The 139,675-nt window shown below is 50.5% G+C and overlaps 6 protein-coding genes across 15 annotated transcripts; 3 read left to right on the top strand and 3 right to left on the bottom strand.

Moving 5' to 3' along the window:
- The first annotated feature begins 8,278 nt into the window (after positions 1 to 8,278).
- On the top strand, positions 8,279 to 10,504 carry CCL17 (C-C motif chemokine ligand 17). The gene is made up of 3 exons (XM_003943517.2): positions 8,279 to 8,462; positions 9,537 to 9,654; positions 10,232 to 10,504. The coding sequence occupies exons 1-3, from the start codon at positions 8,393 to 8,395 to the stop codon at positions 10,350 to 10,352; spliced, it is 309 nt and encodes a 102-aa protein (XP_003943566.2). The 5' UTR covers positions 8,279 to 8,392; the 3' UTR covers positions 10,353 to 10,504.
- Positions 10,505 to 24,530: 14,026 nt separating this feature from the next.
- On the bottom strand, positions 24,531 to 43,351 carry CIAPIN1 (cytokine induced apoptosis inhibitor 1). Of its 2 annotated transcripts, none has more exons than XM_010331339.3 (9): positions 43,248 to 43,351; positions 36,488 to 36,675; positions 35,965 to 36,117; positions 33,138 to 33,214; positions 30,852 to 31,020; positions 29,040 to 29,113; positions 27,705 to 27,820; positions 26,509 to 26,590; positions 24,531 to 25,625 (listed from the first exon to the last, which is right to left on the bottom strand). In XM_010331339.3, exons 2-9 carry the CDS (start codon positions 36,642 to 36,644, stop codon positions 25,515 to 25,517), a joined length of 939 nt encoding a protein of 312 aa, XP_010329641.1. In that variant the 5' UTR covers positions 36,645 to 36,675; positions 43,248 to 43,351; the 3' UTR covers positions 24,531 to 25,514. The 2 variants fall into 2 exon arrangements, with proteins under 2 accessions (XP_010329641.1, XP_039316812.1); XM_039460878.2 differs by having other exon boundaries at positions 36,488 to 36,678; positions 43,248 to 43,342.
- Positions 43,352 to 43,365: 14 nt separating this feature from the next.
- COQ9 (coenzyme Q9) lies at positions 43,366 to 60,477 on the top strand. Its single transcript, XM_010331338.3, has 9 exons — positions 43,366 to 43,483; positions 47,177 to 47,345; positions 48,919 to 49,054; positions 55,781 to 55,923; positions 56,201 to 56,285; positions 57,501 to 57,605; positions 58,837 to 58,992; positions 59,319 to 59,372; positions 59,833 to 60,477. The coding sequence occupies exons 1-9, from the start codon at positions 43,411 to 43,413 to the stop codon at positions 59,866 to 59,868; spliced, it is 957 nt and encodes a 318-aa protein (XP_010329640.2). The 5' UTR covers positions 43,366 to 43,410; the 3' UTR covers positions 59,869 to 60,477.
- Positions 60,478 to 61,886: 1,409 nt separating this feature from the next.
- POLR2C (RNA polymerase II subunit C) lies at positions 61,887 to 71,049 on the top strand. Its single transcript, XM_003943486.4, has 9 exons — positions 61,887 to 62,030; positions 62,244 to 62,293; positions 63,426 to 63,494; positions 63,648 to 63,700; positions 67,855 to 67,983; positions 68,736 to 68,787; positions 69,010 to 69,178; positions 69,329 to 69,403; positions 70,027 to 71,049. The coding sequence occupies exons 1-9, from the start codon at positions 61,945 to 61,947 to the stop codon at positions 70,169 to 70,171; spliced, it is 828 nt and encodes a 275-aa protein (XP_003943535.1). The 5' UTR covers positions 61,887 to 61,944; the 3' UTR covers positions 70,172 to 71,049.
- On the bottom strand, positions 70,998 to 84,517 carry DOK4 (docking protein 4). 9 transcript variants are annotated; one of them, XM_039460913.2, is made up of 9 exons: positions 84,326 to 84,517; positions 78,155 to 78,402; positions 74,748 to 74,855; positions 74,477 to 74,591; positions 74,088 to 74,207; positions 73,782 to 73,971; positions 72,903 to 73,041; positions 72,627 to 72,750; positions 70,998 to 72,509 (listed from the first exon to the last, which is right to left on the bottom strand). In XM_039460913.2, the coding sequence occupies exons 2-9, from the start codon at positions 78,218 to 78,220 to the stop codon at positions 72,391 to 72,393; spliced, it is 981 nt and encodes a 326-aa protein (XP_039316847.1). In that variant the 5' UTR covers positions 78,221 to 78,402; positions 84,326 to 84,517; the 3' UTR covers positions 70,998 to 72,390. The 9 variants fall into 9 exon arrangements, with proteins under 9 accessions (XP_039316847.1, XP_074258551.1, XP_074258547.1 ...); XM_074402450.1 differs by having other exon boundaries at positions 78,155 to 78,399; XM_074402446.1 differs by lacking the exon at positions 84,326 to 84,517 and adding an exon at positions 79,037 to 79,120.
- A 30,092-nt stretch (positions 84,518 to 114,609) lies between these two features.
- Positions 114,610 to 138,657, bottom strand: CCDC102A (coiled-coil domain containing 102A). The gene is made up of 9 exons (XM_039478834.2): positions 138,037 to 138,657; positions 130,097 to 130,828; positions 127,427 to 127,653; positions 123,428 to 123,536; positions 121,079 to 121,195; positions 120,520 to 120,729; positions 118,740 to 118,910; positions 117,764 to 117,867; positions 114,610 to 115,283 (listed from the first exon to the last, which is right to left on the bottom strand). The coding sequence occupies exons 2-9, from the start codon at positions 130,679 to 130,681 to the stop codon at positions 115,154 to 115,156; spliced, it is 1,653 nt and encodes a 550-aa protein (XP_039334768.1). The 5' UTR covers positions 130,682 to 130,828; positions 138,037 to 138,657; the 3' UTR covers positions 114,610 to 115,153.
- Between the last annotated feature and the right edge of the window lie 1,018 nt (positions 138,658 to 139,675).

The raw sequence follows: 139,675 nt of genomic DNA, 5'->3' as shown, positions 1-139,675 counted from the left end.
GAGACTAAAGAAGTGTTTATCCAGAGGTGAAAGATCTGGGGTAGACGATGCCAGGGAGGAAGAGAAGGTTGCTTGACGGAAAAAAATCAATGTCTAGGACAGGCGCAGGCTTGCTCCTGCCACCAGCTAGCTCTGTGCCCATGAAGTAGATTTTTTTTTAGGTTTTTTTTTTTTTTTAATGGAGTCTTGCTCTTTTGCCCGGGCTGGAGTGTAGTGGCACAGTCATGGCTCAGGCATGCACCACCATGATGGGCTAATTTTCATTTCATTTATTTTTGTAAAGACAGAGTCTCACTATGTTGCCCAGGCTGGTCTCAAACTCCTGGGCTCAAGCGGTCCTCCCGTCTCAGCCTCCGAAGTGCTGGGAGTACAGTGAACCCGTTGTTTCAACTACTCTGGTTAGTTCCCAATTTTCTCATCTGTAGAAAATAATAGTTCTTACCCCCTGAAGCTGCTGTGAAGACAAAGTAAACTAATAGACTTAACTGCTGAGACCCCCGACCCCCACCCCAGCCTATAGTGATGGCTCAGGGACATTTCTGAGAAGAGGAGCTCACAGAGAGCCCAGGGAGGAACCATGTCCCAGATCCCAGTGAGAGGAGCATCAAGAAGGGAGGTAGGTTCCCAGGGATGATAAGGAGATTCCCTGAGCCAGCTGGAGACCAGGAACTTTACAGACTTTATCTCAGTCAGTTCTCCAGGTCATACCATGAGGGAGGGTTTATCATCACACCCGTTTCACAGATGGGAAAAATGAGGTTCATGAAATTGCTCTTGGTCACACGACCAGGAACAAGTAGAAGAGGGACTGGGACCCAGGGCTATAAGTAATGATTCCAGAACCTCTGTTGGTAACCACTGCCTCACACTGCCCAATGTAAGGCAATGGGAAGTTCAGGGAGTGGTTGGAGGGGATTGAGAGGCTCAGAGAGAGGACCTTTCCTAGAGCGTCAGAGCTAGAAGCCACATTGCTGAGGATTAATTGAATCACAAGAGGGCAGAGAGGAAATGGTAGAGGGAAGTACAGACCACACATCGGAGCAGTTTGGTCATGAATGAAAGGAGAAATAGGAGGGCAGCATTTGGGGGTGTTGAGGTCAAGGAGAGGTCTTTACGGAAGTGGAGAAACAGCATCATGTTGTCACCAGAAGGAAAGGGGTCACGGGATGGAAGACAGTGAAGAGCTGGAAGATGGGGGTGCAACTGAGTGAAGGAGGCCCCTCTGGGCTGAATAAAGGTTGATATCCAAGCCACAGTTGAAGCAATTTAGGTTTGGCAGAAAATGGCGATAACCACAAGGAAGTTGTAAGCTGGATAGAGGAGGAGTCAGGGTGCCCTTGGATAGGTTCCTCTGCTTCATCCATGGCAGAAGGATTCGGTGTGTCTCATAAACTGATGGGACACACTGGTTTAAAAACAATTTGCTCTGGGGTGAAGGAGACCCTGAGACAGAATGTCAGCTGGACCCATGTTGTAGTTCAGAAATCTGTAAGTGACCATCCATCTATCCATGCATCCATCATCTATCAAGCCATGCGCCCATCCTTCTATTCATCCATCCCACCACACATCCATCTATCTATCCATACATCTACAACATACACCCACCCATCCATCAGTCCATCCATTCCCCCATCCAGTTTCATCCATCCATCATCCATTAACCCATTTATCCATCCTTCCATCTGTCCATCCATCCATCCATCCATCCATCTAACCATCCAACCACCCATTCATTCATCCACCCATCTATCCATCCATTTATCTATCCATCCATCCATCTATCCATCCATCCATCTATCCATCCATCCATCCACACATCCATCTACCATCCATCCACCATCCATCCATCTATTCTTTTACAATTCATCCACACATCCATCTACCATCCGTCTACCATCCATCCATCTACCCATCCATCCATATACCCATCCATTCATCTACCCATCCATCTATTTATTCTTTTTTTTTTTTTTTTTTTTTTGAGACGGAGTTTCGCTCTTGTTACCCAGGCTGGAGTGCAATGGCGCGATCTCGGCTCACCGCAACCTCCGCCTCCTGGGTTCAGGCAATTCTCCTGCCTCAGCCTCCTGAGCAGCTGGAATTACAGGCACGCACCACCATGCCCAGCTAATTTTTTGTGGTTTTAGCAGAGACGGGGTTTCACCATGTTGACCAGGATGGTCTCGATCTCTTGACCTCGTGATCCACCCGCCTCGGCCTCCCAAAGTGCTGGGATTACAGACTTGAGCCACCGCGCCCGGCCTCTATTTATTCTTTTACCATTCATCCACACATCCATCTACCATCCACCCATCTACCCATCCAGTTATCCATTCATCTAACCATCTATTTATCTTTCAGCATCCATCCACACATCCATCTACCATCCATCCACCCATCCACCATCTACCCACCCATCCATCTATCCATCATCCATCCACACATCCACCCATCCATTTTTCTACCATCCATCCATTCTTTCATCCACCTTCCAGCCACTCATCCATCCATCACCCATCCACCATTTATCCATTCATTCATTTACTCATCACATCCATTCACCCATTCATTCATTCACCTATCCATACAACCACTCACCTACTTATACATTCAGTAAACACACACACACACACACACACACACACATATATATATATATATATATATATATATATATATATATATATAGAGAGAGAGAGAGAGAGAGAGAGAGAGATGGGGTTTCATTCTGTTGTCCAAGCTGGAGTGCAGTGGTGCAATCATGGCTTACTGCAGCCTCAACCTTCCTGGTGTAGGTGATCCTTCCCACTCAGCCTTCAGAGCAGCTGGGACTACAGATGCACTCTGTAACACCTGGCTTTTTTTTTTTTTTTTTTTTTTTTTGCAATTTTTGTAGAGACAGGGTTTCACCATGTTGCCCAGACTTATTTTGAACTCCTGGGCTCAAGTGATCCATCTGCCTCTGCCTCTGCCTCCCAAAGTGTTGAGATTACAGGTATGAGCCACCACACTGGCCCAATAAACATATTTTATTGAGCACCCACTAAGGTGCTAAGCCTGGAGGGATAAGTTGCAATACAAAAGAGATCCTTCAAGGATTGTACAGTCTTGTGTGTGAGTCCCAACAAATAAACTAGCAATCACAACACTGTATGAAGACAGCCATGAAGAGGGAAGTCAATGAACTCTGGAGACATAGAGGAAGGTAGGAGTTGAAGGAAGGAAGTGAGGGCTCAAGCTGTGCTCTGAAATGAGGGTAGGAGAGAAAGGAAGTGAGACAGGGGAGCAGGAGAGAGTGTTCCAGACAGGAGGAACAGGCTGTACAAAGGCTTGGGAGTCAGTCAGAGCCCAGCATTTTCAAGGAACTGAAAGAAGGTCCATGTGGCTGGGACAAAGTGATGTGGTGGGTGGTGAAGCTGGAGGAAAAAGTTGAAGCTGGAGAAGTAGGCAGAAATTTGGGCTTCATCCTGAAAGGGTAATGGGGAGGCATTGAAGGATTTCGAGATTACAGGTGTGAGCCATCCATCCATCATCCATCCATCCACTCATCCATCCATCCATCCATCCATCATCCATCTATCCATCCATCCATCATCCATCCATCCATCCATCCACCTATCCACCCATTCATCCATCCACCTATCCACCCATTCATCCATCTATGAATGGGTGCACTCCAGCCTGGGTGACAGAGTAAGACCCTGTCTCAAAAATAAAATCGAGAGGGGAGAATCTTGCTCAGCCTTGTGTTTTGGAGATCACTGGCATTCTGAGAGGAAGATGGACTGGACCAGGAAGGCCAGGAGGCTGGGGCATGAGTTCAGGGCTGTGGTCCAGCAGAGAGATGGAGGAGGAGAAGGAGATGGATTCAGGACACATCCAGCTAGCCACTTTGCTGATGGACTGGATGTGGGCAGTGAGGGAGAGCCCAGGGACAGAGATGACCCTTGGGTTTCTGACCTGAGGAACCAAGAGGACACCCTGTCAGGAACGACAGACACATCAATGGTCATGTTGACTCTTTGTAACAGGGGAGTGGGGCCTATTTTGGGGTTTGGGGTGGAAATACTATTTGGGGCCCTCACATCTCAGCTGGGCTGGCCCTGATCCCAGATTCCTGGCCCCCTGGGCAGGGCAAGACAAATCCGGCTTCAGCTGTCGGCGACGGAGGTGAGTGAACAAATGAACCTCAGGTGACACTGGTATGACCGGGATGACCCTTCTGCCTAGCTGCTCCCTCTCAGTCATCCACAGCTGTCAAATGCAATTGAAGATGATGAAGAGCTGCCCCCCTGCCGCCTGGCCCCTGCTCTGTGACTGAGAGCATCCTGGTTCCGCCCATGTCCTGTTCCGACCTCCTTCCTGTCTTTCAGGGAGAAGGACCCTGAGTCAGCCTGGCCCGGTGCCCTCTGGCCAAAGTGGAGCGGGAGTGTTGCAGCAAGTGCTGGGGCAAGGGCGGCAGGTGCCTGGGTGGTGTGCCTGGCCCGCTTTAGTCAGCAGCGTTGAGACAGGGAGTTACCTCGGCTGCTCCTCCCACTCAGATCCAGTCCCTCTTTCACACTCTCCTAACAGGCCTAATGGTGTCTGGCCGGCTTCCCTGCTGTGGCCCTTTCCCTTCCTCTGGCCACAGCACCCTCTCCCTTGCTGCCCCTCCACAAAGCTCTGCCTCACTGCCACCTCCTCCAGGGAGCATTCCTGATTGCCCTGACAGACCTCCAGGTCTTAGAGTCCTCACAGCATCCTAAAGATCTCTCAATACTTCTCGCAGGCCCGGACTTCAGCACATTGTGTCTGGAAGGTCCCTTGGTATCCATCTCACTGCCTGGGAGAACTGACGAGGAATAAGCCCAGTTAATCCCTGGTGAGAAAACCACCCCAAAAATGTCCCTGTTCCCCACTGCCACCTCCCAAAGAAGGCTGATGCACACTGGGCCCTTCGCGCCTGTCTCGCCTGCCCTTCCAGTCCTGTGTGGACTCAGTCGGGGGACACTGAAGGTCCAGTGCATGCCAGACACAGTGCTTGGCACTGGGGATGCCCACGGCATGGGGCAAGGCAGACACAGCCTGTCCTCATGTGACTGGTTCTCAGCCTGGCATTAAGGCTGTGCCCCATGCTGGGGTTCATGCTACTGTCCTAATTTACCTCTGCACATTCCCCTCTCTGCACCTTTGCCTAAACAGTGCCCCCTGTGACATGTCCTTTCTTCCAATCTCAGTATGAATCTTATTTACAAGCCCCACAGCCACCTCCTCCAGGCAGCCTTCCATGAATTCTGGCCAGAAGCAACCTCTCCCCACGCTGTGCCCCAAGGCCCTTTAATCTCACCTCCATGTCACTATGAGAAGTCAGGCCCCGTTCCCCCACCCTTACCCACTGTGAACTCCTGAAACAGCAGGCTCTGGCCTCTGCCCACCCTGCAGCGCCAGGTATAGTCCCTAGAGCAGGCGTCCCCAGACTTTTTACACAGGGGGCCAGTTCGCTGTCCCTCAGACCGTTGGAGGGCCGCCACATACTGTGCTCCTCTCACTGACCACCAATGGAAGAGGTGCCCCTTCCTGAAGTGCGGCAGGGGGGCCGGATAAATGGCCTCAGGGGCCCGCATGTGGCCCGCGGGCCGTAGTTTGGGGATGCCTGGCCTAGAGGCTCAGCTGCCCTTGCCAGCCAGGCAGCCTGCACCAGCCTTGAGCTGAACCAGAACCTTCCTAGTCCAGAACGTTCTGCTGCTGCTTTCATGATCTGTTCCCCAGAACAAACAGGGGAATTTGGGTCCTTCTGGAGAAAGCTCTGACTCTGTGAGAAAGCAGGGAGGACTCAGAACTCACCCGGGGAGTTTCCCAGCGCAGACTGCAGCCACTTCATCATTATCAGGCTGCCTGCTGAAACACAGCTGTCCTTTGCAGGCAAGTGGAGCCCCCACAAGAGGGTGGGCAGTGGCTGAGTGCGTGAGGGCAGGGCAGGCGGGAGGGGTGGTCGCCTCCTCCCGAGCCCCAGGCCTGGCCCTGCACCTCTGGGCCCAGGCTTTGTCTCCAAGTCCGGGCTGCCGGTGCCTGCACCCTTCCCTGCCCAGCCGGCCTCCTTTGCAGGGGACTCTGCAGGGAGCCACTCTGAGGCTGCCCCTCCCTTTTTCTGGGATGTTGGCACCCAGGAGGGGCCCAGGCAGGAAGAGCAGACTCCCCTCTCCTTCCTCTGCACCTGCAGATGGAAGCCAGCCCTGGGCATGGGACGGGTGGCTGAGGGCAAAGAACCCATCTGGGCTGTGGCTTGAGGAGGGGGCAGGGGCAGGGTCTCTGGCAGCTGATATGCCCCCCAGAGAAGCAGAGAAATGCTGGTGCGAGGCCCACCAAGGCGGACCCCATTTTCCCGAGATCAACCATCCTGGCAGGGCTCTGTGGGACAGACCAAACTTCCCTCTACAGGTGATGAGATTGAGGTCCAGAGAGGGTCTGTGAGCTGCCTGAGATCACACAGAGGATCCTGCCCACAGAAGGATTCCAGACATGGAAGCAGCCCCAGCCTCCCAGGCTGCCCTTGTGAGGGGTGGGGAGAGGAGCGCCTGGGGCTCCTCCTGAGGTCGAGGGTCCTTGTCTGGTTTCCTTTCATTGGAATCCCCCCGCCCCACCTGAAGACTGATGAGGTTAGCTCTGAGCGATGCTCTGGGAGAGTGGGGTTTCCACAGGTATCCCCAGAATGTAAAAACAAGAAACAAAAATCTCACGACACAGAGCGGCTGTTGCTGTTATCAGGACTGGTAATGAAAACGTAGTAATGATTCAGCGATCAACACAGGGCGGACCGTGAGAGGGCAGAAGGCACCTGCACCGTGTTGCCGAGGGGGCACTGCTGTCATTTTGGGCTGGCCCTGGTCATGCAGGGACAGGGCAAAGCCAGGCCTAGTTCCCCCATGTCACAATCAGAGTCCAGGTGCTGCCCTGCCTGGAGCCGCCCTGCTCTGGCGCTGCCCACCTGGAGGGCATGGGACCCTCATTCTACTGAAGGGAAGCCCATGCTCTGGCTCCCGGGAGACCTGACAGGGTGACTGGCAATTTCCTCAGGCGGCCAGGGGCCTGACCCGCATGCAGTGATGCTGTGGCCTGGGGCTAAGACCCTAGAGTCACAGAGAAGCCAGTTCACCAACTTCATCCACCGCCTTATGCTTGTAGTTCTTTCAGTCCTGCCCCTACTGGAAAGCGGACTTGCGTTCTGTCATCTGCCCTGCACTGAGCTGGAGTGCCGGGAAAGTCAGCTCAGGGCCTCGCTCTGGCTGGATCCTGACCAGGCGTCCAGTACAGACTCCCGGACACAGCGCTGCTAGAAGCGAGAAGCGGCATCTCCCACTGACCCCTTTGTTCTGTTCTGCATTTTTTTTTTTTTAAGACTCAGTCTCACTCTTGTCCACCAGACTGGAGTGCAATGGTGAGATCTCAGCTCACTGCAACCTCTGCCTCCCGGGTTCAAGCAATCCTCCTGCCTCAGCCTTCCAAGTAGCTGGGACTACAGGTGCCCACCACCACTCCCTGCTATTTTTTGTATTTTTAGTGGAGACGGGGTTTCACCATGTTGGCCAGGCTGGTCTCGAACTCCTGACTTCAGGTGACCCACCTGCCTAGGCCTCCCAAAGTGCTGGGATTATAGGCGTGAGCCACCGCACCCGGCCCTGTTCCGCATCTTAATGTAAGGCAACCCATTTAGGGGAACGTGGTTTCCCAAGCTTTTTGGATTGAATGGTGATCGAAGCACCACTGGGCTCTGGCCTCCTGTGGTCAGGGCCTAGCCTGGGATGGGACAGGCAACTGAAGCTGCTCTGTGCCCTGGGTGGGCCTCAGCCTCTCTCAGAGGCAGATAAAGCATGGACCTCCCTGCAGAGCAATGCCCCTGTGCCCGTGGCCCGCAGCCAGAGTGGCCCCCCAGCGCCCTGAAGCTTGCCCATGGTCCAGGAGAAGAGCCCTGCTCGGTTTCTGCTGGTTGACTCCCAAAACCCCCGTCTGCCCCCACTCAGGCCGCCATGCATGAAGGACACTCTCTAGCCACAGAGAGATGAACTCAGTTGCAGATGGAGGCTTTTCAATTCTAATAGAGGAACCAAGAAATGTCCCCTTTGAAAGGAGAAGTGTGTCACTGAATGGGCTCCAGACACATATACCCCACCTCTGTCTCCAGTTGAGTGCCCATTCTCTGGAAATCCACAAACATTCCAAGAGCTGGACTTCTCCTGAATCATCTCAAATTCTTCAAACTTCACTGGTCTAGCAAAGGATGTGGGGAGGTGACAGAAGGCGGGGCAAGACCCCCAAGGTCTTAAATAGGTCACTGCCACCCTCGACTCCAGCAGGGTATCTCCCTGAGCAGAGGGTCCTGCACGCATAAACTCCCTCCTGGACTTCTGACACCATGGCCCCACTGAAGATGCTGGCCATGGTCACCCTCCTTCTGGGGGCTTCTCTGCAGCACATCCATGCAGGTGAGAGCAGGGAAAGGTGGCCAGGGGCAGGCACCGGGAGGACAGGAGTTGGGGGCATGAAAACCACCGAAGCAACACACATACACATTTGTGTGTTATCGACACCCCACCTACTCCCATCCCACAAAAGACATGCGAAGCCCACAGCACTAGGATTTTGAGGGAAACGAGCAGAGAAAAATGTCGATGATGATGATGTCGCAGCTCTCACAGGTGGACTTGGTAAGGACCAACATGAGCACATCTCGAGCTGCAATGGCTGTGAGGTTGGGATTCACAGCTGTAGTTGTGCAATAGAAAATGAATGATTCTTAAAATTGTTTATTAGCATTTATTTTATTAATAAGTTTTATGCACAATGAGAGAATCAGCATAAAGATTTCAAGAGCATGCAAAAAAGAGTTTCTTTTCTTTTTGAGATGGAGTCTCACTCTGTCACCCGGGCTAGAGTGCAATGATGGGATCTTGGTTCACTGCAACCTCTGCCTCCCAGGTACAAGCGATTCTCCTACCTTGGCCTCCCGTGTAGCTGGGATTGCAGGCACCTGCCACCATACTGGGCTAACTTTTGTATTTTTTGTAGAGATGGGGTTTCAACATGTTGGTGAGGCTGGTCTCAAACTCCTGACTGCAAGCAACCCACCCGTCTGGGCCTCCCAAAGTGCTGGGATTACAGGCATGAGCCACTGCACCTGGCCTAAAAAACAGATTCTTATATTAGGTTAGGAAAGGAAAGATGAAATAAGGTTGCCAGGCATAGACACACAGGACTGCACACAGACACACACACACGTGGGCACTCACAGGACACACAGGATATCCCACAGACACATGCAGACATGCATAGCCACAATACACAGGACCCTCACAACATACACAAAGGTCTCACACACATACCTGTGCACATTCACACACACACACACACACACACACACGCAGTGACACATGCAGTCACCACACACAGATGCACACATGTGAACACGCACATGCCGACCTTCCACAGACACCCCCAGGGCTCCCGCAACACACACGCAGACACTCAAAGACACCCCAACCCGCTTCCTCTCCCTGCAGCTCGAGGGACCAATGTTGGCCGGGAGTGTTGCCTGGAGTACTTCAAGGGAGCCATTCCCCTTAGAAAGCTGTCTGCTTGGCACAGGACCTCCCAGGACTGTAACCGGAAAGCCATCGTGTAAGTGCCCCTGGCCCCACCCCTGCTTCTCTGGGCCAAGCATGGGGACAAGTGGACCCTGGAGCTCCCAGAACAGCCACGGGGAAACAGGGATGAGACAGTGGGGACCTTCCTCCCCGACCCCTCCAGGCTCCTTGGGGCAGTTCGTGTACCCATGCTGTGGGACCCAAAAGGGCTGCAGGGCATCAAGTCCAACCTGTTCCTTGATTGTGGTGAAATCGAGGCCCTGGGAGGGATGAACATTCAAGGTCACACAGCTGGTCAGGGGCAATGCGGTCACCTCCCCTGGCCTGGGCCTGAGCCCTCCCCACAGTCTCCACATCGCAGGCTCTAGGCCATCTTCGGGCAGTGTGAGGGGTGGGCACAAGGTCCTGCAGCCCTGGCTCCCTGTGAGGGTCCAGATCACTCAGGACAGAGCCTGATGTCCCAGACCCGCCACCAACGCCCTGGGTGACTACAGCAACTTCCTGCCCCTCTTGGAGTCTTGGAATCCTGTTCAGCACAGGGCAAGGCCATCCTGGGGACTCTGGGGCCCTTCCTGCTCTAACATCCCTGGGAACGTCCTCCCTCTGTGTAGGCTTGTGACCGTCCAGGGCAGGGCCATCTGTTCAGACCCTGAGGACCAGCATGTGAAGAAGGCGCTTAAATACCTGAAAAACCTGCAGAGGTCTCGCAGCCTCCTCACCCGGGACTCCTGACTGTCTGCCAGGACCACCCGGTACCTCCAGCATCTGTGTTCACCACCCCAACCCCCGAGCGCTTGGGTCCAAGGGAGCCCTTCCAAGGACAAAGAAGAGCCACAGGGAGGAAGATCCCAACTCCTTGTCTGAACTGGAGCCTTGGGCACAGAAGGGCCCAGATTAAAGTCTTTCTGCTCAGTCTGTGTCAGTGTGTCTGTCCCCACAGAGCAAGACGCGGTTCCACTCCCGCCTGTCACACTGGGAGGGTCCTCAGAGAACATCTGGTCCTGCGCTGTGCAGGTCGGAAAGGGAAACTGAGGCTGAGAGGGGCACGTGGCTTCCGCAGACCACGCACCAGTGAGGGGAGGCCCTGGTGAGAGGCCCGGGCAGGGGCGGGGCTGGCAGGGTCCTGGGAGGCGGCAGCTGGATTCTCGCCGCCTGAGGTCTCCCGGTTTCTCCCCAGCCCAGTCCCTGCTCTTGCCCCACGTGGAGCTGGGGACAAGCTTCCTTGAGGTGCTGGAATCAATTCCACAGACTGGCCAGGACCCTCCCGCAGGCCGCAGCTCCGCCCAGTGCTGGGGAGCCCGCTGGTGGAGGGTGGGGGATCCTGCAGCCCTGTCCCCGCCTCCCCTGCACACCCTGCAGGCCCGCTAGCCCGGCTCCTCCTGGCCCTGGCTCCCTCTCCCCGCTCAAACTGCAGACCAGCTCCAGGGCGAGCCGGCTCTGTGGGTCCTGGGTCCTTACGCGGGCCGTGGATCCTCTGCCTGCAGTTACCTTCCCAGGCCCCTCCAACCGCAGGTAGGAGGGTGCCACGCCGCCACCGTTCCTCCTGACTGAAGTCTGATCCCCGCCTCCCGGGCTGACCCCCCCACCCAGTTCAGCCGCACGCAGCCTGCAGGAAGCCGGCCCAGCACAGCCGCCCACCGACTCGCTCCCCTAGCTCGTGGGGACTGCGCTGCAGCCAACCCCTGCTCCGCCTGGTTCTCCCATTGGTTCGTGTGTGTGTGTGTGTGTGTGTGTGTGTGTGTGTGTGTGTGTGTGTGTCAGTCCCAGCTCCTCCATTAGGTTGAGCGCTCCGTGAGCCACTCCGGGCACCTTGCACCCCTGTGCTCAAAAATATGAGGATTGTAGGCTCAGGACACCCCACCCCCAGGCCCCTTTGCCCAGGCCCAGCTGAGGGCTGAACACAGCGTGCAGCGGGGGAGGAATCGCGCCTTCGTGTCCTAGTTCTCTCTCACTCTCCCAGCTAGCGATGCGGCCGTGGCTGGTCTCTCTGAACACAGTTTGGCGGCAGGGATGGGTCCTTCTCTTCCGAGGACCCTGTGGCCGGCGTTGCTTAGCCGGGCTGCGGTTAGAAGGGCAATTTCCAGGCCTGGCTGTTGCCTCCTTCTGCCCCCTCGTGGCCAGTCAGCTCATTGCAGAGAAGATGACAACGCAAGTTCACTTTCCAACACGGGCAGGAATAAAACAAGAACAGCAAAATGAGCTTGATAAAGCCAGTGAACTGGCGTCTCTGTGACTCTAGGGTCTCTTCGGCTGCAAGTGGGCTCTTCTCCTGTCGTAATGCCGAGGAATATCCCTTGAACACCTGCCTCAGACCCAGAGCCCTAGGAGTGGCCCAGTCTGAGTTCTTCATGGAAAATCGTTCTCTGAATCCCCCGGCTGGAGGAAGGATGATCTAAAAAGGGAGGGAAGCAAGGAGAAGGCTTTAAGACGGCAAAGGCCAGCGATGGCCGGGGCCTGGACCCCTGCACCGTGCAGGCCGGAGCTGGAAGGATGCTCAGAGTGCAATGGCGCAATCTCTGCTCCCTGCAACCTCCCCCTCCCAGGTTCAAGCAATTCTCCTGCCTCGCCCTCCCAAGTAGCTGGGATTACAGGCGCCTGCCACCACACATGCCTTTTTTTTTTTTTTTTTTTTTTTTTTTTTTTTTTTTTTTGTATTTTTAGTAGAGACAGGGTTTGACCATGTTGGTCAGGCTGGTCTTGAACCCTGACCTCATGTGATCCACCTGCCTCAGCCTCCCAAAGTTCTGGGATTACAGGCATGAGCCACCGTGCCTGGCCTCCAGCAAACTTTATTTAAAAAAGCAAGACCCTTGTTTTCCCCTGCTGAAATCCTACTCAGAAGCCCATATTGTAAGCTTAGATAAATAGAGGGGCTGTGGAGGCCTGTGAGGAGGTGGGGAGTTGCCAGAGGGTCCCTAAGGTGCTAGGTGGGGGCATGGCATAAAGGCAGGAAGAGGTGGATCCAGGACTGGCAACAAAATGCAGAATTCGGAATCCAAGTATTCACGAGCAGTGTCCGCGGTGCAAGGTGAGAGATGGTGAGATGCAAGAGGCAGGACAGCTGCCATGTTCCCCCGGGGTATTTTAAGGAAGTGTGACTTAGAGACTATGGTGATTGGAGGGCAGGGAGGGAGGGAAAAAGAGTAATGGGCAGGTTGGGTGAAAAGTCAGGAGGGGCGCCCGTCTTACCTTGCTTCTTCTTCCCCTCTTCCCTCACCTCCCCTACCCCAGCTTTTTTTTTTTTTTTTTTTTTTTTTTTTTTCAGATGGAGTCTGGCTCTGTTGCCCAGGCTGGAATGCAGTGGTGCAATCTTGGTTCACTACAACCTCTGTCTCCTGGGTTCAAGCGATTCTCATGCTTCAGCCTCCTGAGTAGCTGGGATTATAGGTGCATGCCACCACACCTGGCTACTTTTTGTATTTTTAGAAGAGACGGGGTTTTACCATGTTGGCCAGGCTGGTCTCGAACTCCTGAGCTCAAGTGATCCTCCCGCCTTGGTCTCCCAAAGTGTTGGGATTACAGGCCTGAGCCGCCATTCTGAAATCCAGTTTGTCTTCAACACTCAAGTCAGTGCTGCCTCCGCCGCAGCCAGCAGACCGGCCCTGGTCTCTCTGGTTGCATCTGATCCTCGGCTGTGTGTCCTCCACCTGCTCCCAGCGCTCACCTCCATCTAATCCTGACGACACGCTGCCCCTTGTAATTGGAGCTGCTTGCATGATTTCCCCAATAAACTCATGGGGCAGGTATTTGGGTCAGGACAGTACCAGACTCATTTATGAGGAGGGGAAAAAAGCTTTATGCATAGTGTGTATTTGATTTATACATTTTCATCAATGCTGCTTGGGTGAATTCCACAAGGGGCACTTGCGGGGAGAGAGAAATTTCGTGGGGAACCTGGGCTTGAAACATCACATCTCGGAGCGTGGAAATTAGAATTGGATTTTTCTCCAAGGGCCCACTAGAGGGCACTCTGCTCTTAGGAGGAAGTTCCAAGACTGATGGGCCAGAGGCCCTGACCCCACTAGCAGGACTCTGGCCCCATCGCTGTACCCAGGGGCTGGGATCAGCCACATCGGCTGTAGCTGCACTAAGCCTTGGGGCAGAGGTGTCTGTAGCTGGCCAGCCCTCCTTTTGGGGGCACAGAGGCAAAGAAACCACACATTACACTGCCTGGGGTTTGCTGGATGAAGCGGAAGAAGGAAGAAATGCTGTGGGAACTAGCAGGGCCACTAACTCCAGACGCAACCTGGGCAGTGTCAAGAGCCCTGGGCCGGCGTGTTTAACTGTGTTTTCTTAGAGACTGTATTTGGGATCCATTTATCACAGGACCAAATCACAGAGCCAAAGGCATTTATACCTCTCCTGCAAGCCAGTTTTTGCAACTGTTTGTAAGTAATGACAGTTACAAACCCTCCAACCAATCCCGCTCACAGTTCCAACAACCATCTCTATGTAACTCACACCAAGTCAGTATTTCCCCTGCCCTAAATCACCCAGATCCGGGTAGGGACAGCCAGGGACAGCCCCTATGCCCAAGGCCCTCTGGAATTATTTCAACTAGCCAGACCTGGGCTGCTTCTCTGCCCTGCCTTGCCCTTCAGGTGGAAACCCCGCGAAAGGCTGTGGTCTGTGCTGTTCTGATCCTTCCTTTCAGCCTCCTGACCAAACTTGGTACTTCCTCTGTGGTCCCATGTGTGTGGTCCTGTATGTGTGGCTCTGTATGTGTGGTCCTGTGTGTGTGGTCCTGTGCGTGTGGCCCATGTGTGTGGTCCCGTGTGTGTGGTCCTGTGTGTGTGGCCCTGTGTGTGTGGCCCTGCATGTGTGGTCCTGTGTGTGTGGCATGCCCTGTTCTCTTGGGAGATGCAAGTAATAAAATCTTCTTTCAGTGACCTCAGTTGCTCTGTGTTGTCACTCAGTCACCTCCATCAATTCAAATCTTGTAGGTACGTTTAAATTTTTTTAAACTGCTACATAATAATTATACATGTTTATGGGGCAAATGTGACACTTGACAGAGGCATACAATGTGTACTGATCAGATCAAGGTAATCAGGATATCCATCACCTCGAACATTTACCATTTCACTATGTTGGGAACATGTTGAATCATCTCTTCTAGTTATTTTGAAATATACAATAGGCCAGGCATAGTGGCTCGCACCTGTAGTCCCAGCACTCTGGGAGGCTGAGGTGGGAGGTCCCTTGAGCCCAGGAGTTTGAGACCAGCCTGGGCAACATAGTGAGACTCAGTCTTCACAAAATACAAAAACCTGCCAGGTGTGGTAATGTCTGCCTGTGCTCCCAGCTACCCAGGAGGCTGAGGTGGGAGGATCACTTGAGCACAGCAGGTCACGGCTGCAGTGAGCCATGATGGTGCCACTGCACTCCAGCCAGGGTGACAGAGGGAGACCCTGTCTCAAAAAGAAGAAAAAAAGGCTGGGTGCGGTGGCTCACACCTGTCATCCCAGCACTTTGGGAGACCAAGGCGAGTGGATCAACTGAGGTCAGGAGTTGGAGACCAGCCTGGCCATCATGATGAAACCCCATCTCTACTAAAAATACAAAAAAATTAGCCAGGCGTGGTGGTGGGCACCTGTAATCCCAGCTACTCAGGAGGCTGAGGCAGGAGAGTCACTTGAATGTGGGAGAGGTTACAGTGAACCGAGATCATGCCATTGCACTCCAGTCTGGGCAACAAGCGTGAAACTCTGTCTCAAAAAAAGAAAGAAAAGAAAAATACAATTAACTGTTTACTACAGTCACCCTACTGTGCAATCGAACACTGGGAATTATTCCTTCTATCCAACTGCTTGCATCCATCAACCAATCACTCTCCATTACCCCCCTTCCCAGAATAGAACTACCAAATAATCCAGCAATCCTACCACTAGGCATTTATCCAAAGGAAAAGAAATCAATATATCAGAGGGACACCTGCACCCCCATGTTTATTGCAGCACTCTTCACAATAGCCAAGATATGGAATCAACCTGTGTCCATCAATGAAGGAATGAATAAAGAAATGTGGTATGTGTACACAACGGAGTACTATTCAGCCATGAAAAAGAAGGCAATCCTGTCATTTGCAGCAAAACGGATGGATAGTCATTATGTTAAGTGAAATAAGCCAGGCCCAGAAAGACAAATGTCTCATATTCTCACTCATATATGGAGCTAAAAAAGTTGATCTTTGACATTTTAACACAAAGGGTCAGGGACCTGTTTCGAGTCTCCGTTTTGCCACTGACTGGCCGTTGGACCTGGACATATGCGCCTCACCTTCCTGAGCCTACTTCTCTATGAAGCATTGGAACTGGACCTTCTCTGACCTATTTGGGGATGAGCCAATATGGCTGCTTCTCCTCTCACATTGCCCTTAGAGGACCACAGTCTTAGAAAACCTGCTGTTGCCTCATAATTGAACTGCTGTCACCTTGATATTCCCTGCGCCTTTCTCCAAAGCCAGCATGGCAACCACAGAGGTCAAATAGACAAGTAAAGGGACCAGGGCTTTGTTAAGAAGTCAGCCTTTCTACAGTAATGAAAACAGCATGGTACTGGTACCAAAACAGAGATATCGACCAACGGAACAGAACAGAGGCCTCGGAGGCAACACAACACATCTACAACCATCCGATCTTTGACAAACCTGACAAAAACAAGCAATGGGGAAAGGATTCCCTGTTTAATAAATGGTGTTGGGAAAACTGGCTAGCCATGTACAGAAAGCAGAAACTGGACCCCTTCCTGACACCTTACACTAAAATTAACTCCAGATGGATTAAAGACTTAAACATAAGACCTAACACCATAAAAACCCTAGAAGAAAATCTAGGCAAAACCATTCAGGCAAGGACCTCCTGACCAAAACACCTAAAGCATTGTCAACAAAAGTCAAAATAGACAAATGGGACCTAATCAAACTCCACAGTTTCTGCACAGCAAAAGAAACAGTCATTAGAGTGAATTGGCAACCAATAGAATGGGAAAAAATATTTGCAGTCTACCCATCCGACAAAGGGCTGATATCCAGAATTTACAAAGAACTAAAACAGATTTACAAGAAAAAAACAACCCCATTCAAAAGTGCACGAAGGATATGAACAGACACTTTACAAAAGAAGACATACATGAAGCCAACAAACATATGAAAAAATGCTCATCATCACTGGTCATTAGAGAAATGTAAATCAAAACCACATTGAGATACCATCTCACGCTGGTTCGAATGACGATCATTAAAATATCTGCAGACAACAGATGCTGGAGAGGACGTGGAGAAATAGGAACACTTTCACACTGTTAGTGGGAGTGTAAATTAGTTCAACCATTGTGGAAGACAGTGTGGTGATTCCTCAAGGACCTAGAAATAGAAATTCCATTTGACCCAGCAATCTGATTACTGGGTATATATCCAAAGGATAATAAATTGTTCTATTATTAGGACACACACACACAAACGTTCATTGCAGCACTGTTTACAATAGCAAAGACCTGGAACCAACCCAAATGCCCATCGATGATAGACTGGATAGGGAAAATGTGGTACATATACACCATGGAATATTACGCAGCCATCAAAAACGATGAGTTCACGTCCTTTGTAGGGACATGGATGAACCTGGAAACCATCATTCTCAGCAAACTGACACAAGAGCAGAAAATCAAACACCGCATGTTCTCACTCATAGGTGGGTGTTGAACAATAAGAACACATGGACACAGGGAGGGGAGCATCACACACTGGGGTCTGTAGGGGGGAAATAGTGGGGGGTGGGGAGTTGGGGAGAGATAGCATGGGGAGAAATGCCAGATATAGGTGAAGGGGAGGAAGGCAGCAAATCACACTGCCATGTGTGTACCTATGCAACTATCTTGCATGTTCTTCAAATGTATCCCAAAACCTAAAATGCAATTAAAAAAAAAAAAAGAAAGAAAGAAATCAGCTTTTGTCTAAGCATGGTGACTCACACTGTAATCTCAGCACTTTGGGAGGCCAAGGTGGGCGGATCACTTGAGGTCAGGAGGTTTGAGACCAGCCTGGCCAACATGGTGAAACTCTGAGAGTAGTAAAAATACAAAAATTAGCTGGGCATGATGGCACACACCTATAATCCCAGCCACCTGGGAGACCAAGGCAGGAGGATTGCTTGAACCTGGGAGGCAGAGGTTTCGGTGAGCCGAGATCAGTCCACTGCACTCCAGGCTGGGCAACAGAGTGAGACTCTGTCTCAAAAACAAACAAACAAACAAATCCTGACCAGTACTCCTCTAAATGATCAAGCTCATCCAAAACAAGGAAAGTCTGAGAAGCTGTCAGAGCCAAGAAGTCAGCCTTCAAAGGACTTGTTCAGCGTTTGCTCATATATGTTCACAGTGGAGTATTTACTATGGCACAAAGCTGGAAACAGCCCAGCTGTTCCTCAGCAGAGGAACGGATAAACCAAAGTGGTCTAACCATACAAGGAATATTATTCTGCCATAAACAGGAGGGAGCACGGATACACCCTATAAGATGGGTGAACCTCGGAAACACTGTGTTAACCTAAAGAATCCCCGCAGAAGGTCACACGGTGTCTAATTTCATTCATATGAAATGTCAGAAGTTAACTCTACGGAGTCAGAACGCCCACTGGTGGTTCCCGGAGATGGTGGGAGAGGAAGCCGGGGACCGGCTGCTTTCTGGGGATGGGGTTTCCTTTTAGGGTAATGAAAACGTTTTGGAACCAGCTAGAGACAGTGGTTGCACCACACTGTGAATGTGCCAAATGCTGCTGATCTGTTTATTGTAAATGGTTAGTTTTATGTTCCATGAATTTCATTTAAAAAGACATGTTCAATATGCACTTTTCTGTAGAGTAGCAGGCTTGGATGGGACATATCCCAGCTCAGGACAAAGGAGTCCTCTGGGAGGGCAGCGAAGTGCTGGAACACCTGGGTGTGTAAAAGGGAGTGACAGGGATAAACACAGCAAAGCGAACTGTCCACTGGCAATTCTCTGTATTTGAAATGTTGCATGATTTAAGAGGAAAAAAAATGTTTAAGTAATTATAGAAAATTTAAGAGGAAGGAAGGGAGGAAGGGAGGAAAGAAAGGAGGGAGGAAATCCAGAGAATTGTCTACCGGCAATTCTTTGTATTTGAAATCTTTCATGATTTAAGAGAAAAAATGTTTAATTATAGAAAATCAAAAAGGAAAGAAGGAAGGAGGGAAGGGAGGGAGGGAAGAAAAAGAGAGGAGAAGAAAGCAAAGGAGGAAGGAAGGGAGGGAGGGAGGGAGGGAGGGAGCATTTTAACCCAGCTGAGTCTAAATGCAGTTTCCAGATCATCATAGAGCTTTGCAGAGGTGAAAGTCTCATGCTGGAGGGTGGGCCATGGGTAATCAATGACCAGACTACCAGCTTGACCACCAGCAGTGACCACTGAAGTCAAGACCTGAAGTCACTAAGGGCTGAGTGGGGGCTTCCGTCCCCACTTTCCCTGAGAGGGGTGAAGTAAGAACCACCCGAAAGCTGCCCTGTCCTCACCTCCACTCAGCCCCCAACCAGGTCCCACCTGTTGCTGTGACCAGACAGCAATGAATGCAGAGAAAGACCGAGGGGTCAGAGAGGAGAATACAAACAGGCAGAAGCCAGACTTTTCTAGACTCACACAACTTTTGTTTCACTCACTTTTTCTTTCTTTTTCTTTTTTTTAGACTGAGTCTCGCTCTGTCACCCAGGCTGGAGTGCAATGGTGCAATCTTGGCTCGCTGTAACCTCTGCCTCCCAGGTTCAAGCAATTCTCCTGCCTCGGCCTCCCAAGTAGCTGGGATTACAGGCACCCACCACTGCACCAGGCTAATTTTTGTATTTTTAGTAGAGACGGGGTTTCACCATGTTGGTCAGGCTGGTTTCGAACTCCTGATCTTAGGTGATCCGCCTGCCTCGGCCTCCCAAAGTGCTGGGATTACAGGCATGAGCCACCACACCTGGCCTCATTTCACTCATTTATGGTTGGTATCATATTGTTTTAGGGTAAAGGAACTTTAGGATTAGCAATGCCTCCTTGATAATGCACAGCCTTCTGCAGTTGTAGGGTTCTCAGTAGCTAGAAATGATACAGAAGAAAATCTTTACTTATGAGATAGAAGCTCATTCTGTTGCCCAGGCTGGAGTGTAGTGGTGTGATCTTGGCTCATTGCAACCTTCGCCTCCCTGGTTCAAGCAATTCTCCTGCCTCAGCCTCTGGAGTAGCTGGGACTACAGTGGCACACAACCACACCTGGCTACTTTTTGTATTTTAAGTAGAGATGAGGTTTCGCCATGTTGGCCAGGTTGGTCTTGAATTCCTGAGCTCAAGTGATCCACCCGCCTCAGCCTCCCGTAGTGCTGGGATTACAGGCGTTGAGTCACTGTGCCTGGCCTCACTTTTCACTTCTTGACTCAGCTCGGCCATTTCATGTATTCATCACAGATCTCTCTCCCTCAACTCTTAATCATTTCTTGAACTTGGCTGGGTGCAGTGGCTCGCGCTTGTAATCCCAGCACTTTGGGAGGCTAGGGTGGGTGGATCATGAGGTCAGAAGATCAAAACCATCCTGGTCAACATGGTGAAATCCTGTCTCTAATAAATAAACAAATAAAATAAAAAATTAGCCAGGCACGGTTGTGGGCACCTGTAGTTCCAGCTATTTAGGAGGCTGAAGCAGAAGAATTACTTGAACCCAGGAGGCAGAGGTTGCAGTGAGCCGAGACTGTGCCATTGCACTCCAGCCTGGGCGACAGAGTGAGACTCCGTCTCAAATAATAATTGATTGAGCTCGTTCTGCCTCTTCATTATATTTTATACATTTGTGTAATTTGTAGCAAAAATTTTGGTCATAGACAGTATTCCTCTGCTCTGTAGCAACCTTCTTCGTCTGTTATTATTATTCTGAGGCAGCTTTATATAGATGCAGTACTACTATGACTCAGGGAGGTCCACGTTGTGGAGATGCAGAATTTTGTCTTGGGTTAGCAGTATTTTCCTTAAGACCCAGGTTTTTATGTGAGGAGTTTTTAGATGTTTTCAATGAAATTTCTTAGAAATACAAATCCATCGGCCAGGTGCAGTGTCTCATGCCTGTTAATCCCAGCACTTTGGGAGGCCAAGGTGGGCGGATGAATTGAGTCCAGGAGTTTGAGACCAGTCTGGACAACATGGTGAAACCCTGTCGCTGTAAAAAATACAAAAATTAGCTGGGCGTGGTGGCGCATGCCTGTAATCCCAGCTACTTGGGAGGTTAAGGCAGGAAAATCACTTGAACCTGGGAGGCAGAGGTTGCAGTGAGCTGAGATCACACCACTGCACTCCATCCTGGGTGACAGAGCAAAACTCCATCTCAACAAAAAAGAAAAAAGAAATACAAATCCATCATGTATATGGCAGGTGTACAAACCAATAACAAAATAAATACTTGTATACCCACCTTCCAGCCTAAGAAATAGAACTTTCCTGCTACTATGAAGTCCTGCCTCTTCCTCCCATCTCCCTTTGGGGCCAACTGTGGTCCTGAATTTTATCATTTCCCTTGGGCTTTTTAGTTCTGTCACACATACACGTGTGTATACATCATATATATGCACATATGTGTATATCCTTAATGACAGGCTGATGCATCTTGCATGTTTTTGAACTTTATGTAAATGAAATCGTATTTCACACACGCACTTCCGTGACTTGCTTTTGCTGCTTCACGATTCTTCCAGGTTGGTGTGGACAGCTATAGCTCATCCCTGCTGTGCAGTGTTCCCTGCTTGGACACACACTCGTTCATTCACACTCTTGTCAATGGCCACTTGGATTCTCTTAGAAGTATTGCTGCTCTGAATACTTTTTTAAATTGCCTTCTGGTGGGTGGGCCAAAGAATTTCTCCAGGGCAGTGGTTCTCAATCCTGGCTGCGCTCTACAGTGACCTGGAGAGATTTGCAAAAATGCTGACGCCCTGGGCCCTACTCCAAGAGATTCTGACTGAATTGGGTTTTGGAAAGAAAACTCAGGCATAGTTTTATTTTTTTATTTTATTTTTTTGGTTTATTTTTGGAAGCTATCCAGGTGATTCTAATACGCAGCCAGTTTTCAAAGTGACATGAAGGTGACATTGCTGAAAGTATCCCCACCAAAAGTGAGTTCCCACCTGGCCACATTTTCACCAATATTTGGTAAGGTTTCTGTTTAGCCTTCTCCCTGCCATGAGGACAGGCCACTGGGCTATTCACAGTCTCTCTTCTCCAGTGCAGAGACCAGGGTGCTTCCTGCATGCCAGGCTCCGCTGTGGGGTTCTCCCTTCGGCCCCACTGCCTGCCCTGCACTCGGAACCCACTGTTACAAATGCACCCATTCTGCAGCTCAGGGGTATCTTCACCTGGAGCAGGTTTGCAGCCTCACCTGCTCTCCCTTCTCTCCTGTCCACACTCTGGCTCCAAAGCCTCTGCTCTCACCCCCTTCCAGGTATTTTGTGGTTCTGTTTTGGCTGCCTCATAACCCCAAGGAAGGTGTGGTTTGTCTCTGCTGTCCCCTTCACTTTCTGCTTTTGAATGATTTCAGAAGGGGGAAGTCCCAAGTGTGCACTGCCAAGTTCTGAGCTAAAGACCTTAGAAAACTAAAAGAGAAGAAAGATGATGCCCCAAGTCCCAGCTTGGTCCACCTTGGGCTGACTCAGAATGTCCAAGGACATCAGGCCTGAGTACTTGTTTTTTCTTTTCTTTTTTTTTTTTTTTTTGAGACAGAGTTTCGCTCTTGTTACCCAAGCTGGAGTGCAATGGCGCGATCTCGGCTCACCGCAACCTCCGCCTCCTGGGTTCAAGCAATTCTCCTGCCTCAGCCTCCTGAGTAGCTGGGATTACAGGCACGCGCCACCATGCCCAGCTAATTTTTTTTTTTTTTTTTGTATTTCTAGTAGAGACGGGGTTTCACCATGTTGACCAGGGTGGTCTCGATCTCTTGACCTCGTGATCCACCTGCCTCGGCCTCCCAAAGTGCTGGGATTACAGGCGTGAGCCACCGCGCCCGGCGTTTTTTCTGTTTTTTTTTTTTTTTGAGACAGAGTTTCACTCTTGTCAACCAGGCTGGAGTACAATGGCGTGATCTCAGGTCACTGCAACCTCTGCCTCCTGGGTTCAAGCAATTCTCCTGCCTCAGCCTCCCGAGTAGCTGGGATTACAGGCGCATGCCACCATGCCTGGCTAATTTTTGTAGAGACAGGGTTTCACCATGTTGGCCAGGCTGGTCTCAAACTCCTGACCTCAGGTGATCCATTCGCCTCGCCCTTTCAAAGTGCTGGGATTACAGGCGTGAGCCACCATGCCCAGCCAGGCCTCAATACTTTTAAGAGGTGCTCAGGTAAATGATGGCAGCAGGTCACCCTCCTGGTCTCTTTCCTCAGATGTAAGATGAGGTTGCATTCAGTGATTATCAGAGCCCGTGTTGGCTCCAACACTGAGCTTGCTGAAGGCTAAAACCTCTAGCCTGTCTGGCTGTTGCCTCACTGGGTGCAGGTGCAAGCGCAGCTGAGTCCCCGGTCCAGGTGTGCACTGCTGATTGGCAAGGACTCTTCCCTCACTCTGGGCCCCAGACTCTGAGCTGGCTGGCTTGCTTCGGACCCTGTGGAATGCCAGCATAAAATCAACTATGCCAACTGCAGCTGACAAGAGGTGAGAGCGTCCATTTCGCCAGCAGCAGCTGGGACTCAGAACAAGAATCGGCAAGGGCTTGAGGCATTTGCTAGACCAGTGCAGGAAGTTCTGGCTCAGGATCTCTTGCCCTCAACTCGGAAGTTGAGATTTTTGTCCTTCATCTGGGCAAGTGCAGCGGAAGCAACTAACAGTGGCCCTGCAGCTTAATAATAATGTTACTGTCAAACCATTCTGGGGCTGAATTAGTTTCCTATTGCTGTGTAACCAATGACCTCACATTTAGCTGCTTAAAACACCCATTTCTTACCACAGGTTCTCTGGGCCAGGAGTCCTGGCACAGCAGACTGGAGCCTGGATCTTACAAGATGCTGGCTAGGCTGCATTCTCATCTGGAACTTAGCGTTCTCTTCCAAGCTAACCTGGTTGCTGGCAGAATGCGGCTCCTCTCACAGCTTGGCAACTGATACAGTTAGGCTTTGTGTCCACACCCAAACCTCATCTTCAATTGTAATCCCCGTAATCCCCATAATCCCCGTAATCCCCATAATCCCCATGTGTCAAAGGAAAGAGCAGGTGGAGGTAACTGAATCATGGGGGCAGTTTCCCCATGCTGGTCTCGTGATGGTGAGTGAGTTCTCAGATCTGATGGTTTTATAAGGGGCTCTTCCCCCTTTGCTTGGCATGTCTCCCTCCTGCTGCCTTGTGAAGAAGGTGTCTAGCTTCCCCTTCACATTCGACCATGATTTTAAGTTTCGTGAGGCCTCTTCAGCCTTGCTGAACTGTGAGTCAATTAAACCTCTTTCCTTTATAAATTACCCAGCCTCAGGCAGTTCTTTATAGCAGTATGAAAACAGACTAATACAGCAACTTACTTCTTGAAGGCCAGCAAGAGACTCTTCTCTAGTTCTTTTAAAGTATCAACTGATTGGCTCAGGCCCACTCAGGATAATCTCCCTTTTAATTAACTTAAAGTCCGTTAAGGATTTTAATTACATCTGCAAAATCCCTTCACTTTTACCACAGAATGTAACCTAATCACAGTAGGGATGATCCCATCACATTGACAGGTCCTGCTTAAACTCCAGGGGAGGTTATCATACAAGGCCATGAGTCAGTAGGGGTCATCTTACACCTGCGTATAAAAGGGGCTTTGGAGCCAAACTTCAATTAGCCACAGCAATGACTAAAATCCACCAGCAGGGACTAGGATAAGCAAAAGCAAACTTGGAGAATCAAATCAAGTTTCAAGGACAGATACCAATTGAACACTTTTATTTACTAGTAAAATATAAAAATCCAGGTCTCTTAAATCCACATAATTTCTCCAAATATTTGACAAGATTGATCCCAAGTCCATACGGGTGGGTAACAAGAACAAAGGGGTCTCTGCTCAGAGAGACTTACTGTTGGTTCAGAGTTCTGCCCTGCTTCTCTCTAAATGCTCACCAACCTGGGCTCTTCTAAAGTGAGCAGACAGGCCCTATTCTAAGCACAGGACTAGCTCCATTTCTGTGTGACACTAAGTTCTTCCAATGGTCCAAACTGAGTGTGGATGACTATCCAACATCACACACAAATGCACATCCCCTCTCTTTATAAGACATGCAGAATCTCAAGATATCTCAAGATATGCAGCAAGTTTAATACCTGAAGGTTAACAGAAATGACAATAAAACACAATGCAACGCTATAGTAAAATGGGTTTGGGGGTGGAAGGGGGCAGAGGGACACTGAATATCATCACAGCAACCAGTGAGTGACTCCTCTGGTGCCCTGAGGAGGTTGTGAGACACTTGACTTGTGTCACAAAGAATGGAATAAACTAACAACTCTGAAAGACAAGCAGGTGGCGGCATTGCTGAGATGACACTCCGGGCAGGGGCCTGGAGCTCTGTCACAGAGTGTTAATGCTCAAGGATATCTGGGCTCAAGAATGTTCTGGTCAGCATTTTAACAGAAGGACTTCTTCAGGACACACTCCCTTCTCTTAACATGAGGTGAAGAAACCCATCCCATTCTGGGTAACCAGGCCCCATAATACCTTGGTGTTTTGATACACAGCAGCACTACACACCACTGTGCCCACAAGCCAGCTTCACTCTGTATGCTAAGCACCCACTCTGCAAATGGATCTCAAACAGAGTGAACAAATCCAGAGGAGGCGGGAGGAGCCACAGTGGTGGGATGTGAGAGACAGGAGTCGGCTGGAGGAGGAGATGTGTCCCACGTTGGGTCCCTCCTAGGCATCATGAAGACTGCTGTCACTCAGAAGCACCTTTTCCCCAGGTTTGAAGGCTGGCATCCCAAGGTAGGGGCAGCTGGCACAGCGGAAGGCATCACCCAGGTAGCACTGGAAAGAATGGGGAAGCCAAGGGTCAGCCTGGTATCCCAGGCATACCAGCCAGAAGAAAGAAATTCCTAATTCATAATGAAGCCACAGTGGCCTGAAGGAAATAACTGAGTATGTTTGCAGGTCCAACTGAGACTCAAATACTAAGAGTTTTCAAGATTTCTGGTTTTGTGAAAAACTATAGTCAAGAGTAAGTTCCTTAGGAGGCCATACTTCTATATATACATACATACATATACACACACACACACACACACACACAAACATATATATACATATATATATATATGTATATATATATTTTGAGACAGAATCTCCCTTTGTCGCCCAGGCTGGAGTGCAGTGGTGCAATCTCAGCTCACGAGACCGCTGCCTTCCAGGTTCAAGTGATTCTCCTGCCTCAGCCTCCCAAGTAGCTGGGATTACAGGCATGCGCCACCATGCCCAGCTAATAATTTTGTATTTTCACTAGAGATGGGGTTTCACCATGTTGGCCAGGCTGGTGTGGAACTCCTGACCTCAAGTGATTTGCCCACCTTGGCCTCCCAAAGTGCTGGAATTACAGCATGTGTCACTGTGCCCAGCCATAGTTCTATATTTTATGCAGTTCCAAACACAACGAACCTCAGTTAAATGTCTAACTCTGAAGTAGAAAGAAATGGGCCACAAATAAAAAACAAGACCCTCCCCAATGGGCACATGCACGCTAACCCACTCTCACCGTCAGGAGACAGCCTTTCTTCCCATTACTACCTATGTTCATGTGCTCATGCATTTGTCTGTTCCTAAAATATCTGAGGTGGGGCTTGTCTGTGTTTAGTGTAGAAGGATGCCTAATCCCCTGGGGGTTTTGTGAATGCTGAGGAATGATCCTGTTATTTACGTTTCCACAAGCCGACTTGGGTTGGGAGCTCATCTGTTCCCTTGACTTCTCTCTTTCCAGTTCTTCAGCAAGGCCACAGGTGCTGCGGAAAAATCAGTAACCAATGAATGAGAATTACCACCACGCGGAAATCCCAAATCCTAACAGTGCCAAAATGTGCTGTAAGCCTTTTCTCTTCACACCGGGTATCATAACTCAGAAGCCTATGGGACAGCTAGAGGCTGCTGAGGGAGACAGGAGGGAGAGGAAGATCGGGGGGAAGTAGAGGGTGTATGCTCTGTCTACAGAGGGTGGCCACTACTCAGCTTCACCTGGTTATCATGTTGGGTAAAGTGGACCCAGTTTGCCATATTTTCCAAATTCAAGAACAGAAGGGAAAAAAAAATCTGTGTTTTCACTTAAAATCTCCTGATTTGTAAATGCTGGCAGCTTTTACATTTTAAAAACACTGATGATTAAACAAGCCTGAACACCACTGATTAACTTTCTACCATCCTTCCCAACCATTTATAAAAACAAATGTGGAAACACCAAGGTCTCGCTCTGATGCCCAGGCTGGACCAGGGCAGTGGCACAATCATGGCTCATTTGTAGGCTTTTGAGGGAGAATGAGATTAGGCACAATATGGCTCACTGTAGCCTCGACCTCCTGGGCTCGTGATCCTCCTGCCTTTGCCTCCCAAGTAGCTGGGACCACAGGCAAATACCACCATGCCTGGCTAATTTTTAAAGAAATTATTTGTAAGGCCGGGCACGGTGGCTCAAGCCTGTAATCCCAGCACTTTGGGAGGCCGAGGCGGGTGGATCACAAGGTCGAGAGATCGAGACCATCCTGGTCAACATGGTGAAACCCCATCTCTACTAAAAAATACAAAAATTAGCTGGGCATGGTGGCACGTGCCTGTAATCCCAGCTACTCAGGAGGCTGAGGCAGGAGAATTGCCTGAGCCCAGGAGGCGGAGGTTGCGGTGAGCCGAGATCGTGCCATTGCACTCCAGCCTGGGTAACAAGAACGAAACTCCGTCTCAAAGAAAAAAAAAAAAAAAAAAAAAAAAAAAAGAAATTATTTGTAGAGATGGCCCCCCTATGTTGCCCAGACTGGAAAATGTATGTTTCAGAAATAGTAAAGCATTGCGATTACTTGAGCATGAGGCCACTGGAGGCAGCATCACAGGCTCCAGTCGCCCGGCACTTACCAGTTCTTGCAGGCCTTCCTCTTTTTGCCTTCCCCACAAGCAGTAGCCCGCAGGGAAGCTGGATCTGGTTTCTTCAAATCTTCTGGATCCAGCAGCTCATCTGAGTCAATGAGATCCTGGAGAGTGTTAAAGCAATGAGTGACACAGTTGTGGTTTCTGCTAATGAAAAGCTAAAGTGACCACAGGCTTCGAGAGGAAACCTGGAGTCCAGGGTTCAGAAGGTGTCCACCCTGTCCTTCTTTTGGTTGATCATCACGTTCAACCTGACCACATGCTCAAGAGGCCAACAGTGAGTTAAACTACATCCACAGACTGTGCACTAGGATGTGAAGGAATTAGGAACCAATTTACACGAGAAAAGTCTGTAAGACTGTCCAGCAAATTGTAGAGAATGTTGGGGGTAGGGGGCAGGAGTGGGGAGAAGGGAGAGAGCAGGCAGAACAAAGAGAAGTGTCTATGAAGAGTCATGTGAAAAACGGAATATCTTTCATAGAATCTCAGAGAAAAATCAAATAATTATATATACTTTTATGTAATTCTTTGTAAATGTGTAGACACTTAGTCTGTAAACTCTATGAGAGCATGAATCTGACTTATTTTGCTCACTACTCTAACTTCAATAGCAGAGGTGTAGAAATGAAGAACTTTATTATAGACATGGCCAAAGATGGAAAATAGTGCTTTTTAAAGCATGCAACATTCAGTAACCTGCCCAAACCAAGAGGCCAATAAAACTATTTAAGCTGACAAAATCTTTTCAGGTTTACACATGCCCACGAGAGTTTTTAACATACCACATGAAGTGAGAACAAGAAATTATACGGGGAAAAAGAGATGCTAAAAAATTTAAAATGCCACCAACATGGCCTGGCACAGTGGCTCACACCTGTAATCCCAGTACTTTGGGAGGCTGAGGCGGGCAGATCACTTGAGGTCAGGAGTTCGAGGCCAGCCTGGCCAACATGGCGAAACACTGTCTCTACTAAAAATACAACAGTTAGCTAGGTGTGGTGGCACGTGCCTGTAATCACAGCTACTTGAGAGGCTGAAGCAAAAGAATCACTTAAACTCGGGAGGCAGAGATTGCAGTGAGCCAAGATCACGCAACTGCACTCCAGCCAGGGTGGCAGAGCAAGACTCCATCCCCCCCCCCCCAAAAAAAAAAGCCACCAACATGGAGTTTCCTTCTAAACCAAAGATGTAAGTGACAAGCATAGTCACAAATCTGGGCTTTAAATATGTTCGCACCTACAAGTCCAGAAAGGTCACTATAGCTATTCACACCCAAACTGAGGCTTGAAAGAAAGCAATCAAGTGATCATGGTGCCAGCTCACCATGCTGTCGTCCTCCATATCATTGGCTGAGAGCGTCCACAGCTTGGCAGCAGCAGGGTCCACGGCAGGCTTCACTGAGTCCAAGCAATAAAAGAAAAACAGCTCCATAAAAACAGAAACGATTAACTACAACATACCTAAGTGCTTTCTATTGTGTAGAAGAGAACACACCAGACTGGGAGGCAGAAGGGATGGGTTCAAATTCCAGCTCTACCCCTCAGAGATGTCTGACCTTGGGCTAACCACTTTCTGATAGTTATAGAAGTCACCATTTGCTAAACACTTGCTTTGTACCAGACGCCATATTAAGCACTTTATATACATTATCTAACTTAATTCTGCTGACAACCTTATGAGGTAAGTGTTTGTCATCCTAGTTTTGCCGCTGAGGAAACAGGTTTAGACACAGGCTGGTTCTACAGGCTGCAAAGTCTGTCTGATGCTTTTTCTTTTTCTTTTTTTTGAGACGGAGTCTTGTTCTGCTGCCCAGGCTGGGGTGCAATGGCGCGATCTCAGCTCACCGCAACCTCTGCCTCCCAGGTTCAAGCAATTCTCCTGCCTCAGCTTCCCAAGCAGCTGGGATTACAGGCACCTGCTACCATGCCCAGCTAATTTTTGTATTTTTAGTAGAGATGGAGTTTCACTATGCTGGCCAGGCTGGTCTTAAATTCCTGACCTTAGCAATCTGCCCACCTCAGCCTCCCAAAGTGCTGGGATTACAGCTGTGAGCCACCACGCCTGGCCTTGTCTGATGCTTTTAACTTCCATTCCATATTGCTTCCTCCTCAATACCTTAGTTTCCATCCTATAACATAAAGCTAAATTGTACTCCCTATGTGACTGCAGGTGTTTTGAGGATTAAATGAGAAATGTGTCAAAAACTTCAAAAATAGCAAAGCTTTAGCCTCATGTAAACCTGCTACATACAAGAAAATAGGCTCTAGAGCTGCTGGTGGGAAGGTAACACCATCAGTGGCAGACAAACCTCACACTTCCTGGTTCTCTGTCTAGTCAGAAGAATGCAAGGAAGAGCCAGAGAGCTGAGACTTGGATGCAGTGTGGGCAAATCCTCACGGGCCCCTGGGGTAAGAGTACCCTCTAGTGATCATTGTCACTGTTCTTCTAAGCTGTCCCTACCCATTCTGGAACCATGAATTGAAAGGTTAGATGCCAAAGGATTTCTTGAAGATTTAGGTTAGACAGTCAAAACCGTACAGGTGGGGATGTACCAGTAAATACCTGTAAATGTGTGCATACCTCACAGCTGGAACAATTCAGGAATTAAAAAACAGTGACAGAAAGGATGAGAGTGGGGCAGTGTGTGTGCGTGCATGCATGCACGTGTCTGTATGCAATTGTCTAGGCAGAAGCAATACAGTTTAAGTGTCTTAGGATCCTCAAAGTAAGATCAGCTGATTTTCCTGGCACAGGGGGAAAAAGGACATGAGAACAGAACAGGGCACTCTCATCTACCATTACCAGTATACTGTAGAGTCTTCGGAGGATGAATGTTAATTCTGGGACCTGGAAGAACTTCATTAATTAAACCGTGTGACTCAGTCCTGTAGAATTAGGAGGCCTCAGTATTTTCTGGTGCAGAAGGAAGAGCCGAACTAGATAATACCTATGTATTATTTCAGTTTTGGATCCTAATACACCCATGATAATAGTAAATTAAGTATTCTATGTGGAAATGGCAGAAATCAAAGGATTAATCCCCTAAAAATATCACCATCTCATTTATTGCTGGCTCAGTTCCTAATTATGTCCCTCTAAGCCCATGCAAATGGAATGTCCCTATGCCAGCTTTACCTGAAGGAGATGACTTCTTGGCGATGGAAAGCTTAAGCTGACTAGAAGAACCCACTTCAAAGTTTGGTTTTTTGCCTGTGATCTGAACAAACAGTAGGCTGTCACTTTCATGACCCAGGTGTTCTCGAACAGATTGTACTTCCTCGGGGCTTAAGGGCTCCTGCTGCAGCTAGAATTCAAGACATCAAAAGGATTAGTCCACCCTCCTCTATAAAATGGTTTACTATGTCCACCTGCACAAGAGTTAAAGACTCATTTGTGTGCATTAAGTATATAACAGTGGATGGTAACAGATATCACTTTATGCCTCACATTCAGTTTCTCACTGATCAGAGCACTAAACTTTCGTCTGCATGTCTACTTGGAGCCTACCCCTTGGAAAATTTAAGAGTACTTATGAATTATTTGGGATGAGGTATATGCTAGTTATTGTAGGGGCTATAATTATGGAAATAAACCAGATGTGGTCCTATCGGGTAACAGGAAAGAATGCCCACAATGAAGACAGCAGAAATTTATATCCCAAAAGAGAAAGGAGGAGGAAAATCCATCCTACGTTCCTGGGGATAAAGTAGCAGAGTGAAGGTAGAAAAAAAAGATCAGAAAAAAAGAACACCTCTATGTCCAATAATTATAGAATGGTTACCTAAATCATAGTCCATCTATTGCGTGGAATACTGTTACATCATTAATATGAATGAAGGGAAACACACTGAAGTGGGTAAGTGTCGATGATATCTAAGGGTGGGAAAAAAGCTGATGATTGAACAATGTATACATATTATCTTATTTACATTAAAAAAGAAGTATATGCATGCAGATGCTTGTAAATACATGGGAAAAGGTCTGAATGGACATACAAAAATATATTGTTGGCTTCCTCTGGGGAGGGAAGTGTGAGCAAGAAGTGGGACATCACTTTATATTCTGTATGCTTCAGTAAGTATGAAGTGAATTTTTATGAGGAGTCTGATAAAGTTTGGATATGTGTCCCCTCTAAAGCTCATGTGGAATTGTAATCCTCAATGTTGGAGGTAGAGCCTGGTGGGAGGTGACTGGATCATGGGGGCAGATTTCTCATGAATGGTTTAGCACCACCCGAATTCTCATGAGATGTGGTTGTTGTAATGTGTGGCACCTTCCCTACTCCTGACTCTTCCTCTTTCTTGATCCTGCCTTTGCCATGTGATATGCTGCTCTTGCTTCACCTTCTGCCATGAGTAAAAGTTCCTTGAGGCCTCCCCAGAAGCCAAGCAGATGCAGGCCCATGCTTCCCGTACAGTCTGCAGAACTGTGAGCCAGTTAAACCCCATGTCTTCACAAATTATTCAGTCTTAGGTATTTCTTCATAGGAACACAAGAATGGCCTAATACACATGCCTTATTCTAGAATCAAGCACAGAAAACCTTAAGCTAAAAGGAAAAATAAGAAATGGTTGGCATAAAGAATCTAAGGCCTGGCATGGTGCAGTGGCTCACACCTGTAATCCCAGCACTTTGAAAGGCTGAGGCAGATGGATGACCCGAGGTCAGGAATTTGAGACCAGCCTGGCCAACATAGTGAAACCCCATCTCTACTAAAAATCCAAAAAATTAGCTGGGTGTGGTGGTACATGCCTATAATCCCAGCTACTCAGGAAGCTAAGGCAGGAGAATTGCTTGAACTCAGGAGGAAGATGTTGCAGTGAGCTGAGATCATGCCAGTGCACTCCAGCCTGGGCAACAGAGTGAGACTCTGTCTCCAAAAAGAATTTAAAAAATAAAAATAATTAAAAAATAAAGAATCTAAGGCCCTACATCATGTAACAAATAAAAGGCACAACAGCTATCACGCTGTAACATCTACCTCTCCCACATCCAAGAAAATTTTAACATCAAATAATGTAGAAATAAAAACACTTCTGTTTAAATATCTCCACTGAATTGTCGGAAAAGGAACTTTCCCCTAACCTATTCCAGCCTCCCACCAAAAATGTGAGGCTGAACTAGGTGACAGTGTTCACCCAGGCCTAGGATTCAGGTCTACTGAGAGGTAGGTGTTGGAAGCAGCATAGCTGCTGCTCATGCCCCTCAGCTGTCACCACCACTAAACTAGTATCAAGGAGACCAGAACAAGCCCCAGCCCACATGGGTCAAGCTGAGTCTCTTCAAAGTTGGTTATTCTCACAAGGTTTGTCCTTTGAAGCATCATGTATCTTACATGCATAGCACGTCTTGTTTCCTAGTTCTAAGTAATACTGATTACCTTACCTGCAGGGCAGCAAAAAAAGTTGTCTACAAACATACCTCTTTGACTTCCACAAGACCAGAAAGAGTCAGGGCTGAACACAGCTTAGATGCTGTCTTCACTTTGCTATTGTTATCTGCCAAAAGGAAAATCCCAATTAATAGCATTATAGGTCAAAGTAGAAAAAATAATAAAGGCTCAATCGTATGTGGGTTAACAGGTATTCAAACAATAATAACCAGGCGGGCATGGTGGCTCACGCCTGTAATTCCAGCACTTTGGGAGGCTGAGGTGGGCAGATCACTTGAGGCCTGGAGTTCAAGACCAATCTGGCCAACATAGCAAAATCCCATCTCTACTAAAAATGCACACAAAAAAACAGCCAGGTATGGTGGTACATGCCTGTAATCCCACCTACTCGGGAAGCTGAGGCATGAGAATCAGTTGAACCTGGGAGGCAGAGGTTGCAGTGAGCCGAGATTCCACCACTGCACTCCGGCCTGCATGACAGAGTGAGACTCAATCTCAAACAAAAAACAAAACAAAACAAAAATAATAACCTATTCTGCTTAATGTACAGATGGTCCCTGACTTAATGATGGTTCTACTTAAAATTTTTCAACTTTATAAAGATGTAAAAATGATACCCATTCAGTAGAAACTGTATACTTCAGTTCAGTATTCAGTAAATTACATGAGATACTCAGCCCTTTATTATAAATAGGCTTTGTGGGGGCAGGGCGCAGTGGCTAACGCCTGTAATCCCAGCACTTTGGGAGGCCGAGGCGGGTGGATCGCGAGGTCAAGAGATCGAGACCACCCTGGTCAACATGGTGAAACCCCGTCTCTACTAAAAATACAAAAAATTAGCTGGGCATGGTGGCGGGTGCCTGTAATCTCAGCTACTCAGGAGGCTGAGGCAGGAGAATTGCCTGAACCCAGGAGGTGGAGGTTGCAGTGAGCCGAGATTGCGCCATTGCACTCCAGCCTGGGTAACAAGGGCGAAACTCCGTCTCAAAAAATAAATAAATAAATAAATAAATAGGCTTTGTGTTAGATTATTTTGCCCAACTGTAGGCTAAAGTAAGTGTCCTAAGCATGTTTAAGGTAGGCTAGGCTAAGCAATGATGTTTAGTAGGTTTGGTGTATTACATGCATTTTCATCTTATAGTATTTATCAGGACATAACTCCATTGTAAGATGAAGACAACTGTATATTTTAGTGATACTATTTTATTATTATTATTATTTTTTTTTTGAAACAGGGTCTCACTATGTCATACAGGTTAAAGTGCAGTGGTATGATCTCAACTCACTGCAGCCTTAACCTCCCAGGTTCAAGCAATCATCCTGCCTCAGCCTCCACCAAGTAGGTGGGACTGGTGTGCACCACCATGCCCAGCTAATTTTTGTATTTTTTGTAAAGATGGGGTTTCACCATGTTGCCCAGGCTGGTCTTGAACTCATGGACTCAAGCAACACGCCTGCCCCAGCCTTTCAAAGTGCTGGGATTACAGGTGTAAGCCACTGTGCCTGATTTTAGTGATACTGTTTTAATTTGAAAAATCCTTTTGGTTGTTCAAAGTGTTCTTATCTAAACTCTTAAATGTTATAATTCCATTATTATTGTTTCTTATCACTCTCTGCTTCTTGAAACCCATTCTAGAGGTTGTGAGATAATGACTGTGTAAAGATGCTTATGAACTGCAAAGCGTACAGAAATACAAGTATTCTTTCTGTGTAGTTCTTTTCTCTTTTTTTTCTCTCTGTATAGTCCTGACAGAGACACTGCATTTAGTCATGTAAAGTTTAAATTCCCAGCAAAGAATGCTGATGTACACTACACATAACATAAAGCTATATTTCCACATAAACAATGAACACCTTTATATATTTCAAAACACTTTGATTTATTCTATTTGATGAAATTGTTACGTTCTGAAAGTCTAGTGAAAAATATTAAAAATCCAGAATTGAGTCACTATGAAAGCTGTACCACTGATCAAAAAAGTTTTTATTTCATGAGCACTGCCATTAGTTTCACATGAATCAATAATTACCACATCACTCCCAGAGTTTCAGCCATTATTTTTAAACTTTTTATTCTGAAATAACTATAGAGTCACAGGAAGTTGGAAAAAAACAAAAAAGTTCTATATATTAAGGAGGTCTTCACCTCATCTCTCCCACAGTAATATCTTACCCAAATATAGCATGGTATAAAGATCAGGAAATTGATACTGATGGCACACATAGCTTTTTCACGTTTTAATAGTTTTATATGAACTCATTTGACAGAGGAGAACTGTATAGTTCTATGTGATTTTATTACACGTGTAGATTTGTGTAACCACCATCACATTCAGATCACAGAATTGTTCCATCACCACAGGGAATTCTCATACTACCCCTTTATAGCTCCACACACCCCTTTCCTCCCACTTCCAACCTCTGGCAAACTCTAATCTGATCTCCATCCCTATAATTTTGTTATTTCAAGAATATGAATAGAATTGTAGAGCACAGAACCTTGACTCAGCTACTTCCCTTGATATCCACCCAAGCGGATGCACATATACCTGGCTTGTTCCTTTTTACGGCCGCATCACCTTCCATATTATGAACATATCAAACTTTAACCATTCACCTGCAAAAGGACCCATTTTTAGATGGCAGTTTCCTTCTGTTTATTACATAATGAGTCAGCCAAAGATCACAATTTCTCTTCACGTTGCTTCGGATTTTAACAATAATTTATCCCCAAGGAGAAGGTTTTGCTACAGTAATACTGATCTCCAAATGATAGCTCCTGCTCAGGGAGATGTAGCACACATACTCAAAGACTCAACCCTGTTAAATTGGTTTTTCAAGTGAAGATTTCCTTACCTACAGCTGTCTCTACTGGCTCTTTCAGAAAAAGACATCCACCAGGCCGAAGGATCCGGGCAATTTCAGCCAAAATCTCAGCACTGTGCAGAGTGGTGCTTCCCGGGACTAAACCCGACAAAATAATGTCAAAGCTGGATTCCTTGTGGGCAGCTGAAAAGGAGGAGGACTCTAATTAGCAATCACCTGAGCCCAGAACAATTCCCTGGTCCCTTCTAACCCCCCACAAAGGCTGCAGATCTCACTCTGAGAGAATGTACACCACTCGGTATCCATCCAAGAAGCTGGATGAATAGTGTTTTAAAAAACATGGAATAGCTATTAAGAAAGAAGAACATACTTATAGAAAACATCAACTATACTCCTAAGCTCACTGTATCTCAACTGGAAAACAACAGGGTGACCAGCCACTACTATCACATGCCACCCTAAACGAAAATTCAGATATCAAGGAACCACAGAAATGCAACACTCCCATGGAAACCCCTCCAGCCTCATGAAGACAACATGGGTGGGTACTTACACTGTAATAGCTGGTTGATGTTTTCCACAGACACGCGGCCTTCATTGCCAGTTAACACTTGAAGCTTATCCACCAGATCTTTCAGAGCTTCTACTGGGGATGACTTATCCCAGATCACTGCCACAAACTGGCCAGCAGAAATCCCAAAATCTGCCATTCCGGCAGTGCAGTACTGATGGACCTAAAAACTGCTGGCCAAAAGAGAATCACAACTGAGCAGAGACAAAGTGAAGTTTAATCCATGAAGTATCATAAAATATTATTAGAATCCCAATCTACTATCTAACCACCCACTAGGAAATGCTGACAATATTAGAAACGCTACTGTATATGCTAGAGTCTGAATAAATGAACCCCATTATCTCATCTTCATAATCCCAACATTCCAAAAGAAGGTAGATAGTTTCCTTGGTGAGAATCCTGACTTGGCAGAGTCAAGAAAGGGGATTAGAGGCAAGTAAGGAGGTTGGAGGCAGAAGATGATTTCCTCTTTGACCTAAGATAATTCAGCCTGAACAAAACGCAAAACACACAGGACATCAAGTAGGCAGCATGTGACTCAGCAAGGAAGGCAAATAAACCGACAAACATAACCCAACCACAGGTTCAATGTTTTTAAAAAGAAATAACACATTTAAAATTTGCAAACTGAATACTGATATTTCCCTTTCATCAAAATATGAAAATTCCATCAAATCTGCAGTGATCAAGAATACTTACTATGTCTTTAACATTTAATATTAGCCAGACTGTTCAAAGTATCTTCTAAGCATTATCTCAAATGAACCTCAGAACAGCCTTAAACTAGATATTATTCCCATTTTACAGTCTGGAAACTCAGGTAATTTACTTTGCCCAAGTCATATAACTAATGAATGTTACATGGGTAAATTAAGATCTGGGATTTGAATCCAAATTCATCTGACTGTAAAGCCCATGCTTTTAATCCATGGAAATTTCCCTCCATGGGTCAACTTTCTCCTCCACTTGATACTCAGCTGAGTATATAACATGCTAACAAAGAAATTAGGTCAAGAGATAGTACTCTACTCAGTTCCTTCTTTCTTAAACATTAATGACACCAGTTTCCAACAATAACTCAAATAAATTAAACAAACAATTTGTGGTAGAGGGGTCAAGTATGAATTCGTTTTATGTTGAACAGACTTCTGCAGAGGTGGCCAACTCAGTGGCAATCATGTCACTACAGATACAGACTGAATTTAAGCCAAGTCACTACACTCTTGTTTCTTTTGAAACGTTGACTTCAGCTGGGTGCAGTGGCTCACACCTGTAATTTCAGCACTTTGTAAAGCTGAGCCAGGCAAACTGCTTGAGCCCAGGAGTTTGAGACCAGCCTGGGCAACACAGCAAAACTCCATTTCTATTAAAAACAAAACAAAACAAAAATTAGCTGGGCAAGGTGGTTGCACACCTGCAGTCCCAGCTACATGGGAGACTGAGGTGGGAGGATCACTGAGCCCAGGAGGTGGAGGCTGCGGTGAGCTGAGATTGATCCACTGCATTCCAGCCTGGGAGACAGAGCGAGACTGTCTCAAAAAATAAAAAATTATAGCTGGGTGTGATGGCTCATGCCTATTATCTCAGCACTTTGGGAAGCTGAGGCAGGTGGATCCCTTGAGTCCAAGAGTTAAAGACCAGCCTGGGTGACATGGTAAAACCCCGTCTCTACTAAAAATATAAAAGTTAGCTGAGTGTGGTAGTCTTATGTGGTAATTTTATGTAGTCCCAGCTACTAGGGTGGAGAGAAAGGCCTGAGGTGAGAGGACTCCATGAGCCCAGGAGGTTGAGACTGCAGTGAGTCAAGATTGTGCTACTACACTCCAGCCTGGGTAACAGAGCAAGAGCCTGTCTCAAAAACAACAACAACAACAACAACAAAATCAAAGTAACTCTCCTCTTTGCCTATAAAACATACCCAGGACATTAACTTGATACATAAGCATTAAATACTATAGCACTTTGATTTGTCACTCTTTTCACTAAAGGTTTTATTTGCTAGAGTGAAGTCAATTAGCCTTCTGGATCCATGGCCTCCATAATCTGGCTCCACCTGCATCTCCCACCACTCCAAAGTGATCCCTCCTTATTCTATGAAAACCCTTTGCATTTTCCCTTCATCATGCCTTTTATCTAGCTCTTTCCATATGACCCAACTGAAAGTGCCACTAAAAGAGTGCTAAGTGTTATCGAACAAGTAGGATTCTTCAGTCATTTAACTCTGTTTTTTTTTTTAATGACAGAGGGCAAGTAAAAATGGGGGGGAAAAAATAACAAAAAAGAGACTAATTCAATTTTTTTTTTTTTTTTTTTTTTTTTTTTTTGAGACAGAGTTTTGCTCTTGTTGCCCAGGCTGGAGTGCAATGGTGCAATCTCGGCTCACTGCACCCTCTGCCTCCCAGGTTCAAGCGATTCTCCTGCCTCTGCCTCCCAAGTAGCTGGGATTACAGGCATGCACCACCATGCCCAGCTAATTTTGTATTTTTTTTAATAGAGATGGGGTTTCTCCAGTTGGTCAGGCTGGTCTCTAACTCTCAACCTCAGGTGATCCTCCCGCCTCAGCCTCCCAAAGTGCTAGGATTATAGGCATGAGCCACTGCAACTGGCTAATTCTGTTTGTTTTGAGACAGAGTCTCACTCTATCACCCAGGCTGGAATGCAGTGGCATAATTTCAGGTCACTGCAACCTCTGCCTCCAGAGTTCAAGCAATTCTCATACTTCAGCCTCCAAAGTAGCTGGAATTACAGGTGCATGCCACCACACCTGGCTAATTTTTGTATTTTTAGTAGCAACAGTGTTTCACCATGTTGGCCAGGCTGGTCTTGAACTCCTGACCTCAAGTGATCTGCCTGCCTCGGTCTCCCAAAGTACTGCGATTACAGGTGTTAGCCACTGTGCCTGGCCAATTCTGGTTTTTAAATCCCTAAAAAGCACACAATTAAACTTTTAACTGGCACATGATGCTGAGGAAGAACCCTTGCAAACTTTAAGGTGTGCAATGTGGAATCAATCTCACATTTAAGAACCAGCCAGGCAAGATGGGAGTGTGGATTGCTGGGCATTAAGTGACCTATTTGTAGAATGATGTTGGGATAGGTTCTCCCTTGGGACAATAGAAAGGGATGATAAAGACCCTACCTACCAGACTACCACAACTTTGCACTGTACTTACAGAAAAACCCATGAAGGAAACAAGGGGCAAAAGGTTACTCATTAGCTAGAGAAAAACAAAAAGCCAAATGTCTAGACCTTTTCAGCAACATTTATGGAGGCAGTTTTATAGGGTAAAGGTTTTGAGTGCAGATGACCTACGGTTCTATCTACCACTGGATCTAATGGGCACATGACCATGGGTAAGCCATTAAGACTCTTTGAATCCATTTTCTGATAGGTAAAGTAGGGATAATAAACTCATATTTTGGGAGGCTGCATTATGAAGCAAATGAGAAGATAAAAATATGTAAGGCACTTGGCAGGCTCTGGCACACAGAGCTCCAGAAAGTAATGTTCTAGGAGATCTCTGGGCCTCCACTTCTCTGTTGCTAGTTTACCTGCCTTTGCTTCAAACAGTTCTATGAAAACCTGTTTCTGCGTAGCCATGCCTTCTAGAAGGACACCCAAGGGAGTGATGGGAAGCTGCTTTTTCATTGTTAGAATTACAGTGTAAGAGCTGCACTTAATGATCTTTGGACAGAACTCCAGTGGGACTGTGCCAATAAATTAGAAGAATGTAGAATGCTTTGCGTTCCGTAACTCCCAAAACTAATCTTACGGCAAGAGGAGCTTATGAACTACATTTATTAAACATCAACCCTCAAAATAGGCATAGCCACTACTTTCAGTCAGCAGTTTTCAAATAAGATAATATTCTTTTAAATATCTAAAGCCAAAATGTGATACTTTCCATCATCAGAGTTTTATATTGCTGTTGTGAACTTGTCTTTTAAAACAAAAAAATCTCATAAGGACAAAGTGTCCAGCATCTAAGATAAAATGGTTAGAAGCTGTGACTCAGGGCCTAGTTTCATAATAAGAGGTGGCATCACTGTTACGCCACTGAGCTTGTTAGGTACCTCTCCAACTCTGACTGAGGCAGACACATATCCATGGCCCTTCTAAAATGTTATTGACCGGCAGTAAAAGTAGATGTCTGAGAATAACAGCTGTTTTTAAGGTGCCCAGTAAGCATCAGATGTTGTTGCACTTGGTCTCTCTTCTGGTGAAAGGGGACAAAAGAAAAAAATAAGACTGAAGTTTAGGCTTCAGTTCAAAAAATCCTTTAATTCAGATGCATAGAAGAATTCTAAGAATACTGACAGTTATCAAAAAGAAAATCCTAATTAAAATTAATTAACTGGGCTGGGTGAGTCACGCCTGTAATCCCAGCACTTTGGGAGGCCAAGGCAGGTGGATCGCCTGAGGTCAGGAGTTCAAGACCAGCCTGGCCAACATGGAAAAACGCTGTCTCTACTAAAAATACAAAGATTAGCCGGGCATGGTGGCGTGCACCTGTAATCCCAGCTACTTGGGAGGCTGAGATAGGGAGAATTGCTTGAACCCAGGAGGTGAAAGCTGCAGCAGGCCGAGATCTCACCACTGCACTCCAGCCTAGGTGACAGAGCGAGACTCCATCTCAAAAAAAATAAATAAAATTTTAAAATAAAATTAACTGAAGCTGTTGTACACATGCATGTCACTGCCTGTCTTCTGGGTGACCAGCACCAAGTGGGCCTAACTGGCCTACTGTGCAATCCAAGCCAGCGATTGCCCCTCTCTGGGCCTCAGTTTCCCTGTCAGCTTTAGCAGAATGGTAGGAAGGCACAATTACAATCTGCAAATGAGACCTAAGGAACCTACTATGTGTCTTTCCCTACAAGGGAGACAGACAAGGTGGCACTTGTTCACAGCCGTCTTGACACTTAGACTAAGACCTTAGAGATTTTTTTTTTTTTTTCGAGACAGAGTCTCGAAAGACAGTTGCCCAGGCTGGAGTGCAGTGGCACAATCTTGGCTCACTGCAACCTCCACCTCCTGGGTTCAAGCAATTCTCTGCCTCAGCCTCCTGAGGAGCTGGGATTACAGGTGCCTGCCACCACGCCCGGCTGATTTTTGTATTTTTAGCAGACATGAGGTTTAACCATTTTGGCCAGGCTGGTCTTGAACGCCTGACCTTGTGATCCACCCACTTAAGCCTCTCAAAGTGCTGGGATTATAGCCATAAGCCTGGCCCAAATTTTTTTTAAAAAATGAGAATCAGCCGGGCGCGGTGGCTCAAGCCTGTAATCCCAGCACTTTGGGAGGCCGAGGCGGGTGGATCACAAGGTCAAGAGATCGAGACCATCTTGGTCAACATGGTGAAACCCCGTCTCTACTAAAAATACAAAAAAAATAGCTGGGCATGGTGGTGCGTGCCTGTAATCCCAGCTACTCAGGAGGCTGAGGCAGGAGAATTGCCTGAACCCAGGAGGCGGAGGTTGCGGTGAGCCGAGATCGCGCCATTGCACTCCAGCCTGGGTAACAAGAGCAAAACTCCGTCTCAAAAAAAAAAAAAAAAAAAAAAAAAAAAAATGAGAATCAACAATGCAACAGAAATGTCTCCAGGCGTTTGGTGTGTGTTAGGAATCAGGGTTTCAGAAAGGATACCCAAATGTTAGTTTCCACAGAAAAGGCTCATTCAAAGATGGGTGGACAGAACTCAGAAACAAATCCTCACGGAGAGGAGTGTTTTCTCTAAAACCAGAAATACGAATCTAAAATGTTAACCTTTGGGGTAAGTTTTGGCTTAGGAGGTCTTCCCCACACTCGTGCAGTGGGGAGGAGGATATTCTGAAAAGACTAGAGTTGACAAGGTGTGTACAAAACACAACTTTAACAAAGATGGGATCTGACTGCAAACACAAAATCGACAGAATCACATGCTCTTGTCGTCAATTACTCTTAGTCCAAAACCCATTGACTTCTTCCTATTAAGCCTTCCCTGAGGACACCCCAGTGAGGTGCTCTGTTAGCGGCTAAACCGTGACCTCCTTGAGCCATCCAGAGCTTAGTACTCAGTAATGTGAGAATGAAGGGCACCAGCCTTTCCCGAACGTGCAGATCCCACAGGTCACCCAAAGGTAGTGGTTAAAATGAGATTCCTGGACCACACGCAGACCCACTCAATCAATCCATCCTCCAGGACAAAGGCCTGGCTGTCCTAGTAACAAGCATTCTTCCGATCTGGACACTTAATTATACCAACTCAACACGCTGGGGGTTCCGACAAGTCGCAGGCTCGAAATTTCAGTCACCAGCTCAGGTACCCCCAGGCTTTTGGGCTTTGCTGCCAGGAACCCCCAGGAACCGATCTTCACGGGGACTGAGGCCCAAGGTCATAACGATTGTCGACTGACTGGTGGGACCGGGTCTCAGAACCAGTTCTCCCAGACCCCAGAGCTCGGGGCCCCTTCTCCTCAGCGTGCTGGCCCCGGGGCCTCAGAGTCAGGCGGGCAGGGACGAGGCAGCCCGGAAACGGCGTGAATTCTCGGTCAGGAGCCTGGGGTGGGCAGGGCCGGCCCTGGCCCCTCACACCGACTTCTCAGGAATAAGCCCGTCGGGGCTCTCAGCCGGGCGGCAGTGGCTGCGTTCCCATTGAGGGACAGGGGTAGGAAGATGAAATGAGGGGATGTGGGGACGAGGGTGGGCCGGAGGGGGCAGTTAACGGAACTCTGGCTTTCAGCCGGCCCCCACCACTCTCACCTGCCGCCTCGGCTCGCTCCTGGTTTCTCCTCCGCAGTCGACCCCACGCCTCGTGCTTCTCGCGAGAGGAGGAGGCTCCGCGGCGCCGCTACTTCCGCCCTTCAAGCGCCGTGGTCCCGACGCTGCCTGTCGCGTCGCCGTGGGCTACGTGCCCGCCTTCAAGATGGCGGTGGCGGCGGTCTCTGGTGCGCTTGGCCGGGCGGGCTGGAGGTTCCTGCAGCTGCGATGCCTGCCCGGTGAGGGGGCGGCCAAGCCGGCGAGAGGCGGGGAGCGCGGAGGGGGCGCAAGGCCGGCTTGAGCTGGGTGCGGCGGTGGGGGGAAGAGGCCGTTAGGGCGGCCCGCTAGCAAGGTGAGGTGAAGGGCATCGGCGCGGGCCGCCTGGCCAGCTTCGGCGCTGCCCCGCTGTGAGGGGCAGGTGCAGCGGTCCAGGGCCTGTCACCCCCATTTCTGGACTTAGCGGAGCCTCAGAGAGGTCTGGGGGCACCAAGGTCACGCAGCCTGTTGGTTACAGAACTGGCAGTCCCAGACCCATTCCCAACTCCATTGCCAAGTCCACTGGAAGGACAAGTGGACACGGCCTAGTCCATTGCTTCCCGAAAGCCAGTCGTTTCCCCACCACTTCACGAATTCTGTGATACTCTCTTACCAGCTTTTCCACTATGTACTCAGTATTTTTATTTTTACGTAGGAGTTCCTTTTAAAGAGGAAACTGTAAGGCTGGGCGCGGTGGCTCATGACTGTAATCCCAACACTTTGGGAGGCCGACGCGGGCGGATCATTAGCTCAGGAGTTCAAGACCAGCCTGGCAAACATGGTGAAACCCCGTCTCTAATAAAAATAGAAAAATTAGCCGGGTGTGGGGGCGCGCGTCTGTAATCCCAGCTACTGGGGAAGCTGAGGCAGAAGAATCGCTTAAACCCAGGAGGCGGAGGTTGCAGTGAGCCGAGATCGCGCCACTGCACTGCAGCTTGAGCACAGAAAAACCGTCTCAAAAAAAAAAAAAAAGAAAACTTTATATTACTGCCGTAAATGGAAAACGAATATCGCTTTCCTTAAATAGAATGTATGCGTAAGCACTTTAGCATACATACATAACTGATGAAATGTTCACCTGTATTTCACCTAAAATCTTCTCTTGAACCTCGGTGGTACTACAGTCATACTCTGCATCCGCTTCTTCCTTTTCGAAGTTTTATGGATATGTGTGCCATATCATTCCATACATATATTAAAATATTTATATTTTTACGAATACTGTTTTTTTTTTTTTCTTTTTCTTTTTTTCCCTGAGATAAAGCCTAGCTCCTCAGTCTCCCAAGGAGCTGGGACTACCGGTGCATGCTACCCTACTTGACTGATTTTGTTGTTGTTGTTGAGACAGAGTCTCACTTTGTAGCCCAGGCTGGAGTGCAGTGGCACAGTCTCGGCTTGCTGCAACCTCTGCTTCCTGGATTCAAGCGATTCTCCTGCTTCACCCTCCCGAGCAGCTGGGATTACAGGCTTGTGCCACCATGCCCAGCTAGTTTTTTATTTTTAGTAGATGGGGTTTCACAGTGTTGGCCAGGCTCATTTCAAACTCCTCAAGTAATCCGCTTGCCTCAGCCTCCCAAAGTGTTGGGATTACAGGGGTGAGCCACCATCACCCAGCACCCTTTTGTTGTATTTATACAAAATTCCAAACTAAAGATGTGTAGTGAAAGTAATGCCTATGACCCCGCAAATCCAGAAATGAAGGTATGTGTCTACAAAAAAGTTTGTACAAGTATATTCATAGTAGCCAAACACAGAAACAGCACAGTTGTCTATCAACAGAATAGTCTTTTATGGAATACTACTCTGCAGTAAAAACTAAAAATCAAACAAAGCTGGACACTAAAGTGGTAAGAACTGTTTTTAATCGGTAATAACTATTGCAATAGTGAAAAGAGTCTAGCATGAACTGAACCCGACCTTGAATTTGGTGCAGGCAGAAGTAACTAAGTGTTTTAAAGAAAAAATGAGGGAAGAGGGAGGAAGGCAGGTGGGGACTCAGCAGAGTCAGGAAAGTGAAAAATTACACAGGGTTAGTATAAATGAGATTGTAGCTGGCAGTCAACAAACTTAGGATTCTGTTTTCCCACAGGGAGACAAAAGCCTTATCCTTAAGTTTTGACAGAATAAACAGTAAATATTTTTTGGCAGCCTTGAGTTTTCTCAGGCAGGCACTTTAATGGGGGCTGGGGTCATCTTAAGGGATGGGGCCCTAAGTGAAGCTTATGTTAGTGTGTGTCCAAGTCTTTATAGGCCAAGGTTGAAACCTAGATAAGAAGAGGGCTTGGAGCCTGGTTAGAGTCTGGTCAAGGACAGAATCTTTGCCAGATCTACTGGTTTGTATAAAAATACAGATCAGTCTCAAAAATATACTAAGTGGGCCAGGCATGGTGGCTCATTGCCTGTAATCCCAGCACTTTGGGAGGCCGAGGTGGAAGGGTTGCTTGAGCTGAGGAGTTTTTTGGGCAACATAGCGAGACTCTGTGTTTAAACTTAAATACACACACACACATTTATATAATCCTAAGTGAAAGAGGCTTTACTGAAACACATACATGTAGCTGAAATCCTAGGAGAGGCAAAACTAAAACAAGCCAAAACTAACCTAGAGTGAAAAATTTAGAACAGTATGAACGGAGAATGACTGAAAAGGCATAAGGGAACTTTCTGGGGTGGCAGTAATGTTCTCTGTTTAGATTGGGTTCAGGTTGTGCAAGTGTATACATTTGTCAAAACTCATAGAATGGTACACTTAAGATTTATGCATTTCATTGTGTGTAAATGGCATCTTAATAAAAAAAAAGTGAACATAGAACTCTTCCATGATAAAATGTTTAGAGATGAATAATACTGATATCTGTAACAAATGCACAGAAAGTCAAGATAGATGAATGAAGAGCATGACAGATGTGTAGAACCTAGCGGTGGATATACAGGTGTTCATTCCATAATTCTTTCAATTTGCATGTTTGAAAATTTTTATAATAGGCCAGGTGCGGTGGCTTATGCCTGTAATCCTAGCACTTTGGGAGGCCAAGACAGGCAATTACTTGAGGTCAGGAGTTTGAGACCAGCCTAGCCAACATGGCAAAACCCCATCTCTACTAAAAATACAAAAATGAGCCAGGAGTGGTGGTGGGTGCTTATAATCCCAGCTACTTGGGAGGCTAAGGCACAAGAACTGCTTGAGCCTGAGAGGTAGAGGTTGCGGTGAGCTAAGATAGTGCCACTATACTCCAGTCTGGGTGACAGAGTGAGACTCTGACTCAAAAAAAAAAAAGATAGAAAATTTTTAGAATAAAAATGTTGGGAAACTAAAAAGTAGTGTGAGTTTATGCTTAGGAGACATACTTCTCATCTTTCTTAAAGTAAATGAGGATGTTGCAGATATTGCAGATGAGAAAGTAAATAGAGATTAGTGACTTGTCCAGAGATAGCATATAGACACTGGGGGAGTCAGGACTGACACATTCAAATTACTATTCCAGAGCTCTTGCCATAATATATATAAATATGTAACATTTGCAAGCCACTTTTACTTTTTGTTTGGGCCGCACAGTGCTCTCATCTAGCAAGTAGAGACTGCTCTAAATATGCAGATTTTAAAATCTGCATGTTGGGGTGAAATTGTTTGCCAGTTACCACACAGGTAACTAGTGGAAGAAACAGGTCGAGTCACTAGGTAGATCTTGTTTCCTGGCTTTCCACTTTTGCTACCACTTCATGTCCCAAGGTGCCCAGTTTACTTAATATTTTTATGTGGGACCCAACACTTGGATAAGTGCTTGTGGAGGAGTTTATAGCCTGCTTTTCCTCCTCCTTGTCTGTATTACCACTCTGGGTCTGAAGAGTCTTCTCTGTTGAATGTCCCTGACTGACCAGCCCAGTTTCTGTTTCAGTGGCCCGTTGCCGACCAGCCGTGGTGCCATGTGCCTTTCATGCTTCAGCTGTGGAGCTAAGGTCTTCAGATGAGCAGAAGCAGCAACCTCCCCTATCATTTTCTCAGCAGCATTCTGAGACACAGGGGGCAGAAAAACCTGATCCAGAGGCTTCTCATTCACCTCCCAGGTAGGCATCAATCCACCTATTTCTGGCCACTTTGCATGCTTCAATATGTTCCTCCTTCACTTCCTCTCTCCTCTCCATCCCCTTTTGTACCTTCCTTCATTTCCAAGGCTATCTTTGTTTTTTAGAATTTTTTATTTTTAGTAGTGATGGTTTCTTGCTATGTTGCCCAGACTGGACATAAACTCCTAGGTTTCACGCTGTCCTCTCCCTAAACCTCCCAAAGTGTTGGGATTACAGGTGTGAGCCACGGCACCTGGCCTCAAGGCTGTCTTTGAAAAGAACCTATTGTTTTTATAAAATTGGTGCCTGTTTGTTCTAAAACATCTAAACAGTATAGAGAAGTTCACAAAAATAAATCAGTTTTACCCAAAATTATAGAGATAATCCTGCTAACATTTTGGTGAATATCCGTTTAGATGTTTCTCTAAGCTTATTTCATATAAATTTTTATATAGAATTGATATGTGTATAAACTCTACATGCTGTTCTAGAACCTGTTTTTTCACTCAACAGTACATTTTTAATGAATTTTCATAGTGTAATGGTTGTATAACATTCCAGCAAATAGCTGTACTGAAATGTGTTTAACCTTTTATTGATGGATATTTAGATTTCCTTCACTAGTATAAGAAATATGTAATAAAGTGTTTGAATCTCTCATTAGAAGTGGGAGCACTGAGTCAAGGGATATATACGTTTAAAGACTCATTACATATGTGGGGCCAGTTGCCCTCCAGAAAGGTAATACTGATTAATATTTCCATTAGAGTTTTTTTTTTCCTAGTCCTGCCACTGAAAAGTTTCTCTAGATCTGAAATTAGAGTGTTGCTTTTCATTTTTCTGGTTTCCTAACTAAAGTACTTTTCATTTCAATTTGAGAAATATTTTTTGAGGCCTGACTGTCATGCCAGGCCCTGTGAGTAACGTAGCATTCCCCCTGCCCTCATGGAGGTACAGTCTGGTGTGAGTTAGATAAAGAAACCCTCTGAGCACAGTGTGCTAAGGGCTGAAGACGGGGAACTCCAGGGTGCAGCAGGAGCATTGCCTTCATACCACATGACCTCATTTGCTGGATTCCCCTCGGGAGCTATGGGGAGGTGAGAGATGATCTAGTTTTTACTCTGCTGGTATTAAAACATTGATACTGGTCAGGCGCGGTGGCTCACGCCTGTAAACCCAGCACTTCGGAAGGCTGAGACAGGAAGATCACTTGAGGTCAGGAGTTCAAGACCAGCCTAGGCAACATGGTAAAACCCTGTCTCTACTAAAAATACAAAAATTTGCTGGATGTGGTGGTACACACCTATAGTCCCAGCTACTCAGGAGGTTGAAACAGGAGAATCACTTGAACCCAGGAGGTGGAGATTGTAGTGAACCAAGATTGTACCACTGCACTCCAGCCTTGGCAACAGAGGGAGACACTCGCAAAAAAAAAAAAAAAAAAAGATACTGATGCAAGAATAAATGTCTTACCAGCATGTGCTTAGAGGAGATCCAGAGCCTCTGGTTTCTGGTCAGGCCTGTGGTGCAGGCCAGGAGATGAAGTATGCTGGGCTGTGTCCTTTTGTCTCAGGTATACAGACCAGGGCGGTGAGGAGGAGGAGGACTATGAGAGTGAGGAGCAGCTGCAGCACCGCATCCTGACGGCAGCCCTAGAGTTTGTGCCCACCCACGGGTGGACAGCAGAGGCGATTGCAGAAGGAGCCCAGGTGTGTATAGGTGAGGCGGGCCGCCTGACCAAGATGAGCCAGGAGGGAGTTACACCAGGCAGAGCGGAGGGCCTCATGCCTTTTTCCAGCCCAGCTCAGAGCCCCTCACAGCTGAAAGATTTACTGGCTTTTTTCTAATAGGGTGGAAATGGCTTTATTTTGTAGTTACAAAGAACGTACCACGGAGTTTTTTTTGTTTTTTTTTGTTTTGTAGTTATAAAGAACGTACCATGGTTTTCTTGGGAGTTGTATTCTCTAAAGGCAACCTATTAGGTAAGAATTGTCTGTGATCAAAACCACCATGTTTCATTGACTCTAAGATGCCATTGGTTGTAGGAAGCACCATTTTTAAATGCATTAATAAGAAAACATGTTGCCTATTGAACTATGACAGAGCACTTCTATAGTTCACACTAATTTTTTAAACTGAAAAATATATCTGCATCTTAGAATTAATGACATACGGTGTTTGGAATCCCCCAAGAAGGTACCACTTTGGAGACGAATACATCTTATTTTCTCAGTAAATCTAAGGCATTTCCTGTATTAGTATAGACTGCTGCTTTAGATCAGGCATAGGCTTGTGTTCAGGCCATGTTGTAGAGAGTCTTCCAGCATAGCAAGACACCATCCTCTAGGAGCCTGAGGGGATGGCAGAGTCGCAGCTCCCATCCCAGGCTTGCTGCAGAGCATCTCCCCATGGACCATGGGGCAAGGTTGCTGCTTTACTGAAGTGTACCTGTTATTTCCTTGTCTTCTCTCATTCCCAAGTGCGCATTTGGTAACAGAAGTCTCATGAGTGAAATATGAATGCTCTCACTCTGCTGTAGGCTTATTGTGAAAACTTTGAATAATACAAAAAATATAAAAAGAATTTAAAGAACACTTACGATCACACTAAAGATCCTACTATCAACATTTATGGCTAGTTCTTTCAAATAAAAAAAAAACCTTTATATCACTCATTCTGTAAATTTTTTTTTTTTTTGAGATGGAGTTTTGCTCTTGTTGCCCAGGCTGAAGTGCAGTGGTGCGATCTCAGCTCACTGCAATCTCTGCCTCCCGGGTTCAAGGAATTCTCCTGCCTTAGCCTCCTGAGTAGCTGAGATTACAGGCATGTGCCACTAAGCCCAGCTAATTTTGTATTTTTAGTAGAGACGGGTTTCTCCATGTTGGCCAGGCTGGTCTCGAACCTCCGACCTCAGGTGATCTGCCTGCCTCAGCCTCCCAAAGTGCTGGGATTACAGGCGTGAGCCACCGCGCCTGGCCTCTTTAAATGTTTATTGAGCAAATAATGTGCCCTCAACACTGTGCTAGTCTGAGGGACGTGACAGGTCAAGGTGGTCAAGATGGACCTGCTTCCTGCCCTTGTCGACCTTCCAGTCTAGCAACATAAATAAAATATAAACAAATATTAACTTAGAAGATGTGGTAAGTGCTATCAAGGAAAGGTGCTGTTGGGGCTGTATAATTAAGGGATCTGATTATTAGATCAGGTCACAGCTGCAAGATTGACTGTTTTTTTTTCCCCCTCAATGGGGTGGAAATGGCTTTATTTTGTGGAGTTGGTTCTTGGGAGTTGTGTTCTAAAGGCAACCTATTAGGCCAGAATTGTCTGCAATCAAAACTACCATATTTCATTGACTTTAAGATGCCATTGGTTGTAAGAAGCACCATTTTTAAGTGCATCAGTAAAAAAGAAAACATGTTGCCTATTAAACTATGACAAATAGTTTAATTTGTCCTATTAAAGGGGTGGAGGGCTGGGCACAGTGGCTCACCCCTATAATCCCAGCACTTTGGGAGGCCAAGGCATAAGGATTGCTTGAGCCCAGGAGTTTGGGACCAGCCTGGGCAACCTAGGGAGAGATCCCATCTCTACAAAAAATATAAAAATTAGCCAGGCATGGTGGTGCTTGCCTGTGATCCTTGCTACTTGGGAGTATGAGGTAGGAGGATCTCTTGAGCCTGGCAGGTTGAAACTGCAGTGAACCGTAATGACGCCACTGCACTCCAGCCTGGGCAACAGAGTGAGACCTTGTCTCAAAAAGAAAACCATATATGGGGTGGGTGACAGGGTGGTCAGGAAAGGCTTTTGAGCTGAGAATTGAGGAATGAATAGGCTTTACTTGACTTTGTGGGCGGAGGATGGAAAAGTCCAAATAGAGAAACTGCACCAGCAAGGTAGAAAGAAAAAGGAGAATGCTCCGTTAGAAGCACCACAGAGACCCACCATGCAGAGAGTCAAGGAAGAGAGACTTGAGGCGAGTACGACTAGGAAAGGTCAGTTGAGGTCAAATCAGGCAAGGCCCTGAAGGTCATTGATAAGGAGTCAGGCTTTTTTCCTAAGAACAGTTGAAGATATCGGATTAAATTTGGCATTTCAAAATGCTCATTTTGGCTGCTGAATGAAAAGTGGATTAGATGCCCAGAGAGACTCACTGGGGGCTGCTGCCAGACATCCAGGGGAGATGAGGTGGTCTGGCCTAGAGCAATGGCAGTGGGTAGGTTTGGGGATAGCTTGGACATGGGAGGGAGTGACAAGATGGCCTCAAAGTTGGCAGTTTGCATATGTGGGTACACGTTGGTGGTGTTTTCTGAGATTAGGGCCATTGGGAGGACCAGCTTTGGGGAAGGGTACAGTCTTGATCTTTGTTGAGTATGAGGAGTTTTTGAGTCAACCAGTGGAGGCATCAAGCATACAGATCAGGAACTGGAGGAGACAGCTGGACTACAGATACGCATTTGGGCATCATCAGCCTGCATATATGTATACTATATATATGTAGTAATTATGGAAGTCAGTGAGATTTTCCAGGGCAATAATATAATGCCATACGAGAGGAGAGTCCATACTCTCAGGGAACTTGGACATTTAAGGGGAGAGTAGAATAGGATGAGCCATCAAAGTCTGAGTCAGAGCATCCTGATGTTGGAGGCAAAGCAAAAGAGTGTGGATTAAGCAGCTGGACATTGGTTACTGGAGCAACAACTGTTTGGGTGGAGACTGGGTCAGAAATCAACTGGAGTAGATGGAGGTGTGCAGAGAAAGTGAGGAAGTGGAGAGGCATTTGGCTGCAAAGGGTAGAAGAGAGCTAGGGTGTACCAAGCAGCGGAAATGGATGGAAGTTTGCACATGATTTAACAAATGGGAAGAGTACAGAAACCAAAGTGGACCAGGCTCACATGTATAATCCCAGCACTTGGGGAGGCTAAGGCAGGAAGATTGCTTGACACTAGGAATTTGAGGCCAACCTGGGCAATATGGTGAGACCCCATTCTCTACAAAAAAATTAAAAAATTAGCCAGATGTGGTGGTGCATGCCTGTGGTCCCAGGCTGAGGTGGGACAATTGCTTGAGTCCAAGAAATCAAGGCTGCAGTTTTATCACTGCACTTCAGCCTGAGTGACAGAGCGAGACACTGTCTCAAAAAAAAAAAAGAAAGAAAAGGAAAAGGAAAGAAACAAGAATGAGGGTGAATTTACAAGAGAAAATAGGCAAAATCAAGAGGATGCGGTTCTTTGAAGTCAAGAATTGTGGGATCTGGACAACAGATGGAAGGACTGGCCTTAGATGTGTTAGGTGCAAAGTTTGAGAAAGCAGCTGCAGGCCTAGTTTGTAGAGGACTATTAAGGGAGTTCCTGGGGATGGCTTTGTTTTCCCTATGAAGTAGGTGTGGTTTGGTGAACCTGAGGTTAAAAAAGGGTAGAAAGAAACGAAGGTTTGAGGGAAGTGGAGGATGGTGGAAAGAATCATTATAGAAAGTGGTAGAATAAATAGAGGACAGGATTGTTTGGAAAAATCAGAAGACACACAAAGTGAAAAAGTTAACTATAGAATATAAAGTGTAATCTGATTTTTCCAAATAATCTAACAGGATTATACTTTATATTCTATAGTTAACTGACTTTTTCATTTTGTATATCTTCATTCATAATGGCTATATAATTCCTGTTGTATTTAACTACAGTTGATAAACATTTGGGTTGTTCCCAGTTTTTTAGTATCATAAACCTATTTTGTTTTTGTTTGTGTGTGTGTGTGTGTGTGTGTGTGTGTGTGTGAGAGAGAGAGAGAGACAGGGTCTCACGCTTTTGCCCACGCTGGAGTACAGTGGTGTAGTCATGGCACACTGCAGCCTCAACTTCCTGGGCGCAAGCAATCCTCCTACCCCAGCCTCCGAAGTAGCTGGGACTATGCTGGCTAATTTTTTTTCTATTTTTTGTAGAGATGGGGTCTCACTATGTTGTTTAGGCTGGTCTCAAACTTCTGGGCTCAAGTGCCCTGCCTGGCCTCCCACGATGTTGGGATTAGAGGCACTAGCCACCACACCTGGCTGTGTAAACTTACGTGTACAACATATTTGAGTACATTTCTGATTAATTTCTTTATGACAAATTTCAAGAAGTGGAGTTGCTCTTTCAAGGGTGTATTGGTGAGGATTCAGTCTGGATAGAAACCGTACCAGGTATTTGAATAGAGAGAATTTAATACAAAAGATTGTTAACTAGGTGTAAAGATAAAAAGAACACTCTGAGGTATTACAGAGGTAGCAGCTGAAGGAAGTACCTCCACCCCAGGACTACGCAAACAAAGGGAAGAGTTAAAATATTAAAAGCGGAAGCTTGAGCCGGGCACAGTGGCTCATGCCTGTGATCCCAGCACTTTGGGAGGCTGAGGTGGGTGGATCACTTGAGATCAGTTCAAGACCAGCCTGGCCAACATGGGGAAACCCTGTCTCTATTAAAAATATAAAAATTAGCTGGGCATGGTGGCATAGTGGCCTGTGATTTCAGCTACTCAGAAGCTGAGGTAGGAGAATCACTTGAACCTGGGAGGCAGAGGTTGCAGTTAGCTGAAATCTTGCCACTGGACTCCAGCCCGGGTAACACAGTGAGAATGTCTCAAAAAAAAAAAAACAAAAACAAACAAACAAAAAAAAACTAGAAGCTTGAAGGAGAGTCCCTATGGAAGGGAAACTCAAACCTCTGAGGACGAGGTACTACTTGGCTGGTGCTGGTGTCTAGAGAGAGGGTCAGTTGGGGCTGGCACCCAACCTGGGGCTGTGGTAGGGGGTTGGGAAGGTGTAGAGGATGTGGTGGGAGGTTGGGGATTTGTGGCTCTGGAAAACTGTAAACTGGGTTCAGCTGCTGCTTTGGGCAGGAACTACAACTGCCAGGATGGAGGAGCACAGCTGGGATGATGCTCGCATCAGACAGCCAGGAAGTAAACACATCACAAGCAGACAGGAAGTAAAGAGGAAGGAGCAAGTCCCTTCTTCCTCCTCCAGCTTTGCAGACCCCCTCTAGTAACCCTATTGGCAGAGCCTAGCAGGGAGTAGAAATGCGGTTTGCAGAGTCTCAGTCCTTTCATCACAAACTGAGTATAGAAGAGCAGGATGGCAGCCAAGAGACCGTAACTTAATAACTGGCTCAGTGAGTGTGTATATTTTTGAGGTTCTTGTTACATACATATGGAGACAGTATGGCCTTGTGGTTAAGAGTGTTAAGTCTCAGTTTCCTCATTTGTAAAACATAGATGGTAATACCTCCCACCTAACAGAAGTGTTGTGAAGATGCAATGAGATGGTGTATGCAGTGTGCTTAGCAAGCTGCCTTGCACTTGGGAAAGCATGCGGTCACCGTTAGTATGACGCTGTTGCAACTCTGCTGTGTCAGATTGTCCTCTGGAAAGGCTATGAACTTCCACCCAAAGAGAGGCAGTTTCCCCACTCCCAAAAGTAGGAATTTATATTGAATTTCTGTGTGTGTGTGTGTGTGTGTGTACTTCTTTCTTGCCCTTAAGTCCCTACTGCTGTGAGGGCTCTGCCTTCAGTAGATGCTTAAGGACTGCTGTATATCAGGAATAGCAAAGGGTTTTCATGGCTTTGTTAACTCCTTGGCAACTCATTAAGAAAGTTATGTTGCTGTTTTAAACAACTGAGAGACCCAGTTTCTAAGAGATTTAGATTATATGAATTTGTCAGGAAGGGAGTTATGTGTGCTCTTCCCAAGCCCCTTTCTATATTAGTTAGGACTCCAGGTGAGAAGTGCCAAAGCTTATCTCTAACTGGCTAAAGCTAGAAGATCTAGAAGTAGCTCTGGCACAGTGTTCTTCAGCTGTGCTGCCAGAAGCTCTCTCCATCCTCTCAGCTTTGCTTTCCTCCTATGAGCTGCCTTCTCAGCAGGGTCTTTCCATGCAGGATTGAAAATGGCTCAGCAGTCCCAGTGGAGAGCACCTCTTTTCAATGAGTACTAGAAAAAGTCCTAAGGTGGACTCTTAAGACCTGGATTTGGAGTCCGGGCATGGCAGCTCACACCTATAATCCCAGTGCTTTGGCAGGCTGAGGTATGAGGATTGCTTGAGGCCAGAAATTTAAGACCAGCCTCAGAAACATAGTGAAACCTTGTCTCAGAAAAAAAAAAAAGAAAAAACCCACACACAAAAACAAAGACCTGTTGATGCGTTCATCCCTGAGCTAGTCCCTGTGGACTCCAGTTATCCAAGACTGGATTCCACTCTTGCACACACACCAAGAGGCTTTGTGGGGTGGAGGGACCAGTGGTGGTCAGCTTCACCAAAATCACATGGACCCAGAGTGAAGAGTAGGGGTGTCCCACTGAAAACCAAGCTGGCGTCCCTAGAAAAGGCTCTAGTGATGAACAGGCAACAAATGTCCCCTACACTTGGGCACCACTTTTCTGTTTCTGTCTCCCTTTCTGTAGTCTCTGGGCCTCTCCAGTGCGGCAGCCAGCATGTTTGGGAAGGACGGCAGTGAGCTGATACTGCATTTTGTGACGGAGTGCAACGCCCGGCTCACACGCGTGCTGGAAGAGGAGCAGAAGCTGGTTCAGTTGGGCCAGGCAGAGTAAGTCCCATGGCAACTCAGGGTGGCAGCTAATGATCAGGGAACTTGGGCCCTACCAGCTGTCCCCAGGAGGCCAATCTAAGCAGAACCCAAAGCGAGTAGCATTGGGCAGCCCTGCTGCTGTGATGGGACTGAAACCCAACAGCCTGTCTGACAGCTTTAGTCAAGCCAGTGTCAGGATCTGGTGGGACCCTCTTCCCTAGAACTAAGTAAACTGTGGAGCACAGAGCCCCTGCCTTTCACCCAGAGACACACTGTTTTCTTTTCCCTGTTCCAGGAAGAGGAAGACAGACCAGTTCCTGAGGGATGCAGTGGAAACCAGACTGAGAATGCTGATCCCGTACATTGAGCACTGGCCCCGGGTACCGAGTCCATATCCAGGCCCCAGAGCAACAATAATCCTAATATTTATCATTCTCAGCACCTTTCACTCGGAAGACTTTGTACACTATTCAGAACTAGCTCATCAGTCTCCATAAACCCAAGAATACTTAGTACGCTTGGTAGAGCTGGGTTTCAAACTTGGGTGTACCAAAGAGAGTGACTGAGGCAGGCGTCCCCAAACTACGGCCCGCGGGCCGCATGCGGCCCCCTGAGGCCATTTATCCAGCCCCCCGCCGCACTTCAGGAAGGGGCACCTCTTTCATTGGTGGTCAGTGAGAGGAGCACAGTAAGTGGCGGCCCTCCAACGGTCTGAGGGGCAGTGAAGTGGCCCCTGTGTAAAAAGTTTGGGGACGCCTGGACTGAGGCGTCTGTGTCTCAGTTCCTGAAAATGTGAGTGATACGGATGTTGGATCCCATCCTGGGTGGAGTCCTGGTGGCCGGAGTCTGCAGGGAGGAGGAATCCATGCAGGTTAGAAGAGTCAGAAGATTTTATTGGCTGTCTTCACTTGAATAAGCACACCCGAAGTGAGAGGGACTCAGACATCTTGTGTCCTTTGCTCACCTGGAAGACTATTGAGCATGTAGTTTCAGTCATTCAGTTGATAGACATTTGAATGCTTACAGTGGTGCTTAACCCCAGGCTGACTCGGACTCATTCCACCTTGCAGTTACAGCAGTGGAAGTGCATGTATGAGGCCCTCAGCTGCCTTTCCGATTCGGCATAGTGTTTCCTTCTGGGCTACCTCACTAAGAGAAACCTTACAGCCAATCTAGGACCTCTCTGACTACCTCCCCAATGGATGTAGCATTGGTAAAGTGGCAGGGCCTTGTTCTGTTTGGCAGTAGGAGCTGATGTGTGTGTGAATGGATTCCTGTCTCTGCTTCTTCCTCTGTGTGACAGACTGGGATGTTCTCGCTCATCCTCGCTTAGACCAGTCTAGACCCTCTGGCGCTCCAAATGCTAGGGATGGAGAATGTGCCTGGGCTTTCATAAGACAGGGCCATGCCCCTGGCTCTACTCAGCTGTAGTCAGCATTGATAGCTGCCCAGAACTCACACTGGTGGGTGAAGATGGTGGTCTCAGAGAACTAGGTTGGCAGGCCCCCTCATACAGCTCTTGGAGAGGTAGATGCTGGTCACCTATGCACCATTACCTGCGAGCAGGGCTTATGCCTCTGCCCTTCTCTCCCCAGGCCCTCAGCATCCTCATGCTCCCTCACAACATCCCGTCCAGCCTGAGCCTGCTCACCAGCATGGTGGATGACATGTGGCATTACGCTGGGGACCAGTCCACTGATGTGAGTGCTTTCTGCGGGCCCACGGGAGGCTGGGAAGGGCTTGCGTTAAGAATTTCTTCAAGAATCTTGTGAAATTTCTTTGATCACAAGCCCCTGCCAGGGGCAGTGGAGGGTGGCTGCAGTCTCATTCCCATCTAAGGTATGAGGAAGATCCCTCAAGAAGCCAAAGTGGGATCTAGGTCATCTTCATTCAGGGACCAGCATTCTAGCTACAAACCAGTTATTTCTTCCAGCTTGTGGCGGTGACAACCAGGTATCAGGGGGCCTTTAGCATTGGCAAAAGCTAATTGGGCTGCCTTTTTTATTATCATTTCCCTCCCTCCTAAGATGTACATTCTGCAGCAAAATTCCTCTTTTGAAAAAAGAAATGCCATGGAGACACCCAGTGCTTTAAAAAGAAATTCCCTTCCCCAGCCCACCTTGGCCTGCTTTGCTAACAGATCAATAAGGCTCTTCAAACAGCACCAGGAAAGAATCTGACTTGTTAATGCTATCATATTTCTGGTAGGAAATTTTAAAAAATACACCTTCATAAAAGACATTAAAATGTGATAGTACTTTGTGGAATCATGGATGAGGAGGCACAGAGATACTCCCACCATGGTTACAACAAAGTGTTTTAATAAACTTCCCCCATGTGGGAATATACCACCAACAGAGATGGTAGGAAAATGAAATTAGAAAGCAAAGAAATTAAAGGAATAAAACACCAGGCGGCTGAGCTGGTCCTCTGAAGATTAGTTTGCCGGAACAATCAGAAGTTGCTGAGGGGCTTGAACTCTCAGCTTTGCCCAGGTATTGTAATCTGTCCATGAGCCTGTCTCAGCCCTCACTTTATTCATGAACATGCCGAGGTTTGGTCATAACTGGCTGATTACAGTGTCTTTTGGGACTCAAGTGTCCTAAAATTTAGGCTTTCTACTAGCAATTCCAAAATGGATTGGATGTAGCCAAATCACCTAGGATGCTTATTAAGCATCCTGATTCCTGGCATTTAATTTCGTTACATTGGCTCTGCTCTTAAGAGGTTGGGCCCAGGAGCTTGCATTTTTAATCAACCAGGTAATTCTGATGCCCAGTCAAGTTTGAGATGATAGTGTTGTCCAGAGGTCTGGATATATCTCTGAGGGAAAGAAGTAGTTAAGAGGGAACCCAGGAGTTCCCATGGCCTTGGGTAGGAACTACCTCAGACTTGTACCAGCCCACAGCAGTAGTGTGGTTTTCTTTGCAGTTTAACTGGTACACCCGCCGAGCCATGCTGGCTGGCATCTACAACACGACAGAGCTGGTGATGATGCAGGACTCCTCTCCAGACTTCGAGGACACTTGGCGCTTCCTGGAAAACCGGATTAATGATGCAATGAACATGGGCCACACTGCCAAGCAGGTAGCTGGGGACAAGCCACTGAGGAACCCTCTTTAGAAGGCATACCTGTTCTCTTCAGGCCACAACTGGTTCTCTTGCTCCCTTTTGGCCTCAGCTGACAGTCCTGAGGACCTTCCCAGGGAGCCTGGCTGGTTCTTCCTCATGCCAGTCCTTCCCTAAGAGCCATACTTTGCCCATTTGTGATTGTGTTGTCCAAAGCTCACCTTCAGTAACATGGCCCCCTTGTCTCCACCTTTTGGGGCTCATAGGCATCCTGATTTGTCCTGCCTGTCTCAACTTTAAGTTTGTGTTGTGGCCTAAGGGAACCTGACACTGACTCCTTCTAGGTAAAATCCACCGGAGAGGCACTGGTGCAAGGACTAATGGGTGCAGCGGTGACAGTAAGTACTGCCCAGCACATCCCTCTCCCTCTCTATCCCACTCTTGTTATACCTGTGTTAGTGACCACACATCATTTTGTAGCTCTAAACTGGAAACCTAATAATAAGGCTGATAGTGGTTCAGTCCTAGTGTTTTAATGCCAAAAACCCCATTTCTTTATTTTTTCCTGGTATCAGGAGGTATCACAGACTCCTGGGACCCTGGTATATCAAGTCTCTATATCATAGAGATCAGTGTGCCACCTTGCACACCTGGATCTTGGCCAGGTGTGATGGCTCACGCATATCATCTCAGCGCTTTGGGAAGATCACTTGAGCCCAGGAGTTTGAGGCCAGCCTGGGCAACATAGCAAAACCCTGTCTCCATGCCAAAAAATGAGAGAAAAGCTAGATCTTTTCTGTTAAAGTCTAGAGGCAGGGTAAGCCCTCACTGTTTTCTTTGTTTCCATTCCCATGTCAGCTCAAGAACTTGACAGGTTTAAACCAGCGCCGGTGAGAGGAAGGGTTGTAAGCTACAGTACCTAGAAGAGAACGAGCAGACAGATTGAAAGAGCTTTGAAAAGTATGAGGTGCCCTCCACGTACCCTGGTTTTCATGAGAACACACTAAAGGACTCCTGAGGCATTGCCACAGCCACCTGGAAACCACAGGGCATTGGATGCTACCATTCTGGTCAGGGATTGGGCCACTTCTTCAGTTCCTATTACCAAGCCAAGCCTCCGGATGCCTTTCTGCACTGCAGCTGTGTGATTGAAAAATGAGATGTTCGTCCAAGCGTTCAAGCCATATCCCTGTCATGATCTCATGGGCACCTTCATCATGTCTTAACCTTCCCTTAACCTTGGGGCTCCGAAGCCAGAGTCAAGGTCTGAAGCCGCCTCAAGGTGTCTGCTCATCCCCAGCACAGTACACTTGCAGCCCTCTCCCCCCCAGGGGTCCTGAGATGGTGCTCCTGGGAACCCCTCAGAAAACTGCCTCACTTGAGACAAGTGCCTGCCAGACAGAGGTGTGATCCCAGGCCTGGTGTCACATGACACCGGCATGCATTGCAGGATTGTTAGTGAATTTCGAGTCTGTAAAAATAATAAATATGTTTGAAGCCGTTTCCTATTGTGTGGTTAGTTTCCTCATCAACCGTGATAGGTATCCAAGACCCCAAAGGGAGACAGGTGTTCGGAAGAGGCATGAGGCTGGCAGCCAGGAGACCTGTGTTCTGGCACTGCCACTGCCTAATACATAGTGGTAATTACTGTACCTCTGTGTCTCTGGGCTCAGGTCTTCCCATCAGTAAAACGGGTAACAGAAGCCTTCCCAGAGACCATTAGCTCCCTTGGCTGCTCTTGTCTGACTAACCATTTCAGTGGTATGTTCTTTAACCCCAGTAATTTTCTCAGCCTCTACACTGGCTAGGTTCCCTTTACATGTCTGGTTAACTCTGTTTTCTGCTTTGCTCTCTTCTGCCTAAGTCAGCTGAATATTAATGGGGGAAGTCAGCAACTAATTGAATTTCAGATCTCTTGTGGGCCTTTCACTGGATCTTTTTTGCACCTCTCTCAATTCTTTGTGTCTTCTGACACACTGTGAAGTTTTCGCAGTAGCTGTTCCACTTTTCATTGCATTCTCCTTTTTCCTTCATAGCATCCATCTCACACTCAGCAGACAACCATAATTCTTAATTTACCAAGATGACACAGGATATGGTGCAAGTTTTGCTCAGCGCCCACCCTCTGTCTCAGGAAGAGGTGTCAAAGGCAAACTCCTCTTTATCTGGTTACTCTCCCACCTCTGAAATGTAACCCCTGCCAGGTTCTATTTTAGAGCTTCTTTTCTTTGTGGGAGCAGCTACCACTTTTTTGAGGTTCAGTTATACCTCTCTCCAGTCTGTTTAGGGGACTTCAGTAATTCTTTGTTGAACATGCACCCCACATGGTGCCCACTGCCAGGCACTGAGGATGCAGAGACAAAGAGCTCCCACTCACCACAGCTACACAGACTGTAGAGGATGCATTAGGTTAAAGTAAAGAACACTGTGTTTTTTTCCCGCAGTTTTCAGCAAGTGCGTGGTCCATCCTTGAGAGTGCAAGGGAAAGGGCATCCAGATATACTTTGCTAAAATATACATTCATATTAAAATACACTTGTTTTTCTATAGATGTACAAGTTCTTTTTAAGGGCTTCATAGTATTGTGTGTGTGTATACTTCAGGTCTCTTATCAATGGACAGAGTTTTCCTGCTTCTGCCATCACAAACTACTACCACGAACGTCCCTGCACTCATATCTTTGTTACAACTGCAAGTGTTTCTGCAGTATGAACTCTTAGAATTGTTACTGTTGAGTCAAGGACATACGCATGTTTTGCCGAACTGCCGTCCGAGATAGCTGAACCCGGTACTTTTTAAAGCAGGAGGCGGTAGAAGTCGCTCGGCGGTCCCGGCCTCCGAGCAGCAGGCGGCGCTGCTAGCCGTCTTTGCGGAAGCCGCGGGGGCCGCGCTGATTGACTTCCGGTGCCGGCGGTGACGCAGGCGCAGTCACCGCGGACCGGACGCGGAGGTTGGCGGCTGCTGGAAGCGATGCCGTACGCTAACCAGCCCACCGTGCGGATCACGGAGCTCACCGACGAGAATGTCAAATTCATCATCGAGAACACCGACCTGGCGTAAGGCTACCTAGGGAAGAGGCTGGCAGCTCTCGGGCGCCGGGAGGCCCAAGCCGGGGCCCTGGGGGTTGGGGGCGGGGGTGTAGTGCGGTGGGGGCGATGTCCTTCCAGAGCTGCCCTCTGCGCCAGGGCTTTAGCTTTGGGAATCTGCGGTCCGGGCCCAGCCTGTCGAGGCTGCGCCACCTTCACGCGCCTTGGCTTTTCATCCTTCAGAGTGGCCAATTCGATTCGGAGGGTCTTCATCGCTGAGGTGCCCATAATAGGTAAGCGCCCCTCCCCTTCCTCGTTCCCGGGGCCACGGGTTCCCGCTCCCCTCTCCACCCACACTCTTTGGGGCTCCTTCCAGTCCTTGGTTCGGGCTGAGGGTGGGAGTGTTGAGAAAAGTGCATTGCTGGAGACTTGACCATCCTCTGTGACCGCCTCCCTGGCGCCCACGGGCCACTTAGGTCCACCCCTGTTCTGTGTGTGCATTGCAGAGAAGCATGAATTTAGCAATCTGCAGACTTGGGTTTAAATACTGTTTTCACTACTATTGTTAAAAAACTTTTGTTTTGGATTCAGGGGGTACATTGGTGCAGGTTTGTTGCCTGGGTGTATTGCTTGATGCTGAGGTTTGGGTTGTGAATGAATGATCCTTTCCCCCAGGTAGTGAGCATAGTACTCAATAGGTAGTTTTTCACCCATAGCCCCACTGCCTCCCTCCCCGCTCTAGTAGTCACCAGTGTGTCTGCTGTCATCTTTATGTCCCTGTGTACCCAGTTTTAGCTCCCATGCGGTATTTGGTTTTCTGTTCCTGTGTTAATTCTCCTAGGATAATGGCTTCCAGGCCGGGCTCACACCTGTAATCCCAGCACTTTGGGAGGCTGAAGCTGAGGATCACCTGAGGCCAGGAGTTCAAGACCAGTCTGACTAATTTGCCGAACCCCCTTCTCTACTAAAAACATAAAAATTAGCCTGGCATGGTGGCGCATGCCTGCAATTCTGCTACTGGGGAGGCTGAGGAAGAATTGATTGAACCCAGGAGGTGGAGGATGCAGTGAGCCAAGATTGTGCCACTGTACTCCAGTCTGGGCAATGGAGCAAGACCCTGTCTCAAAAAAAAAAAAAGAAAAAAGTGGATAGTGGCTTTCAGCCATGTCCATGTTGCCACAGAGGACGTGATTTCGTTCTTTCTATGGCTGCATCACTTAGTATTTTTGTGAAACTTGGGCAAGTTACTAAACTTCTGTATGCTGCAGTTTCCTCATCTGTAACATTCACACTCTAGTGCTGTGGAGTCAGCCCCAGCCATCTGCAGTTTAGTGTCAGGTGATTCCTAAATCTTGAGAGCAACTGCCTTAAGTCTGTAGGTAAATTTGATGGTTAAACTCCGTGTCTTCTTCCTTTATTTTTTAGCCATTGACTGGGTTCAGATTGATGCCAATTCCTCAGTCCTTCATGATGAGTTCATCGCTCACAGGCTTGGTGAGTACTCCTCGTATTAGAAGGTTAAAGGGAGGGTACTGTGCCTAGTGTCAGGAGGGGGCCTTCTTCCAGTCTCACCCCTAGGGGGCTTCTGGGTTCTCATTTTGGCTTGACTGTTTGGTGGTCTTTAAAGTGCTTTTCTGTTTTTTACAGGGTTAATTCCCCTCATTAGTGATGACATTGTGGACAAGCTGCAGTACTCTCGGGTATGCTGTGTGATTCGGTGGAATGTGAGGTTCGGTGGGGAGGGTTCAGTTCTCAGAGCAATTTTTCCTGACGTTTGGCATCCAGCTTGAATTGTATTGTAGTTCTGGAACAACCCTGTGGAGGTGTAGTCTAGAGCTGGGGCAGGCCTTGGTCCTTGGTTCTGATGGGGCTTCAGATTGATTAGTGCACAGAACATCAGGGAGTGTTGTTAGCCAGCTCCACCAGAATGCCCGTTTATACTCACAGTGGTGGCTGTTCCTTCTGAAGCGTCTCTTCCCGGTAGCAGGGGCCTGAGGATGCTAAAGGAGTGAACAAAAGGTTGGGGTGGGCAAGGAGCAGAGGGGATGGGAGCTGTCTCACAAGAGCAGCTCCTGAGGGACTTAGCGCTGGTTTCTGCCAGACTCATGCCTTTCCCTTGCAGGTGAGGCTACTTAAACATGGCCATACTCTTAGGGTCTCACCCTCTTCCTCCTGGTTGTGTTTGCTCCCTGATGGCACGTTAATAGGCCTGGGATAGGAGTAGATTACCTTCATCCTTTTCACTAGGCTGCATCACACAGCAGCTTGAGACTATTTCCTCTTGATGGTTTGGGCGATGCTGAATCAGCCCATTTTCTAATATTCTCAAGGGCCACGTCATCTTTGTGATGGCTAATTTGATATATCTTATAAGTACGTATACATTTTTAAAAAAGAGATACTCAAGCACAGAAAAACATGGAGCCAGCGTAATAAATGCCCATGCCGCCACCTCACACCGTGTTGTCACATTTCAACATTTTGCCCTATTTGTTTCACATCTCCAAAGTTTTGATTTTAGTAAATAAAACATAGATATTGGTGGGGGCAGTGGTACAACCAATTAAGAGCAGTTTACCAATATCTTACATAAGGATATGCATGAGGCCAGGCACGGTGGCTCACACCTGTAATCCCAGTACTTTGGGAGGCCAAGGCGGGCAGATCACTTGAGGTCAGGAGTTAGAGACCAACCTGGCCAACATGGCGAAACCCCGTCTCTACTAAAAATGCAAAAATTAGCCAGGTTTGTGGCAGGCACCTGTAATCCCAGCTCCTTGGGAGGCTGAGGCAGAAGAATGGCTTGAACCCAGGAGGAAGGAGCTTCAGTGAGCCAAGATTGCACCATTGCACTCCAGCCTGGGTACAAGAGCGAGACTTGTCTTTAAAAAAAAAAAAAGGGCTGGGTGTGGTGTCTCAGGCCTGTAATCCCAGCACTTTGGGAGGCTGAGGCTGAGGCGGGGTGGATCACGAGGTCAAGAGATCGAGACCATCCTGGTCAACATGGTGAACGCCGACTTTACTAAAAATAAAATTAGCTGGGCATGGTGGTGCGTGCCTGTAATCCCAGCTACTCAGGAGGCTGAGGCAGGAGAATTGCCTGAGCCCAGGAGGCGGAGGTTGTGGTGAGCCGAGATCGCGCCATTGCACTCTAGCCTGGGTAACAAGAGCGAAACTCCATCTCAAATATAATATATATGTATATATAAGTATATACATATATATATGGGTACATATTTCTAGTGTTTATTAAACAAAGATGGCTTGGTGTCTCTCTCTCTCTCTGTCTCTTTATCTCTTTATCTCTCTCTGGCCTTTTCTGAAAATCTGTAGAAACATTTTAAAACTAGAATAATAAATACCCTTTTACTTTTCACCTATAGTTACCAGTTATTAATATTTTACATTTGCTTTTTCATATGCTTGTTATTTTTGCTGAACTGTGTGAAAGTTGCAGAGACATCCTAACACTTCAGCATGCATTTCCTAATAAGAACAGTTTCCTGCGCCGGGCGTGGTGGCTCAAGCCTGTAATCCCAGCACTTTGGGAGGCTGAGGCGGGTGGATCACGAGGTCGAGAGATCGAGACCATCCTGGTCAACATGGTGAAACCCTGTCTCTACTAAAAGTGCAAAAAATTAGCTGGGCATGGTGGCACGTGCCTGTAATCCCAGCTACTCAGGAGGCTGAGGCAGGAGAATTGCCTGAGCCCAGGAGGCGGAGGTTGCGGTGAGCCGAGATCGCGCCATTGCACTCCAGCCTGGGTAACAAGGGCGAAACTCCGTCTCAAAAAAAAAAAAAAAAAGAACAGTTTCCTACATAACCACACTTTTATTATGCCTAAGAAAGTAAGTGTTAATTTGTAATATCAATATTCAGATTTTCCTAGTTCCCCAAATATTCTTTATTGTTTTTCTGTTTGTTTGTGGGTCAGTCTTGATCAAGATTCATTTGGTCCTTATAGCCCTTTGGTCTCTTCATCTCCCTTTCAGTGCATTTTTTTTAGGTTGAGTACCTTTTTCTGTTTTTTTTTTTTTTTTTTTTTTTTTTGAGACGGAGTTTCGCTCTGGTTACCCAGGCTGGAGTGCAATGGCGCGATCTCGGCTCAACGCAACCTCCGCCTCCTGGGTTCAGGCAATTCTCCTGCCTCAGCCTCCTGAGTAGCTGGGATTATAGGCACGCGCCACCATGCCCAGCTAATTTTTTGTATTTTTAGTAGAGACGGGGTTTCACTATGTTGACCAGGATGGTCTCGATCTCTTGACCTCGTGATCCGCCCGCCTCAGCCTCCCAAAGTGCTGGGATTACAGGCGTGAGCCACCGCGCCCAGCTCTTTTTCTGTTTTTTATCTTTCATTACGTTTTGATTCTCTCATTTCATGTTTCTTTATTTTTCTGTTTTTTTTAGATAAGTCTTGCTCTGTCACCCAGGCTGGAGTGCAGTGGCATGATCTCGGCTCACTGCAGCCTCCTCTTCTGGGTTCAAGTGATTCTCCTGCCTCAGCCTCTCAAGTAGCTGAGACTACAGGTGCTGTGCACCACTCTGCCTGGCTAATTTTCATGTACTTTTTTGTAGAGACAGGGTCTCACCCTATTTCTCAGGCTGCTCTCGAATTCTTGGTCTCAAGTGATTCTCCCACCTCAGCCTCCCAAAGTGCTGGGATTACAAGTGTGAGCCACTGTGCCCAGCTCTATTTCATATTTCTAAGAGTCATTCTGTCTCAGGGGTCTGGGTTGCCTTCCTTCCTTTCCTGTGTGTGACTGCAGACATCTCAGGTGGGACCTCTAGTTGCTGCTTCTTCCTTATCGGGCAAACATCAAAAAGAATGTCGGGTTTTCCTCACTGGTGTGAGGGAGAGAACAGCTTGCTTGATTGCATCCTGGTCACTCTCTTCTTGCCTGAAGTTCAACTGCAGTTGGTAGTCCCTACCATGGGTATGAGCCAGTAGTTTTGTTTTTTGTTTTTTGTTTTTTTTGTTTTTTTTGAGACGGAGTTTCGCTCTTGTTACCCAGGCTGGAGTGCAATGGCACGATCTTGGCTCACCGCAACCTCCGCCTCCTGGGTTCAGGCAATTCTCCTGCCTCTGCCTCCAGAGTAGCTGGGATTACAGGCACACGCCACCATGTCCAGCTAATTTTTTGTATTTTTAGTAGAGACGGGGTTTCACTGTGTTGACCAGGATGGTCTCGATCTCTTGACCTCGTGATCCACCCGCCTCGGCCTCCCAAAGTGCTGGGATTACAGGCTTGAGCCACCGCGCCCGGCGAGCCAGTAGTTTTAAGAATGGCAAACTTAATGATTATGGAAGGTGGTTGATGGTTGTGGGATGGCAGTTTCTTACCAGCTTCTCTATTTTTGTATATATATGAAGTTTTCCATAAAGAAAGGATTTTTTTAGAAAAGGTGAGTACTCTAGAACTCGAAGGGTACTTTTTTCTCTGCTTTGGTGGTTTACTTTAAATGGTGGTTACATTCTCAAGTTGGTCCACTTAGTTCTTGGGAAGCTGAACTGCAGAGTGTGGACGCATCCTCCTCTGCCTCATAGCCTTGCTTCTCTGAGGAAGAGTACTCCAAGGGCCAGAGTGAGATGTTAGCAGTCTGGCTGCAGAGGTGGCCTGGCAGCTGGTGGGAGTGGGAAGGAAACGTGGGTGCCAGTGTCGGTATAAGTTGTGTCTAAACTTGGGCAGTCTGTGAGAATGCTATCCCAGATTGTCACAGCCCACAGGAACCTGGAGACTGATCAATCCCTTTTTACAGGTGAAGAAACTTAAGGAACTGGGTATTAGATGCAGGGAGCCAAGGCAGGAGTCGCCATCTTCCCATAGACTCATTTCTGCTTCTCTTCCTGCCTCAGGACTGCACATGTGAGGAGTTCTGCCCTGAGTGCTCAGTGGAGTTCACCCTCGACGTGCGGTGCAATGAAGACCAGACTCGACATGTCACGTCTCGAGACCTCATCTCCAACAGCCCCCGGGTCATTCCGGTCAGTGCAGGACAGCATCCTCTTTTCCCTGGGATCTTGTTTTTTTTTTTTTTTTTTTGGAGACAGAGTTTCACTCTTGTTGCCCTGGCTGGAGTGCAATGGTGCGATCTTGGCTAACCGCAACCCCACCTCCCGGGCTCAAGCAGTTCTCCTGCCTTAGCCTCCCAAATAGCTGGGATTACAGATATGTGCCACTATGCCCGGCTAGTTTTGTATTTTTAGTAGAGATGGGGTTTCTCCATGTTGGTCAGACTGGTCTCGAACTCCTGACCTCAGGGGATCCACCTGTTTCGGCCTCCCAAAGTGCTGGGATTACAGGCATGAGCCACTGCGCCTGGCTTCCCTGGGATCTTTTCTCTTTCTGGCTCCAAGTGGGCCATACTGGGATTGATCCTTATAAAATGTTGACTTTCCCTGTTACCTTCTGCCTTAATCTGATCCCTAGAAATTCGAATTCTGGATTCTTCTTGGGCATCGTTGCATCATTAGCATCGTTGCATCATTAGCATCGTTGGTGCTGTGCACCCTCTATTGCCTGAGGACTCTTTTACAGGCCATGGAATTGTTTTGCCTGAGGCTATCACCACACCATGAAGTGGGGGTTGGAGTCCTCGGGGACATCTGTGCCACTGCCTTGTCAGGTGCCCCTTCCCTGATTGACAGATTGCAGTCTAGAGGTTTTGGGAGATGGATGCCAGAGGAAGTGACTGGGGAGGTGAGCAGCTAATGAATGGCTGTTGGACTCCCTGCAGGTGACATCCCGGAACCGAGATAATGACCCCAATGACTACGTGGAGCAGGATGGTAAGCCATGGAGTGAATGTGCAGACATCTTCCTGACCTGTCACTGTGTGGGCCAGTGGGATGCAGACACCAGACACAGCCTCTCGTACTGTCTAGTCTCGTCGTAAATTGGCTTTAGATCCATTTTTCCAGATGTGTGTGGTCTTGCAGTAGCACTCCAAGTCAGAATTTGGAGAACCGTCTCTCTCCAGGGCCTTGACTGACTTGTACCTCCCCCTGCAGACATTCTCATCGTCAAGCTGAGAAAGGGCCAGGAGCTGAGACTTCGGGCCTATGCCAAAAAGGGCTTTGGCAAGGAGCATGCCAAATGGAACCCTACCGCAGGGGTGGCTTTTGAATACGATCCAGACAATGCCCTGAGGCACACAGTGTACCCGAAGCCCGAGGAATGGTATGTTCCCTTTAGGAGTGGTGGCAGGCATTGGGGGTGGGGGTGGCATGGAAATGACTGCTGGTGACTGAGATGTGGCAGGGTCTCTAGGAACTTGAGTGTCCCAAAAGCAGCAGTGGCAACCTTGTGCTGACCTGTGTTTGACCTCAGGCCAAAGAGTGAGTACTCGGAGCTGGATGAGGACGAGTCGCAGGCTCCCTATGACCCCAATGGCAAGCCAGAGAGGTAAGACCCTGGTCGGACATAAAAAGGTGAAGGGGGTCAGAAGGGATGGTTTTGGTGCAGGCTCCGGGCTCGGCAATCCTTCTCCCCCACCTTGCAGTTCTCGTACGCTGAGGAGGGGCTGCTGACTGCTGAAATAGACACATGCTATGTGTATGTCCTGGGGGCAGGTCGCCAGCCCCCTTTTGGTCACTGTGACAGAGAGGACCCTCCAGTTATCCAGGTTGTTCCTATTCTGATTTTCAGCCCCCAAAGAAAAGATTCTTGAGGTCAAAGCTAGGGGCAGAGATTTTGACCCAAGTTCCACAGGGGTGACTGAAAGGGCTGTGACACTGGTCACTGCTCACATGATTTTCTACCTTCTCCTCAGTGAGGTGTGTGTGCATACAGAATTTGAGGATTTTCACAGGTATCTTATGAGGTAGCTGGAGCCTCCTTGAGGTCATGCAGTGTGTTGAAACTACTCCATGTAAGAGGTTTTAGATGAAGGGAAGTCAGCCCTGGCCCAAGGTCAAGTTCCATGTGGGAACAGAGCCAAGACTCAGAACGAGGAAGGGTTGTCCACGGCCAGAGCTCAGGTCTGCCAGCCTTCCTTGCAGGGTGCTCACTGGACTCTTGCCTCCTAGGTTTTACTACAATGTGGAGTCCTGTGGCTCTCTGCGTCCTGAAACCATCGTTCTGTCGGCCCTCTCTGGATTGAAGAAGAAACTCAGTGATTTACAAACTCAATTAAGCCACGAGATCCAGAGTGACGTGCTAACCATAAATTAGCTGCAGCTTGCCTGCTTCAGCAAAAACGGAGATTCAGGCCAGCAGCTGGATTTGGGGGTCTCTCTTGAGGCTTTTCTAGTTTCTGGGACTCTAGTCTACTGTTTCTTGAGCTTCTTGGCAGGTCACCAGTACCAACTAGAAGCGGGTCATAGATAGATTACCAGGGATGCGGTGGTGTTTAGGCAGGACAGGTTTTTACTGGCCCTGACTGCTGTTAGTAATGGCCAGTAGGGCTCCCCAGATCCCAGAATGTCCCTTCCAGTCTGTTTGCAGCGCACCTGTGGGGAACCCACTGAACTTCTCTCCTGGTTAGTCCGGGTCTTTCCTCTAAATCCTTTCTGTCCAAAAGGAGTAATTTTCAGTTGTACGTTAGATTTTTGGTGTTAGGATCCAGTGCCACAGTCTTGATTCAAGGAGCCTGTAAACCCTTCCAGTCCTTGCCCCAGGGCTGGCCTGCTAGCACTTCAAATTCCCAGGTGTCCCTCATTTGAGAAACAATCTTTTGGGAATAGCGTTACACCCTGGCTGTCCCCTTCCTACCAAATAAACACGGTATTTCATTCTCTACCCAGCAGTTACGAACCCCTTTGCTACCAGTGGCCTGATCATTTTTAGTGGTGATGGTGGGGGTGGAAACAGCCGCAGGAGCAAGAGCCCCTCCCACATACACAGGAGAAGTATTTCATTTCTCCTTAATGAAGGCTCTGGCCCTAACCTCTTAGCACTGTCTCCAGGTAGGAACACACACAAAGCAGTTAATTAGGCAGCCTGGAGAAAAGCAGAGATCTGGTACAGAAAGGAAAGGATATTTATTGATTAACAGAAGTTGTCTTTTTAAAAGTGTTTATTTTTGGCAATAAAGAGCACAACATAATCTCCTTCATGCGTCATCGTGCCACTTAGCTGAGCCAGCCAGCTCTGCCTCCCTCCCCAAAGACCTTTGGACCCCAGTTCCCCTCTTCAGGCTAGCTCATCCCTCTGGGTGGTCATTCCTCGGGTCACGTTGAGAGCTGAGCTGACTGCGCCACCTCCCTGGCTCAAGGGCTCCTTTGGGAGGGGCCTCATGCTTAATCATCCTCCTGCCACAACTCAGACAGTGGTTATTTACAAGAAAGTCTGTTCCCACAAATCAGGACCCTAAAGTTTTAAAAAACAAAACAAAACGCAAAAAAAACAACAACAAAAGCCCCCCCCCCCCAACCAAAGGTTTGATGTGAATAGAAAGATAGCCCTTCTGCATGGTAGTCAACAAATACCAGCACTAGAAAATCAATTGCTTTAATTGCATTTCAGCAGGGAGCCTCAGCACCATGTGGGGAGGAGGGAATGGGAAGATCTTGGTTTCAGAGTGCTTTTGGCTGGCCAGACAGGGCCAAGGGGCTCCTTTTGCTTGGGCATTGTCCACCCCTGGTCAGTGAGGGGGGCAGCAGGGGTGCTCCCCACGGCAGTCCTGCTGCGGCCTTCCCTCCTGGCCTGGCCCTGGGGAAGGAACAAGTTCCAGCCTTCCTCCACATGGCTGAGGTAATCAGCCCCCTACCCTGAGGGCATCTTCCCAGCCTACAAAGCAGGAAGGAGCCTGTGCAGAAGTTACATTTTAAAACCAGATGTCACCTCTGCTTCAAACTCCAATTGCAAGGCTGGCAGGCAGCACAGTGGAAGTGCAGATCCTTCCTGTGCCACTCCAGGCCCAGAGGAACTGAGAAGCCACCTGCTGTCCTAGCCCTTGGGCTGTTTGGGAAAAGCCAGCAGCCAGAGTGCCAGCCTCAAGCCCTGATTGTCCCCATCTTCTGGCCCTGGCAGTTCAAGCAGGTCCTGGCAGCAAGAAGGCTGTGCCATGGAGGATGGACACAATTGCCCTCATTCTCAAAAGCAGCCTTGACCGCAGCCTGGTCATGGAATTCAGAAATGTGTGTGTATTGGTGGGGAAGGACAGGATGAGGGTGGGGGATGTCGTTAATACAGAGTATGTCGTAAGCCATATATATTAAAATCATTAACAGTATATAGTCCCACGGTAGCTCCAGCCCCTCACACATGCTCAGGTGGTGTGGCCAGCCCTTTGCCTCAGTCCAGCCTCACCCTTGGGGGTGAGGAGGGGGCAGTTTGCTCCCTTTCTCCAGGCTCTTGACGGACAGCCCCTTGAGGCTGTCCACGGTACACTGCAGCCAGCCCTGCAGCGGGCAGCCCCCAGCAGTCATTGGTGCTCGCCAGCACTATGGTCACTGGGATGGCGTCTTGGCCTCGCTGCTGTCCCCCTGGCTGGGCTTTGGCTTTAGCAGGATAAATCTGTTGAGGAGGTCCGTTTCTGAGCTGGCCTGGGCTGCCCCATGCCCCTCACCTGTGGGCACAGAAGCAGGCTCAGGACTCAGAGCTAGGTCAAAAGAGCCCTGCCCAATAGGGCTCATCCTCCACGGAGCCTCCTGGCAGGCAGGTGTGGGGCATGGAAGCGACTCACCAGCATAGCTGGAGGCTTCGGCGATGTTCTGGGAACCTGTGATGTGGTGCCAGTAGGCACTGCGTGGCAGCATAGTCGTGGGAGTGCAGGGATACGAGTAATGTTCTGTGCCCTTGTTCAGCAGCTGTGGGGCAGAGGAGGGGGTGCTCCCATTAGTGGCTCAGTATCCCTAAGCAGCCCGCCCAAGACCCTACCTGCCTCCACTGTGTACCCCAGGCACTCGGCCCTGCCTGTCCACCTGCCACCCATACCCTGGACTGCTGCCTGCTGCCTCACCCTCACATTCTTCTCCATTTCCAGCAGGACCCGCTTGTGCTGCTCTGCGATGGCCAGGGTGGCACTGTGGACCCGCTGGTAAATCTGCTCCCCCTCTTGTGTCTGGAAGGTGTAGAGTCCTTCCCCAGCATCACACATCCTGGGGAGACAGATGGCACAGAGGGCAAGGTGGTGGGGACCCCCCACAGACACGCATGTGCTCGGTCAGGCTCTCCTGCAACTGCAAGCTGCGGTTGCGTTCCAGGCGGGAGGACAGGCAGCGCTGTGGTCTGGGGTTCCGACCACATGGTGCAAATACGCTGAGCATTTTCTCTACCAGCTGGTGCTCAAAATGCTTTAGAAGAATTAACCCATTCAGTTTTCTCTACCACCTCCCTCTGGCCTTTGTACCATTAATAGTTTCCTCATTATTACGCATTTTCCCAAACCATTTTATAGATGAGGAAACAGACATACAAAGCTAAGTAACTCAACCAGGGTTCTACAGAGGGTTATACAGAATTTCAGTCTAGGTAGGCTGACTCCAGAGTTCAAGCGAGGGCGGATACCCAGTCTTCACTATAATTCTAGGAGGCTAGGTACTTTATTAACCCTGAAACCCAGACGCAGGTCCACAGTCACAGAACTAGTGCCTATACCCACGTCTGACTTAAGCCAAAGTATGACTTTTGGTGAACAGCTTCACTTGATCTGCATGCTGTGGGCAAGTGACTCCTCTGAGCCTCCATTTCTTCTACGAAATGGGAACATTATATTCCCCCTTGGGATTGCTATGTCAATAAATAAACCAAGCTCCTAGCACAGTGAGTGCCCAACACAGTGAATGGCAGCCACCCTCACACCATGGTAGGACAGGGCTGGGAGGCGAGAGGGTCCTACCGGCCGGCCTCGAAGGTAAAGCGTGTGGCATCCCGGCCATAGCGGCGCAGTGAGCAGAGGGGCCACGAGACGAGCTTCACACGGGGGTTGTGGATGTCCCAGAGGTAGATGTTCTCGTGGGTGATCTGCAGCTTGCACTCGCCGTACACGTCCAGGTTGGGGCAGGGCAGCAGGAAGACATTGAAGCGATCTGGAGTCAGGGAGGGAGGACAAGTGGGCCCAGAGATGTCCCAGATGGGGGCTTCCTCCCTCCTTCCCCTCTTCCTCCTCCCCCTCCCCGACCCCAGGGCCAGGGCCCAGCCTCACCTGTCTGCTCACACTGCACGCCTGGGGCCAGGAGGTCAGGCTCTCCTAGACTGATGTCATTGAGCCGGGACCCCAGACACTCCACAGATAGTGTCTTGTACCACTCCTCCGCCTCCAGCTCTGAAGAAAATGCTACTTCATCATGTGGCTCTTGGTGTCCATCCGCCCAGCCTGACTTATGCCGCCATGCACAGCAGGGAGGGCAAGGACAATGGGTTCTGTCTATCCCGCCTCACCCCTGGGGGCCTGCTCCCTCAAAGCGCCCCCAACCCCACACACCACACCACCATCTCCACCCAGGCTTAGCCCTGCTCTGCCCACTCCTGGCTAGACCTCTGACCACAGCCACCCCAGGGGAGGCAGGTGGAGGCCCGCACTCAGCGCCTCACCTGAGTCGCAGGTGAAGGTGCGCGCCGAATCGTCAGTGAATATGATGGCCACTGCCTGCCGCTTGGTCTCCTTGGGGAGCCGCGTGACACACTTGACGTTGCTGATCTCAGTCACCTGGGACAGCATCCGCAAGGGACTTAGCCAGGCCGGGGCGCCTCTCTCTGCGTCCCCCACAGGGCTGCCACCCCCAGGAGGGTGTGTGCAGACCTCAGGCCTCAGCAGACCGCCTTTGCTTACAGGTTGGGGGAGCTAGGGCCCAGGCCTCCTAACCTTGGGGCAGCCCCGGAGGCACACCGACTTCTCATCCGGATACTTCTCCAGCCGCTGGGGCCCCTTGCTGGAGGATTTCCGGAACACCAGCCAGCACCTCCGGTAGATCTGTGGGGCAAGATGACAGTGACCCCTGAGCCGACCTCCCTGGACCACTCCCATCCTGCCCGCACAGTCCTGCAGCCACCCCTGCCTGCCACAGGGGGCAGTGCTGCGCAGTGTTCCCTAAAGCCCCAGCCTGAGTGTGTGCACCGCTGAGTTTAGTGAGAGTTGCCAACGTTCACTGAGTGCTTCCTGCTCACGCACTGTTATTAACACTCTGCACAGTCTCAGGGCCTCTCCTGGGATCAGTTCTGTTATCCCCATTTTATAGATGGGGAAAGTGAGGCATCAAAACGCTAAGGAATGATGATGCTGGTATTTGCAGCAGGCTGTCTAGATCCAGAGCCAACCCTCACAGCCCACTGTAGGACCTGGCCAGGGCTTGGGCAGTGCCAGCCACAACAGAGGGGCCTCCTGGGAACAGGGATTGGACCCTTTCCCCCTGCCAGTCTACACATCCCCGTGCCCCTAGTTCTCTGAGTCAGGTGAGAGCTCTTTACACAGGTAACACTCACTCTTGTCTTTGGGAGCTTTCACTTGCCCTCTCTTCATTTACCAACTCTGGAGTGTAAGGGGCCCTGTTCCATCTGGGAACCCAAGGCTGTCCGAGGTTAAGGGGCGGAGCTGAGAATCTGGGGCTCCTCCCACAGCATGGTGCCTTCCCTTCTTGTCCGGGCCACTGCCAAGACCCCTTGTATCTTAAACCACCTATGTTCTCTGTAGCTTCATGGACTCCTCCCAAGGGGTGAGAAGTAGTGGGGAGGGGAGGGGAGTGACCACCGTAGGACTGAAGGGACAGACGGGCCTATCATTCACGGTGCAGGGGGTTTGGCCCAAGCCACCCACTTCAGCCACCCTTGAACAGCCCCTCCCTCCCACCTAGGCTCTTTTCTGCCCAAAGTCTGTGGTTGGGGTTTACCTACTCCTTCCAGCGGGCACCCCAAAAGCCTGGCAGAGCCCATTCTCCGGGCATCTTACAGGAAACAGTAGAGAGACTGAGTGGTGGCCGAGAGCACAGCAGAGGAGGCCAGGAGACCTCTGGGCCCCATCCCCTCCCCAGGCCTACTGGTCCCAGGGTGCAGTAGTCCTAGGCAGCCCCCACTTCAAGACGACACTCAGAGCCAGGCCATTTCTGGCTCCTAGCTGGTACCCTAGGAGGCATGTCTACTCCTGCATCCCTGACCTGGCTCGGCCCCTGTTCTATCCACCTAAACCTCAGCAGCCCTCAGGTCTCAGCTGCAGTGCTCCTTTAAGACAGACGCTGAATTGTATCCTCAGAATCCTCACTCATATCCTGGTAGCCTCATTAGCAGCCGTGGTAAACAAGTGAATGACCACATGAAGGAACCGTGAATGAATGGATGGATGAATGGATGGATGCTGCCGACCCAGATACACCCCGCCAGGGTGGGCTCCAGGCAGCCTGCAGCGTCAGGGGCAGAAGGCCTGGGGGCCTGGCACACTGGTTGCCTGGTTACAGGATACACATTCACAGCCCCAGGGAGCCACGTGCTCAAGAGCCCTCCTTCCCACTTTGCACAAAGCTTTGATCAGTGCTTCAGAAACACTCTGCCACAGCTCTGCCACAGGAGAAAGGCCCTGGCAGGTAGGAGAGCCGGCTCCGGATCTCTTTCGGCCCCTCCCCCTCCCCTCTGTAGGCTGAGATGAGAATGGCTGCTGCAGCCTCTCACACCAGGGGAAGTGAGGCTCCTGTCTTCAGAGGGAAGAGAATTCCCTGCATGGAGAGGGCCTGGCCACGCCCCACCTCCCCATCCGAGCTGTGCCCACCTGTCAGCCGCTCAGTCTCCCTCGGGAACAGGTTTGATACTGAGCTGGACTGGTTGCCCTGTAGCTGGTGCCTTCGTGGCACGCTCTGCCCTGGGCAAGGCCTCAGCCCACCTGGGGACATGCTAAGTCTGGGGCCAAAGGAATGAGGAGTGATGTTAGAAGCTAGGCCTCCGCTTCCTTAGGCTCCCTGCCTCGGCCTCGGCTTCTCTTTGTTCTGTGCTCCAAGTCAGTGGGCTGATCCCCCTTTCAGAGGAAGAGTAAAGAGCAAAGTAGCCGATAGCTGCCAGGGCCCAGTCTCAACTAGGTTGAGCCCCAGGGCAGGGAGGCACAGGAGGGGAAGGCGGGGCGGGGCCAGAACCACCCTTTCCAAGGCCAGCCCTGCTCTGTCTGGTACCCAGGTAGGGAAGCCCGGCGACAGATCCCTCTCCCCGACGCTTCCCCCCGACCCCACTCAGGCTGAGCCAGGAAGCCTTGAGCAGCCTGAACCCACCCGCTCCTTCAAGGGAATGGGAGACAGAAGGGAGAGAGGGACAGGAGTCCTGGGTCAAACACGAGACTTGGGTGACCTCCGTCACAAGGGCTGTCCTTCCTACAGGGGAAAGGGCAGCTGCCAGACCTGTCTTTGGCAGGGGGGCTTGGCAGAGGAACAGAGGCAGCTCTCACCCTGGCCGAGATCATTAAGTTGATCCCCGGGGCCTCTGCTCCTGCCTTCTGGGGAGGTCTTCACCAGTTGGGGGTCTACAGGGGGTGTGACAGGGTGCATGCCTAGTAACACCTCTTCTCTATAGCCCCTCCAAGCCCCTAGTTCAGGGACAAGCACCAGGCAAGCACAGAGTTACCCGCCAACAACTTGGAGGGAAGCAGCCTGTCCCAGAGCACCGGGCCATTCTACCCAAAGTTCTCATTTAGAAACCACATGAAGATCAGCTTCAGCGCCTCTCACACCACCCCATCTCCCCCAACCAGCCACTCCCCTTTTCAAACACTTCTTTGACATTAAAAACGACAATCAAAAATATACTAAAGATCTGCACACGGAAAGCAGTCAGAAGGAAGGGGAGAGGAGGTACCGAAAAGCAAAGAGGCTAGGAGAGGTGAGGGGAGGCTGGGGGTGGGGGGCAAACGGAAGGGAGAGGAGGCCAGGGGAAGCGAGACGCTGTTTCTCAGCTCAGACACAGCCCGGCCTTGCCAGCCGCTCCTGCTGCTGCTGTGGTGACAACTTCAACAATAGCAGGGGAGTCGCCTGCCCATCGGCGGCCACCACTGCCACCAACCGCCACCGCTGGCCCAGCTGCTGGGATGCCAGCCAGCCCTCTGGGGTGGGGGCTGCAGCAGGCAGAACCCAGTCCAGGCACATGCCAGGCAGACCGCTGGCAAGGAGCCCTGAGACCACAGATGCATGATGCCCAGCACCTGGCGGGCAGCCGCGTGCCCCACACGCCATGCCTTCCGTGTCCGGACCAAGTCCTCGGCCCCCATCCCTCAGCGGGGCCCCTCGGAAGCTCAGGGTCACTCACCCCGAGCTTCCTGCTCTTCATCTTCACATAGCCTTGCTTGACAATGTCGCTGAAATTGGTCGCCATGGTTCCCCCACCTTTTTGGGGGCTCGGGGCCTGGCGGAGGCGAGGGGAAGGATGCCCAGGTGCCTGGGTCTCCGGCTCCTCCAATCACCTGTTCCAGACACTCCTTCGGGGCTGCCGCGAGGGGCTGCTCCTCACCTCGCCTGCCTCAGCATTGTTCTAGCAGCTCCTTCGCCCCGCGCCTGCTGGAAATAAAAATGACAGGGAGATTAGAGACAGTGACATCTTTCTCTTCCTCTCGCTGTCTCGCTCTCTTTTTTCCTTCCTCTTCCCACACTCCTCCCCCCACCTCCTCCCGCCCTTCCTCCTTCCCTTCCCTCCCCACCCCAGTACGACAGAACCATTCAGGAAAACCGAGGTGGAGGCAGCAGCCAGGAAAATGGTCCAGCCCAGTCCCCTCCCTCACGGCTGGGGCTGGCACTTAACCCCTTCCTGGGAGGACTGGCTCGGCTCCTGCTGTGGAGGTGGGGACTCCGGAAGGGAAGTGGCCAGGGGCTGCTGTCCCTCAGCATTTCAGGCTGGTGGCCCCATCAACTGTGATAACTTTGGGGCAAATTGAGGGCAACTTGCCATGAGCAAAAGCTCCTTTCTGGGTACAAGAGCCCCCAGGGGTAGGGGGGGAGCAGGAGCCTTCCCAGAGATGGGGGAAGGGGTCTCAGGAAATGACCCCTGGGTGTCTGAGTGAACCCCATGCTCTGCAATGTTAAAGACTATTTGCCTGGCTAGCTCAGCAGCGCCCCCCAACCCAAACCCCTCTGCCCTCCTGCCCCACCCGATCGTCTACCTGTTTCTCTCCAGCCCCAGGCTAGGAGTCACTACCTTGAGCCCCTGCAGAGCCTGCTCGCAGCCCCTGCAACTCTTCCGAAGCTCTGGGTGCTGCTTCCTGGGTGGGAGGGCAGAGTCCAGTGGGGCGGGCCCTAGATAAGCCTGAGGAATGTGCTGGGCCAGCTGGAGGTGGCCACTGTGGGAGCAGACGCCTTGCCCTGGCCCTGGGGTTGGGAACACTGGCCAGTCCATGAGGGTGGGGCCCGGGGTCTAACGAGCCACTAGGTCTGGCCAAACCAAGCAGGGCCTCCATGTCCTGAGCAAGCGCAGGAGTTAAATACAGGGGAACCAGCCAGGGCCTGGGGCAATACGACATGCAGGAGAAAGTGTGGGACAACAAGGGGAGGTAAACGTGGAGCAGGAAATGGGGGTAGCAGCAGAGCCACCCTAAATCAGGCAGATCAACAGATAACAAAGACTCAGACTCAGAGGGAGACCTTAGCGATGACCCAGTCTAACCTCTTCATTTTATAGATGGGGAAAGTAAGTTGCCCAGAGAGAGTAAGCTACATGACTAAGGTCACACAGCAGGCCTGGGGCAGAGCCAGGGATGAAGGAGAAGATCCAGGGTGGTGATGGAGGCCAGCCTGGGGGGGGAGCATCCTGCCACTGTCTCTGGCTGCCTGCCACCACCTAAGCCTTCTCTGCCCGCCGGCCTCGGGGCAGGGCTATGCCAGCAATGTGGACCTGGTGTCTACAGGATCACCGGGTGGGATGGGAGCAGCATTTCTGGGGTCAGCTGGGTATCTGTGCTGCCAGAACGGGGCCCTGGGGCAGGCATGCTGCTGCCAGCAGCTTGGCATTAATTAATGTCCTGGAGGCCTGTCTGTTGAGTGCCTAACAAGGAACAGATGGGACTACCCCAGTGGGCACACGCAAACAAGGGAGGGGCAGAGGGGGTAATGCTCCCCTATCCCACTTGCACCCGATAGCCCCCTCAATTCCACTCCTGCCCATTCACTGCCTCTATCCCAGCTTCCTGGGGGCCAAGACCCTCCAACAGCTAGGCGGTCCACTTCTTCCCGTAAGGGCTGCTCTGGGGTCCTTCACTGGCAACTGATCGCCAACAGCTCTGCCACATCTGGGCTCTGGCACCAGAGATGGGTCAATTTTCTCAGCTCTGTCTTTACTGCCTGCCTCTGGAGCTGCCTTCTCCCCAGAGCAAGTGCAGTTCCCCTCCAAGATGCTTAGCAGGATGGCTGCTGGCTGTGGGTCCACAGTGTGGAAGCCCCCTGTCAACACACCTACAGGAAGCCACGGGGCCCCTGGGTTCATCCAAGGTAGCTCAGACATAGCATGGCCAGGAGCGTGAATCCAGCCACCTGTGTAGTCCTGGGCAAGCCACTTAAGACCCTGTGCCTCAATTTCCCCATTGGAAAAAATGTGAATAAATCCACCTACTTTAAATGAGGAAATGAATCCATGAGGCACCTGCCTGCCCACTTGGGACCCTTTTTCTTTTCTTCTTTTGAGACAGCGTCCTGCTCTGTCACCCAGGCTGGAGTGCGGGGTGCAATCATGGCTTACTGCAGCCTCAACCACCCAGGCTCCAGTGATCCACCCACCTCAGCCTCCTGAATAGCTGGGACCACAGGTACACACCACCATGCCCGGCTAATTTTTAAAAACTTGTTTGTAGAGACAGGTTTTCACCATGTTGCGTCGGGTAGTCTCAAACTCCTGGGGCCAAGTGGTCTCTGCACGGCTCGGCCTCCCTAAGTCCTAAGATTACAGGTGTGAGCAACTGCGCCTGGCCAGAGCTTCTACCTTGAAAACTCCAAGGGCTGTGTGTGTGTGTGTGTGTGTGTGTGTGTGTGTGTGTGTGTATTTTTTCCTTCAAGAGTTCCTGCCCAGACAGGGTGATGAAACCACCCGAAGCCAGCCTGCTCTTTCCCAGTGTCACCCCACCAGGGATTGTGGCCCCAAGCTCTCAGGAGTGCTCCTGCTGTATCTGTCATAGGCCCCACCCTGTCCCATACCCCAGGCCCCCAGCGGGAAGAATGACCTTCATGGAGAAGCCTGGGTGGCAACGTCCTGGCAGCTTGCTCCAGCCCTGAGTCATAGGGACCCCGGCCACACTTACTCTCCAGTGAGGTTTGCAAGAGCAAGACTTAACCTAGGACCCAACATGGTGTGGCAAACGGGGGTTGGGAAGAAGAGGAGGGAAGGGTCAGGGCCAACAGATGGACCCACAAATTTGACAGGCAATGGGGTCAAGTGGTGGGGGGGCCCAGAACCAACCCATCCTCCAGAGGGACTGCACTGTATTAAGCAAGTAAGGCGGTCCCCAAGCCGAGCCTGTGAATACCCAATAGGACAGCAAGAAGTAGAGGGCAGGCCGGGCACAGTGGCTCACACCTGTAATCCCAACACTTTGGGAGACCAATGTGGGAGGATCACTTGGGGTCAGGAGTTCAAGACCAGCCCAGGCAACATAGGGAGACCCTGTCTCTACAAAAAATGAAAAAATTAGCTGGGCATGTGGCACATGCCTATAGTCATAGCTACGGGGGAGCGTGAGGTGGGAGGATCACTTGAGCTTAGGAATTCCAGGCAGCAATGAGCTATGATCAAGCGACTGCACTCCAGCCTAGGTGATAGGGAAAAACTCTGTTTCTAAAAAATTTCAAAAAATTAATGAAAAAAATTAAAAACAAGTGGAGGGCAGCTGAGGATGGGCAGGCCAGGAATTGGGCTGAAGCAGCCCCTGCCCTGTTTGTCCCTGCGGCCACTGTCCCCATCACTCCTGAGCCACTGCCAGCCTCACAGGCCTGCAGCAGGAAGAATGCTTGCTACTTCGAGAGGACCTGAGGTCTTGGGTCCTTCACCAGCACTAGGCATGGGGCCTGTGAGCTCCGAGCTCCCAGCTAAGCAGGTTGTCCAGCAGCCCTTCTCAGGGTTCAGTTGGGGAGGAGAGGAGCAGCTGCCCCCAGCCTGCCTCCCAGCCGGTACCAACACTGCTGCTTACCCAGGGACAGTACCTGCCTGGTGCCTGGCCACCACAGACCCCTGCACAGGGAGAGCCAGCTCCAAAATGCTCCTTCCAGATAGGGGGGCAGGGAGGTGTCCTTCGGGGTAGGGGGGCAGGGAGACTCCCAGGGCCCTCCGTGCCCACCTGCCCCATGGGGCAGTCACTCTGAGCACTCCCTCCCACACCTGGATTCTGCCTGGAGGCTTTGGCTCCAGAACAAACACTACTCACTGAGGCTAGCAACCAATGACTGAGCGGGCGGCTGCCTGCCTGGCTGGGCCTCCCCACCCCTGACAGATCGGATCTTATCGGGGCCACAGGAACAGCCCTACCTGGACACCATCTCACTGTTGTCTGGCTGTCTCCACCCCACGGGCGAAGATCGGATCTGTGAGATTCTTTCCAGCACCAGGGCCGTTTCCCATCACCTGCCACTCTGCCCCCACCCTACCCCCCAGATTGTTATCAGGGCCGGCTGGGAGGTCTCCCAACAAATCCCCATAGGGGCCACCACCTGAAACATGGCAAGTCTCATCAAGGTGGATGGCAAAGACAGACCAAATATCCACCCAGGCAGAGAAGGACAGCAGAAGGAGGGGGCATCTGAAAAGCCATGGTCCCTCAGACCCTTAAGCCAGGAGAGTAAGGCTGTGGCCTGGGACCACTCTGCTCTCCTGGGTCCCCTGCCCACCACTCAACATGCCAATCCCACACCCCTCGAGGGACCACTGCACTGGCTGTTCCCCACCAACACCGTTCCCTCACACGGTCAAGGTTCACTCCACCGCTTCCTTCACCTCCTCCAGGAGGCCTTCCCTGACTACCCTCACCAGAGGAACCCTTCGAGTCGGCCTCTCACAACGTCAGGTGCGGCTGTCTTCATTGCACACCACCATGGGATTTTCTTGTTCCTACATCTGTCCATTTGTTTCTGGCCACAGAGAGACATCTGGAATGTCAGCTCCCTGGTGGCTCATCCTCATCTGTCTAGTCAACAGCTCTATCTGCCTCCCAGAATGGTGCCCGGTGGGGAGGAGGTGCTCAATATTTGGGGGCTGAACTCATAATTCTCTCTAGGACTTACCCTCCTCCCCATCCTTTCTTCCACCACCACCAGCCTCCACCTGGCTGGACCCGGCTCAGCTTCCAGAGGTGGCATGGCCAGCAGGCAGGCTGTTACTGGAGAACCAGCTGCGCCCCAGACCCGCAGTTTGGTTCAGAGCTGCCTCCGGGAAGAGCATGCTGCTGACACCTAGGCCAGGCCTTGTCAGGCGGCCCCACCTTGCCTGGGGTTGTGGGGTGAGGTCATGCCCAGCTTTGCTGCCCTGCCCAGGAGAGCAGTGCTGGGAGTAACCAGTACTAGCACAGCAAGGCAAGCAATCCCGGAGAGGAGGCACAGCTCCTGGGACTCAGAGTGGGGGGCGGGGGCAGGAAGAACCTGTACTGGTGCCGCATCCCTCTGAAAGGGTCCAGGAAAGAACCTGCCCTAGGCAAGCCCACCCCACACTGCCCAAGTGGGATCTCCTAGAGCTGCTGCCAGGACCCTCGCTGCCCCAGCCATCAGAGCCCTCCAACCCACCCCTTCCATCGAAGCGAAAGCGCCCCAGCAACTGACGTGTCCCCTTGGCCTGGGGCAGGCAGGCTGCACAGAGTCCCAGCTCTGCCACATCACCCAGGTGCCCAGCCTCCGCTCATGCCCCTTTTCAGCAACAGAAAGCATGTAACCGGATCCAGGGCCTTGCGGGCCACGGGGGAGAAGGTGGACAGGACCTCGAGGGCCAGTGGAGAAAGGTTCAAGGACAGGAGGCAGCTGGCCAGGAGTTTGGGCTGTGGGTAGAAACTCCATAGGCAGGAGAGGGTCGGCAGAGGGGGTCAGCTGGGGCACAGAAAATCATCTCCTGGAATTTGGAGCAGTTGAGAGAACAGGAGGCCCGGGGAAGAGCAGGAAGGCAGAGAGGCTGAGAGCTGCCAGGGGCTGGGTAATACCCCTTCCGGCTGGCAGGCCAAGGAGCGCAGGGCTTGGGTTGCTCCGATAGGGTTTGTGTGGGTGCGGGTGAGGTCAGCTCGCGACAGGGGCTCCCACCGAGAGGAGAGCTGGGGGTTGGGAGAGCTCAGGGAGTTTCAGGGCCCAGGCACTGGCTTTTGGGTGGCGGATCTCTGAGCCCCCCACACCAGAGTAGGAAGGTCCCATGGGATGGAGCGTCCTCAGGTTCGGGAAGCCACTGAGGGTCCCCAGGGGTGGGAGTCGCCAAGGCTCTCGCGGGCTCTGCTCGGCCTCTGTCCCCCTCCCTGCCTCGCGCCCCCCAATTTACCTGAGGGCCGAGGCCCGGGCCAGGGGCGCCTGCTCGGCGGGGCCGCGGGGCAGGCTCATGCCCGCGTCACGGCGCGGCCGGCGGGGGCGGCAGGGCGGCGGCGGCGCCGGGCTCCAGGCGGGGACGGTGAGGGAGGCGCGGCCACCGGGCTCGGGATCCGGATCGGGCTGGGACTCCGCTCAGCTCCCTCCTCCGTCGGGTCCCGCCGCCGCGCCCCGCCCCCTGCCCCGCCCTGGCGGCCGGCCCCCGCCGTATTCCTCCGAGCCGCGGGACATGAGCTTCTGCCCAGGCACCCCTCACTTCTGCCCTGGCACCCCACCTCTACCCTGGCACCCCTGCACTCGCTTCAGGTCGCCCCCGTTACCTCTGGCTCATTCCCACCGCCCCTCCCTGGGTCCCAAAACCCACATTGCCTCTCAGCCCCTGAAAGCTGAGCTTCACATCAGCTCCCGGCCCCCAAATCTCAAACCCTTCACTTTTTCAGGAATCATATACACACCCATTGCTCCCCTAACCCCTTCATGACTCTCTGGGCCCTCACTGCCCAGCTCCTCCAGCCCCACAGTGACCACCTCCACTACCCCTCCTCAAGTAGCCGCACCAGAGCTTCTGTCTCCTCTCCACCCTCAAAACATCGAGTTCTCCCATTCTAGGCTCCCCGCAAGACTTTGCCCTCAAGCCCAAACTTCATTCCCATCCATTGCTCCCCCCACCCAGCCCCCAACCCCCTCACCTCTGCCCCTCGGGCCTGTTGAGTCACTGATCTCAGCTGTGCCAGGCAGGGACAGGAGAAGTTACCCAGTGCCTCCTCTGGGGAGAAACTGTTCCCCCCTCTGGTTTTCATGTCTGCACCTTTTTACACCAGGGCTTCTCAAAGTGTGGCCCCTGGACCAGAAGCCTCCCACCACCTTGAAACTTGTTTGAAATGCAAATTCCCTGCCCCACCACAGACCTATGAAATCAGAATTTCTGGGAGTTTCCAGCAGAAACTTGTGTTTTAGCAGGTTTCTAGGTGATTCTGATGCACACTAATGTGTAAGAACCACTGCTATAGACCGTATATACGAAACAAAACAATAGGCCACCTGAACAGCCAAGATCCTGAGAAATGAAAATGCCTCCACGTCCAGCTATTATCCAGGTGCCTCAGAGGAATAGGCCTAAAGCAGTGAGGGACCAAGGATCCCAACACTCACCCATGGAATGCTTGCCCAGGGAGACACCTGGGCCTTAGCCTTGCCCAGAAACTGAAAAGGAGGCTGCCTCTGGATTTCTGAAAATTGCCCTGATGGTCATTGTGGTGTCTGTGATCAGCCTGAGCTAACCAACCACAGGCCCCATGGCCAAGCTAGCCTGGGCCTCGACCTCCTGACCTCTCTATGCATCTTTCAAACTTGACCTCACCTGCTTTGCTTCAAACCACAGCTCATAAAGCTCCCAGCACTTGATTCATCACAGCCAACTGTTTTTCAATACCAGAAACCTCTAGGGAAGCTTTGGCCAACAACAAGAACACAAATGAGTTTTCGCAATAAAAAGGTATATATTTTTTGTCACTGAGGTTAGAATGCAGTGGCGTGATCTCGGCTTAGGGCAATCTCTGCCTCGGGGCTTAAGCAATCCTCCCGAGTCAGCCCCCCACACCTCCCCTCCCCGCCCCCGAGTAGCTGGAACTACAGGGGTACACCACCAAGCCTAGCTAATTTTTTTGGATTTTTTGTAGAGACAGAGTTTCACCCTGCTGCCCAGGCTGGTCTCAAACTCCTGAGTTCCAGCAATCCACCTGCCTCGGCCTCCCAAAGTGCTGGAATTACAGGCGTGAGCCACAGTACCCAGTGTGATGATTTGCTTTTTTCACTGTGGAATTTCAAGAGTTATATATTCTACCTGATAGTTCTTTGTTGACTATGTCCTTTGCGAATATTCTCTCCCAGTCTGTAGCTTGTCTTTTCATCCACTTATGTCTTTCATAAAACAAAAGTTCAAATTTTGATAAAGTCTGAATTATCCATTTTTCCTTTTATGGATCATGCTTTTATTGCCCAATCTAAAAACTCTTTAAATTTTCTCCAATGTTTTATTCTGAAAATTCCATAATATTATTTTACATTCAAGTCTGTAATTCATTTTGAGTTGGATTTTATAGGAGGGGTGAGATTTGATAGAGGTTTTGTTGGGTTTTTTTTGTTTGATTTCTTTTCTTTCTTTTCTTTTCTTTTTTTTTTTTTTTGCCTGTGGATGTCTGATTGTTCTAGCTCTATTTGTTAAAAAGACTCTCATTGAATTGCTTTTGCGACTTTGCAAAAAATCAGATGGACATATTTCTGGATTCTCTGTTCTGTTTCATTCATCTGCATGTCTGTCTGTTAATGACAGGACAGTCTTCATTACTATACCTATATAATAAGTCTTAAGGCCGGGAAAAGTTGCTCACACCTAATAATCCCAGCACTTTGGGAGGCCAGGCAGGTGGATTACTAGAGGTCAGGAGTATCGGCCTTGTATTTTAATTCCACTAAAAATACAAAATTAGCTGGGCATGGTGGTGTGTGCCTGTAATCCCAGCTACTCAGGTGACTAAGGCAGGAGCATTGCTTGAACCCAGGAGGCTGAGGTTACAGTGAGCCAAGATCACACAATTGCACTCCAGCCTCGGCAAAAAGAGTGAAACTCCATCTCAAAAAAACAAAAATATTTTTGGCACCACAGACAGTTTCATGGAAGACAATGTTTTCACGGATGTTGTGGGGGTGTTTTCAGGATGACTCAAGCACAATATGTTTATTGTGCACTTTATTTCTATTACGATTACATTGTAATATATAATGAAATAATTTTATACAACTCACCATAATGTAGAATCAGTGAGAGCCCTGAGCTTGTTTTCCTGCAACTAGACAGTCCCATCTGGGGGTGATGGGAGATAGTGACAAATCATCAGGCGTTAGATTCTCATAAGGAACACGAAACCTAGATCCCTTACACGTGCAGTTCACAGTAGGGTTTGCGCTCCTGTGAGAATCTAATGTCACTGCTGGTCTGACAGGAGGCGGAGCTCAGGCGGTAATGTGAGCAATGGGGAGCAGCTGTAAATCCAGATGAAGCTCATTCGTAGCTGCTCACCTCTTGCTATGTGGTCTGCTTCCTAACAGACCACAAACCGGTACTGGTCTGTAGCCGGGGACTGGGGAGCCTTGAAGTAGACTGTTATTAATTCCTCCCAAGTTATTGGTTTGTTTGTTTGTGACAGGGTTTTACTCTGTCACCCAAGCTGGAGTGCAGTGGTGCAATCATAGCTCACTGCAGCCTTGAACTCCTGGGTTCAAGGAATCCTCCACCCTCAGCCTCCTGAGTAGCTAAGCCCTACTAATTTTAAAAATTATTTTGTAGAGATAGAGTTCTTGCTTTGTTGCTCAGGCTGGTCTTAATCTCCTGGCCTTAAGTGATCCTCCTAGCTTGGCCTCCCAAGTGTTGGGATTACAGGCATGAGCCACTGTGCCCAGCCCCAACTTATTCTTTTTTCAAAATTGTTTCAGCTGTCTTAGTAATATTCTCTATCTTTCTATGTAAATTTTAGAATAATGCTATCTATAGCTACAGAATATCTTGCTGGGATTCTTATAGAAATTACATTAAACCTGTATATCAATTGGAGGGCATCGACATTTTTACTATGCTGAGTCTTCCAATTCAAGAACACAGTATGTCTCTCCATTTATTTATTTATTTGTAATTTCTTTCATCAGCATTATGGCATTTTCAGCATATAGCTTCTATACACGTTTTGTTAGCTTTCCACCTCATTAATTTATTTAATTATTTTTGGTGATTTGAAATGGTATTGCATTTTTAATTTTGCTGCCCATGAATGAGTTAATTGCCAGTATGTGGAAGTAGTTTTGTATAATTATATTTTGCAATGTTGCTGAACATATTGGTTCTAGGAGTTTTTTTCTTTTTTTCTTTTTTTGGTAGATTCTTTTGAGATTGTCTACATAGATAATCATGTCATCTCCATGTAGAAAAGTTTTTTTCCTCTTTTTCTATCTGTTAATGCATTATTGCATTGGCTAGAATTTTCAGCACTATGGGCCAGGCGTGGTGGTTCACGCCTATAATCTCAGTACTTTGGGAGGCTGAGGCGGGCAGATCATGAGGTCAGGAGTTCAAGACCAGCCTGGCCAACATGATGGAACCCCGTCTCTGCTAAAAAAAAAAAAAAAGAAAAAAAAAAAAAAGAAACACGAAGAAAAACCTACAAAAATTAGGTGGGCATAGTGGCATGTGCCTGTAATCTTACTACTTGGGAGGCTGAGGCAGGAGAATTGCTTGAACTGGGACCCAGGAGGCAGAGGTTGTAGTGAGCCAAGATTGCACCACTGCACTCAGCCTGGGCTACAGAGCGAGAATCCATCTGGAAAAAAAATTTCACTACTATGTTGTAGTGTGAGCTGACATCCTTGCCCTGTTGTGATCCTAGGGGAGATCATTCAGTTTTTCATCATTAAGGATCAACGTTATCGGAAGGTTTTTTGGAGATGCTCTTTATCTAATTGTGGCAGTTCTCTGCTCTTTTATTTTTTGAGAGCTTTTATCATTAATGAATGTTTAATTTCCTATATTGACTGATACATGATTTTTCATCTTTAGCCTGTTTTTTTTTTCCCCTTGAGACAGAGTCTTGCTTTCTTGCCCAGGCTGGAGTGCACCATCTTGGCACACTGCAACCTCTGCCTCCCAGGTTCAAGCAATTCTCCTGCCTCAGTCTCACAAGTAGCTGGGATTACAGGTGCATGCCATCACACCCATCTTATTTTTGTATTATTAGTAGAGACAGGGTTTCACTATGTTGGCCAGGCTGATCTTGAACTCCTGACCTCAGGTGATCCACCCGCCATGGCCTTCCAAAGTCCTGGGATTACAGGAGTGAGCCACTGTACCTGGCCAGTTTTCTTTTCTTTCTTTCTTTCTTTCTTTTTTTTTTTTTTTTTTACTACTTCTATCTGGTTTTAATATCAGGGTAATACTGACTTTATAAAATGAATTGAACAGAATTCACTTGTATTTTCTGAAAGCAATTTTGTAGAATTGGTGTTAATTTTTTAAATGTTTGGTAGAATTATTCAACAAAAACATCTGAGTCTGGAGATTTAAAATAATAATAATAATTGTTATATATATATATATATATATACATATATATATATATTTTAATAAAATGAATTGGGAGTCTCACTATGTTGCCCAGGCTAGTCTCGAACTCCTGGGCTCAAGTGATCCTCCTGCCTTGGCTTCCCAGAGAGATTTCTTTTTTGGGAGTTTTAAAATTGTAAATCTAATTTCCTTAATTGTTATAGGACTACTCAAATGAACTATTTGATGTTAAATGAATTGTAACAGTTTGTGTCTTTGAGGGAAGTAATTATTACATCTAAGTTGTCAACTTCATAATAACAAGCATTACCTTATTATTATTATTATTGATGTCTTCAGGGCTTATAGCAATATTCCTTATTTCACTCCTGATATAAGTATTTGTGTCTTCTCTGACTCTTTTTTTTACTCTGTCAGTCTTGCTAGAGGTTTGTCAATTTTATTGATCTTTTCAAAAAACCAGATCTTTATTCCACTAGTTCTCTCTCTCCCTCTCCCTCTCTTTCTCTCTCTTTTTAGATTTCATTGATTTCTGCTCTTATCTTTATTATTCCCTTACTTCTGCTGGTTTTGAATTTATTTTGCTGTTTTTTTCTAGGTCTTTAAGGTGTCAATCTATCAAGTTTAGACGATACAGAGTTTAGATGACAGATTTAAGACTTTTCCTCTTTTCTAATGTGAAATAAACTTCCATATTAGTGCTGCCTTAGGTGTATTCCACAAATTTTGATATATTTTACTTTCATTGTCATTCAGTTCAATGTATCTTTTAAAAAATTCCCTTGAAACTTTCTCTTTAGTACATGGATCACTCAGAAGTGTGCTGTTTACTTTCTAAGTATTTGGAGAATTTCCTGTTATCTTTGTGTTACTGATTTCTCTGGTTCCATTGTAGCCAGAGAAAACACGCTATAAGATGTCAATTCTTTTAAACTTGTGAAGGTTTGTTTTATGGCCCAAGACATGGTCTATCTTGGTATATGTTCAAGGGCACTTGAAAACAAAGTGTAGACCAGGCGCAGTGGCTCATGCCTGTAATCCCAGCACTTTGGGAGGCCGAGGTGAGTGGTTCACTGGAGACCAGGAGTCTGAGGCCAGCCTGGACAACATGGTGAAACCCCATCTCTGCTAAAAATAAAAAAATTAGCCAGATATGCTTGCTTGAGCCCAGGAGGCGGGGAGTACAGTGAGCCACTGAGATTGTGCCACTGCACTCCAGCCTGGGCGACAGAGCAAAACTCTTTTTTCAAAAAAAAAAAAAAAGTATTTTCTCCTGTTCTGAGGTAGAGCATTTTAGAAATATCAGCTAGATCCTGTTGGCTGATGCTGTGGTTAAGTTCTGCATCTTTTCTGATCTTATATCTAGTTGTACTATAAATAGCTGGAGAGAGGTGTTGATATCTCCAACTGTACATATGGATTTGTCAGTTTCTTCTTACAGTTCTGTAAGTTTTTGTTTCACATATTCGGTAGTTCTCCTGTTGGTACATGTGTATTAAGGATTTCGATACCTTCTTGATTGACACTTGTCCTGTTATATACTGTCCTTTTCTGTCTTTCTGTCTCTGGTAGTTTTCTTTGCTCTACTGCGATCGTTAATTTTAGGAGTCAACTTGATTGGGTTAAGGGATACCAAGATAGCTGGAAAAGCATTATTTCTTTTTTCTTTTCTTCGCTCTCTTTTTTTTTTTTTTTTTGAGACAGAGTCTTGCTCTGTCTCCCAGGCTAGAGTGCAATGGCATGATCTCCACTTACTGCAACCTCTGCTTCCTGGGTTCAAGCGATTCTCCTGTCTTAGCCTCCTGCGTAGCTGGGACTACAGGCACGAGCCACCACGCCCAGCTAATTTTTGTATTTTTAGTAGATATGGGGTTTCACCATGTTGGCCAGGCTGGTCTTGAACTCCTGGTGTCAGGGTATCTGCCCACTTCGGCCTCCCAAAGTGCTGGGATTACAGGCATGAGCCACCCCATCTGAAAAACATTATTTCTGGGTGTGTCTTTGAGGGTGTTTCCAGAGAAGAATGTGATGTGTATCGTTGAACTGAATGGGGAAGATCTGCCAGTTGTGTGGGCAGACATCTTCCAATTGGCTGGGGCCCCCAGAGAGAACAAAGAGGTAGAAGAAAGGCAAATTCACTCTCTCTTCTGGAGTTGGAACACCCTTCTACTAGCCTTGAACATTAGCACTCCAGGCTTGCTGGCCTTTGCACACTGGGACTTCCATCAGTGGCCCCTGAGTTCTCTGGCTCTCAGCCTCAGACTGAGAGTTATATCATTGGCTTCCCCGATCTGCGGCTTTTGGATTTGAACTGAGTCACACCACCAGCATCCCTGAGTCTCCAGCTTGCAAATGGCTTGTGGTAGGACTTCTTAGCCTCTGTAATGGAGGGAGTCAATTCCCCTGATAAATCCCCTTTCATCTATCTATTTATCTCTTTCTCTCTCCTATTCTGTCTCTCTGAAGAACCCTAACTAATACTGTAGCAGGTGTTTATATAGTCCCATCTGCTTTTCTTTGACTAGTGTTTGCATGATATATCTTTTTTTCATTCTTTAATTTTCAATCTGCCTGTACCATTGTATTTGAAATGAGCCTCTTGGATATAGCATTTAGTTGCCTCATGTTTTTAAATCCAGTCCAGTCTGCCAATCTCATCTTTTGATTGGTGTATTTAGGCCATTTGCATTTAATGTAATTATTGATATGTTAGGCCTTCAGTTTGCCTTTTTTTTTTTTTTTTTTTTTTTTACTGTTTGTTCCGTTTTTTGTTTCTATGATTTCTTTTTCCTGCCTTCCTATGTGTGACTTAAACAGTTTCTTTCTTTTTTTTTTTTTGAGATGGAGTCTTGCTTTGTCGCTCAGGCTGGAGTACAGTGGTGCAATCTCAGTTCACTGCAAACTCTGCCTCCTGGGTTCAAACGATTCTCCTGCTTCAGCCTTCCAAATAGCTGGGATTACAGGTGGCCGCCACCATGCCTGGTTAATTTTGTGTTTTTAGTAGAGATGGTGTTTCTCCATGTTGATCAGGCTGGTCTCGAACTCCCAACCTCAAGTGATCCCTCCTTGGCCACCCAAAGTGCTGGGATTATAGGTGTGAGCCACCACACCTGGCCAAGCCTATCGTATTTACCCATAAGTTTGCTCAGCATGTTCTTTCATCTCTCCTGATTATCCAAGATTTATTCTTTTATTATTTCTGTTTTGAGAATTTTATTTAGCCATTTTTTAGGCTAGGTGTAAATTCTCTTAGTTTCTTTTATCTTAAAATGTCCAGATTTGCCCTTCATTCCTGAAGAACATTTTCACTGGGCATAGAATTCCGGGTTAACAGTTCTTTTCATTCAGCCCTTAAAATACCTTGTTTTACCTCCTTCTGACCACTATGGTTTCTGATGAGAAATTTGCTGTCATTGGAATTGTGTTTCCCTTATCTGTGAGGTATTATTTTCTCCAGGTACTTTCAAGACTTTTTTATTTTTATCTTTAGTTCTCAAAAGTGTAATTATGAGGTATTTTGGAGTGGATTTCTTTGGGTTGCCTCTTTGAGGTTCACTCAGAGTCTTGAATCTATAGGCTTATGCCTTTTACCAAATTTGGACAGATTTCAGCCATTATTTCTTTTTCTTTTCTTTTCTTTTCTTTTCTTTTCTTTTCTTTTTTTTGAGACAGAGTCTTGCTCTGTCTCCCAGTCTGGAGTGTAATGGTGTGGTCTCCGCTCACTGCAACGTCTGCCTCCTGGGTTCAAGCGATTCTCCTGCCTCAGCCTCCTGCGTAGCTGGGACTACAAACATAAGTCACCACACTCAGCTGATTTTTGTATTTTTATTAGATACGGGGTTTCACCATGTTGGCCAGGCTGGTCTCGAACTCCTGGCCTCAGGTGATCTGCCCCCCTTGGCCTCCCAAAGTGCCTGGCCTCAGCCATTATTTCTTTGAGTACTTTTTAAGCCCTGTCTTTCTTCTTCTCTCTTTCAGGGACTCCGATGGCACAAATATTAAATCTTTTGTTACAGTCGCACAGGTCCTGTATTTTTCAGCGTATTTTCTCTTTGATGTTCAAATTGGGCAATTTCTGTTGCTCTCTCTTCCGGTTCCCTGATTCTTTCCTGTTCCCTGATTCTGCTATTCAGCCCACCCACTGAGGTTTTTATTTCAGTTATTGTGTTTTTCAGTTCTAAATTCCCACTGGATCTCTTTATACCTTCTGTTTCTTTGCTGAGACTTTTTTTTTTTTTTAACTTGTTTCAAGCATATTTGCAGTTGCTCCTTGAAGCATTTTATATTGGCCACTTTAAAATCTTTCTCAGATAATTCTGACATCTCTGTCATCTCAGTGTTGAAATCTATTGATCGTCTTTTTTTCATTCAGTGTGAGATTTTGCTGATTCTTGGGATGAGTGCTTTTTGGAAACCCGGACATTTTCATATTATGTTATGAGACTCTGGAGCTTGTTTAAGCCTCCTGTCTGAGCTGGCTTTCTCTAATTACTGCTCTAGCAGGGGAAGGAGCACCACCTAGTCACAGTGAGGTGGAGGTAGAAGTCCGGGCTCCCCACTTGGCCTCTGTTTATATCTTGGAGGAGGCCGCCCACGCATTACTGTTGAGGAGGGATGGAAAATTCCAGTGTCGTCAAGTTCTCCACTGATACCACTGTGGGGGTGGCTTCATTATTACTGGGCAGTAGTGAATGACTTGACCCTTCACCTCTGACACCAGCCCGGAAGGGAGGGAGAGAGACATCTCATTACTATCAGGTCAGGTGGAAGTCCAGGCTTACACTGACATTGCAGCAGGAGGGTCTCGATTTTGGCTGGTGGGGAGGTTAAGGTGCCTTGTTATAGTCTGATGAGGGTGGAAATCTAGAGTCCTGGAGACTGGGTGCACTGGCTCACACATGTAATCCCAACACTTTAGGAGGCTAAGATGGGAGGACTGCTTGAGCCCAGGAGTTTGAGACCAGCTTGGCCAACATGGCAAAACCCCATCTCTACAAAAAAAAAAAAAAAAAAAAAAAAAAGCCAAGTGTGTTGGTATGAGCCAGCCTGTAGTCCCAGCTATTCGGGAGGCTGAGATGAGAGGATCACCTGAGCCCAGGAAGATCGAGGCTGCAGTGAGCCGGTACCATGTCATTGCACTCCAGCCTGGTCAACAGAGCAAGACCCTGTCTCAAAGAAAATCTAGAGTGTCCACTAAGGCTTTGATGGTATGGGTGGAGGTGTGACCAGTTTTTTGTTTGTTTGTTTGTTTTTGGGTTTTGGCTGGAGCTGAGTGCTTATTGTCTAAACATTTTCTGTCTAGCCAGGATGCCCCTTTCCTGGTCCTTTGGCTGGAGAGAGCAGGCTTTTCTTGTTTGGTGGTGCTTTTAGCTCTGTGCCTACTGGCATTTCTGGGTTGCTGGCCTTTTCGGCTCCAAGTGTGCCATGCATGAGGCAAAAGGAAGACCCAGGAAAATCACCGCTGTGCTGCTGCTCGGCTCCCACGTTCCCTAGCCTGTCTGCCGCCTTCTCTCCACCTTTCAGTCTTCTGTGTTTGTTTTGGATATAACTTCCAGGGTTTTTAGTGGTACCTACTGGGAGGAATAGGAAAAAGTAGGCCTAGTCCGTCTTCCCAGAAGCAGAAGAACCAACTCACTTAAAAAAATAAAGAAATAAGCACCAGCTCTGCTCTGCCCTTGAACAAGGCCATAAGCAATAATATCCATTAAATCACAGGTCTGATGGTGCTAGTTTTTTATGTGTGTGTGTGTATGCATATGCATAATAGTTTTGTTGAAGTATAAGTGACAAGAAGTAATCTTCACATATTTAAAAGTACAATCTGATGAATTTTGACATAGTTATAACACCCAGGAAATTAAGAGCACAATTAAGTTGGTGAGTACGTCTATCATTCCATAGTTTTTTCTTCCTCACATTTCTTCTTCGTCATTCCCCTGCCCCTGTCAGTCCCCAGGCGTCCATTGATTTACCTTCAATAACTATCTATTAGCTTACAGGTTTATTTATTTATTAGATATAGGGTCTCATTCTGTCACCCAGGCTGGAAGGCAGTGGCGTGATCATGGTTCACTGCAGACTCAACTTCCTGGGCTCAAGCAGTCCTCCTGCCTCAGCCTCCCAAGTAGCTAGGATTATTGGCACATAGCACCACACCTGACTTATTTTTAAAAAAAAAAATCCTTTTTTTGTAGAGACAGGGTCTCACTGTGTCGCCCAGGCTGGTCTCAAACTCCCGGGCTCAAACCTCTCTTCTGCCTCAGCCTCCCAAAGTGCTGAGATTACAGGTGTGAGCCATTGTGCCTGGCCAGTTTGCATTTAAAAATAATTTAATAGACATATACATACTTGGAATATGGCTCAGCAATAAGAGGAACGAACTACTGACAAATACCAAAAACATGAATCTCAAAATAATTATGCTAAGAGTGAAGGAAGCCAGACAAGTATATTCTCTGTGATTACACACACACACACACACACACACACACACACACACACACGTATGCATACATACAATGCATATATGTATTACAATACAGCACATACAATATATACATCCATCACACATCAAAATCTGAAACTGTTTCATTCATGTGTTACCTAAAATCGAGTATTTGCAATCTATTACCATGAAAAATCTTCCCGAGGTGCAGTTTCCAAATCTGACTTTAGAAGTTGCCCCGGTAGGTGTTCATGCCACCTGTGGGTGTGGGTGGGGCCGGGCGTCACGTGCATTGTGGATTACCAAGAATTGATTAAGTGGAGACTGAAGCGTGCGTCTCAGCTGCAGCCTGATGTCCCTCTGGTTGTGAGGCCATTAGCAGTGCTTCTCCTTCCTGGAAACTCAGGGCCCACAATCATGAGTGGGGCTGGGTGTGGCGGCTCACAATTGTAATCGCAGTACTTTGGGAGGCCGAGGCTGGAAGATCACTTGAGGCCAGGAGTTTGGGAACAGCCTGGGCAATGTAACGAGATCCTCTTCTTTTAAAAAAATTGTTAAATATTAGCCAGGTGTGGTGGTGCATACCTATAGCCCTAGCTACTCAGGAGGCTGAGGTGGGAGGATCACTTGAGCCCAGGAGTTGGGGGCTGCAGTGAGCTACAACAGTGACACTGGACTCCAGCCTGGGTGACAGAGCAAGACCCTGTCTCAAAAAATAAATTAATTCAATAAAATCATGAGTGGTACCCGGGGCTGCACTAAAATGTATAGATGACGGTCTCCCCTCCATCCCTTAGCACTCACTGCCTAGGGGAAGTTAAATGAGGATGGTGTGACTGGGCACACCCCTCCCAGCTCATGGACAAGGAGCCTCAGCGTGTTTCAGTCCGGCATTGATGCTGGGCCTGAGGCCAGGAGGGGCTGGGGGCAGCGCACTGGTCCCGGCTGTGTTTGCTTTGTTAGATCCTGTGGGCCCAAGCCTGCAGAGCGAAAAGGCCACCGTCACTGCTGTGGGAGGCTTGTGGTCCATTCAGCCCCAAACAGCCCTTGCCAGGGCCCCTCGGTCCCACTGCGCAGATGGATTTCATTTTCCTACATTTTCATTCCTCGGCCAACACTCTTTGTAGCTGGGGAGAATGGCTTTGCTCCTCACCTGAGCATTATTGGGGCTTTTGGTGGCTCTGGGTGCTGGTTCTTGCCCCAGTCTGTCTGGGAGGGAGTGGGCTTGAGCAGCCAGAAAGGAGGGAGATGGCAGGGCCAAGCCGGATGCTCTCCTGGGCGGTATCTGGTGGAGCCTGGGTTGCGATGGCAGCCCCAGGCCGGCGCCCAAACCTGGGGCTTCCCTGGCCCTCCTCGGCCGGGAAGAAATGCTAAGGCCCTGGTAAGCAGGACCTCCAGGCAGAATGTGATGCCTAGGGAAACTGAGGCAATGAGTAAGCGAATGAGGTGGACTCAGCTCTGCGCCTCTGTTTCCCCCTGGAAATGGGGGTGGGTGAACCTCACATGGCCTGCCCAAGAGGCCGTGCTCTAAAGGGAGAGAAGATTCCAGGCAGAGAAGGAGGGTGGTGCTGAAGTACCTAGCCCTGGTTCCACATTTGGGCAACTCACCTCGCCTCTCTGCCCCTCAGCTTTGCCGTCTGTAACGTGGGGTTGATGAGAGTGATGAATAGAGTGTCTCCTCCTACAGTCATGAGGAAATAGACATACGGCTCTTGGAACAGGCTCCAGCATGTGGGGATGCGACTGCTTCTCCCCTCCCCACCCACCAGGGGCTGTTCTGGGGGTGGTGTGGGGACGGTGTTCTGCGAGGGGTTACATACTGGACCCAGGGCCTAACCCAGGCATCCACTGGGAGAGGGAGGGAAGGAGGGGGCGTCCCTGGCACTTGGAAATCTGCACTGAAAGTGGAGGCAGGGAAGGATCTGGGGCCAAAGCTCCGCCTTGGGTCCTTTCACCATTGGGAGCCTCAATTTCCTCCTCTAGAAATGAGAACACTAAGTTCAGTGAAATAAGATCTGTGGAGGCATCCACCTGGTTCATGGAATGGAGAGAGGCCTGTTACCACAAGTACTGAGGGTTTCTTGGTTTTGGTTTTGGTTTTTGAGATAGGGTCTCACACCATGCTGCCTAGGCTTGAGTGCAGTGGTGCGATCATGGCTGACTGCAACCTCGAATTCCTGGGCTCAAGCGATTCTCCTGCCTCAGCCCCCTGAGTAGCTGGGACTACAGATATGCACCACCATGCCTACTTGGCTAATTTTTATATTATTTGTAGAAACAGGGGTCTGTGTTGCCCAGGCTGGCCTCAAACTCCTGGCCTCAAACTCCTGGCCTCAAGTAGTCCTCCAGCCTTGGCCTCCCAAAGTGCTGGGATTACAAGTGTGAACCACTACGCCAGGCCAGTCACTGTTTTAATCATCTTCTCTGGGCCTTAGCCCCTCTAGCCTGAAGTTTTCACCCAGGAAAGGCAAAGACCTTCGGTGAGATGACTTTTCCATGCCCTTGACCTCAAACCGTGTTTATACCACACGCAAAAGTTTTCAGTGGATTTTTGCCCAAGCATTTCCCAAGCCTGGCCATTCTAGCGACTCCGTGATTTTTGCCAGATTCAAGCATCACCTCTACTTTTATTTGCTCAAGACCTTTCTTTATATCACCCTGCATTTTTCTATTTGCCTCAAGAACAAACTGTATAAATAAAATACCTTGAAAATAAGACAAGCACATTCATCTGGGGCTGGCAAACAATGCCTGCCTGGAAAGCCCTGAGGCTTTTGTCAAAAGGAGTTCAGCATGGCCAGGCGTGGTGGCTCATGCCTATAATCCCAGCACTTTGGGAGGCCAAGGCGGGTGGATCACCAGGTCAAGAGATCGAGACCGTCCTGGTCAACATGGTGAAACCCCGTCTCTACAAAAAAAAAAAAAAGAAAGAAAGAAAAAAAAAAAAGGAGTTCAGCACATGTCAGAGAGAGGCCAGACCCACACTACCACCTGACTGAGGCTTTCCCCTTGACAATAGTCAGAAAAGGAAAAGAAAAACGAATAGGGTTTGGCTTTCTCATAGTTCAGCCCAACGTTGGTTAAGGCCATTTTGTGGAGTATGGCTCACATCACTGCATGTATCACTGTGGCGTGTTCCACACCTGGGACGCACCTTACTAGCCTATTGAACCTCACAGCAGCAATCCCCATTTCACAGGGAGAGAAACTGAGTCCCAGGAAGTAGAAGAATCTGTCCCAGATGACAGAGTCATGCCGGTGACTTGAACCGGTGACCCTGGAGACTCTGTTGCTTGGGGCCTAGGTGTAACCGAGAAGGATGGGGCCCCTGTTCATGTCAGCCTTCTATGGGGTCTCTGGCAAGGTCGTTGCTCCCCCCAGGTCCCCAGGTCTACTACTGGGAAAAAGAGTAGGCTTCACAGAGCCAGGTGCCAGGCCCAAGGAAGAGGAAGACATCTGGAGTCCCTTGAGTCCTGGGCAATGTCACTGCAGCCATCAGACTGGTGAATTCTTTTTTTTCTTTCTTTGAGATGAAGTCTGGCCCTGTCACCCAGGCTGGAGTGTAGTGGTGCAATCTTGGCTCACTGCAACCTCCGCCTCCTGAGTTCAAATGAGTCTCCTGCTTCAGCCTCCAGAGCAGGCGTCCCCAAACTACAGCCCGCGGGCCCCATGCGGCCCCCTGAGGCCATTTATCCGGCCCCCCGCCGCACTTCAGGAAGGGACACCTCTTTCGTTGGTGGTCAGTGAGAGGAGCACAGTATGTGGTGGCCCTCCAACGGTCTGAGGGACAGTGAACTGGCCCCCTGTGTAAAAAGTTTGGGGACGCCTGCTCCAGAGTATCTGAGACTACAGGTGTCCGCCACTACACCTAGCTAATTTTCATATTTTTAGTAGAGACTGTAGACCAGTCTGTTGGCCAGACTGGTCTCAAACTTCTGACCTCATGTGGTTGCCCGTATTGGCCTTCCAAAGTGTTGGGATTACAGGCATGAGCCGCCACTCCCAGCCATGAATTCTTTCCAAATGACCTTGGTGACAGGCTGGTGCCTTGGAGAACTACACAGGAGCACGGAGAGCTGGCCCAGTTGGCCAGTTAAGATGAGAGCTCTGCTGGGTGCGGTGGCTCATGCCTGTAATCCCAGCACTTTTCGAGGTTAAAGTGGGAAGATTCCTTGAGTCCAGGAGTTCAAGACTAGCCTGGACAACATGGTAAAGAGATGAAGCCTCTTCCTGTCCCCCTCCCCTACCCGACAGTGACACAAACCAGCCTCCCCAGGAACCTTCACATCAAAGTGGACTGACCAGGAGGGGCGTGGAGAGGAAGGAGATGGGGCCTCCGATCTTTAGCTTCCTCTGAGGAGGCTGGGTGAGGGGTGTCTGATGGTCTCAGAGGGCAGCTCACAGGAAGGAGGCCCAGGACAGCATTCCAGCCGCACCTCCCTGCACAGGGCTCTGTCTGCACGGCTCTCCCTGGGCTGCCTTCCTGAGCGCGCATGTGAGATGCTAATAGCAGGTTTGACAAGCTGCTCCCTGGACAGGCAGCAGGGAAAGGAGGCCAACTGCTTGGGCAGCCTCCTCTCCCTCGCTGGCTCATTAATTCACTCAGCCAACATCTGAGCACCTACTCTGTGCCAGGCGCTGGGCCCTGGGAACACAGGACTCCACAAGAAGAGCCTATGGCCTTGGGGAGTTCACAGTCTAGTGCGAGTGACCGGCAAGAGCAACTGTGAGAAGGGTAAAGGGAGTGAAAGCAGCCATAGGGTGCTAGAAGAGATACGGGGCAGGCACAGTGGCTCCTGCGGACAGTTTGGGAGGCCAAGGTAGGAAGATCACTTGAGGCCGTGAGTTCGAGACTAGCCTGGGCAACATACTGAGACCCTATCTGTACAAAGAAATAAAATTAACCGGACATGGTGGCACGTGCTGTTACCCCAGCAACTCAGGAGGCTGAGGCAGGAAAATCATGAGCCCAGGAGGTCAAGGCTGCAGTGAGTCAACATCATGCTACTACTGCACTCCCCCTGGGCAACAGAGGGAGACTTTGTCTCTAAAAACAAAAACCAAAAGCAGAGTTACAGGAAGACCTGATTTGTCTGGGAAGGCTTCCTAAGGAAGTGACTCATAAGGTGAAAGCTAAAGGATCCATTAACCTGGTGAAGAGGGGAGGGAGAGTGTTCTGGGCTGAGGGAACTGCACGTGTAAAGGTCCCTTGGCGGAAAAGATCCTGGCCTGGAGAAGGGCGTGGGAGGAGGCCAGGGTGGCTGGGCGCAGGCAGGAGGGGAAGCATGGTGCTTGGAGAGGCTGGACACACAGGGTCCTGAAGGCCAGTGCCAGGATTCCGTCTCTATCTTAGAGATAAGATCCGATTGATTTTTTTCTGAGATGGAGTTCTGCTCTTGTTGCCCAGGCTGGAGTGCGATGGGGTGATCTCAGCTCACTGCAACCTCCACCTCCCGAGTTCAAGTGATTGTCCTGCCTCGGCCTTCTGAGTAGCTGGGATTACAGGCATGCACCACCATGCCCAGCTATTTTTTTTCTTTTTTTGAGACGGAGTCTTACTCTGTTGCCAGGCTGGAGTGCAGTGGCACAGTATTGACTCACTGCAACCTCTGCCTGCTGGGTTCAAGCAATTCTCCTGCCTCAGTCTCCCGAGTAGCTGAGACTACAGGTGCGTGACACCACACCCAGCTAATTTTTATATTTTTAGTAGTGACAAAGTTTCACCATGTTGGCCAGGATAGTCTCGATCTCTTGACCTCGTGATCCACCTGCCTTGGCCTCCCAAACTGCTGGGATTCCAGGTGTGAGCCACTGCGTCCAGCCCTCTAAATTTTGTAATTTTAGTAGGCATGGGATTCCCCATGTTGGTCAGGCTGGTCTTGAACTCCCGACCTCAGGTGATCCACCCACCTTGAACTCCCAAAGTGTGGAGATGACAGGCATAAGCCACTGCTCCTAGCCATTTTTTAAATGGAGTATCACTGTCACCTAGGCTGAAGTGCAGTGGCACGATATTGGCTCACTGCAACCTCTGCCTCCTGGGTTCAAGCAATTCTGCATCAGCCTCCTGAGTAGCTGGGATTATAGGCGCACCCCACCACATTTGGCCAATTTTTGTATTTTTTTATTAGAGATGGGGTTTCACTATGTCGGCCAGGCTGGTCTTGAGCTCCCTGACCTCAAGTGATCTGCCCACCTTGCCTTCCCAAAGTGCTGGGACTGCAGGCAGGAGCCACCGCGCCTGGCCCCAATTTACATTTTGAAGAAAGTCTCACTAGCTGTTCTTGGAGAATATATGGAAGGGCCCGAGTGGAACTGGGGGAGTAAGACAGGAAGCAAGAGCAGGTCTCACAGGAGAGAGGTGCTGAGTAGTGACAGGGTTGGTGGCTCTGAACAGGCCTGAGAGCTCTTCAGATGACAAGTTTCCCTGACTCCTTGGTGAATGGGTACTGGAAGCCAGGACACTCAAGGATAAGAAGGAAGAAAAACGGCCGGGCGTGGTGGCTCAAGCCTGTAATCCCAGCACTTTGGGAGGCCGAGGAGGGTGGATCACGAGGTCAAGAGATCGAGACCATCCTGGTCAACATGGTGAAACCCCATCTCTACTAAAAATACAAAAAATTAGCTGGGCATGGTGGCACGTGCCTATAATCCCAGCTACTCAGGAGGCTGAGGCAGGAGAATTGCCTGAACCCAGGAGGCGGAGGTTGCGGTGAGCCGAGATCGCGCCATTGCACTCCAGCCTGGGTAACAAGAGCGAAACTCCGTCTCAAAAAAAAAAAAAAAAAAAAAAAAAAAAAAAAAAAAAGAAGGAAGAAAAACAGGGACCCTGAGGCGAACGTTGTGGTCTCAGTGCCTCCACAGGTATAGACAGAAAACCAAGCCCACATTGGACGCTTTTTTCCAAAACTGATTTTTCACACACTTCCTCTTCTTTCACTGGACAAGGTGAATTTTACCAGCTATCCGACATGCCCCTGACCGCTGACCATTTAGCTGTCTTTATTTTGCTTTTGTCAACAATGCCACAATGAGTACTCGTGTGGCTAAATATTTGTGCCTGCACTTACAGATGATGTGTGTTCACAGACTTCCTTAGGAGAGATTTCTCAAAGTGAACTGTCTCTGCTGCATTTGGCCAGCCTGCCCTGCTCCCGTCTGAGGGTGGGGACCAATGGAGGAAACATTTCCGATGCCCGTAAGATCAAAGCTGTCGTACCTTTAATATTCAGTACCTGAAAGAAAAAAAACCCTCCAAAAAACCAACATGTTGACCAAAGGCTATCAGGAATTCCCCAGCTCGTTTAAATTAATTTGTTCCTCCTCTGCAGTGCGGACCTCGAACTTCCGCTTGACAAGAGTTGTACCTGTCTGGGTTAAACATTATTTACTCAGTCCACAGATGAGACTTGGTGAACATATGGATTTGGGGACCCCCCTTGCCATACTCCTAAGCCCCTTCCCCAGGGTCTAAGACTTAGCCATGCAAGGAGAAGTCATTCCCCACGAACTTGCTCATCCCCTGAAGGGCCTTTGCAGTGAACAGCTGGGGGGGCCCAGGTAAGGTGACGAGGAAAGGTGTGGGGATTAGGCTGCCCCTCTGCAGGGACAGTCCATGGCCTAAAGGTATGGGCATTGCGCTGGGGATGCCCCCTGTGGCCATTTCCTGAAGCAGCACTGTCCTTTGGCAGCAAGACTGGCCACATCATTTTCGGGGCCCAGTACAGAATGAATATGTGTCCCACTGACAAATTATTAATACATTGCTGAGGCGTGACAATAGAGCATTACAATCCTGAGCCCCGGGCCCTCGGAAGTGCGAGACCCTGTGTGACAGCACAGGCTGCCTGCAAGCCCGTGATGCTGGCCTTTTGGGCAAGTCTCTTCCTCCCAGAAAAGAGGTTTTGCAGGCGTGGAGCAGCAGAGAGGAGATAAGCAAGGGAGGCCAGCTCGGGGAGCAGCCCAGCCCAGCCCTGGCTCACTGCCGGATAGCCGGAGAGCCTCTGGGGCCTCCTTGAGGCTGCCTATCAGGCTGATGGAGTGGATGGATGGGGTAGAAGCAGATGGGGCGGTGACCTGGCAGACAGGTGCTCGCATAACACCTCTGCACCATGAAGCAGAAGCCATGCAAGCCCAGCATGCAGAGGGAGTGGTGTGGCAAGGATTTAAGGGCTGCCTGCAGAGCCGGGAGAAGGAAGCTGAAATTAACAACAGTAAGAGTAACAGACGCTCCTCCTGCACACTCACACACTCTCGGGTGCCAGGCGCTGTGCTTGGCCTGAAGAGCTGCTCCTTGAGACTGGAGCCAGTGTTACTCCCACTGAATAGAGGAGGCAAGAGGCCCAGGGAGAAGAAGTGGCCGCAACTAGAAATCCTGAATCCCCTTCTCTGTTCTTACTCGTCTGCCTGCAGCCCTGGCCTGCAAGGGACCAGTGCCTGGAGTGGAGGAGGAACTGGCCACCAGTGGCAAGGGAGAAACCCAGGAGTCCCGCCTCCCAGAACGGGGCTTTGCCTCCACGTTCGGGGGCCTGTTGCCACACTGCCTTGTTAAGCCTTCATCTTCTCGTGCCTTTACGAAGCCTATCCCTTGGGACTGAGGGCAGAGGTGTGTGTGTGTGTGTGTGTGTGTGTGTGTGTGTCCTGGATGGACAGGGACTTCCCCTCCTTCCTCAAGGGAGTCAGCCCCACCCTGCCAGGACCCATGACCCGCCCCCAGATGTTCCTCCCCGGCGCCTCCGTTACTGTTTTTGAATCAGCCATGCGGTAGCCCCTCCACCCTATCCGGGTTTGATCGTCCATAAAAAAATTAATGGTCCCTGCAAATAAGCACAACAGCAGAGGAAGGCTTTTTAGACAATCAATTAAAAGCCTAGGAGAGGGATTATCTCACTGAAATATCAATTTTTAATAGCACCACATCTTAGAGTTTCCTCTCAAAAAACTTTGCACAGTGCATTTGCCTGACTTGGTTTCTCCCTCTAGCTCCTACTGCCTTTGAGTGCCCAGAGCAGGGGCCTGAGAGAGAGCATGGGAGGCCATCCATCCATCCATCCTTCCGTTCATCCATCCATCCATCCAACCAATGCTTAGTGAGCTCCCGCTGTGTGGCAGGCATAGGTGGTGGGGGCACCAAGGTGAGCAAAAAGGAGGAACTTGCCAGCTGGCAAGGGCGCAGGAGGGCAGCAGCAGGCAGGTGAAAACATTGGCAATGAGGCAAGTGAAGCCATCTGGGAAAATCAATGTAAAGGGACTGCAATGCAGGTTAATAGGGGCACAGGAGAGGGAGTATCCGTTTAGCTAGAGAGCTAGGGGAGCCCTTACCACTTCCTTGCCCTTGGGAAGTGACCTTTAATTGTTTTTTTTGTTTTTGTTTTGTCTTGTTTTTGTTTTTTTTGAGACAAGGTCTTGCTCTGTCTCCCAGGCTAGTATGCAGTGGCGTGATCTCCGCTCACTGCAACCTCTGCCTCCCAGATTCAACTGATTCTCCTGCCTCTGCCTCCTGAGTGAGTAGCTGGGTTGACAGGTTCACGCCGCCATGCCCAGCTAATTTTTGTATGTTTAGTAGAGATGGGTTTTCGCTGTGTTGGCCAGGCTCATCTTGAACTACTGATCTTAAGTGATCCACCCACCTCAACCTCCCAAAGTGCTGGAATTACAGGCGTGAGCCACTGCACGTGATCTAGAGGTGACCTTTAAAATGAAACTGGAAGGCTGGGGAGGAGGGAAAGGTGGTTCTAGGCAGAAGGAACAGCACAGCTGGAGGTCCTGAGGCAGGAGTGGGTTTGGGGTGTTGGAGGAGTGGAAAGGAAGCCAGTGGACTGGAATATAGGCAGGGAGGGGCGCTGGGGGAGATGAAGCTGTGAAAAGAGACACCATTCAGACCTCAGGGCCCCGGGAGGTCTGGGAAGAGGCGTGTGTTATATTTAGGGTGCACCATGGGCAACAGATGCAGTGGGGTTACCAGTCCTGGTTTGAGCCCTGCCTCTTAGTTGTTCTGGGACCCTGGGAAGCTGCTGAAGATCTCAACCTCGGTTTTCTCACCTGTAAGATGGGATAATTGTGATCACCTCACTGGGCTGTCAGGAGCATCCTAAGAAATAATGGAGTCAGCCTGTTTAGCCTGGCACCTCTTTTTTCTCTCTGCCCCTACTCCTCTTAGTTTGGCAGCTTCCTCAGTTTACCCTTCAGGGTTTGAGGGACCAGATAAGCTTCATCTGATAAGGGACTTCTACCAGATTGATTCCTACAGGATTTTGTTAGACACCTGAGTCCAGTTTATCAGCCATCAGGGCGGGGGTGGTGGGGACAGGGTGGTGGTCCAGGGACAGATAAAGGTGTCACTGCTCTCCCAGCATCACCGCCTCCCCATCCCATCCCATCCCATCCCATCGTGGAATTGCGATACCTCCGCATTAAGATACCTAGGTAAGTGATCGGGTGGAGGTTTCTGAGAGGGCACTGAGGGCAGGGGGAGCCACGTGTGGCTGGGTGGGGTGGACCGTGCAGGCACAGGCAGATCCTGGACAGGGATCCTGCCCCAGTGTAGACAGATGTGCTTTTTTTGCCTGAACAACTGGTCTCCCACACAGACCTGGCAGGCACCCTGGGACAAAGGTGCACACACGACAGCACTGCTGGTGCTGGATCCTGTGCCAGGGGCTTGAACGAGTCCTTTCTAAGCCCCACGGCACATCCTGTGTTACACAGGTGGAAACTGAGGCTCCGAAGAGAGGTGGCGCGTCTCGCATGGCCGGGGTGGAGGCAAGTTCACAGCTGTCTGGCTGCTCCCTCTGCATTTATGATAATGAAGGGGCCATTATTTCCTTATCTATGAAAAGAAAGAAAAAAATAATGTGGGGGCTAAAGGAGCGATGGGTTATGGCCCAATGAAGAGGATCTGGGGATTTCCAGGACACAGATGCTGGGTACCCTGGGACAAGCCACTTCACTCTCTGGACCACAGTTTACTCATCTAGGTGATGAGATTCCCAGCTGCAACCCATCTAAGTTAAGGGATCAGGTGAGGCTTTGGGTGAGAAAGAACTTTGCGGAATGATCTGAGGGGAGAGGGTTTGAAGACAGCTGTTAGCTCACCATCGGCTCAGGCCCTCCCACAAGCATTTACCCAGCACTGTTCTGAGCCAGGCTCAGACCTGGGCTGAGTGTTGTAGCTGAAAATGCCTAGCCTTTGGAGCTACCTCTGTTCGAATCCTGATCCTGCCACTTCCTGGATGGGTCCTTCCCTCCCTGGGCTTCGGTTTTCTCATTTGCCATTTTTCACCTCCTGGGAGTTGTGAAGGTAAAAATTAAACAGCAAAATAGAGAAGGAGCATGAGCCCCGAATGAAACTCTCCTTCCCTTCCTGGGGACACTCAGATTCCTGCCCTCTGAGCTCAGAGCTCAGGGTCCAGGGGTGGGCTGTTGAGACGTGGTCCTGAATCCCTGTGTTCCCTGGCATGCAGTCCGACGAGGTCACTGGCGCTCAGGTGGCAAGGCAGGTGCAGTGGCATCGCTGGGGAAGCCAGTGGGGGAAGGGGAGAGGCGGGTAGCAAGGGGCCATCTGGACTTGTTCCTAGAGCAACAGGGAGCTGAGCCCACTTGGAGAATGTGCTCAAGGGTGAGACTCCGGGGTGGCCCAGGGGCCAGGATGTGGCCAACTCTGCTAGGCCTTCATCAGGAGAGGGGAAGACCAGGCTGCTCCTCTCTGACGTAGGGGAAGCCTGGGAAATAAGAAAGCCTTGGAGGAAGGCTTTACGCTTCCACCTTTTCAGGTCCCCTCCCTGGGATGGGGAGGGAGCCTGAGCACCCTGGAGACCACCCCCAGTGCAGCTGGGTCTGTGGGGCTTGAGGAAGACTTTCCTGGTGGGCCCTGCTCTATTGGGAGGCGCCTGCCTGGGGCCTGGGAGGCAGATGGCATCTTGCAACCCTGCAATTAGTAAAGTAGGCAGGGGAGCTGGTGGTGGGCTGGGTAGGAGGCGGTTGGCTGAGAGCTGCAGCTGGCTTCTGGCTGCTGCCGCTGCCTCTAGCCCTCCTCCACTGGCCCAGAAGGGCTGCCTGGAGTGGCAGGAGGGCCCCAGGAAGACAAGGCAGTGGGGGCTTGGGAGGAAATACAGAGCAGCAGGGAGACTCAGAGAGGAATGGGAACGGCACAGTCATGTCAGCGAATGCGGGTTTGGACAGCCCATTTGTTCCTGTCCCCATTTGACAGATAGGGATACCAAAGTTGGGAGAGAGGCGGGAGCTCACCGCAAGATACACAGCCAATCAGAGAGCAGGCTGGAGCCAGAAGCCAGGTTTGTCTGGTGGGCTGGAGTGCGGAGGGCTCATTGCTGGGCATGGATTTCCAGGAAGGAACCCCTAGGGGCTGCCTGGTAGAGTCAGGCTGGACAAAATGGCCTTGGCTAGAGAGGAAGGACAGACTTGGGGCCCCCAGCCCTCCCACTGTGGGAGAGGAGGGGCCGGGTGATGGGGTGGTGTCTGGCTCAGCTGGTTTTCCAGCCAGTCTGGGCACTCCAGGCCTGTGAGGAGAGGCCCTGGTGAGGCAAGGCTGCCCCTGAGCTGCTGTGGCTCTCAGTTCCTGGGCTTGGGGGACTTCCACGCCCCCCTCCAGGAGGAAGACTTAGCTGGGTAGCAGCAAGACTCTTCTAGGACTGGCCTGGCAGTTACTGCAGTGGAGCTGCGGGTGGGGTGGGGTTCTGGCTTCAGCTTATACCATCCCACCCATCTGTCCTTCCTCCATGCATCCTTCCAGGCGTCCATTACTCTTTCCCTCCTTCCTCTCCTCTAACACTGAAAGATGCCCACTGAGCCTAGGGCACTGTGTTGGCTGCTAGAGGATTCTCTGCCCTTCAGGAGCAGCGAGGAGGCAGAAGAAGCAGACACACAAATAGCCCCCTAACACACGAAGAATGAACCCAGACCAAGCTCTGAAGGGTTGGTGGGACTTTGATGGGTGCAGGGCAGTTCTCGGGGCAGTAAATAGCTTGGCATGCCAGCAGCTGCAGCAGCTACAGAGTAGAGTGTGGTGGTGAGGCAGCGAGCAGGGGCCACACAGGGCCTTGCCTTGGAGGGTGGGGTGATGGCTCATGATCAGGAGTGTGGGCCAGGTGCGGTGGCTCATTGTGGGGAACATTCCCGTGTGAGACCCCTAAAAGGCGTGAGTCTCACTATACAGTGAGTTTGATCCCAAACACAGTTTCCTACTGGAGGCAGTCGAGCTATCCGGAAATAGAGGAACTGAAAGATGAATGATCAGTTTCTAATATCAACCACAATATCGTTTGGGCCTAAAACTATGCGTTGCTGCTAGACCGAGTGACCCCCTACCAGCAACCAGTTCCTGCTTTTAACCTTTTTATGACTCTTTAAGAATAAGCCTTAACCTTACCTGACTGCCTAATGGTTTAACTGTCGATATTTGCAAAGCAAAATGCCACCATAAGGGATGGCTTTGATTCCTGACTCAGAGATTCCTGAATGGGGAACTTGAGTTAAGTTGAGTCAGGAGTAGACAAAGGAGAATCTGATTAAAAGATATTCTGATGAGCAAAACCAAAAAACCTTTTCACATCTCAGTTCTAAAACAAGGTCAAACCAGAGATACCTGCAGCCAGGAGGAATAATGTTTGGATGTAAACAAGCTTTGTGAATAATGTTTGGATGCAAACAAACTTTGTGATTACAGGAATTCTGTTACTTTTTACAACCACTGATTGTGTATCTGACTTCTCTATTGTATAGGCCGTGTGAGGCATACATTTGCATTTCCTCTTACTATGACGTAAACCAGAGCCAAGAAAGTGTATTTATTCCTGGCCTTTGAAAAATAAAATTTGCTGTTTAGGCAAAGCCTATCAGCCCTCCAGACGCCTCGCTTTCTCTCTGTCTTTATTAATTTTCCAGGCACACTCCCTCTTCCAGGTATTGGGACTCTCTTGCAGGTCGAGAGACCCCGGGCAGACGTGCCTACCCGTCCCGGACGGTCCACGACAGCTCATGCCCGTAATCCCAGCACTTCGGGAGGAAAGCAGATGGATCACCTGAGGTCCGGAGTTCCAGACCAGCCTGGCCAACATGGTGGAACCCTGGACCCTACTAAAAACAAACAAACAAATAAACAACAGCTGGGCGTGGTGGCACATGCCTGTAATCCCAGCTACTTGGAAGTCTGAGGCACAAGAATCCCTTGAACCTGGGAGGCGGAGGCTGCAGCGAGCCTAGATTGTGCCACTGTGCTCCCGCCTGGGCGACACAGCAAGACTCTGTCTCAAAAAAAAAAAAAAAAAAAAAAAGGGTGTGGGCTCTGGCCTGGGATCCCAGTTTCATGTCTAATCAGCTGTGTGGCCTTAGAACAATCACTTGTTCTATCCGAGCCCCTGGATCCTCAGCATAAGATAGAATGATGATGGTGACTCGTACCGCGTGTGGCTGTCGGGAGCGATCTGTGAGGGGATGCGTGTGAAGCACGGGGCTGAGGGGGGGTTAATACATTCTGGCTGTTCTTGGCAGTTGCCCCTGGAGCGACCAGGAGCCTGTAGGGGATCTGAGCCTGTAAGTGACATGGGCACTTGTCCTGAGTACATCTCACAATGGCGGGCTCAGCGCCTTCCCTCTCTATTTCCTTACTTGTTCAAAGAGAAACTGGACTAAGGCTGAGGAAAAATCTTCAAATGCCTCCAGGAGTGGAGTGGCAATTTAAATGAGGGAGGGTGGTGCCGGGGAAGGCTGCAGGGCGTGGTGAGGACTGCAGTGCCCAGGGGCCCCGTGTCCCACCCCTGGGAGCAGCCTCCTCTCAGCGCTGCAGCGGTAGCCATGTGGAAGTGAGCCCAGCCTGGTCAGAGAAGCAGACTTCTCAAGAGAGGGAAACCCACGCTTCTGTGGGAAAACCTCCCATTACTAATGTTAGCAATGCATTAATTTTTTTTTTTTTTTTTTTTTTTTGAGACGGAGTTTCGCTCTTGTTACCCAGGCTGGAGTGCAATGGCGCGATCTCGGCTCACCGCAACCTCCGCCTCCTGGGCTCAGGCAATTCTCCTGCCTCAGCCTCCTGAGTAGCTGGGATTACAGGCACGCGCCACCATGCCCAGCTAATTTTTTGTATTTTTAGTAGAGACGGGGTTTCACCGTGTTGACCAGGATGGTCTCGATCTCTTGACATCGTGATCCACCCGCCTCGGCCTCCCAAAGTGCTGGGATTACAGGCGTGAGCCACCGCGCCCGGCGCAATGCATTAAATTTTTTTATTATTTTTTTGAGATGGAGTCTCGCTCTGTAGCCCAAGCTGGAGTGCAGTGGTGTGATCTTGGCTCACTGCAACCTCTGCCTCTCAGGTCCCAGTTCAAGCAATTCTCCTGCCTCAGCCTCCCGAGTAGCTGGGATTACAGGCATGCACCCCCATGCCCAGCTAATTTTGTATCTTTAGTAGAGACTGGGTTTCACCATGTTGGTCAGGCTGGTCTTGAACTCCTGACCTCATGATCTGCCCGCCTTGGCCTCCCAAAGTGCTGGGATTACAGGCTAAATATTTTTTTTTTTTAATTGTACTTTCAGTTGTGGGGTACACGTGCAGATCTTGCAGGATTGTTGCATTGGTACACACATGCCATGGTGGTTTGCTGTCTCCATCTCCCCGCCCCACGTCATCTACATCACGCATTTCTCCCAGTGTTATCCCTCCCCAACTTCCCCACCCGCCCCCTGCTGTCCCTCCCCTAGTCCTCCAACCCCCAACATACCCCAGTGTGTGATGTTCCCCTCCCTGTGACAGGCTAAATATGTTTTTAAAGTATCACGTGCGGGGCCAAGCTAATGCTTCTGTTGGCAGTGGCTGCCATGACCACTAGGTGACTTTGTCTTCAGGTAAGCTGGGGAGTCACAGAAGGGCTGTGAGCAGAAGCAGCTTGCGTTCCAGGCCGGGACCATCCCTCAGCCCTATCTATGACCGTCCCTTCCCTCCGGAGGTGGGATGCCAGACCCTCTCCTTGCTGACACTCTTTGGAGCAGTCTGCCTGATAGGGGCTGTAACGAGGCCCCAGCTCAGTGCTATCTCACAGGAGGTGCCAGGGAGTCTGGGGGAGCCTGGCTGCACCAGACGGGGTCTGCTCTGTGTCTGGGAATGGCAGGTCTGGCCCGTACTGCTGGAGGTGGCTCTTGAAACTGGTGTCAGTGAGGGCCTGGCTCCTGCAGCCTAGCTCTTCAGGGTCAAAGGGCAGCACTTTCAGCCTTTTCTGGGGCCAACTTCCTATTTGGGAGAGAAAGCAGACAGGTTCCTGGCAGGAAATGACCTTCTTCCCAAAGCCCTGTTTTCCACTGGAGCTGGCTTTTATGAACAAGCCACAAAGGGGGAGTCTCCATGGTTGTCTCAGTCCCTCCATCCCCCTCAGAGCCCAGGGACCTCTTTGCCATGCATCAAACCCACCTCGCTAACATCATTAATTTAGTCTTGTCAACGGGAAAGTTTTCAGTGCCCATGTTTAGCAGCACCCAGCTGGGCTCCTGGGTCTGCTTCTCCCCTCTTTTCAGTCCCCAGGGCTCCTGGTGACCCCAAGACCCAGCACCAGGTGTCCCTGGTGACCCTGGGACAGCTCTGAGCACTGCAGCATCAGGGCACCCTCTTAACTAGGCCATGCCAAGAGAGAAAATCATTTAATGTAGCTCTCCCATCCCCAGCAGGCAGCCCCTTTATCAACTGAATTGAATTCATCTTTGGTGCCAGGCTGGAGCCCTAGCCTTTCCTTGCACACACACCCGGAAACACAGGGAGCTCACCACCTTCTGCATGCTGGAACAATTCTGGCAATGCTTCCTTCTGCAGAAAGCAGGCCTGGGTGCTGAGAAATCACCTTAAAGGCCCCATCAGAAGAGCAGATGCCCTGAAAGCCACCTTGACTGTGAAAGATCAAAAGTGTATGCTGCTGTGTTTCCTTTTTTAAATTTTTTAAACAATCCTTAGCCGGGCACGGTGGCTCAAGCCTGTAATCCCAGCACTTTGGGAGGCCGAGGCGGGTGGATCACGAGGTCAAGAGATTGAGACCATCCTGGTCAACATGGTGAAACCCCGTCTCTACTAAAAGTGCAAAAAATTAGCTGGGCATGGTGGCACGTGCCTGTAATCCCAGCTACTCAGGAGGCTGAGGCAGGAGAATTGCCTGAGCCCAGGAGGCGGAGGTTGCGGTGAGCCGAGATCGCGCCATTGCACTCCAGCCTGGGTAACAAGGGCGAAACTCCGTCTCAAAAGAAAACAAACAAACAAACAAACAAAAAAAAACAATCCTGCTCTGTCACCGTGGCTGGAGTGCAGTGGTGTGATCTCAGCTCAGTGCAACCTCTACCTCCCGGGCTCAAGTGACTCTTTTGCTTCAGCCTCCCGAGTAGCTGGGATTACAGGCGTGCGCCACCATTCCCGGCTAATTTTTGTATTTTAGTAGAAACATGGTTTCACCATGTTGGTCAGGCTGGTCTTGAACTCCTGACCTCAGGTGATCCACCCGCCTCAGCTTCCCAGAGTGCTGGTATTATAGGCCTGAGCCACTGCACCCAGCCTGCTGTTTCTAATCACTGTTTCCATCAGATTTAACATAAATCTGCTGGTCATAGAAGGTACATAAATTAAATATTAAAAATAAAACTGCCTATAATTTCGCTACCTAGGGCAGGGTGGAGGAAAAAAGAAAAGGGTTTGTTCTTTATTGTGTCCACACCTACCTCTAGGTAAATTTCCATCAATCACCTGAACTCTATCCCCTGCTCCCATCTGGCAAATCCCTCCTCTCTAGGGAAAACTGTTAGGTATTTAATACAACTAACCTTTACTGAGCTCTGGGTTACCCTATCGAATTCTTGTGACAGCTCTGAGACATTTTATAGATGAAGAAAATGAGGCTCAGAGAGGGTAAGTAATTTCCCAGAGGTTGCACAGCTAATAAGGGGCAGAGATGTGAATCCATTGGGTGCTGGAATGGAAGTCTCCTCTAGAGCAGACATGCACTGTACCTTCTCCCTCCTTGTCACAGGAGTGGATGCCAGACTGCTTAGCAGCTCGGAATGTTCATTATGTTCATTCATTCATTCTTTGTAGGTTTTTTTTTTTTTTTTTTTTTTTTGAGACGGAGTTTCGCTCTTGTTACCCAGGCTGGAGTGCAATGGCGCGATCTCGGCTCACCGCAACCTCCGCCTCCTGGGTTCAGGCAATTCTCCTGCCTCAGCCTCCTAAGTAGCTGGGATTACAGGCACACACCACCACGCCCAGCTAATTTTTTGTATTTTTAGTAGAGACGGGGTTTCACCAAGTTGACCAGAATGGTCTCGATCTCTTGACCTCGTGATCCACCCGCCTCGGCCTCCCAAAGTGCTGGGATTACAGGCTTGAGCCACCGTGCCCGGCAGGTTTTTTTTTTTTGAGACCGAGTCTTGCTTTGTCGCCAAGGCTGGAGTGCAGTGTGCAATCTCAGCTCACTGCAACCTTCACCTCCTGGCTTCAGGCGATTCTCCTGCCTCAGCCTCCCGAGTAGCTGAGATTACAGATGCCTATCACCACACTTGGCTAATTTTTGTGTTTTCAGTAAAGATAGGGTTTGGCTATGTTGCCCAGGCTGGTCTCGAACTCCTGGGCTCAAGCGATCTACCCACCTTGGCCTCCCAAAGTACTGGGATTACAGGTGTGAGCCACTGTGCTTGGCCTCATTCATTCTTGTTCACATTCATTCATTTATTAAGTTACTCGACATTCCTGACCTCAGGTGCAGCGTCAGCTGCAGGCTGATGCCGTGGCCCCCACCCCCCGCCTACATCTGCCACACTTCCAGATGCCCCACAAACTTGAACTTCATTTATTACAAAGAACTGTGTTCACTGCACTGTATTATGAACAGCAAGGCTTAGAGAGGTAGCCCAGGCTGGGGCCCCCAACAAGCTACCCCAACATGCCCAGTCCTGCATGAAGTCCTGGGTGGGTGGGGTCACCTGGGCTGGGCCTTGGAGCTGTCCTGTATTTATGAAACCAAATGGGTCCAAAGACTCCTAGGCATATACATATATATGTGAACAGAGGCTTGCTTTCCACAGGGCATTGGTAGGTGGGACTGTCGACGCCATCCCTGGGAGAGAAGAAAGTCGGCTGTGGTGGGGACTGGTCCCAGAGTAAGCCGAGACGCTGCATCGGTTTGAGTGTCTGGTTAGCCTGGACCCTGGGCAGGTGAGGGGCGGCTCATATTGCCCAGCCACAGGAAACTCTAGGCCACCTGGATTTGCAGGTCCTCATCCTCGTCCAGGTCGCTGGCTCCATCCCCGGCCTCCTCAGTGCCAAAGCGAGCACTTCGGATCTTCCCAAAGAGAGGAGCATTCTGCTGCTGCCTGCGGAGCCTGCGGGGTGGAGGTGACGAGGGTTAGAGCAGCAGCCTGGCCTGCAGTCCCTGATAAGGTGGCTGCAGCTGGTGCTGGGGCAGCTAAGCCTTCCCTGGCACGTTCCCCGCTGTCTCATCTCCTGTAATCTCCTTATATGATGGAGGTGCCGTTATCACCCCCATTTTACAAGCAAGGAAACCGAGGCACAGAAAGGTGAAGTAATTTGCTCAAAGTCACACAGATGGTGGGGGGGGGGGGCGGTGTGCAGAGCTTTGAATTGAAGTGGATGGTACCAGAGCAGCTGGGCACTTAGAGGTAAAGGAGCTGGCTCAAGGTCACGCTGCGGGATTTGAACTCAAGCCTGGCTCTCAGAGCACAGGCAGCAGAGTGGGTGGTGGCAGCAGTGGGGGGTGGGCTGAGGCCTCTACATTCCCAGTGTCAGGGAGAAAGGGCTCAGCCCTAGTTCTTCCTCACATTAAAATTCCTAAAGTCAGGATTTACGAGGCAAACTTTGACTCTAAGAAGAGCTGGTGGAGGAGACGTGCATCCCTCCACGCCACCCCGCAGCAAAGTGGCCGCCCCGGCTGCATCTTACTGGAAGGTATGAATTATTAACACGGCAGGGAGGGGTGCAGGCGGGGCCTCCATTACTGCACAGTGATTTAGTGAGCTGTCCCCGGAACATTAAAGCACAAAAAGTTGGAAAATAAAACGACACAGCGGTCCTGGGCGGCCCCGCCCTCCCCGATGGAAGCACTTGAGAGGCCCCGCAGAGCCTGCCTGCCCACTTCTGGAGTTTATGGCTCCTGAACAATGTGACCCAGACTACGGGAAAGCCCCAAGGCTAAGTGGCCTTTTGAAGGGTGTATGCTGCGGGGTCAGAATGGGCAGAGTCAACCAGGCACCCGACCTGCCTTCGACTCACGCCTGGGCCCCTGCAGAACACTTTATGGGCATCATCCCAGGTAGAGGGGGAAATCGAGGCTCAATTGACCATGCGCAATAGCTGTTAGGTCTCTGCAGCCCATACCGTAAGCCACAAGACCTCAGCAAACAGCAGCAAATAGTAAATGCTCAGTAAATAAGGGTTTGGATGGCTGATGGCCAGGGGTGATTCTGCCTGGCCACCCACCAACTGGGTAGCCATGGAAAGACTTCCCCTCCTGGGCCTTAGTTTCCTCATCTGCCAGCCCGCCAGGGAAAAACATCTCTCCTTTCCTTTCTCTCACAGGAGCAGCGTGATGCCGAAGCACCATATGCAACCCAAATATAAGCCCCTCCCTCGCAGTAGTAGTAATGGTTTAAGTAGTAGCAGCAGCTGCTGACAATTACTCGGCATTTATTATGTGCCAGGTGTTTTCTTTCTTCTTTGAGACAGAGTCTCACTCTGTCTCCCAGGCTGGAGTGCAGTGGTGTGATCGTAGCTCACTATAGCTACAAACTCCTGAGCTCAAGTGATCCTCCTGCCTCGGCCTCCCAAGTAGCTGGAACTACAGCCACACACCACCACGCCTGACTAAGTTTTGCACTTTTTGTACACATGGGGTCTTGCTCTGCCCAGGCTGGTCTCGAACTCCTGTTCTCAAACAATCCTCCTGCCCTGGCCTCCCAAACTGCTGGGATTACGGGCGTGAGCTACCATGCCCGCTCCAGGTACCTGTCACAAGAATGGATCAGCCCATTTAATGCTCACAATCAAGAGGTAAGAACTATCACCATCCCCATTTTACAGATGAAGAAACTGACACAGAGAGGTTAAGTAAGTGTCCCAATGCTACACAGCTGCTAATGCTAAGCCAGGCTTTGCACCATTCAGGCAGTCTGGCTGCAGAGCCGGGCACCCTCAATTCCACGAAAGAAGAGAATCAAGGAAGGGCTTTCTCAGGGCCGGGCAGCACAGGTCCACGTGGTGGCTATGAGGCTCCTTGGGCCTCCCAGCTGTGCAGTGGGAGGGTCTCGGAATGTAGTTCTCTGATACTGTCTGGCTCTGTGATTCAAACACACAGAGGGGGTCGGGAGAAAGAGGCAGACTGCTGGGTGGGGCCTGCTGGCAGCTGAGGGGATCCAGGCCTGGGGTCCTTCCTTCCCTGCCCACCAATCTCTCAGATCCTTGCTGTCCTGGTGTCACCTAGGCCCAGTAACCCTGATGGCTGCTTAGCTGCTTTTTATTCTAGTCGGTGACTCCCAAGGCCTGCTGGCCCCGCCCCTTGGTCCCGACCTCTCCGGGCCCGCCCTTCCTGCCCTCACTCCGCCCATCAGCCCTTCCACTAGAGGAGACAATTCCAGGGCCTGCAGCTGGCCTGACTTCCTGCATCCCCTGCCCTGGTTTCCTGACCCTGGCCCTTCCTGTCCGGAGGGGACAGGATTCCGGCTCCAGGCACCTGGATCTCTTCCTTCTCTGTCTCCCCCTTCAGACCTGGTTTGGACTCCACCCCTGACTGGAGCGTTCCCTGGCTGGACATCTCTGTCCAGTTTCTGCTCCCTGCCCCGGGGCCCACCTGGACTGCAGGTGCTCCAGCTGCACTTGCAGGTTCTCGCTCTGCTCCGTCTGTTCGTCCAGCGACCGCTGCAGCTTACGTGCCTGGTTGTGGGCCTCATCCAGCTGCGGGGTGAGCAGGGCCGAAAGCATGAGGGTCACCCATTACTGGGCAAGGCCGGCCACCCACCCAGGGCCAACCACTCCTACTGCTGTTCCCTGGGAACGTGCTTCTCCGAGGGCGTTTGCTCCTTGAAGCCTCGGCTTAGGCTCACCTCCTCCAGAGAATAGCGTCCCTTCTGGTCCCCTCCAACCCTTTTGCCCCCTCTTGCACATCTACGCATCCTCCCAGGCCTGCACCACAGCCATCCACCTCCTATCCTTCCATCCCCATCAGTCGGTGATCTGACCACTTATCCAGGGAGATATTCATCTGCCCATGGAGACAATCACCTACCACTCCCCATCCATTCATCTAATCAGCTGCCCATCCAGCATGCCTAGCCACGCCTTCCTGCTCTCCTGGACACACCCATCTTCCCATCAACCTGGCCTTCTTTCTCCCTCTCCATTCATTCTTTCACCCACTGACCCAGTCAGCTGTTCATCCATCTGTCCACTGTCTACCCATCCAGCCATCATCTGTTCATATATCCACTGGCGCCATCCATCCATCCACCCTCCCACCTATTCATCCATCTGCCCGCCCTGCCCCTCTCTCCCATTCATCCATCCACTCATTCCTTCATCCTTCTGTTCATCCATGCACACATCCAACTTATCTTGTTCATTTTTCTTCCCATCCTCCCACTCACATGTCTACCCTGCCATCCAGCCGTTACCCACCTACCCATTTTACCCTGGGCGCCTCCTGAGAGCCAGGCTTGTGCCAGGCACCAGGGGCTGAGAATGGAGAAGCCAGGAGGGCCCTGCGGCCCCCACTCCTCCCCAGCCGAGGTCAGTGATTGCCACTGCCCCTGCCCCTCCATGGTCCTCACCTCGTCCTCAGCCTGGGCCAGCTCTTTCTTGAGCTCCTCCACCCGCAGCCGCAGCTTCTTCACCTCAGCCTCGTGCTGCTCCACGCGCCGGTTGGCATGTGCCAGCTCTGCCACCTTCTCCTGGAACTGCTTCTTCAGCTTGCCATGCACATGCTTCAGGTCTGCCAGCTCCTGCAGGGCACAGGGAAGGGGTGGGAGGGAGCGGGGATCAGTATCAGCTTGGGCACCATGCCGGGGAGTCTCATGAGGTCAGGCAGTTCTAGGGATGCTGGGTGTCTCTTCCTCCCAGAATCTCTCCATCTGCTGTCTGAGTATCAGCATTAGAGGTTTGGCTGAGCGGCCAGAGGCTGGAGGTGTCTTCTAGAAAGGTGAGGAGGCTGGGTGTGTGGAACCCGTGGCTCTAGTTTGGATGTGTAATTTTCAGATGCTACTGGATCTGCCCTGGGGCTGTTGGAGCAGAGTTGGGATTTCTGGGGAAGGATGAGGTCTGGAGTCTTCAGTGGCATATACATGATGTTGAAAGTCCTGGGTTGGGAATGAGCTAGGCTGGAGAGTGTGGATGGGTGTCTCAGAGGCCAGAGTGGTTGCGAAGAGAAGGGGCAGCCAGCAAAAGAGGTGCCCACCCTGGAGCTCTGTGAGTTCTCTGAGCCTCAGTTTCCACATCTGTAAAATGGGAATAGATATCACCTAAAGGTCTCTTGAGTCCATCCTTTTAGTTCCATCTCTACTGATGGCAACCTGGGCCAGGTCTCCTCCCTCTCTTGCTGCCCAGGGAATGGCAACAGCTTCCCCCTAGCCTGCCTTCCTATCCTCTGCCCACACAGCCTGCTCAAACTCCCCGCCTGCTTTAAACTCTCTCAAGGGGGCCCACCACTCCTGCCTCACCCACCACGTCCCCTGGCGCACTGTCCCCCCACCCACACTGGCCTTCTTGTTCCTCCAAAGCTGTGTCTCTCTCGCCATGGATCCTTATTCATGCTTTTACTAAGTTCTCTCCATCCCCTCCCCTTAGTCTACACACTACCAGTTAATGGCTGCTTTTCCTGCAGAATTTAGTGTATTTATTATTATTATTTTTTTGAGATGGAGTTTCACTCTGTTGCCCAGGCTGGGGTGCAGTGGTGTGACCACAGCTCATTGCAACCTCTGCCTCCTGGTTTCAAGCGATTCTCTTGCCTCAGCCTCCCAAGTAGCTGGGGTTACAGGTGAGCGCCACCACACCCGGCTAATTTTTGTATTTTTAGTGGAGATGGGGTTTCGCCATATTGGTCAGGCTGGTCTTGACCTCCTGACCTCAGGTTATCCACCCACCTCTGCCTTCCAAAGTGTTGGGATTACAGGCGTGAGCCACTGTACCCGGCCGAGAACTCAATTTAAAAGGTCACTGCGTCTGGGAGGCATTTCCAGGACCGTGGGCCTAAGTCAGGTCTCCTGGTATTCCCTTTTCTTGCTGGTGACCATGAAGCTGTATGACTGGCATGAAGCCGTGTGACAGAGCCACGTGTACATCCCCCAAGTAAGCCTTCAGCTCCACGAGGGAAGGGGGGTGGCCACACCTGTCTGTTCAGTGCTGTGTTCCCAGCACCTAGAGTGGAGTCTGGCACACAGTAAGTGCTCAATTAGTGCGGCTACTATAATTACCAAGTGGCCTAGCACACCAGGTGCTCAATACATGCAGCTACCATAATTATCACCAGGCCTGGCACATAGTAGGGAGGCTGCACTCTGGCTGGATGGGGGGTGGCAGCCCCAGCACTGGCCACTCTGCTCCTTGCCCCACCTTGTTCTTCTCAAAGAGCGCGGCCTGGCTGGCCCTCAGGTCGCAGTCCAGTGCGCTGGCTGTTTGCCGCCGCCGCCGGGCCAGCGCCTCCTCCAGGTCCCCGACCTGTGCTCGCAGCTTCTTGTTCTCTCGCTCGAGGCCCAGCTTCTCTGTCTCCAGCCGCTCCCGGCGGCCCCACTCCGCTGCGTTCTCGGCCTGTAGCCGCTCCATCTGCAGCAGGGCAGGGCAGAGTGAGGACTCCCAGGGGAGGGGGCATGCAGGGCCTGAGCTGGACGCCCCCGCCACCTCCTGGAGCCATTTTTGGCTCCAGGAAGCAGATCCAGCTGCGTTGGCTATAATTAAGCTGGGCTCATTTCATGGTTGTGCAGGATGTGAGGGCGCTTCTGGTTTCTGCGTGGGAGAGGGGCCTGCCTCCTGCAGATCGGGACACCCTTGGATGTGGCTGGCCCCCCTGAGAGTACAGGTCTGGCCCCTGCCCTTTTCCCAGTGACCTGCTGATGGAGGCAGGGCCTCAGGGCCCCAAAACCCAGGTCCTCCTGTGTCCCATCCACGGCCTCACCTCGCCCCTCAGCTCGGCCATCTTCCGGTCCATGCTGGAGCGTGCACCGAGCTCATCCTCCAGGTCCTCGGACATGCGGCCCAGCTCATCCTGGTGCGCCTCCTTCAAGATGCTGAGCTGCAAGGGTAAGGCCCCACCTGGTCATGAGAACCACCAGGATACAGCCTGGAATCAGCGCCGGGGGTGGGCACCAGTGCAGGGGGGCTCGGCGCGGAGCCTGAGGCAGCGGCCAAATGGGGCAGGCACCAGGTGTTCCGAACAGACCGATCTGACCACCTCCGCTCCTCCTCACGTCTCTCCTCATTACTGTCTAGCCTCCCAGCGTCTACTCCAGCCCTTCTCTGTCAACCCATTTTCCACAACGGCAGCTCAGAGGGAGCTTTTAATGCAGATGAATGCAATCATACCACCCTCCTTCCTCCTTCCACAAAGCCTCTCTGACGGCTCCCAGGTGCCTTAGGGTATAGTCCAACTCCTCTCTATGGTCTCACAAAGCCCTGCACGGATGGACACCTACCCACCTCTCTCCCCTTAGTTCACGGTATTCCAGGCACCATGGACTCCCTTCTATTCCTCAGACGCACCAAGTTCCTGCCCACCACAGGGCCTTTGACCGTGCATGGAACATTCTTTCTGAGACACTTTGTAGGACTGATTTTTCTTATTCTTAGGCCTTGACCTAAATGCCCCCTCCTTAGGGATGCCTCTCCTGTCCACCTGGCCTGGAGGAGGGGCCTCCTCATCCCACTCCCCACTGGAAAGCTAGCTGGGAGGACGGGGGGCTTGTGTGTCTGTCCACATTTGTGTCGTCGTATGGCCTGGGCACAGGGCAGCCCTCAATGTACAGTGACTGATCCATTCTGCACACAGGTGCATCGGAATTGCCTGGGATGCATTTAAGACAATACAATTCCTTGCGGTATATGGCAAACCCGACAAACTGCTGCTCCCTGCAACACTTGGATGAGTTTTCAGCACATAATGTTGAGGGAGCGATGCCAGATACAAAAGAGGACCTTTATGATTTTCTGCTAAATTGTACATTCGTGTTTCATTTGCTTTTCTTCAAATGATTATACTTCACAATTTGAAAAGACTAAAAAAGACAGGATCCTGGACCCAACCCCAAAAGGTGCTGATCCAGGAGGGCGGAGGTGGGGTCTGGGAATCTGTATTTTCGGAGATTTCCTAAGAGAGTCTCATGTAAGATCAGTTTCGGTCCTCTCCAGGACGGAGTTTCAGGCTCTAAAGTTCTGTGATCCTCCCAGCTGCTAGAAACCCACAGATCCAGCGTGGCGTTCCCTGGGTGGCTGCGCCCTCTGGCGGCCACCGAGGCCTGCACAGGACGCAGTAGTGGCAGCTCAGCATGCTCTCAGCCCCCACACTGCAGTGGTGGATTCTCTTCTCCGGAGCCTCAGTTTCCCCATCTGTAAGATGCCGACATGAGGACTCGGCTTCCCGGACTGCCATGAGGCTTCAGTGACACCTGGTACAGACTAGGAACCCAATGAACGCCACATCCAGACTCCTCCTCTTCATCCTGGTCTACAAGGCACCCTCTCACGGCCTCGCCTCTCACTTCCTGCTCTCCAGCCCCCTGGCCCTCCCTGTTTCCCACTCACGCTGGGTTTGCTCCTGCCTCGGGACCTTTGCACCGCTGTGCCTTCTGTCAGGAACACTCTCTCCGTATCTTCTCAAGGACGGCTTCCTCTGGCCCCTTTAGGTCTTGCCTCAAATGCTACCTTTTTAGAGAGGCCTTCCCTGACCCACCACCCCATCTCTCGTTCTGTTCTGAGGCCTTCGTAACTCATGAATCTGCCTGGTGACTGTCCGTCTCCCCTGCCCACAGCCCCTACAAAGTGAGCTCCTGTAGGCAGGGACCTTGCCTGCCCAGCACTAGAACAACTGTCAAATAAATGAGGCCAGGCACAGTGGCTCACACCTGTAATCCCAACACTTTGGAGGCCGAGGCAAAAGGATCACTTGAGGTCACAAGTTCAAGACCAGCCCGGCCAACATGGTGAAACCCTGTCTCTACTAAAAATACAAAAATTAACTGAGCGTGATGGTGGGCACCTGTAATCCCAGCTACTTGGGAGGCTGAGGCACGAGAATTGCTTGAACCTGGGAGGTAGAGATTGCAGTGAGCTGAGATCACGCCATTGCATTCCAGCCTGGGCAACAGAGTGAGACTGTCTCAAAAAACAAAACAAAACAAAAACAGAAACAAAAAAAAAAAACAACTGTTGGATGAATAAAGGAATGAATTCTCTCTTCCATCCCCACTACTGAAATTCAACAGTGTGATCCTGCCGCCTCCAGGAAGCCCCTCTGGTCTTCCAGACTCACCTGCTTGAGCATCTCCTGCTTGGTCTTGCTCAGCTCCTCATACTTGATCTTCCACTGGCTGAGCTCCCCCTCCAGCTTCTCAATGTTCCTGCTCAATGCCAGTTTATCCCTAGGGAAGGGCAGACACGGGGGTGAGCCCACAGAGGCCCTCTGCTCAGAGTCCTCACCAAGGGTGGCCCTGCAGTGTGCCCTCTGCACCTGTTGAGCCCACGTCCAACATCTCTGCCTTGGTATTCAGGCCCTAGCACCCTACATGGCTGTAAGCACCCTGGCTTGGCAGTTCTCCTGGAACTGTACTCCCTAGAGGTGGTCGGGGCTCCAGAACACTGAGCATCCCCAGGCAAGTACCTCTCTCTTGTTGAGCCCCAGGCTCATCTGTCTAAGAACACCCTGATCCTGTCTGTTTTGCAGACTATGTTCCCAGCAAGGCTTGGTTTGAACACATGCTTCTGCAGATAGAAACACTGGAAAACACTGTCCAGTGACTCAGAGAGAGGGTCCTCTCTTGCCATCATTACTGCATGGGATCCCCACAACTTCCTGTTACCCCCACCCTGCCTTGAACTTAAATGAGTCCCTGTAGGTAACAAGCACGATGCCTGGGCCTGGCACACAGTAGGTGCTTGCCAACGGCTGAGCTCAGCACCACCTTCCAGCATCCTGTGCTTCAGGACCCCACACCACACTGGCCTCTCTTTTTGAGACTGAAACATTCCATGGCTCCAACATGGGGTTCCCAGAGGGGATAACACCACCCTCTAGGAGGTATGTTGGAAATCCATGGGGACGTTTTTGGCTATCACAACCATTAGGGGTCATTTAGCGGATGGGGGCCAGGGTACCTGACTCCCTGCAATGCCCTGGGCATCCTGCATCCTACTGAAAGCATGCACAGCTCACTGGACATTGCTGGGGGTGGAGATGATCTCAGCCTAGAGCCTCATTCTGATCTACATCGAAACAGAAAGTCGTTTTTATACTAACACACACTGAATGTTCCAGAAATGGAACCACTGTATAAAGTGAGGGAAGACTGTACTTTTCTTTGTTTTTGGAAACAGGATCTGGCTCTGTTGCTCAGGCTGGAGTGCAGATCACAGCTCACTCCCAGGAACTGCACTCCCTCCCTAAGGGAAAGTGCTCAGCTCATACTGCGGGAGGTGCTCAGAGCTCCAGAGCACTGGGCATCTCCGGGCAGGTACCTCCCTCCTGCTGTGCCCCAGGCTCATCTGTCAGAGACCACCCGGTTCCTGCCCGTTCACAGCTCACTGCAACCTTGAACTCATGGGCTCAAGCGATCCTGCCACCTTGAGCTACCAAAGTGCTGAGATTACAGGCATGAGCCACTGTGTCCAGCTGCACTTTCTTTGCTCAGAGCTTCACCAAGGGCTGTTCATCCTTCAAGAAACCTCATCACCACAGTGACACCACTTGGTTTTTGGGTTGCTAACTCTGCACACCTGCATGACTGCCTTTGTAGCTGTCCTGCAAGGTGACCTAAATGCGCAGATACATGTAAGCCCTCAGCACGGCACGTGACTCGGAGCACGTGCCATGTGTTTGCTGTTATAACTATTGTCACTACCATTCCATTTAAAGACGCCCACTCTGACCCCTTCATCATTTCTTCTAGAGGAGCTATTCCCAAACACTTCCACATCACAACATGTGTATTTTAAGTCACTTTCAGTTTGGGTGCTGTGACTTAACGCCTGTAATCCTAGCACTTCGGGAGGCCAAGGCAGGTGGATTGCCTGAGCTCAGGAGTTCAAGAGCAGCCTGGGCAACATGGTGAAACCCTATCTCTACTAAAATATAAAGAATTAGCTGGGTGTGGCAGTGTGTGCCTGTAGTCCCAGCCACTTGGGAGGCGGCATGAAAACTGCTTGAACCAGAGAGACGGAGATTGTAGTGAGCCAAGATCGTGCTACTGTACTCCAGCCTGGGCAACAGAGCAAGACTCTGTCTCCAAAACAAAGTTACTTCCATTTCTACTTTTTATTTAAGTAAGTGCACTAAGTTGATTTTTTGTTTGTTTGGCTTAAACAGGCGAGATTTATTTCTAGAGGCTAGAAGTCCAAGATCAAGTTGAGTTGGTCCTCTGAGGGCTGCGAACGAGAATCCGTTCCATGCCTCTCCCCCAGCTTCTGGCAGTTTGCTGGCCATCTGTGGTCATTCCTTGGCCAAAGATGCAACAGTGTCCACAGAAGCATCCCTTGACCTCTGCCTATATCTTCACAGAGGCATTATACTGATTTTTTTTTTTTTTTTGAGACACTGTCTCTCTCTGTCACCTAGGCTGGAGGGTAGGTCCTTACCATAGCTCCCTTAGCCTTGACCTTGACCTCCTGGGCTCAGGAGATCCTCTCGCCTCAGCCGTCTGAGTAGCTGGGACTACAGTGGCACAGCACCATTTCCAGCTAATTAAAACAAATAAATTTTTTTTTTTTTTTTGGTAGGCTGGGCACAGTGGCTCACACCTGTAATCCCAGCACTCTGGGAGGCCGAGGCGGGTGGATTACCGGAGGTCAGGAGCTCGAGACCAGCCTGGCAAACGTGGTGCAATTCCATCTCTACTAAAAATACAAAAATCAGCCGGGTCTGGTGGCATGCGCTTATAGTCCCAGCTACTTGGGAGACTGAGGCAGGAGAATCGCTTGAACCCGGGAGGTGGAGGTTACAGTGAGCTAAGACTGCTACTGCACTCCAGCCTGGGGGACAGAGTAAGGCTCTGTCTCAAAAAAATAAAATAAATAAAATAAATAAAATAAAAAATCCTCCTGCCGCAGCCTCCCAAAGTGCTCTGATTACAGGCATGACTCACTGCACGTGGACATTATATTGACTTTTTAAAAAAGGGGTGTGTAGATAGGTTATGCTATTGATGTATTTAATTTCTGGACAGAAAAACTACAGAATATTCATTATCGTCAGGCTCATGCCCTCTACACTGCCTTGATCAATGTCACCGGTGACCTCCACATTCTAAGTCCAATGATCAGGGCTCAGCCCCTTCTTACTGATCACTCTGTCCTCTGTGAAACGGTTTCTTGTGGTTCCCCTTCCCCAGCCCTGGCTCCCTTCTCTGGTCACCTCTGTTTCCCCTTCCTCTAGCTGACCTCTAAACTTGGCACTTCGGGGCTGGATCCTCTGACATCTTCCCTAGCCACACTCACTCCTCTGCCCTTGCCCAGGCTCACGGGTTTTTGTTGTTGTTGTTGTTTTGAGATGAAGGCTTGCTCTGTCTCCCAGGCTGCAGTGCAGTAATGCAATTCCAGCTCACTGTAACCTCTGCCTCCTGGGTTCAAGCGATTCTCCTGCCTCAGCCTCCTGAGTAGCTGGGATTACAGGCGCCCACCACCACGCCAGGTTAATTTTTGTATTTTTAGTAGACACAGCGTTTCACCATGTTGGTCAGGCTGGTCTCAAACTCCTGACCTCAAGTGATCCGCCCACCTCAGCCTCCCAAAGTGTGGGGATTACAGACATGAGACACTGCGCCTGGCCCAGCTCATGGCTTTCAATATCATCTCTTAGCTGGTAACTTTTGCATTTTTACCTCCAGCCCAGGCCTGTCTCATGAACTCCAGACTCATTCACGTCCCAGCTGCCTCCCTGACATCTCAAACTCACGCTTCCAAAACTAAGGTCCCAGCTGCAACCCTCCAACTTTCCCGTCTCCATTCCCTGCTTTTACCCTGCCCACAGCCCTCTCCTCCAACCAGAAAGTAAGCTCCATGAAGGCATGGGCTTCTGTCTGATTTATGGCTGTATCCTCAGGGCTGAGTACAGTGTCTGGCCCAGAGCAGGTGCCCGGTGATGTATTATTTGAATGAATAAATAAAACTTGCATTGAGTTCTTGGGTAGACATTACTGCTCGACAGTCCCAAGACACAAGTCTAAACACTACCTGTCGTCTTCACGAGTCTTAAGGTTTTGTAAGCCTGAAGGTGCTGAACTCGGCCTGGCCCTGCCCCAGCCCGTCTCCCGGGACTTACTCTCGCTCCTTGAGCAGCACCTTCTGGGACTCATCCAGCCGTAGCCGCAGGGCGGTCAACTTGGAGGCTTCCTCCTCCGTGGCAGCTGCGTCCTCCCAGGGCAGCCGGCTGCGCTCCTGGCGTCCTGAGCTGCCCCGTGGGGCCCCGGCCCCCACGCTGCGCGCATCCCAGCAGTCCTCGGGCTCCTCCGGCCTGCTCTTCAGCAGGCTCTCCACCAGCTCCAGTTCCTGTGGGGACCAACGTGGAGGCTGGACCAGTGGCTGCAAGCCAGGCCAGGTTACTGCTGGGTAACCTGGGTTACTCAGTTACTGGGTAATGCAGTGCCTCTGGGCCTCAGTTTCCTCTTCTGCTGCCTGCCTCTCCACCTCTGGAGAAGGAAGACACAGCCTGCTCTGGGCCTCCCCCTTCACCTCCTGGAGCCGCAGAGTGTCAGCCACCATGGTTCCCTGTATCCGAAAAGACTCCTCAGGAGAGGTCGTGAGCTCCCTGTCACTGGAAGTATGCAAACCTATGGTGGGCCACTGATGGGAACAAATGTTGAAGCAGGAATGCCTATAATGGCTTAAGCCTAGATTCCTTCCAAAGGAATTCCAGCTCTAAGACCTTGTTTTTCTGGGGCAAACAGTAAGGCACAGGGAGACAGGTGACATGGGCAAGCAGTGCCTGTGAGGAGAGCCGGCTCCCAGACAGGACACAGTAAGAGATTAGAACCCAGGGCTGAGCTCCCTTCCCACCTGCCATTCTCCCCTCCTCCTCTGCCCCTGCCCATCCCCAAGGCCTGTCTCTGACACAAACCCACAGGGACCACAGCCCCTGTTCCAGCTTCTCCCACAGCCTTTCCCAGATGAGTCTGGGCCAGCCTCTTCCTGGCCTGGCCCTCGGTTTCCCTAACTGGACTGGAGCGGCGGCCCTGGGGACTCCCTGAGGAGTGAGAGCTATTCTTCTGTATCTGATTATCCAGATGGGGAGTGGTATCTAGTCCAAAGCCCCATTTTACAAATGGCGAAAAGGAAGAGAAGGGACTTGTTCTGGGCCACAGCACGAAGAGGCTGGGCTGGAGGACAAACTCAGACTGCAAGCCTAGGGCTCCTGTCACTGCCCATGGCCTTCTGGCCTGTGACTGACAACTGGCACAAGGATAGGACAGGTGCAGCGCTGTGCGCCGTGACCACCACCTCCGAACACCAGGTCGCCCCAGGGAAGAGGGGACTTCAGCCACAGGAGGCAGCAGTGCCCGCTCTAGCTTATGGGGTGGAGGAGGCTGGGTGGGAGAGAGGAGGGAGTGTCTTATCTGGAGGAGTTGGCCTGTCTGGGGACTGACCTGGGGAGCTGAGGCTGGACCCTGCCCCCAGGTGGCTTTCTGGTAACAAGCCTACTGGCTCCGGAGAGGGTGCCCTCTGCATCCACTGTTAATGCAGCAGCCATCCTGATTATTACCCTGGACTCTGGAGCCAGATCACCCAGGTTCAAACCCCACCAAGTCGTCACTGGCTGGCAGACCTTGCTTCCCCCTTTTTTTTTTAAGATGAAGTTTTCGCTCTTGTTGCCCAGGCTGGAGTACAGTGAACCGTGATCTTGGCTCACTGTAACCTCCACCTTCTGGGTTCAAGCAATTCTCCTGCCTCAGCTTCCCACATAGCTGGGATTACAGGCACCCGCCACCATGCCCGGCTATTTTTTGTATTTTTAGTAGAGATGGGGTTTCACCATCTTGGCCAGGCTGATCTGGAACTCTTTACCTCAGGTGATCCACCCACCTCAGCCTCTCAAAGTGCTGGGATTCCAGGCGGGAGCCACCGTGCCCTGCCCAGACCTTGCTTCTGCATCTCTCTGTGCCTCAGGGTCTTCCCCAGGGAGCAACGATCTTACAGGGTTGCTGTGCGGGTTACCTAGACAATGCACAAGCTCAGCTTAGTGCTGCGTGGTGCCCACTGAATGACAACAGTTGCTATTACTGCCATTTGCCAAACTCACCAGGTCCTCTCGGCCTCTAGACTTTGCACAGGCAGTTTCCATCACCTGGGATGCCTTCAGGCACTTTTTGTCTTAATTTTTATTTTTTAGAGATGGAGTCTGTTGCCCAAGCTGGAGTGCAGCTGTGTAATCGCAATTCACTGCAACCTTGACCTCCTGGGCTCAAGAGATCCCTCCTGCCGCAGCCACAGCCTCAGCCTCAGCCTTCTAAGCAGCTGGTACTCCAGGTACGAGCCCCCTTGTCCTTCCCTCCTGGCACTTTTCACGGCTAATTCCTACTTATCCTAGTCTCAGCTTGAATGTGATCTCTTCCAGAAAAGCTTCTGTGAAGCCTACGTCAGGGACTTCCTGTGTGATCCTAGTGCCCTGATTCCCCCACCACTCAGCTCTGATCGAATGAATGGATTCAGCTCTGCTACAAATCAGCTAACTTCCAGGCAAGCTGCTGGATCCCTCTCCTGCTCAAAGGAATGATTCCTTGGTTCTGTTGACTTCTCAGGTCTGGGAGTGGAGGGCTCACAGAACTTGGGATTCTCCACCCTGAGGTCTCCGAAAGGAAGATGATCGGAGGCCCTACAGGGGAAGAGCCCGACCTGGAGAAGTGAAACCTCCAGGAAGCCAAGCCTTGACTGGCTCCCGTCTGAGCCCCGCAGCCCCGATTCAGCTCAGCCAATCGGCCCCGCCCCCGCCGCGCACCTGGCTGCCCGGCGGCCTCTCGGATCCCACGTCGCGGACGGGCTCGCGTTCCGCTTCCGGCTCGGGGCCGTCGCACGTCTGGTCCGCTGCTCCTCGGGCGCCCCGCAGCCGCGCCAGCTCGCGGCCCCGTGCTTCGCACTCGCCCTGGGCCTCCTGGCGCTCGCGCCGCGCGCCTGCCAGCTCCTTGGTGAGCGCGTCCAGGCGCTGGCGCAGCTGGCGCACCTCCTCGCGCGCGCGGTTGCGCTCGGCGCGCACCTTGCTCCACTTCTCGCGCCAGTTGGCCGTGCAGTCCGACCACCAGCGCATGGTCTTCTCCATCTGCGCCGCCCGCGCCCGCGCCTCCTCCAGCTCCCGCAGCCGCAGCTCCTCCCGGCTCTCCCAGTCGCCGTCGGCCAGCAGCGCGGGCGCAGGGGGCAGGGGCAGCGCGGGCGGCGGCCCTGGCGAGGGCGTGCCGCTGGGCGGTGTGGGCGGCAGCGAGTCGGCAGGCCCCATGCGCTCTGGCGACGGGCTGCCCAGGATGGTCAGGAGACTGCCCTTGGACAGCTGCGGAGACTCGGCCAGTCGGGGGCTCGGCCCGTGGCTCATGGTGCGGCCGGGCGGACCCTGCGCTCGAACTCGCGGCCCGGCTCACGGGCGGCTCCGGGGACGCGCGACGGACGCGATACCACTGTGCATGATGACGCCGCGCCCCGCTTCTCTCTGGGCCACCGGGCAGAGTACGTCTCCTCGGACCTGTGAGAGAACACAACCATTATTGGACCGTGACCACCAACAGTCCGGAAGATTAGCCGCGCGAAGAGCCCGGTGGAGGGAACAGAATGGCCAAAGGTGAGAGAAGAGAGTTCTGTTCCAGGAGAGTCCCAGTGAGGCAGGATTGCTGGAGCAAGGGCCCGCAGCGGTACCCTCAATGGCCTTCAGATTCCCTGCTTCAGTCCCTTCACCCAGCGGCGCTGATCTGAAACCTTGATCTGTTCTTTATCCTCCCAGTCCCATCTCACACACTGATGTCTTATACTACACTACCATCCAACTTCGGCACGGGACCCACGTGGGGGCACTGGGCTGCTGCTGGGAGTTGTCTCCCTGCCTCTTCCTGCACTGGGCTAACTCTTCTCATCCTTAAACCTCCTCTGAGATATCACTACTCCTGGAAGCCCTCCTGGAGTACCTCAGTCCAGGTCCATCAACCCCTCTGTGTCTCCATCACTGCGCTAACTTACCTTGTTATTTATGTGCCTCCTCTGTGCCCTTATCCAAGGCTGTGAGAGTTTGCTGTGGGCCGGGACTGGGTCCTGACCACTGCTTTAGTCCCAACACATGACAATGACATTTGTGGAGGGCAGGCCACAGGCCAGGCACTGTGCCCACGGCTTTAGTGGAATGATCTCATTTATTCCTCAAAAGAGTGGAGGCGAGGAAAACGATTATCTCTGTTCATGGTATCTATGAGCCCAAATTCAAACTCTAGTAAGGATTTGCTGAATGAATGCATGTCCCGGGGATGATGATGGAAATAAACCAGTCCTCAGATGGCAGGGGCTTCTGAGAGTGCAGCAGGATGTTCCCTCCCCTTCTCTGCCAGAACCACCATCCCTCCCTGACACCCTGACTCACTGCAAACATCTCTTGTTCTGTGTGTCTCACTTTACCTCCCCACCGCCCAGCACTGGGTTCTGCCATTTATGGGCCATTCCCCCCTTTAAAATAAGTGAGAGGATGGCGGGGCGAGGTGGCTCACACCTGTAATCCCAGCACTTTGGGAAGTCGATGTGGGTGGATCGCCTGGGGTTGGGAGTTCAAGGACCAGCCTGACCAGCATGGAGAAATCCTGTCTTTGCTAGAAATACAGAATTAGTGGGGCATGGTGGTGCATGCCTGTAATCCCAGTTACTTGGGAGGCCGAGGCAGGAGAATCGCTTGAACCTGGGAGGTGGAGATTGCCATGAGCCGAGATTGTACCATTGCACTCTAGCTTGGGCAGTAAGAGCGACAATCTGTCTCAAAAATAAGTACACAAATAAATAAAAAGTAAATGACAGGTATGTCCCTCTTTGTCCCCAACCTGACCCAGTCTCCCTCCATGGCGGCCTCTGATGACTGCCACCAACAGTCCCTTGGGACATCACACCTTTCCTTCCCCATTAGGTGGAGAGCCGTGGTCCCCAGGACCCACCCTTTTGGAGTGATCAATGCAGAGTCGGTGGGACTCTTGGCACTGGCTGTCCCTAGGGCTGCCTGGCAGCCCTCTATGCCCCCTCTCCACCCTCTGCCAACCTCTGACCTCCCTCACTCTCGGCAGATGATCTAATGTCATGGTTTGCAGTGAAAAAGGAAGCTGTCGTGCCCCTCCTCTCTGTCCCTGAGAGGACAGAGGGGTTCTCCTTCCTTGAGCTGAAAGCCCGTCTCCTGGCCACTCCCCCCAGCCAGTGACGTTCTCTTCAGAGGCCTTACCCCTGCTGAAGTGTCTCCTGGCACCTTCTTCTCCCCTGCCCTGACTCCTCCTTCCAGAGTGGTCCACACTTGCTGTCTCCACTCCATCCACCTTCCTGGTGCTCTGTCACCCAGCCACCTGTGCCAGGCTGGCTTCCAGGCCCCTATGACGGTGTGCCTTCTGGACCTGCCATGGTGACCGCTTCCCTGCCTCACTTGCTTCCACGTCTTCCTCTCCAGCTGCTCCTCGTCAGCCTCCCAGGTGGACTCCCTGGGCTCATCCCTTGAGTGCTGCTGTCATCCCGCCCTGGGACCCCTTCTCCTCTCAGGCTAGCCCTGCCTGGGTCATCTCGCCATGTCCTCAACCCTGAGTCTCTCTCCAGCCCAGGATGCCCTCAGAGCCTCCCATACCTCCATCCAGATGCCTGACAGATGACTCAGGCCTGTCTTGGTCAAAATGGAGCTTGTTGCCTCCATTCTCCCCATGACGTGCTCCTCCAGGAGAAGGCACCTCCTCACTCCTTCCAGCTTTGGGGGCACCCTGAAATCTGCCTTCTCTCTCCCCTGCCCACCACACCCTGTCGGTCTGTCTGCTCTGCGTCCACCTTCCATCCACTAACCTGTCAGGGACCACACCACCTTCACTCACCTGGGCAACAGCAGCCACACCCACCGCCCTGCCCATCATGCGCTTTCGCCTCCTTCAAATCTGTTCTCAATAGCAACAGAGCACGTTTTTTTAAGTGCAAACCTGACTACTCTGGTGGCCACCCGCTGTGTCACTACCAATAGTCCTGAATCCTCCATAGCCTCAATTCTAAAGTTACTCCCTCTAGGACTCCAGCTCCAAATAGCTTCTAACCCCAGCAGGAGCCTGAAGTCGCAATCCCGCCACTACACTGCCCACCCCCAGTGCCCTCTTGTGCCGGCTCACTTCTGTGCTCTAAATCTCTCCCTTGCCAGTACCCTCCGTGTCCTAGGCCCCTCCTGTTCTGGCCCCTCTCGGTGAACGCCAACCCTGTTCCCTCCACTGCTTTGCCCGCTTTTACCTTCCACTGTAGAGCTGGGCATTGCGGGTTTTCCACCACCTCGTGGAGCAGTGTCTTTTAAAATTCATGAGCTTTGGTCATGGTTCCTCCATGCTGCTCAGTGACCCCACTGCATTTCTCCGGGGCCATCTGCTGTTTGCTCATTGCTGTCTGCCTTTACCACACATGAGGTCTAGGCCCAGCTCTGACACCAACCTCATGTAAGCCACTGTCCCTTTCTGGGCCTCAGTTTCCCCATGTGTAGAAGGGGGAACATGTGAGAGAGATCAATGCTTCTTATCAGGGTATCCCTCAGATTCACCTGGGCACTTGGCCCTATACCCCAGAGAGTCGTGTTTGGTAGGTGCAGGGCTGGGGATTCGCATTTGAATAGTTTGGGATATCTGAGCATTTGCCGATGCGTTCTTACTACCCACAGTTCCATAAATACAACACGTACATCCCAACCCTGATAACATCTGTGCCACGCACCCGGACACAGCCATACAGATCCAGGCTCTGGTTCCATGGACACCACCGACACCCCAGAGATCCCTAGCAGCCTGTGCCTCTGTGACAGCCTGTGCAGTGAGCTGGCCGCCTTGATGCCCTGTACGTTCATAAACATCTGTGCACACACAGACATGCAATCCCATGCACAGATGCAAAGACCCAGGGACACACACACACATGCTCAGATGGACTGACATGTACACACAGCTACACGGGTGCATGGAGAGACGTTCGCCTGTAGACACGGACACGCCTAAAGGCACACACAAGCCGGCACACTGACGGACAGGTACAAAGTCATGCAGGAATCCATGCTCATCCCTAAGAGAAGCAGAGATACACACGTACACACATACAAACACACACACTCCTCATTTTCCTGGCCTAGCTCCACCTAGAAAAGCTCTTGGAAAAGAAAAACAATGTGAGAGCCTGTGGGGGAGGGGAGGAGGAGGAGGAGGCAGGAAACCCGGGTGCCAGCCAGCAGCTGTGCTGGGAATGGGGGCCTAGGCCCTGTCTGCTGGACCCTTCCCACAGCCCCTAAACTAGGAACCTGGCAGGGAGGGGACCACTGCCACATCCTCTCTGCCTCTGGGAGCTGCCAGGCCTGGCAGAGGGCTTAGCCCAGAGAGGGCCGCCGGCTCCTTCCAGGAATCCAAGCCTGCTGTGCAGGGCCAGGGCAGGCACCACCCAGGCCTCTAATGGCTTCCAGGCACCCATGCTAAAGACAGAGATGGGGGTTCTCCATCTCAGATTCAGCTCGTTCTCTTTCTCAGCAGCCTGGCCAGGCCCCTCCTAGGGGCTGGGGGAGGAGGAAGGGGCACAGCGGGTGCAGGGAAGTTTTGCAATAGCACTTTCGCCTGGCCTTTGCACTTCAGGCCCAGGGTCCCCTGAGCCGGGGTGTGGGAAGGGGTGGGGGTTGGGGTCCTCAGGGGAGTTTTCTGGAGAAGCCCAACCCCGAGCCCCCAGGACAGCAGAAATCCTGCACTCCCACATAGACCCAAGGGCAGCCAGACCCTGCCTAGCAGCGCCACCCCCAGCCGCCCCACCCACCCAGCACAGCCCTGGGACACACATTCACACACTGCCCCAGTCATGCACACATTCACACACACAAGCCCTGGGGAACCGCACTCACACGTGTGCACTCACACATGGCCCTGGTAATGCACACAAACACACTGCCCCAGGAACGTGCACACTCACTGAGGGGTGGCAGCGGCGCAGAGCATGGCTCACAGCCGTGGAGATGCCCCAGCCGCCCTCCCACCCCTTCCACCAGGCTCCGTGCCTTCTTTCCATGGGGTGTGGATGTGCATGGGGAGTGGCCTCGTGTTCCTCTGGCATCACTGCTCCCCCAAGGGGCAAGTCAGGGTGGACCAGCCACCATGGGCCCTGGTGAGCCTTTTCTACCCCATCCTCCCCTGTCCAGCCTCCCAACAGCCAGACGGGTCTATTTCTGTTTTAAGTCTCTGGGTTTCTATTCCAAATGCACCCCCCGCCAACTGCAAAACCTCCACCCATGTTCAAGTTCAGCTGCCACGAACTCCAGGAAATGCCTTGATCTCCCCAAACCCACCCCCACCTGGGGAGCACAGCCCCACAACCTCCCACACCCAGGCCTGGCCAGCTGCCATCTCTCTTCTGGCAGTACAGGCTTCCCCCATCCAGATGGGACACTCGTGTCACTCAGAGCTTCTAGGACAGGCCCCACAGATACTTGCCGATTAACACTAGCTGGTGGGCTGGAGAGCAGAAGACTGAGTTATGACCTCACATCCCCTTAGCTGGACAGCAGAGTTTAGTGGGAACCAAAGCTTCTGAACCCCAGCCCCATGCTATGCTCACTGGTAGCTCACTCCAGGACAGAAATAAGAATGTTTTGATCTGACACGTGCTGCAGGATAGGCCCTCATCAGCCCTGCCCACAGAAAGTGACCAGTGGTTCCTTTTGCTTTTGGACTTGTCTGGAACATCTCTTTTTCCTTCATCAGCAAACTCCTACACATCCTTCAAAACCCACCTCCAGTGTCCCCTCCCCGGGAAGCCTTCTCTAACTTCTCTACACAGAGTATCCCCCCAAAGCACCAGGCATCTCCCTGTTCTACAGCAAAGGCCTCATTTTGAAGTCCAGGAGGGCATCAACACAGAACCTGGCATACAGCAGATGCATGATGAATAGTAGGTGGACAGAGGCCACTCTTAGGGGTACCCCTGTGACCACGCAGAGTTTGGGAAGGTTGAGTCATCCTAAGGATCAGGAGTCAGTCTGTGGCCAGGCTCTGAGACAGGTAGATATCTAAGCCTGTCTGTGGTCAGGGTCCGAGTCAGAGGTCAGGTCAGGCGGGAAGCCTAATTGACCGATAGGGGAACAACGTTGTGTTTTGTCCTCGGTATGTGTGGACGGGTCTTTCCATATCCAGTGAGAGGAATGGGCAATGCTGAGGCCTGGACGGGGCCAGCTGATGGGATGGGGAGCCCAGTGGCCCAACCCCTCCCCCCAGCCCTATAACCCTGTAGGTCCTCCCAGAGAGCCTTTCAGGTGGGGCCCTGGGACAGGCCCATGGCCACAGGCCTGGCTGCGGACAGAAAGCAGAGCCCAGCAGGAAACCACAGAGGACAGCCTGATTGAATAAGTGCAGGGCGCAAGGCTGGTCAGCCCACAGACTGCGGGCTCCTGTCCCTGCGACCTGCTGCCCAGGCTCCAGCTGCAGGACCGCTGAGGGGAGCCGGCTGGTGGGGAAGGACGGGATGGAGGCTGGGCATCCGGTATGGACAGGAGCCCAGGGGTATGTACTCCTGGCCTGTTCCCAGGTACCCCCATCTCAGACTGAGGAGCCGCAGAGACGCCCTGGATCATTGATTTGAACTTCTTTCTTTACAGATGGGCCAACTACGTGTCTGTGTCCATACCGTGGACCAGCAGCAAAGCCGGGGTAGGAAGCTGGAGTGCTGGGGTGGGGTGCCTCCCCTCCTGGGTCTTGACTGCCTGAGGGGCACAATACCCCCAGGAGCACCCACCTACAAGATGGAGTCTGCAGGAGGCCAAGAGGATACGCATAGTTGGGATGGTGGGGGGGGGGAACCTTCATGGGGACTGACCCCCACCCCAGCCCCAGACCTCTTGGCAACACCGTGAACTCTTCACTGTTGTACAGCAGGTATCCCACTAGTCCTAGCTCCGTCACTGATACGCTGTATGACACCCACAAGTCCCTGCCCTCTCTGGGCCTCAGTTTCCCTACCTCTAAGATGGGGAGAGGCACTAAAAAGATTCCTGAACGCTCTAACAGGTGTTTAGACCTTGTGAACCCAAACGAATCCAACCCCCACAACAGCCCCGGGCGAGCAGGGGTGGGAAGGTGGACACCACCCGACCTAAGGTAGAGAAACTGAAGCCCCAGCGCTGCGTCGCCTTAGTCCTCAGTCGCCCCCTCCAATGCCGCCGGGCCAGCGAGCCTCCCCGCTCCCCCTAGCGGCGGGCGGAGGCTAGAGGTGGGGTTCCCGGGCCGCGCGGCGCCGTCCCGCCCACCCCTCCACACGGCCCCCATTGGTAGCCACCGCGGCTCTGGGCGGGGTGCCGTACTCCGATTGGCCAGTGCCGCCCGTCCATCCCACCTTCGCCATGGTGACCACGTTGGGTCCCCCGGGAGACTTCCAAATTCCGTTCCCGCCCGCCGCCCCCTCCCGTCCGGCCCGGGCCGCGACATTCCGAAGGCGCTTCCCCTCCCCCATCTCCCTGCGGCCCCTCCCCACCCGAGGCCTGGCGTTCCGGCGGCGGGGGAGGCCGGGGAGGGGTCTGGAAAGTTCTGCTCTGAGTTCTGGGGTTGCTGCGGGCGCCCCGACTGTGCCGGCTCCTCCAGCACGCCCCACAACTTAACCCCTTCCCTCCCGCGGAAGGCGAGTGGCCTGGAGCCGGTTACCCGGCCGCCGTGGCCGGCCGCCCCCCGCCCTGCCGCCCCCGCTCACCTCGGGCCGGGACCTGCGGGCTCCGGACGTCCGAGCCGCCGCGGCGGGGCGGAGCGGGCACCGTGCAGCTGCGGCCGCCGCCGGAGGGGCCGAGGGAGGGCCGCAGAGTCTCCTCCTCCCTCCCGGGGGGAGGGGAAACGAGGGAAGCGGCGGGGCCCCCCGAGGCGGGCGCAGGCTGCGGCCCCGCTGTGACCCCGTCCAGTGGAGCTGCTGGGGTGGGGGCTTCAGCCTAAGTTCGGGGCGAGGGGCGCGTGCCGGGGCGGTGGGCTCTGCTGCAGAGCGGGCCGGACCCCGACCGAGGCCCCACCCCCATGGGGGGCCGAGGGTGGGGGTGTTCGGCTTTCTTGGTTCAGGTTTCCTCAGCGCCAACTACGTTCGAGGAGCCCCCAGCAGAAGTGGGCACCGCGGGTCCTGGCTCGGCACGTGGAGCCAGCCTACCAAGTCTTCACTGTTGTTACCTGCATTCCTCCCTGGGCCAGCTCTGCCACTGAGTGGACGTGGGCCAACAAGTCTGTGCCCATTGGGCCTCAATTTCTCCTGTACCACAAAAGGGTTGCTGAAAGCAACCTAGTGCTTGTTAAGAAATGGGGGGCGCGGGGAGTACTCGGCCCAGTGGGCTGAGCTTTTCTCCGCTTTGCGATGGTGGTTGGCAGGCCCTGGGCAATTACGGTAATACGCTGTATTGTGCTCTCGGCGGCGCCCAGCTGTTTTGGGGCTTCCTCTCTGCTGGGGGTAGGGTGTTTGTGGTCTTGACTGGAAAGCAGCAACTGGTGTCTGGAGGACTCCTCCCCACCACATCCTGTAGCCTGGAAGGCCACTGAGGTGAATCTATTCAAAAGGAGACCAAAGGTTCACCAAGACGGTGAGGAGAACATAGCCAAATTGGGATTTTACCTAGAAAAAGAAGCTAAATTACAAAGATAAATTAGTTTTACCCCATGATTAACAGTTTAGATTATGGTTGCAACCAAGCACACCTTAGAATGAACCAAGAATGAATCAAATGTTAATACTGGAAGACTTTTTTTTTTCTTTTAATAGTTGAGTATGTAGTAACTTTCCCTTCCGAATCGGTTTTTGCAGTAAGAGATTTATTTTTGCAAAAAATATTTGAGAGCTTCTTCAAACCCAAGGATCACTGAACCCTTTGATAGTCCAGTGATTCTTTTCGGGTCTGGGTCACTTCTCGTGCAGATGTTGTGGGCAGCAGCTGTTCCATTGCTCCTGCATTGCTTCCACCAACTCCATGAAATCCCACACTTTGCAAGACTGGCAGTTTCACTTGTCGATTCATTTGCTTTGTGTTTGTTCTGCATGGCTGAATGTTGACAGCGTCTGTTCACCAGCCAGAGACAGACTGTGGTGGAGATGTGTGGGGTTTGAGTACTCAGGGGACAAGGGCATCCACGTTTTACAGCTGGGGGAAATGAAGGCTCAGAGAAGCTCTTGGCTCAGATTTGTACAAGGTCCTACAGCTGGTGACAGTCTTGGATCAAGAGCCCAGAGCTCTTGCCCAGAGTTTTTGGAGGTGGAAATAGGGCTGGAGAAGGTGATGGAGACGGAGTTGATGGTGCACCTAAGCTCCAGCTGTACCCTCATCACTGTCAGGCCCTCTCTCCTAAGGGAGAATCAACACATG

The sequence above is a fragment of the Saimiri boliviensis genome, chromosome 1 (genome assembly GCF_048565385.1).
Source record: "Saimiri boliviensis isolate mSaiBol1 chromosome 1, mSaiBol1.pri, whole genome shotgun sequence".
Classification (NCBI taxonomy): Eukaryota; Metazoa; Chordata; class Mammalia; order Primates; family Cebidae; genus Saimiri; species Saimiri boliviensis.
Note: the sequence above shows the minus strand (reverse complement) of the source record. Positions and strands in the feature narration are given on the sequence as shown.

Coding starts and splice junctions, on each gene's coding strand:
- CCL17 (XM_003943517.2), top strand. CDS start 8,393: ATGGCCCCACTGAAGATGCTGGCCATGGTCACCCTCCTTCTGGGGGCT. Junction 8,463..9,536: donor TCTGCAGCACATCCATGCAG/GTGAGAGCAGGG, acceptor CTCTCCCTGCAG/CTCGAGGGACCAATGTTGGC. Junction 9,655..10,231: donor TGTAACCGGAAAGCCATCGT/GTAAGTGCCCCT, acceptor CCCTCTGTGTAG/GCTTGTGACCGTCCAGGGCA.
- CIAPIN1 (XM_010331339.3), bottom strand. CDS start 36,644: ATGGCAGATTTTGGGATTTCTGCTGGCCAGTTTGTGGCAGTGATCTGG. Junction 29,114..30,851: donor CAAGAAGTCATCTCCTTCAG/GTAAAGCTGGCA, acceptor GCTTGGACTCAG/TGAAGCCTGCCGTGGACCCT. Junction 25,626..26,508: donor CCAAGTCGGCTTGTGGAAAC/GTAAATAACAGG, acceptor CATTCTTTCCAG/TGCTACCTGGGTGATGCCTT.
- COQ9 (XM_010331338.3), top strand. CDS start 43,411: ATGGCGGTGGCGGCGGTCTCTGGTGCGCTTGGCCGGGCGGGCTGGAGG. Junction 57,606..58,836: donor CTGGGGACCAGTCCACTGAT/GTGAGTGCTTTC, acceptor TTTTCTTTGCAG/TTTAACTGGTACACCCGCCG. Junction 59,373..59,832: donor TAATGGGTGCAGCGGTGACA/GTAAGTACTGCC, acceptor TTCCCATGTCAG/CTCAAGAACTTGACAGGTTT.
- POLR2C (XM_003943486.4), top strand. CDS start 61,945: ATGCCGTACGCTAACCAGCCCACCGTGCGGATCACGGAGCTCACCGAC. Junction 62,031..62,243: donor ATCGAGAACACCGACCTGGC/GTAAGGCTACCT, acceptor TTCATCCTTCAG/AGTGGCCAATTCGATTCGGA. Junction 67,984..68,735: donor ACAGCCCCCGGGTCATTCCG/GTCAGTGCAGGA, acceptor GACTCCCTGCAG/GTGACATCCCGGAACCGAGA.
- DOK4 (XM_039460883.2), bottom strand. CDS start 78,220: ATGGCGACCAATTTCAGCGACATTGTCAAGCAAGGCTATGTGAAGATG. Junction 73,042..73,781: donor TTTACCTTCGAGGCCGGCCG/GTAGGACCCTCT, acceptor CTGTCTCCCCAG/GATGTGTGATGCTGGGGAAG. Junction 72,751..72,902: donor AAATGGAGAAGAATGTGAGG/GTGAGGCAGCAG, acceptor TCTGCCCCACAG/CTGCTGAACAAGGGCACAGA.
- CCDC102A (XM_039478834.2), bottom strand. CDS start 130,681: ATGAGCCACGGGCCGAGCCCCCGACTGGCCGAGTCTCCGCAGCTGTCC. Junction 127,654..130,096: donor AGAGGCCGCCGGGCAGCCAG/GTGCGCGGCGGG, acceptor TGGTCCCCACAG/GAACTGGAGCTGGTGGAGAG. Junction 121,196..123,427: donor AGCAGGAGATGCTCAAGCAG/GTGAGTCTGGAA, acceptor TTACCCTTGCAG/CTCAGCATCTTGAAGGAGGC.